The sequence below is a fragment of the Perna viridis genome, chromosome 10, assembly GCF_037379345.1.
Source record: "Perna viridis isolate PV_CMFRI_1.1 ecotype Kerala chromosome 10, ASM3737934v1, whole genome shotgun sequence".
Taxonomy (NCBI): domain Eukaryota; kingdom Metazoa; phylum Mollusca; class Bivalvia; order Mytilida; family Mytilidae; genus Perna; species Perna viridis.
This window is the reverse complement of record NC_142454.1, coordinates 40,672,529-40,809,552: the sequence shown is the minus strand read 5'-3', so window position 1 is coordinate 40,809,552 and position 137,024 is coordinate 40,672,529. Positions and strand designations below refer to the sequence as shown.

General features: G+C 33.3%; 8 protein-coding genes, 1 long non-coding RNA gene and 1 pseudogene across 18 annotated transcripts; 3 read left to right on the top strand and 7 right to left on the bottom strand.

The window, feature by feature from the left end:
- Window positions 1-1,698: 1,698 nt before the first annotated feature.
- LOC148605788 (uncharacterized) lies at window positions 1,699-3,623 on the top strand. Its single transcript, XM_088548473.1, has 2 exons — window positions 1,699-2,026; window positions 2,448-3,623. The coding sequence occupies exon 2, from the start codon at window positions 2,706-2,708 to the stop codon at window positions 3,621-3,623; it is 918 nt and encodes a 305-aa protein (XP_088404599.1). The 5' UTR covers window positions 1,699-2,026; window positions 2,448-2,705.
- A 17,111-nt stretch (window positions 3,624-20,734) lies between these two features.
- On the bottom strand, window positions 20,735-27,176 carry LOC148605787 (uncharacterized). Its single transcript, XM_088548918.1, has 7 exons — window positions 27,097-27,176; window positions 25,782-25,863; window positions 25,314-25,442; window positions 24,705-24,869; window positions 23,443-23,537; window positions 21,407-21,503; window positions 20,735-21,006 (listed from the first exon to the last, which is right to left on the bottom strand). The coding sequence occupies exons 2-7, from the start codon at window positions 25,837-25,839 to the stop codon at window positions 20,759-20,761; spliced, it is 792 nt and encodes a 263-aa protein (XP_088405044.1). The 5' UTR covers window positions 25,840-25,863; window positions 27,097-27,176; the 3' UTR covers window positions 20,735-20,758.
- A 4,956-nt stretch (window positions 27,177-32,132) lies between these two features.
- On the top strand, window positions 32,133-42,995 carry LOC148605786 (asialoglycoprotein receptor 2-like). 2 transcript variants are annotated; one of them, XM_088548532.1, is made up of 7 exons: window positions 32,133-32,210; window positions 35,315-35,396; window positions 36,478-36,618; window positions 37,210-37,374; window positions 38,729-38,823; window positions 41,980-42,076; window positions 42,731-42,995. In XM_088548532.1, the coding sequence occupies exons 2-7, from the start codon at window positions 35,339-35,341 to the stop codon at window positions 42,973-42,975; spliced, it is 801 nt and encodes a 266-aa protein (XP_088404658.1). In that variant the 5' UTR covers window positions 32,133-32,210; window positions 35,315-35,338; the 3' UTR covers window positions 42,976-42,995. The 2 variants fall into 2 exon arrangements, with proteins under 2 accessions (XP_088404658.1, XP_088404660.1); XM_088548534.1 differs by lacking the exons at window positions 32,133-32,210; window positions 35,315-35,396; window positions 36,478-36,618 and adding an exon at window positions 36,882-36,987.
- A 1,885-nt stretch (window positions 42,996-44,880) lies between these two features.
- On the bottom strand, window positions 44,881-47,259 carry LOC148605785 (uncharacterized; annotated as a pseudogene).
- Window positions 47,260-53,583: 6,324 nt separating this feature from the next.
- On the bottom strand, window positions 53,584-58,777 carry LOC148605784 (uncharacterized). Its single transcript, XM_088548529.1, has 3 exons — window positions 58,361-58,777; window positions 55,757-55,958; window positions 53,584-54,970 (listed from the first exon to the last, which is right to left on the bottom strand). The coding sequence occupies exons 1-3, from the start codon at window positions 58,575-58,577 to the stop codon at window positions 54,790-54,792; spliced, it is 600 nt and encodes a 199-aa protein (XP_088404655.1). The 5' UTR covers window positions 58,578-58,777; the 3' UTR covers window positions 53,584-54,789.
- A 6,326-nt stretch (window positions 58,778-65,103) lies between these two features.
- LOC148605783 (uncharacterized) lies at window positions 65,104-70,907 on the bottom strand. Of its 2 annotated transcripts, none has more exons than XM_088548530.1 (3): window positions 70,817-70,907; window positions 67,567-68,005; window positions 65,104-66,023 (listed from the first exon to the last, which is right to left on the bottom strand). In XM_088548530.1, exons 2-3 carry the CDS (start codon window positions 67,713-67,715, stop codon window positions 65,843-65,845), a joined length of 330 nt encoding a protein of 109 aa, XP_088404656.1. In that variant the 5' UTR covers window positions 67,716-68,005; window positions 70,817-70,907; the 3' UTR covers window positions 65,104-65,842. The 2 variants fall into 2 exon arrangements, with proteins under 2 accessions (XP_088404656.1, XP_088404657.1); XM_088548531.1 differs by lacking the exon at window positions 70,817-70,907 and adding an exon at window positions 68,115-68,225 and having other exon boundaries at window positions 67,567-67,851.
- A 3,139-nt stretch (window positions 70,908-74,046) lies between these two features.
- On the bottom strand, window positions 74,047-78,252 carry LOC148605782 (uncharacterized). The gene is made up of 3 exons (XM_088550241.1): window positions 78,114-78,252; window positions 76,669-76,870; window positions 74,047-74,323 (listed from the first exon to the last, which is right to left on the bottom strand). Exons 1-3 carry the CDS (start codon window positions 78,151-78,153, stop codon window positions 74,143-74,145), a joined length of 423 nt encoding a protein of 140 aa, XP_088406367.1. The 5' UTR covers window positions 78,154-78,252; the 3' UTR covers window positions 74,047-74,142.
- Window positions 78,253-83,568: 5,316 nt separating this feature from the next.
- On the top strand, window positions 83,569-95,305 carry LOC148605781 (uncharacterized). Of its 8 annotated transcripts, none has more exons than XR_015915873.1 (6): window positions 83,569-83,649; window positions 85,314-85,478; window positions 86,945-87,150; window positions 87,815-90,729; window positions 91,791-93,498; window positions 95,168-95,305. It is a non-coding gene; the product is annotated as an uncharacterized LOC148605781 (long non-coding RNA). The 8 variants fall into 8 exon arrangements; XR_015915875.1 differs by having other exon boundaries at window positions 86,945-88,409; window positions 90,611-90,729; XR_015915869.1 differs by having other exon boundaries at window positions 86,945-90,729; window positions 91,791-91,934; window positions 93,412-93,498.
- Window positions 95,306-100,410: 5,105 nt separating this feature from the next.
- Window positions 100,411-102,794, bottom strand: LOC148605780 (uncharacterized). Its single transcript, XM_088547808.1, has 3 exons — window positions 102,634-102,794; window positions 102,077-102,278; window positions 100,411-100,684 (listed from the first exon to the last, which is right to left on the bottom strand). Exons 1-3 carry the CDS (start codon window positions 102,671-102,673, stop codon window positions 100,504-100,506), a joined length of 423 nt encoding a protein of 140 aa, XP_088403934.1. The 5' UTR covers window positions 102,674-102,794; the 3' UTR covers window positions 100,411-100,503.
- Window positions 102,795-108,468: 5,674 nt separating this feature from the next.
- Window positions 108,469-136,586, bottom strand: LOC148605779 (multicopper oxidase 3-like). The gene is made up of 9 exons (XM_088547806.1): window positions 136,337-136,586; window positions 123,062-123,279; window positions 122,336-122,496; window positions 114,698-114,951; window positions 112,929-113,338; window positions 112,131-112,412; window positions 111,433-111,621; window positions 110,966-111,113; window positions 108,469-110,058 (listed from the first exon to the last, which is right to left on the bottom strand). The coding sequence occupies exons 1-9, from the start codon at window positions 136,434-136,436 to the stop codon at window positions 109,793-109,795; spliced, it is 2,028 nt and encodes a 675-aa protein (XP_088403932.1). The 5' UTR covers window positions 136,437-136,586; the 3' UTR covers window positions 108,469-109,792.
- Between the last annotated feature and the right edge of the window lie 438 nt (window positions 136,587-137,024).

Genomic DNA, 137,024 nt, shown 5'->3' with positions numbered 1-137,024 from the left:
ATGTGGTTTTTTTTTCAAATCGAAACTTCTGTATTTTTTTTATTTAAAGAAAATAAAAATGCCTTTATATAAAGAAAAGAACACCATGCTTCTATTTCGCTCGGCCTGTATGAACATACAAAAATCGACTACAGAAAAAACACCTCCTTCAAGTGGTGGTTTATTTACAGTAATTACAACCAGGAAATTTACTTTTCGGAGATATGATTTCTCTTCTATTGAAATTGTGTGTAAATATAATTACACATTTGAAACTAATTGCACAGTATAGTATAAAATAAATACAGTCCATAAACCTTTGGTTTAATTAGTTTTCTGGTCCTTTTGACCGTGTAAAAATGTAATTATAATTGCGTGGGAATGTTATACACGTATGAATGCCTTTAAATTGTAATTTATCTATTTGCTTAACTTATAAGGGTTTCAGACATAAATAAGACCGTGCCAAGATAGCAGAGTTGTCTTTCTTCGTCTATTAAAATCAAAACAGCACAACTAGTATTTTTTACCGTGTTAATTTCTTACAAATATGCTATAGGAACAAGTTACGTGGAACAAGGTGTCTTTAGTCATCATTTCAAGAGTTTTATGGTCGAAATTATGATCTCTTTGATCATTGAGGCGTGGTCTTCTCCGCCAACAGAACAGATTTTTTACAGTGCTTTACGTTTTAACTCCGACTTCTGCACAGTGGGTGTATTCTCTATTTCAAAGCTATACACTTCTGCCACAATCAGTGATCGGCCCCACCCCTTTATGCTAATTAGTATCCAATACCGGATTTGTAATGTTTATTTTTCGCCTGCGCAAAATTTGTATTTAATTTATTTCAGCAGCAACCGATATCAATGTTTATTTTGAAAATCTGCTTTAATTATTAATATGGAAAATATAGAATCATAACTTTAGTTTTTTTTTTCAATGGATGAGTAAAACAAACATTTTTTCTCCAAAGACAGGAACATTTGTTTTTGTTTTTTTAAGATCCCAGTCCACTCGCTAATGAAATGGTCAGTGTTTTATAAACAATCGCAACGAAACACACAACATCTGTTTCGATATTATAGATGACAATGCCCTCATAACTGTTTTCAAACGAAATGAAGTGGAAGCACTTGGAGCCTTTTTTCAGCCTGACAGGAAGTTATGTCCTACGGAACATTTCATACAGAGAAAGATAGTTTCGTTTCTTCTCCACTATAATCTTCAATAATTACTTAATTTGGGAACCTTTCCGTTTCCGATATATATCATAAGAATATGCCTTTCTTGCCACAACCAAAAAGGCCGAAGTACAAGCACTAAGTAATACCGGTCTCCCTACATAGTGACAAAATGTGTCAAGGAAGGTCAAGAAGTGTAGAAAAAGGGACAAGAAGGGGAGGAGTAGAAACAAGAGGGTTTTATTTAATTAAAGCTGGTGAAGTAATTCATAATTCACAATGGAGCGGTTATAGGTCTGCGGAGGAGTTTGTGATTTTATTAGAAAGTTTATTGACATAATTCTCCTAATTAAGTTTTTTTTAAGTCAGCGATAATTTTTGTGTGAATAACTGTTTGTTTAGACCTACCTGTTCCTTTTGTATAGTTATACTTTATACTTATGGTTGTAATGATAATATGAATATTTTTCTCACACTTTAATACTGTAACAGCTTATTGATCTTATTGACATATTGATTTTCATTAAAGTGTGGACAAGCTGATTTTTACTTATCAAAATAATTATTGTTTTCCATTTATTGACTTATATTTCTTTCGAAATTTTGATCTGTTCTCTACAGTGGTCTGAGTTACTCTACGCTTCGTTGCATTTTGCATTTTCTTCGCATTGTGCTGAAAATCTGCTCACTGGTTGTTATTGGATTTAATATATTTAGAGGTTGGATGTTCTAGTTTTTCCACTTGTGAGTAGTACTATATTTTGGTATAAATACTCAGAACTTTTTATAGTATTTCAATGTGGAACTGGGAGGCCAAGATGAATGTCCGCTTTTAATTGTTAGAAGTATAGCCAGCAGATAAGGTATTTATGATGTTACTTTTTCATGTTCTTACTTTTCATTTTTCGTACTGGCACTTTGCATTTAAAGCATTTTTGTATTTCAATGTTTTATTTCAATTTGTTTTATTGATTTTGCAGATCATTGAATCAGTTTAATTGATTTAATGTTATACCTTGTTATAGTGAGTACTTATAAAGGACTTTAAATGGTCAGTTGTGTACAGTTATAGTTAACTGTGGGTATTACATTTAAATATTCAATTGATGATTTGTGTTCTTTTCGTGTGTTCGTTAAGTTGAATTGTTTTGAACATGCAAATGAATTTGATTTATGCAAGTTGTTTGAATATTTGCAATGATTTTCTATGCTTTGCATGTATTTGACAATAATTGGTCTATTTTGTATATTTATTCATTATTCCTTTTGTTCTCTATTTTGTAGATCTTTCAATGCCTTCTATGTGTTAATAAAAGTAGTTCCACATTCGTGTTATATTTGGGCTAGCATTTACCATCACGCCCCACTTGGTCACAGAATGGCGTCGTCGACAATTCAATTATGTAGAAGGCATTGACTGCTGGCAAGGCGGGAAAGCAAGGTTAAAGGCATTAAGCAGACGATATTTTGATAGGATTCCGGAAGATGTCGAACATTACCAAGTGAACTACACGGAGTTTGCCGAGTAACATACCTGTAAGGATGTCTCGCCCTACATGTAAGTCGCTTCAAAGACAAGTTCTTGAACTACAGCATCAACTTAACCAGATGAAAACAACTGATGATAATGAAGACGTGGAGAATGATGAACAACTATACGACCAGAAACGTTCTGTTATATATGTTCAGCGTGACAGAAGGGTACCAAAGTTTTCCGGATATAACATGACCGTAGAGGATTGGCTTGAAGATGTTGAGTCTTGCACACGTGAAATGTCTCGTCAGGAGCGTGCTGATTTCATTTATTCGTTTTTGGAAGGTGCAGCCAAGGAAGAAATTAAATATAGATCGAACGGTATTAGACAGAATCCTAGTCGAATTGTGAAAGTTCTGCAGGATGCATTTGGTGGGAAGGACAACATCACAAAGCTGCAGAAAAATTTTCTCGACAGAGTGCAACGACAGGGCGAATCCTTACGTGAGTATTCTTATGCTCTAATGGATTTAATCCGGAAAGTAATTAGAAAAGATGATTCATTGATTCCGAACAAGGACAAATCACTATGTGATCAGTTTTCCCAAAATGTACAGGATGTCATGCTTAGGAAGCACCTGAAGCGTTTAGTTAGATCTGATCCAGACATTACGTTTCTCGGTCTCCGCGAAGAAGCGATTATGTGGTCAGAAGAGGAGGAGATAAATGATCCCGTACCTAAAGTGAAAGTTCAGGTAGATTCAAATGTACTGAAAGATCAGCATTCTAATGATGATAAAATGAATCAGCTTTTCGCGATAGTAAGGAAACAAAGTGAACAGATCGATGCTTTAACAAAAACAGTCAATTCCAAGCCATCTGGTCAGAATAGATCCTACAATGAACAACGTTCTTCTAATTTATGCTTTGGGTGTAAAAGGCCGGGTCATAAAGTTGCTGATTGTCCGAATAAGCAGGGAAACTAGCGCCATCTTTCGTGTCGAGTCCCATGTTAGATGGAGGATATATGGACTCTGTTGATTGTGATTATTTGATAGGAAAGTGTCCGGTGGTTACCGTTGCCATAGCAGGCACAGAGGCTAAATGTTTAGTGGATACGGGATCTACTATTTCTTCGGTTACAGAGTCGTTCTATGATAAATTTCTGCGGGATTGTACTCTATTACGTACTGACGTAGCTTTGCAGCTTCGGGCTGCAAATGGACTTTCTATTCCATATATTGGTTATGTGGAAGTTGATATGGTAGTGATGGGACAAACGTTGAAAAGCTGTGGTGTATTGATTGTGAAAGATTCCACTGATCCAGTCACAAGAAGAAGGAAGGCATTGGTTCCAGGGCTATTAGGTATGAATATCATTAGGAGCTGTAAAAACATTTTAGAATTTGATTTTGGCAGGAACTTTTGCGAAGAAGTATCCACTATTGCGGAAAATTCAAAACTTAAAGAGCAATTTAAAGCTTGCATTAAAGATGAACATTTGAACACTATTGGTTATGCTAAAGTTTGCGCTAGTTCTCCTGTACGCATACCTGCTTCGTCTGTTGTTACTTTAAATGGCACAGGACCAAATCTTCCTAGAATATATGATGCCGTAATAGAACCATTAAAATCAAGCGGACATTTGCCAAGTTCACTAGTCGTAGTACACACTTTTGTAACCGTCAAACGTGGTCATTTTTCATTTCGAGTCGCAAACCTAGGCAGTGATGACATTTATATTGCACCAAAAACAAGAGTTGGCATTCTTATGAAAGGAGAAGTCGAGCAAAACAATCGGTCACGTATTGAGTTCATTCGAACTGATTCTGTTGAAGAAATAATTTTCCACAGTAATTTACCATTTTCTGATGTTCCGAATTCTAAAGTTGATGATGATTATAAACAATTTGAAATGCCGGTTGATATAAGCCATCTATCTGTTAACAAAATTGAGTTAAACGCTGTTCAAAAGTTGTTTTATAGATACAAAGATGTTTTCTCAAAAGATGATAATGATGTTGGTTTCACTTCTACCGTTAAGCATACCATTCGGCTGCAAGATGATAAACCGATCGTACAACCATACAGGCGTATACCGCCAACACAATATGAGGAAGTTAAGAATCATATCAAAAAGTTGCTAGAAAATAAGATCATTCGTGAAAGCACCAGCCCTTATGCTTCGCCGATCGTTTTGGTCAGAAAGAAAGATAACTCTCTGAGGCTCTGTGTTGACTTCCGTTTACTTAACTCGAAAACCAACAAAGACGCATTTCCGCTTCCGCGAGTTGAAGAATCTTTTGATGCTCTCAGTGGCGCTAAACTATTTTCTACGATGGACTTGACTTCTGGTTACAACCAAATTGCAATGAATGATGATGATATTGAGAAAACTGCATTTACTACTCCTATGGGTTTGTACGAGTATTTACGCATGCCTTTCGGACTCTGCAATGCGCCGGCTACATTTCAACGGTTAATGCAGCATTGTTTTCGAAATGAACTGTTTCAAATTTTGCTTGTATTTCTTGATGACATTATCACATTTTCTAGTACATTTGATGATCATTTAAAACGTCTTGAAGTAGTTTTTCAGCGTTTAAGACAGCATGGACTGAAACTGAAGCCTTCAAAATGCCATTTTTTCAAGCGTGAAGTAAGATATCTTGGTCACGTGGTGTCTGCTGATGGTATACACACAGATCCTGACAAGGTTAGTGCTATAGAAAATTTTGAAGTTCCGTCAAATGTAAAGAAATTGAAATCATTTTTGGGATTAGCTGGTTACTATCGACGTTATATTAGAGACTTTAGCAAAATTGCTTCTCCTTTGAATCAATTGGCTCAGCAGTATACACCACATCCACGTAAACTTTTTGGAAAAGATTGGAACACCGATTGTCAAAAAGCGTTCGATACGTTGAAAGAACACTTAGTTTCTGCACCGATATTGACATATGCAAACTTTAATAAACCATTCGTTTTGGAAACCGATGCAAGTATGCAAGGCTTAGGTGCTGTGTTATCTCAATATGTGGAAGGAAAATTACGAGTTGTTGCTTATGCGAGTAGAGCATTAAGACCGAACGAGCGAAATATGAACAATTATAGTTCTAGAAAGTTAGAACTATTGGCAGTAGCTTGGGCGATAACTGAGAAATTTAGAGACTATTTATTATGTTCTAAGTTTACTGTTTATACCGATAATAATCCATTATGTTATTTGCAGACGTCAAAACTTTCAGCACAGGAACAGAGGTGGCTGTCCCGATTAGCAGTGTTTGATTTTGATGTCAGGTATAGACCACAAAAGCATAATTTAAATGCTGACGCTTTGTCTAGAACACATAATAAGGTAGAACTTGCAAAGTCCGAAGATATAAAAACATTGCTACAGAAGTTTGCTACCGGTACAGCAGTTCCAGGTGATGTAGTTCAGAATGTTAGGTCTGAAGACTGTCAAACTGTTTTTGTTGAAGAAGCTCATACAACTTTACCAACTTTTGACAAAGGTGAAATTCGAAATTTACAAAATTCTGATTCAGTAATAAGTAAATTTATTGCAATTTGGAACACTAAGGTTAAACCTTCACGGTCAGAAATACACAAGTTAGATAGAAATTTAGTTACTCTTTTACGTCAATGGGACAGAATGATTGTTGTAAATGGTATATTTTATAGAAGGATACGTGATCCGATAAATGGTGAGATAAACCAGTTGATTTTGCCAGTTGTTCTGAGGGACAAAGTATTGAGAAAGTGCCATGACGATTTAGGACATCAAGGGATTGAACGTACGTTTACCACCATACGGACCAGATGCTATTGGCCAGGTATGTTTAACACAATTAAAGATTATTGTAAGAATTGTAGACGTTGTGTGATTTCAAAAATGCCGCAACCTAGTATTCGACCAGCTATGGGGCACCTCATTGCCAACAAACCGTTACAAATTTTAGCAATTGACTTTACCATACTTGAACCAGCACATGGCAAAGAGAATGTTTTGGTAATGACTGATATTTTTACAAAATTTACTAGGGCAATTCCCACGAAGGATCAAAAAGCAGACACCGTTGCAAACGTTTTATTGACCGAGTGGTTTTGCATTTATGGGGTACCTGAGCGCTTACACTCCGATCAAGGTCGGAATTTCGAATCTGACGTTATTCGCCAGCTTTGTAAACTGTACAACATTAATCGCACTCGTACAATACCGTATCACCCGGAAGGAAATGCTCAATGTGAACGATTTAACAGAACTCTACACAATCTTTTAAAATCGTTACCTGTTGACAAAAAGAAAAATTGGCCGAAATATTTACCAGAACTTGTATTTTCGTACAATGTATCAATGAATTCATCAACTGGTTACAGTCCGTATTATCTATTGTTCGGACGGCATCCAAAATTAGCTGTTGATTTTTTGTTGTGCAATAATGAATCTAATGACTCTGAAGTTCTTTTAGATGAATGGATTGTTGAACATCAGAATCGTCTACGATATGCTCACGAAAAAGCTGGGGAGCAGATGAAAGACCGTGCATCGTACAGGAAGGAACAGCACGACAAGAATCGTGGCGTACATGGGCGTAACAAGATTCAAGACACTTGGGACTCCGCCGTTTACCGAGTGGTAAGATCATCCGAAAATACCGTTGTCGTTGAACCTAGTGATGGAGCTGGTATATCCAGGACGCTGAATCGTCAACATGTGTTGAAGTGTCGGCCGGATTGTGATGAACTTACTCCGTACGATTCGAGCGACGGTGATGATGATGATACTCTGATGGTACCGAGACGAAGTACGAGGATAAATGCTGGTAAACATTCTAATCCGAATAGACTACCATGTGCTGTTTATTGTAGTTAGTATTTATTAGCAAAGTAAACTGCTTACAAAAGTTAGTAATTTTAATACAATGTGATTTGTAGTGCTGTTGACTCTTCAATTTATCATTTTGATTATGGTAAATGTATGTTGTCATTTTACTATTGTTCCTATTATTTGGGAGTATGTGGAGTTAATTTTTGGTATTGTTTATCGAGACGATAACATTTCAGCTGGGGAGTATGTGGACAAGCTGATTTTTACTTATCAAAATAATTATTGTTTTCCATTTATTGACTTATATTTCTTTCGAAATTTTGATCTGTTCTCTACAGTGGTCTGAGTTACTCTACGCTTCGTTGCATTTTGCATTTTCTTCGCATTGTGCTGAAAATCTGCTCACTGGTTGTTATTGGATTTAATATATTTAGAGGTTGGATGTTCTAGTTTTTCCACTTGTGAGTAGTACTATATTTTGGTATAAATACTCAGAACTTTTTATAGTATTTCAATGTGGAACTGGGAGGCCAAGATGAATGTCCGCTTTTAATTGTTAGAAGTATAGCCAGCAGATAAGGTATTTATGATGTTACTTTTTCATGTTCTTACTTTTCATTTTTCGTACTGGCACTTTGCATTTAAAGCATTTTTGTATTTCAATGTTTTATTTCAATTTGTTTTATTGATTTTGCAGATCATTGAATCAGTTTAATTGATTTAATGTTATACCTTGTTATAGTGAGTACTTATAAAGGACTTTAAATGGTCAGTTGTGTACAGTTATAGTTAACTGTGGGTATTACATTTAAATATTCAATTGATGATTTGTGTTCTTTTCGTGTGTTCGTTAAGTTGAATTGTTTTGAACATGCAAATGAATTTGATTTATGCAAGTTGTTTGAATATTTGCAATGATTTTCTATGCTTTGCATGTATTTGACAATAATTGGTCTATTTTGTATATTTATTCATTATTCCTTTTGTTCTCTATTTTGTAGATCTTTCAATGCCTTCTATGTGTTAATAAAAGTAGTTCCACATTCGTGTTATATTTGGGCCAGCATTTACCATCACGCCCCACTTGGTCACAAAAGTCTTAGCAACACAAACATAAAATGCGATCATACATTTATTAAAAAATCTAACATTTTGCATGTTTCTCCTTTAGCATTTTGAATAATTAAATATACCAGTTGTGATATTTTGGGTTGAATTTCTATTTTTGTCGTAACCAGATGTTTATCATTTGTATTAGTATCACGTTTTAATAATATCAATGCCTGAAATATAAAATATTGAATTTCATGAACAAGGAGGCTATGATTAGAACAAACGCCACGACAATTTCGCTCGATTTTTTGCTTTGTGATATCAAGTTCAAGATCAAATTCAAAATTTTCAACAAGTAACTCATGGATGAATCTTATTTTTTGGTGATGTTTTTTGGTTAGTGTTATCGATTTCGGATTCTTATACATGTGTAATAATATGGGGCAGGAATTGCCTAAATCAGCGAGCACGGTGGGCTTTACTATACATGTACCGTCTGTGCAAGACTCGTAAAAATAATAATGGACATTACAAAGGTGGGGGGGGATCGACCCGGATGAAATTTTTTGCTTCGCAAGTGCAATATTTATTTATATTTAACCAGCAAGCAAAATCAATATTTCTATTTGAACATATGTCTTGTTAATTAATGGGGGAGTTTTATTTAAAAAATTGAATAACTTGAACAATTTTTTCCCCCAAATTCCAAACCCATACCCCTTTTCCCCTCGCTCTCAAATTGTTCGATAACTTCATAGCACTTCGCAATGCTTAAAATTTTTTATCCCTTAAGGGCATCTCTAGCAATATCCATTTCAGTTTTGGCCTGTCAGATCAATCTGTACAGACACCGGAAATATTACAGTTCTCCACGGATGGTGGGAATATTTTACATACATCATGTTATCATGTGACGTAAACAAAATTCAGACGACAGCTGCAACTTCAAAATAAGAAAACGATTGTCTTTTCTATCTTAGAAAAGCGATGCTCCGATTTTGATCAAATAATCGGAGTTATATTTTTTTTTCCGAGGCGGGTTAGGTTCTTGACGACATAACATTCACTTCTTTAAATAAGTGAAACAAATTAGAAAAGACTTGAAAACTATCAGAAAAGATGAATCTGTTTTTACTGAAACGTAATCTTAACCTATATTTTTTTATTTGTTTTATTGAAGGAAATGATGAGGACAGTCACTTTTTGTTACTTCCAGGGCATGACCTTTTTTTCGTTAGTATATTGGGGAACCTTAAGGGAAATTTAGAAAGTACACGTAATAACGGTAGAGCTCACACCGTTTCGCGGCGCTCGCTATAATTTCCAAGTTGTCTGCTGCGCTTGCAGCATGGTGCTTGGTTACAAATGAAGGATTTCACCCTAATGTCGGTGTTGGTCAATTATGTGTCTTCGTTTCGTTATTTGACTATTTACTTTATTTTGAGGAAGTGTCGTCGCTTTGTTACCACGGATGTAATTACCTCTATTGTCGGAACCTTTCAGAGCTTACTTAAAGGCGTGTTTACACTTATTGAAGACTTTTTGGTGATCTCTGGAAGTAATTACTATTTTTATTGGGGTTACACGATGGTGCATTTGTTGCGTTTCACCATATCTGTTCTTTTCTGTGGACTACGCAAGCTAACAAAAGCAATGAACGACAGAACTAAAAGATCACATAAACTAAAGAATATATGGACAACTCGGACCCCTGTCACACAATAGTTCCTGTGCATATCTTGACCTTTAAGTACATTTCGACCAAGATGAATAATAACAGCATTTAGAGTTAATTTGTGTATAAACATTCTATTATTACTAACATCTCTACCCCTACATTACTCTTTACTTGAAAGGTTACTAATAAAAATCAAAACATAAAAGCAACCACAATAACAATGTGTGACAGCAGATCAAATTAATATGGAAAACCACTATACGATACCTGTGCTCATTCATTTTAATATATTCTTTATTAATATGATGAATGATTGTGTATTTTGTTCATTTGTGCCGAGGTTGCATCTCAGTCTCGTAGTTTCTTCTTATCTTCTATTGTTCTTATCTTATCTTCTTATCTTCTATTGTTCTGTATCGTGTACTCGCTTCGTTTTCATGTGAATAAAGCATGTTATTTTATTGAATTTTAAATTTTCTACGTAACACCCCACCTACCTTGTCATTGGGTAAATAAACGGAAGAAGGTTACGAGAATTTAAATTGGAATACAACTTGATGCAATCCTAAAAAATACTACATATTGTGATCAAAATTACAATTGCACCCATTTTTAAAACAAGCCATTCCTATAGTTACTATGAAACGCATTTCGGTTATCACAAATTTTTCGTTTTTGAACTTTATTATATACATACGCTTTAATACTATTTTTGTGTTCATTCAGAAAATAGCAATATTTAACTTAGTGGAAGCACTACATTGTGACATTGTTTATGATTAAAATGAGGGTTATTATAACTTCACACAAGGTTACCTGGATGACTGATTTCACAACCGTATGAACAGCGATTTTAACTGAGGATTGTAATATTTACATTTTCTAAGAAACCTAACATGAAGTTATAATTATTGACAATAATTTATAATGTCTTCGATAATAGTACGTTTTAAATTAGTTACGAATGCTTAATGCCAGCTGTAGCACAGATGGCATTTCTGGGAGGACCTAGTATTTGATCGCCATTATACAAATTATTCATTGCCAGTATTTTAACTATAACAGTATCAAAATACTATTTAAGTATTTGGAATTCATCATTCTATTTATTCACATATATTATATATTTAGATTAAAATAACCTTTTTTGTATATGCATTATAAGCGTTTGTTTAAACCTTATATCATCTACCCTATATCGCATACCCTATATCACACCTCTAAACATATATCGCATACCCTGTATCACACCTCTAGACCTATATCGCATACCCTATATCACACCTCTAGACCTATATCGCATACCCAATATCACTCCTCTAGATCTATATCTCATACCCTGCATCACGTCCCTAGATCTATAATGCATATATTATATCGCATATCTTATATCGCACCCCTTCAAATACTATACTTGAAGTATGGCTAAAACATACGATATAATGAACATGACATATTAAAATCTGTATCACATGGTGTATCAGCCCTCGACCTATATCACCCGCGAGCAGGTGGCCCTTGTGGTGAGATTGGAGTCTCGGGTTCATACAGCATGTGATACAGATTTTAAAATGTAATATTCAGTATATTGTATAAGGAACGTTATCCTATAAATGTACCGTTCATTTTTATATAACGCCTTAGGGTTTGCATTTAAAGGTGACAAATGTAACTCGTTTAAGGAGTTTGTCTGGCAAAGATGCGCTGAATGTCTATCCGAAACACCTGATGTCAATTAATTTTGTTTGTGGCAGCTCATATTGTAAGCGTTTAAGTTTTTTTGTGCTATTTAATTTCCCTAACTTCAGTTTCATAAATGTAACTATTTGTAACTTGTATATTCTGTTGTCTACATCGTTAATAATAATCGCCTCTGTTTTCTGTTTTCATGTTTGCTTGTTGATAGGTCTGAATTGTCTTTTCTGACTCTCTAGTATCATTGTATCAGAAGCTTCAAATCGTAAAAGAATAACAAGTTGCGTTTTATGAGATAAAACAGTTTTTAATATACTTTGCAACAGCAGTGGTAGGAACCACAATAGTTTGTTATCAAGGAACAGCCTGCAGGCCCATATGCATGCGTTGCTAAACTTACTCCGCCATTGAACGGTTTGCCCGTCCTTTTTGATAGAATGACGTCGAAGCAGGATACCCTTTTTTGAAAAAAAAAATATTAATCCGAATTTAACAAGTATACAATACTAAAACTTATTAATTCTTATGCTCTTGAACTTCCTTTTTGCTCGGCATCAACTCTTATTCCCATTGCAGGCATCATTAACTAGAACTTCCAGAAATTTAATTATCATATCATGATATACAAAAAGGTAGAATGAGATGCGGTCAGATCCCCTTTTCACCGAAAATCTCTTGACTTTATTCATATCCATGTATAATAAGTAACATATTCAGAGGTAAAGTAAAGAGAAAGACTCCCCATTTAATTCAAAAGTATTAAACAAAATGACAATTTTGCAACTGAGAGGTTTCAAACACATACACACAATAAAAAAAATAACAAAACATTAGATAATTAACATACCGACTTCGCGTAAAGTAAAAGTTTGAGTGAGTGTAAGCACAAATGGTATCGCAACTAGTCGCTTTTCCACAATGTTTTCTGATTGCAAACACCGTTCCAGGTACTAAGCGGCTTTCACAATATGTCTGAGCCATCCAATCGTTGACGGTTTCACTTTGTCCTAGAATGACAGACAAAGAGCCTGAAACAATAACTACTTGTAAGCATGGTGGGTGTCTTGAAAGTAGCAGGATTTTGCTCACCCTTTCGGAGCACATGAATTCAACACGGTTGATTTGTTTGCTTTTGTGTTGCTCTTCTCCGTATGTATTTTATTTTTAGTCTTTCTCGTTGATTGTCCTTTCATCGACCTATTCCTGAACGTGTTTTTGACGACGAATATACCCTCTTTAATATTCCCCATTGTCATTGGCAAAAAAAAAAAAAAATAAAATAAAATTGATGAACATGGTCTGTTTAATGATAGTATGATGTCAGTTCATATAGTATTAAAAATACATCTATGAAAAGTATGATCTGCATTTATCAATCATGAATGAATTTTCGATTTCAGAATTGAAAATATGAAAATCAGATAATCGTTTAAAAGAAATGTATTGATAATGTAATTATCATAGTATAAAAATGCAAACTACCAATAGTATTACAAATGTCGTTATGGTGTAAACGTGTTTCGAGGATTTACCTTCCATGATCAGTCATTTTGGTAGGCAGAATTAACCGTCGAGCGGTTTATGTTATTCGTTAATCGAACCAAAGTTCTAAATACAAGATAATATTTTCAGATATTAGTAACATTCCTTGTAGTTTGACATTTTGGCAAAACTTATAATAAATTCATCTTATTTATTTGAGTTTCAGACAAGACTATTTCAGTGGTAAAAGTAATCCGGTCAAAAAAATAGGTGGTTTAAAGATGACCTTGCTAATTGATCAGGTGATAAAATCTTGTATCCAAGATACGACATTTTTTCACCAGTAAAAATGGTCATATCAAAATAAATTAATAAATTAATTGAAAAAAAAGACGAATCTGGTACCAAGTAATTCTACCATCTGCATTACAAGGCATGAACCCTTAATGCTTTAAGCAGTTGTATATTTGTTTTACTGAAGTTTTGTTGAAAAAACCTAAGATTAAGTTCAATAAAAAGATGTCTGATCACTGGGCTCTTGAATATGCACCTATTCTCTCCTCCAAAAACAATGCCATCGACTCAGTGGTTTCAGCAAACGAAAAGTACCATTCGATAATCGATAAACATCCAAATATATAATAATTTTTCTTACTTGCAAAAAATAGAAATACAAGAAGTACAAGCTTCGCCATGTTTTATTCCTTTACTGTTATGATGAAAACACGTTAGTGAAAATAATAAACAGATACATATATACAAGTACCTCTATACATTCGATTTGAACACGTGTTTGGCAGTTATTAGTTTGTTTTATAAGGAAAAAATATATATATTGAAATAAAATATAGAACATGTCGCATTTGCCCATTTATGTCAGTTTAATAACCAACAAAAGCTTGCCAGATTTAAGTTTTATCCATTGCGTTTGAGACAGTTTGTTTTGCTCACATTTAGGTTTTTGTCTGTGAAATTGGGGAGAAACAAAATCAGCATTACTGTGAATAATGCTTTTCTTAAGTAGTAGTATTTGTAAGAATCATGAAATTCTGTAATATGTGATATACCCCCAAAAGGCTGCACATTTTTATTTTTATTATTAAGTTGCTGGATTGTATAACTAATTATTCCAATCTTTCTGCTGATCGAAGATAATCCACATTGAACATTCAACAGTTTCTATTATATTTTAGTGTTATTCACAGAGTTATCACCCTTAATTTTGAATTCTACATGATTCCTATCTGGAAGGCTTTTAAACATATTACTGGGTTTTAGATGGTAATTGCATGTTAGGATGTTCCTGTACTGATTTGATCTTTGTTTGAGTTACCCTTTTATTGATAACTGTCATGCCAACAAATGATTACTCTAACTTGTCCACGTCTTTCCTAGAATAATGCAGTAACGTCAAATGTAAATGGCCACAGTTTTTCTTTAACATTTGATTCAGATATTACCTGAAAGACTACCCATTTAATCTACTTACTTGAAGGAAGCAAATCGGGATGTGGCATTCAGTATATGGATAAAACCGGTCGATGCCTATCTAAATGTACACAGGAACATCTGTATCGTTTCAATAGACCAAAAAAGTTCAAAAGTGTCATTTATCAGCATTGTTAAAAAACACAGTTATGACACTAAATATTTAACTGTTCAACCTTTGGAAGTAGTCAATATACCGTCAGGAGACTCTCATTCCAAATTCCACCATTTCTGTAGATTGGTAGAAGTGGAATGGATACAGAAGTTACAAACAGTTAACCCTTTCGTTCTTAACGACAATATCATAGGAATAGGTAACATCTGAAGAACAAATTTGGTCAACATTTTCGATATAGTTTTTAAACCAATGCGTCACAACAGGTATCGTGGACGCGGAGTAAATCGAAATAAACGGAAACATAGAAATAACAATACTACGGTTTCAAAATATTTTGGCTCTGAACAATGATGATCTCATTATTTGTACTAAAGATGTATATCCTGTAGAACTGTTTTGAAAAAAAGCGACTTTTGATAACAAAGAATGTCCCTTTCTTGATATTTCATTCCCCATTTATTAACTATCCGTTTTTAGATGATGACGTCCCCTTGTCACCATCATATATGGTCTTTACATATCGGAATTTGTTCGATTTGCTTGTATTTGTAACAGTGTTTCGTATATAAACGAAAGGAATCTTTATATAATGAGAAATTACTATATCAAGGTTTTCGATATCACAAGCTCTTAAAAACATTCACAAGACTTTTCATCCGATACAAGGATCTCACTCTCAAATAAAGATGTACTTGTAAAGGATAAATACATGTGGAAATCTCTCACCCTTTATTTCACAGTAATATTCTACACAACGCACAGAAAGCTCGATACTCAGCAAATAAAAATAAGCCGTTTAATAGGTTCATTTGCAAGGGATAAAGTTACGATATTGTTGTCAAATCGTTAAGGACAGCAGTTTTTATATTAACATTAATTCGCTCATAGGGTCATTAAATAGAATTTAAAACACTATACTTTCAAGCAGTTTTTGGCACGACATGGGATGTGTTCATATTGTGTGACTTATGATGTAGTGCGATGATTTTACGTACGATGGGGACATAACGTTTTGTAGGTTCACAATGGTGTGGAGCTGGCATGTCAATCAACTGTTAGTTGTCCTTAGTTTGTACATTTGTGTAATTTATATTCAGTTTCTTTATTTCCGTTGTAACAAGGTCTCAGACCTTTTTGAACCGATTTATAGGTGTGTTTCATTGTGGAATGTTTGTCTCACAGTGTCCAGATTTTAAAGGAGAAGGGTTGTGATCACGCCAAAGTACTTTAAAGGAATGTCTGATCTCTGTGTGTCTTATTTCGTATTCTCCTTTAGTTTTGTTATGTTACTAGAGTATATAGGGGCAACTCTTTTGCTGTATCTGTGTATAATGATGTTTTTGAGCAAGGTACAGCCTGTCCTGTGGTATGATGATTTCCTCGTCATTTATTGTAGATAAATTGGTGGCCTTGGGCTGACATTGTCATCCCTATGGGATTTTTGTCTTTTTGACATATAACCATAGCTATTCTTGTTATATGAGATGTTGAACAAATCAGTTTCATGTCGCAGATGGGTACACCGTAACGATCCACGAGTTCATGATGACAACCATAAAACTTCTGTAGCGATGACTTCAATCTTGTAGTAACATAATCTTGTTCAATAAACCTAATTGTAAGACGTTAAGCGCCATACAAAAAGTCTGTGATGTTACGGCAAGCTCTGGCATAACGTATGAGTTGTGATATGAAAAATCCATACGCAGGTGATGAAGAGATGTTTCCACAGATGAAAGGAAAGTTGACAGTACGGAATAAAAACTCACTGCATATGTCCTATAGTGGGACAAAAGTTTCCTTTACCGTCGATCTCTAAGTGTAGGTCAAGATATGAGGCTGACTTCACTGACTGTAGTATCCTTTATCTCAAGGTCTTGGGGGTATATGCAGTGCATAAAATCTCCGAAACTAAGGTTGTTTAACGATAATACGTTATCTATATAGCGGAAATTGTGATAAAAAGATAAAAATGAAAGTTTTAAGTAGGTTAATGAGTGCCAATGCTACATCAGTTTTCAAGGACCCTGATGTAGCAAAAACATTGTCTACTCTAAATGACAAATAAGTTGTCGTACCAGCAGACAAAGCCCATAACAACATTGTTCTCTTGTCTGCAAAATGTTTTACATCCAATGTTTATTATCATACGTAGATGTAGAAAATAATAGCAGTGATAAGATCTATACTGCTACCACACTCTCCAAAGAAGATATTGTGGAAAACCATAAATCTGTGCTATCCTATTTTGGTCTCTCTACCAAGGACGATGACTGTGATTTACCGTCTATATACTATGATCAGCAAAATGTACCACCAAACCTCTTTCAAAACTTTTAACTTCTTTACCCACAACTGTCAAAGAGGATTTGCAGTCCTACCACAACCATTATTATTCAATTCAATGTGGATCCAGTAAAATTCGAAAGATCTTTTGGAGACAATCAATTCGAGACTATTATCAAAATATAATAGAATTAAAACCTATGATTTTTCAACACTGTATACTTCTTTTCCCCATATTCAGCTAAAATCCCGACTTAAAACATTATACATCGTTGTTTTTTCCAAAAAAGATGGTACACCTAGATACAAATATATGGTACACCTAGATACAAATATATAGACTGACTTCACAATGTCTGTAGTATCCTTTATCTCAAGTTCTTTGGGGTAGATGCGATGTATCAATTTCTACATCTTTCATCTGTGGCAACATATCATACGGTATGCCAGAGCTAGACGTTTTGTATCGCGCTAGAATTCTAACAAATAGGCTTCTGGAACAGGGTTATGTTGCTACAAGATTTAATTCATCACTACATAAGTTTTATGGTCGGCATCATGAACTCGTAGATCGTTACGGTGTATCCATTTGCGCCATGAAAACAGATTTGTTCAACGTGTCATAGGTTTCCTTTCCCCTTTCATCTACATATATATTGATGATATTAATAACATATAAATAAAATCTGGATATCGGAAATAAAACTTGAACTGGATTTTATGATTTTAAAACCATAACCTTTATATATGACCATTGTTCGATTTCGAGTTGAAAGTCTTAAAATGGAAATAAAAAGCTATGTCAGTAGTCCTCACCTGAAATTCTATTTCTTATGGATAAATTAACGAAAGACATTATTGAAATTTAAGACTACAAATAGTAAGAACATTCTCCATATATATCGATATTTGAAAACAAAAAATATAATTATTAGCCTTTTTGTATTTGACAGGTTGTGAAAAAAACGTTAATAAATGAAGAAAGCAATGACCGGCTAGAAATGGGGAACTACTAATGTTCTTAGGACACGTCACATTTGATACTCGTCAATCGTTACTTGGCAGAGCAAGTATGTATTCTCATCCCCTTGTCAAGTGTCCAATGTAGTATGATTTTTATGTAATATAGGTCGATGTAGAATTTTCAAAAGAAGGTCGTCAAAAACGTTTGATAATGACATAAGCTCTGATCTAATTATAACATGACTGAAGTATCGATTTTACAGACCATATCTGTTTTTGGACCGTATTCATAATGTGTACAAATGTACCAATACTTTCTAGTTTGTGTCCAGAATGTCTCTTGTCTTGGTTGGTCATGACTTCATCGTCTCCTGTTATGACAATGTTTTTACTTTCTTCAGTATGTTTGTCGGATATTATGCTGTTCAGTATCAAGTAGTTACACCATTGACGTCCAGAGATATCTCCGTCGTTTCTGTTCGTCGCCTTCTTTTAGTTTGTTGACAAGTTTGATCAAGATCTGAAGTAGACAGTAACTCATTCCCTGTGTTTTTCCCTGTCCTTATATTTGTCTCTTAGGTCGTGTCCGTGTCTTGATTGTCGATCGGGATGTCGTAGCCATTATGTACTTGATCTTACCTTGGTAATAAACTCCTTGGTTTGATTTGAGCCGACAAGAATGATTGTTTTCCTACTTACAAAATATGGCATCAAACGGGTCCTCCTTGTGCTACAGTGACACTGTGTGGTCAGGGAATATTATTATTTATTAAGAAAGTTAATACAAAGAAATAGAGAGTACAAAATAGCTGAACGAAGCAGCCTTAAAAGGACTACTCATATCGAACACTACACGATCCTCATTAGTGCCCAGTCTCTGTTGGAAATTCATTATTAAATTATACAACAAACACAAATTTTACGGCACCATTATTAAGAAAATCTTACTTCATCTGACGGAACCAGTATAGGGAAAATCTTTCCTTACACATGTTCTCGAAATCTAGCTTAATTAACTTTTCCATTTAGCAACACACTATTTATCCTGTTATTTTTTTTATGGTAAACAATTAATTCGAAGTTCTTAAATATGTTTGAAAAGATTTGTACTCGGATTTTCTGAGTCCTTTTCACAGCTGCTTAATATCATTACATTGATTTAATTTGAGATTAACAACACTCACGTGACATTTGAAAATATGGAAGCAAGTTTAAGAATGTAGAGTAAAACAATTCCAGACCGTACACGTACGGACCGACCGTAGAATATGCCCATACGACCCGAACCGTACGCGTAGGGTCCAAATACGCAATACGGTCTGGAACATTTACATTCCATTACGCTCTCATATTGAAACGATATACTTTCAAGTATATCAAATATTTGTAATGAGTAAAGATTCGGTTCTACCATTAAAGACAAATATGAAGCTTAAATTGATACAAAAACTCATATATATCTCAATAGTACACAGTATGACGAGATTTTATACCAGTTTATCACAAGCCTTGTTTATCTGTATGCAAATATTTCTTCCTGCGTTAAATATCCATACCTTATTTGTGCTGTTGACAATATTTTATCTGGTGGGAACATTTTCATGGTAAGAACAGTTTGTAAGAGCTTTTTATCTATATACATGCACATCTGGTCTAAATTGTCTTATTTTTTTGTTAATATCTCTGTTTTGATTCATTTACAATTCAATTTATTTTGATTGTTTTTTTGTTTTTGTTTTCTACAGTTCTTAATTGTATTGTTTTAGTGGACGGTGTATTTAAATGTTTTTTTTTTATATCATTTTGTGTCTCTATCAATGGATCATTTTCAAATGTAAATCTGTCCCTTTTATCATGGTTAAGTAAAAGTCACATACCATATGTACAAAACCATGACTACTGACGAATTACATCTGTCTTTATATTTATCTGTTTAGATTTTGTCCATTTAAAATTTGTGCTAAACAGTGTAAATATCATATGTTTTATTTCATTACTCTGTGTCGTAATAATTACACATTGCCATTGTTGACAGCATTCTTCATTCCAACCACTGCCCGATTCTTACAAAGACTGACACTTAAGAACATAAAAGCCACGAACAACAGATATACTTATTGAAATTTTGTTTTTGTTAATACAACTAATGTAATAGAAAATAAATAGCAACAAAGGAAAAATAACTGATATGAACATGTTTTAAACAGACATTCCCCCTTTTTTTTGTTTTATGATTAAAACTGTGAATGCTTTTTGGTTCCGTCTCAATGTTTGCAGTAAGTATATCATATTTAGGAGGCAGGCAAAACGTATTAAGCGATTTCACTTAAAAGTATATTGTAGCGTTATTTTGATTTTGTCGATGCGTGAAATATTCCTGAACTGGTACTGAAAAAATATTCCAGAACTGTTACTGAAAAAATGTTCCTGAACTGGTACTAAAAAAATGTTCCTGAACTGGTACTGAAAAAAATGTTTTAAAACTAAAGCAGACTTCTGCTGATTATCACTTTATGTATTTATTAGTTTACATATTTATCTCGCATATGAAGTATTCCTCCTTAAACTGGTTACAGTCATCTTCGTCATGACCGTACCATCTATACAATAGAGGTTGGATTAAGTCTGAACAGTAGTCATTTTCATCTGGCTGGTCAAATCCCCAGAAGGTTTCATCAATATTTTCCCTGTTTATAAACTGCCATTTGCCATCAATCTTTACCACACCATGCCAAAAGAAGTATTTATGAAGGTTACACTTATTGGATAGTATATCTAAACGAAGAATATTTGCTATTTATAATACAAAACAAAACCAAAAAATAAACACGAAACAAAAAATATGGCGGTAATCGTAAGCGTCCTCTGTTTTTCTAGAAACACCCGCCATGATGTTTAGGCATTTTAGGATATCATCAGGATATATTGGTACATTTTGTCCTAATAAATACGACGTTGAGCAAGCTTGCGAGTTAAATAAGATGCTTTAGAAAGAAAGGGTTATAAAATAGTCCTTTTATAATATCCCAGGAGTTATGAGGATTTAAGAATCCTAGTGTGCCGATAAGGATACAATGTGTTATTTAACAACCATCTTGGTATAGTATAGAACAGTTTAAATGTTTATTTTGACAAGGGTTTATTAAGCATCTCACATGTAAGAAAACTATTTTACCATTACTGTTAATTATGTCTAGTATACATCGGATAAGATCTTGCTCTTCTCTTGAATTAATCATAAGGAGATTGCCACCGATACATTTGCAATATTTCTGAAAAAAGTTCAATATGTATATTAGTATATGTTTATATTTTGTGGAACCAATAGTTTTTTGCCCTTAAATTACATTAGTATTACAATTTTCTTTCTAATTCTGCAGATCGATATCAACCTATTATTTGTACAAATATACAAAACATAGTTTTTTTTTCATTATCAGCCGTCATCACCTCCTTATCTGAAAACCGATAAATTTTAAATAACTTTTAAATACAAAAGGAAATAACCTCCTTCTCCCGGTAGAAGGAATGGATCCGTAATTGTATGAACGTGTAATGCTCATATTTTCAGTTATTTATTTATAAGAATTTTCACAGAACATTGGATACAGGGCCTGGCTCCCATTATCAAATATGCAATCCGACTAGTATATAACACGGAAATCAAAACTCCATATTTCTACGATCGTTTGGACCGAAAGTGAAACTACTGCGATCTTTGATCTTTGACATCGGCACTTATCATATTGTTTGCAAAATTACTAGGATCATACATATCCCACGCTCTTTAGTATCACAGTAGATCACAAGTTAAGTGCCGAGCAAAACGGCCAAAAAATATCTTTTAATCTAATAATAATGGTAATTATTGGTTGTGTAGAAATGTATTATGCTTTCTTAGGAAAAAAGTCTCACATATTCTCCTCATCGAATGAAACTTCGAATACCGTAATAAAAAATAACAGGACGTCCACAACAGTTAATTGTTGTGTGTTTTAACGAAACAGTTCGAGGGCACACATTGAGGTCCGCATATCATAGGCAGAAGTCTTAAATCATATAACAATACCTTTTTAATATTGTCTTAATTTTTATTAGTCCGTGACCTTGATATCATCCCAAAAGAAGGGGTGATAGAGGAATTAAGGACATCAAGATTCATAAAAAGAATGAATCCAGGGACAAAGACCAAACAAGAAAAACAGATACAAACAACAAAGAACATAAAAATAACCAAAATAATACAAACAAAGTGACAAAAGTACATGAGTAACTTAGACTCCACTAAAAACTGGGAGAATGGACCAGTTGCACCGGTAGAGTAGGCGTCCTCTGTTTTTCTAGAAACACCCGCCGCGTTGTTCAGAAAGAGTCAATTCCTTTACCATGGATCTCTTATTGTAGGTCAGGATATGAGACTGACTTCACAATATCTGCAGTCTCATGTTATTTCGGGAAGATGCAATGCATCAAATGCCCGAAACCAGGATTGTTTAACGATTACGCGTCATCATTGAAGCGAGAACTGAGATTAAAGGTTCTAGCTAAATGATGTTCGTTCTTTCGGATCAGATCAGCTATAAAGTCAACCTCAAAAGAGTGAAGGAATAGGTCAGTAAATAGAACAGCACAACTTGTTCGCAATGAAATCTTGACCGTTTGTTAAAAACGCGTCCTCTGATGATACCAAGTACAATATAAAACAGACAGTGTATAAACCCTTGAAATGATAATCAAGGGAACCAAGTTTCGAGCGGTTATCAATAGAATGTATTTCAAACCTTTAAGACGAAAGAGGGACAACAAACAGTTATGAAGTTGGTCTAATACCTTAAACGAATTTTTAAAACCAATTGTTAATATTCCATAAATAATTTACAGCATAATTTCCATAACATTTATGCAATAAAATGCAAGAAAAATTAATAATGGTTGAAGTAGAGGTTGATAATTAGTACCAATTTTTAGTAGAAAACTGATAGAAGATGAAATAAAACGTGATTTTAATGGCTTTTTGTGATCGGTGTTTATAGACAACAATGCAGCTGTTTTTCCTTAGCTACTTCAATCTCTGTAGAATCTATTATTTTGAAAGTAATCGTGTTATTTATTTCTTTGCGAATTTGTTCAGTATAATATCCACGTCATATTATATCTGCATTATAAGTCGCTTAATCTGCCGGTGCAAAAAATATAGAATAGCACACTTACTTGTGATTCATTGAAATACAGTTTAAACCCGCTAATGAAGTATGTAGAGTTTCCATAAGTTACAGTTAGGTTGCCGAAATAGCAATATGGAATGCCTGGAAATAATATCAAAAAGATACATATAAACTGAAATGAAGTTTCAAATAATTTAAAAAAAAACCCCAAAAAAAAACAAAACAATAAACAAAAAACAAACAAACAAAAAACAAACAAACAAAAACAAAAACAAACAAACAAAAAACAAACAAACAAAAAAACAAAAACAAAAACAAAAAACAAAAAAAAAAACAATAAAAAAATAACTGTCTTTAAATGGGACAGCAAATGATACATTGATAAGTAGATGTGCACATTAACTTTTGTTTCTGAAAATTACTGAAATTTGCATTTGATTTGTATTTTTTACCCTTTAACAATTTAAATATTCATTGATGAGTTCTTAATTTATCATCTGGAAATACTGATGGGATGTCTGAATGACGGACGGTCGGACGACCGAACAGACGGATGGAAACGTCTTTTTTTTTACCTTGCCACTACGTGTGGTAGGTATAAAAACGAGGAACAACTTGAAAAATCTCTACAAAGAATGCGCAGTATGTACAAGTGTGATGCTCTGGATCGGTCAATTATTTCCATCTTTTTGTATTAGTCGGTGAAAAACCTTTATGCACATTAATTTGATTATTAGAAAGTTACAGATGTTAACTGACTTCATGTAGTGAATATTGTTGTCAGTTCTTGAATCAAGTTACCAATTAAAACGTGAATTCTAAGTTCAGGGGGATAACAAAGTACAAGGCAGATCGAGCATTCATAGTAAAAAAAGTTCGATTTTAACAAAAAATTCACTTACAATATGGACCAAGGAGACGGACAGACGGATAAACAGACAGGACAATCCCAATATTTTTCTTCACAAGGGGATTACCAGATTTTTTGATTTTGAAAATCTAAATCAATGTATTACATTTCCTTATCAAACAATCCAAAATTCGAATTTTGATAGAAAAAGTTTATTTCCTTATCGTTAACTCCAGTTATCACTAAAAACAATGCGCTATACGAGAAAATTCTTATACATCGAGTAAAAAATATGAAAAAAAAATGAAAACAAAAAATGAAAACAAAAATAAAAAAAAATATAGAAGAAAAAAAAAATAAATGAAAAAAAGAAGAAAAAAAATCATTGTTATCTTTGGACAATTTAGTGCTTCAAATTGTATTTTTTTAAACTATTCTAATGCTATTTTACAACTTACAAAGAGGGTTGTTTGTGTTCCACTGCAAGTTATTTTTACAAACAATACTTCTCTCCCCGCAATAGGTATAGTTCTCTTTACAGGAGAAAGTTGCACTTTGCCCAATAGATAACCCTTCAACAGAAACCATCCCATTCCGGAAGTTTGTAATATTTTGACACTGTCCTGAAACATACGCATCCAATAAGAAGAATAGGGTTAGGGGGTACCGGTGTAAGGTTGGAATTTGTTGAAAACAATGATTTATTTGTATCATATCCAATTAATCAAAGACAATGAAGTATTTAATTGAAACAAAATGAAATTTTATATAAATTATTTAGATGTATAGACCAGATTAATTTAAATTTGTTTACATTTTACAGAAATATTTTCGTCTCTTTGATATAGAAAATTATTCCTTTTGAAAAACGCAATTATCCAGAGAGTGAAAAAAGGGGAACATGTTTAAATACATTGACCTTCCGAATCTAAGCGTTTCTTAAGTAAATGTAAAAAAATGAGTATTCTTCTTTTTCTTATTCTTTCCAGGCATTCCTAGAATTATATTTACCATCATTTTACAAAACTATCAGGAAAAGTATACTTCGCAGTAAAATAAAGGCAAACCTTTATTTTCTGGCTGAGTTGGACAATTTCTATGGTATTTTCTCTTTTCATATCTGACGTTATTGTGTTGCTTATTCCGTCTGATCCGTGACCACCACGGACGTTTTTCGTCATAATTCCACCTGTAGGCTACACAGTAATGTAAAACGTAACTAATACAGATTGTTTAACAAACGGAGTTCAACAAGATAGCAGAAGTAGGTCTTAAAGACATTCTTTTGATACAAAAAATCTAAATAGCCGGACAGCAAAAGCATTAACCTAAATTAGTTTCTTTAACATTATGGATTCATATATTCATTAATTTGTTTATAACAAGTTTGCACATCTGCAATTGGATAAAGACAAATATTCCTCAATTGTAGTATTGAAATTGAACCTTGAAAGATACTATGCAAAGATAAATAGATAATTCATGAAAAAGATTGTAAATCTTTAGTTGTAGTAATTTTACATAAATCTATTTACCTCGTGTGCCTGTACTCAGTTCTAAGACAAGAATCAAAAGAATTAATAGCTTCAGCATTCTGTTGTTTGGTGACCTCTTGATCTTTTGATATGAAAAAAAAAAACATCATTTTGAAAATTTAATTTTTCTATTTGCAGCACCAGGATCAAGGAAAATAGACAAGATCTTCTGCCTCATTTTGAAAATTAAAATATATTTTCATTTAAAATCTTAAAGGCAAATAACTCTTTGGAAAACTTTATTTTTCTAACATTCTATTGAAAAAATTGCAAATCCAGTGATGCGGAGATCTAATAATAGTCTTCTCAAATAAAGTAAGCATCCTTCAGCGAAATTATATTGTCGGATCAGTGGGGTTTTGATATGCATGTTTCTGATTTTTCATATGTTAGCTAATTCTTAGACAGAGAAGTATTTAAGTCTTGATTTTTTCGCTTATTTTGAAAGGCTGGCTGTTTTCGATGATATCTGTGTATCTATAAATGTGATTGTAAAATATTCCTTTGATTGAAAAAAAAGAATGAACCACTTAATCAGGGAAACCGAGATTCAAGCGGAAATCGAAAGAAATCGAAAGAACATATTCCAAGAATAAATTCATGACGTGGAAAAAAAAACAACACACACACACACACACACACACACACACACACACACACACACACACACACACACACACACACACACACACACACACACACAGCAACCTTGACTCCACCACAAACCAACAGTATGGATCAGGTGTACCGGTAGGGTAAGTGTTACAGTATATAGAGCATTGGCGTATGAACTAGTAATTACTAAAAGAAATTCAGGCAGACCTCTAGGCTTTACCGACTAAGTGTGTTATAAAGTCTCATTTAATCACCATTGAATATTTAAAAGTCCTTCAACGAATGGATCAAACAAAAACTTTAGAAGAAAAACAAACATAACAAACTGAATAATATTATTCAAAAGTTTTCCTGGAAGTTCCTTTTTATCATACATGAATAGAATAAAAACTATTCTTCTAAAATCAATCCTTTGAAAGGCAATATATATGATTTTTGCATTAAGGTGGAAATAAAATTATTGTACTTATAATCACACACCGGAAGGATATATTAAATAATACACAAACTAAAGAAGTAAAAAATGAACTGGATCATCGAAAATAGCCAAACTAACGTCAGTAGTATCATAACATGTGATGCAAACGGAAAAAGCAATTTAACACAGTAACTAATCTAAGAACATACACATGTTTACTCAGAAGTATGAATGGTAAGAAATAGATTAACCCCAAAGAAGAAACAAATTTGAACAACTTACCTTATTACAGATGAGCACCGTGTCCCGTTTGATGCCAACTCGCTGTCTACTTCCGAAATATATATGCTTACAACCCAGATGTCACACTTTCATTTGTCAAAACCAGACAGCATGTACATTTAAAGTTTTTGCTTGAAAGAATATCAGTCCTGAGAAATTAATAACACACACATACATGTATAAATATATATAATAATGATAATAACTATTTGGTTTTTCGCAGCAAGTATCTTTTTAAATAAAATTCATTTTTAAAAGTAACATCTTGAAATTTAGATAACACCCAAATCAAAAAGTACATATCTGATTGATTGATTCAGTTAATGCCCATTCACAAGGTTAAATATCATTAATAATTTTCTTTGTCTGTACAGGATTCTGTTTCGCAATTCGAAGAAGTATACATGGTTAACTGCACCGTGCAAAAGTATCACGCACTGCTTTTGTCCTAATTTTTTTTCCGAGTTAATCGACAGTAGCTTTTATTATTTGTTTGTTTGATTGAATGTATTTAAGACTAATTTTCCGTATCATCAGTCACCGGAAACGTAAAAGACAGCTTAAACATTTGATCTTATGGAGGCTTATTTTTAGATTTTATCTATTCGTTAAAATAGAAAAAAAACTGTTCTATATCTAATAAAGCATATTTTGAATGTACGTCAAGTGTATAATGTTTTTTTTTCTGCTACAGTGGTTTTATCAAATGTTTCAATATACTGAATGAACTCTGGTTCAAAAGAATCTGATTGCGATTCAGATATGCTTGAAAACAAATTGAATTGCATTTTCGGGAAAGAAAAGATAAAAAAATACGCATGAACTTGCGCAACATGTTGTTTCCAAAAACATCGCACAATTTTAGTAAGTTAAATAAACAAATAAACGTCGGTCTCCTTTGATTCGAATATATGATAGCAGAAACTTGTCCTGACTCTATAAATGTAAGAGTTCTTAGAAAAATAGGAATTAACATATTCTGTTTCAATATTAAAATTAAAAAAAAATGGTTTTTTTTGCCGAAAATTCCGTTTGAATGGCAATATGTGATTTTTACAAGAAAGTTTCGAATATGCTTTGCAGCAGCAGTAGTTCGGTTTCCATGTACATCCTCCGGCACCGTATCTATATGGTGATATAAACTGACTTTTCTTGCATCTGACTAGGAGTCTGTTGGGTTGACAGCAAGTTTGACAAGATCTTTCTTTATACTAAGGGCATAAAAACAGGCAATACTTATTAAAATATTAAGACACAGTCGGAGAACATATCTACAAAAATTAAACACTTTTTTTTATTTAACAGAAAAAACAATAAAAGAGAATATGTAAAATAAGGAATGATATTGATATCAGTTGCATGATTTGATTGATATCATTCTGTTGCAAATGAAAACTTGATAGGCTTTGGTGGAAATGAAAATGATACAAACATATCAATGATTTAAAGTGTTATTTTTTTTAGGTCAATAGAACAAGAAGACAATGATTCTCTGTCAAAGGTGTGAGGTCTTTAATTTTGAAACGAATAGAAGTTTTAAGTACGTCATTGAATGCCAAGGCTACATCAGTTGTCAAAGACCCCAATGTAGCACAAAAATTGCCTACTATACATGATACATATGTTGTCGTTCCAGCAGACAAATCCCAAAATAACATTATTTTTGTGGCAAAACGTTCTACATCCAATGTTTATTATCAGAGGTAGACGTAGAAAAAAAAAACAGTGATAAGACCTATACTGCTACCACACTCTTCAAAGAAGAGATTGTGGGAAATCATAAATCTGTGCTTTCCTATTTTGGTCTCTCTACCAAGGACGATGATTGTGATTTACCGTCTATGTAGTGGATTTCTAAACTCCACAAGAATCCATGCAACAACGTTACATAGCTTGATCTGTAAAATGTACCATTAAACTTCTTTCAAAACTTTTAACTTTTATACTCACAGCTGTCAAAGAGGGTCTGCAGTCCTACCACAACACTCTAATTCATTGTGGATCCTGAAAAATTCGAAAGATCTTTTGGAGACAATCAGTTCAATACTATTATCAGAAATAATAGCATTAAAACCTATGATTTTTCAACACTGTATACTTCTATTCCCCATATTCAGTTAAAATCCAGACTTAAAAACATTACGCATCGTTGTTTTTTTTTTTTAAGTTCTTCGTAGAGATTCCTCATACTTTGTAGGAAATAATTCAAAATCATCTTCCAAATATACAGAGGAAGATGTTTACAAAATTATGAAATATTTGATCGACAACATATTTGTCCCATGTAGTGAACGCGTTTTTCAACAATCGGTCGGCATTCCAATGGGAACAAATTGTATTCCTCTACTTGCTGACCTATTCCTTCACTCTCATGAGGCTGACTTTATGGCTGATCTGATCCAAAAGAAGAAATACTGTTTAGCTAGATCCTTCAATCTCACTTTCCGCTATATAGATGACGTATTATCTTTAAACAATTCTGTTTTAGGAGAATTGATACATCGCATCTACACCAAAAAGATAAAGAGATATAGGATACTACAAACACTGTGAATGCAGCCTCATATCTTGACCAACACTTAGAAACCGACGGTAAAGGAAAACCATTGACCAAACTTTACGACAAACGTGATGACTTTTCATTCAGAATTATCAACTTAGGACGCTTACCCTACCGGTGCACCTGGTCCATGTTCCCAGTTTTTAGTGGAGTCCAAGTTGCTCATTTGCTTTTCTTACTTTGTATGTATGATTTTAGTTACTTTATGTGATTTGTTGTGTATGTCTGTTTTCCATGTCTGGTCTTTGTCCCTGGATTACATTCTTTTGATTACCGGTATAACCTGGGTTACTCTTTCCTTTCATCTGTGGCAACATCCCTTCAGCACCTGCGTATGGAGTGTCCATATCACAACTCATACGTTATGCCAGAGTTTGCCGAAACTGTGCAGACCTCTTGGGTCGCGCCAGAATTCTAACAAATAGGCTTCTGGAACCGGTTTTATTCCTATAAGGTTGAAGTCACTACAGAAGTTTTATGGTCGTCATCATGAATTCTTAGATCGTCATGGTGTATCCATCTCTACTGTGAAAACTGTTTTTTTCAACATATCATAGTCCTCCTCTCCTCGTTTGTCTTCCCCGGACTTGACTTTTTATTACCAACTCGGCGGATGTTTATAGAAAAAAAGAGGACGCTTACCCTACCGGTGCACTTGGTCCATGCTCCCAGTTTTCAGTGGAGTACGAGGTGCTCATTTGCTTTTGCTACTTTGTATGTCTGATGTTAGTTACTTTATGTTCTTTGTTGTTATGTCTTTTTTCAATGTATAGTCTTTGTCCCTTTGTCAACCTCCATCAGGAGACATAATTAAGCGCTTTTGACAGATTTTCAGAATTTTCAAGGATTCCTTGAAGAAACTACTGTTCTGGTTTATCTATAATGCTACGAATAAAACATTCAACTGTCATCAATATCTTCCTTTTATCAAATATTTCTTTTTAATACTTCATCTGTTGAAAATTATCCCCTTTTAAAAAAATAGATAAGATTACTGACAGTGTTTTACATCTTTTAAATAGGATTGCCTGTTATGATGGGATTAGTATAAAGAAAGAGCATGTCAAACTTGCTAATAACCGAAAAAAAAACGGCAAAAAAGTTACAGTTGCTACATAATATCTTAATTCCTTTTTTTCAAGAAACTCTAAAATTTATAGAACTATGAATGATATTATGTAGTCCCAGTTGGTACATTTTGTGTGTTTATAACTTTTTTTCTTAGTTTAAGAATCAAAAACAAGAGTCTTTGGCTTGGTTATCCACCAGCTTAGCATAAAAAATATAACAACACCATGATACAATAAACTTGAAGGACATATTGTACAGCAAGTAAAACATATTCTAAGGAACACAGACAGGAGAAGTAACAAATCTATCGATAAAATGTCAATGCCAAACTTTGTGGCCTTATTCACTGTACGGAGGTTTGTATGCTGCCAGCAATTATGTAGGTGTGCAAAGGAAAAAACTTAAGTCATGGAGAATTAATGTACATTGTGTATATCAAACGCCTCTTTAAATAGGAGAAACAAGTTACTGGTATTATACATACGAACCAAAAGGAACCGTAGCTTATTTGCTTGTGTAACTTATTACAGATGTGAGATGCATTTTGAGACAGTATGTTGCGCAAGTGCAAGCGTATTTTTGATATCTTGTCTCACCCGAAATAGCAAGGCATTTCTGAATCGCAAGCAGTTACTTTTGAACAAGAGTCAATTATTCGGTTTATTGAAATATTTAATAAAACCAATGTAGCAGAAAATCATAATACATTAGAAGTACATTCCAAATATGTTTTTATCAGATACATTTTTATCAGATACAGAGAAGTGTTTCCATTGTGACGAAAATATATTTATATATAATATACTTTCCAAATTGTTAAAATACAGTCATTTAACTATCAAAGTTATTTCGATAGATATAAAGAATGATGCATTTGTTGAAAAGATTCCATAAGATCAAACGTTTAAGCCGCATTAACTTTTTGAGGGACTGATGATACGGAAAATTAGTCCTAAATACATTCAATCAAACAAACAAAAAATAAACGCACTGTCGATTAACTTGGAAATAAAAAAAATAGAACCAAAACAGTGCATGGTACTTTTGTATGGTGCTGTAAACCTTGTATACTTCTTAGTTCTATTCGAATTGCGAAACAGAATTATGTACAAAGAAAATAATTAATGTTACTAAACCATTAACTGAATCAATCAATCAGATATGTACTTTTTGATTTGGGTGTTTTCCCAATTTCAAGATGTTACTTTTAAAAATGATTTTTTTTAAAAAGATACTTGCTGCGACAAGCCAAGTTGTTGTTGTTATCATTATATGTATATGTATCTATATATCTATACATGTTTACAGTATATATATATTTTTAATTTCTCAGTACTAATATTCTTCCATGCGTAAACTCTAAATGTATAAGCTGCCTAGTTTTTACAAATGAAACAGTGTGACATCCGGGTTGTAAGCATATATATTTCGGAAGTAGGCTGTTAGTCGGCATCAGACGGACACAGTGCTCACGTTTAATAAGGTATGTTTTTCAAACAGAAAAAAGTGTCGGTCTTTTTCTCCTCTTAATTTCTTATAATTCATACATCTGAGTATATATGTGTATGTTCTAGGATAAGTAACTGCATTAAACTACTTTTTCCGTTTGCGTTAATCTGTGGCAACATTCCTTCGGCACCTGCGTATGGAGTGTTCATATCACAACCCATACGTTATGCCAGAGCTTGCCGAAACTAAGCAGACTTCTTGTATCGCGCTAGAACTTTAACAGATGGGCTTCTGGAACAGGGTTATGTTGCTACAAGATTGAAGTCATCACTACAGAAGTTTTATGGTCGTAATTATGAACTCGTGGATCGTTATGGTGTATCCATCTGCATCATGAAAACTGATTTATTCAACGAGTCATAGTTTTCCTTTCCTCGTTTGTCTACCCCGGACTTGACTTTTTATTAGCAACTCGCCGGGTGTTTCTAGAAAAGCAAAGGAAGCTTACCCTACAGATGCACCTGGTCATTGCTCCAAGTTTTCAGTGGAGTCCGAGTTGCTCATTTGCTTTTCTTACTTTGTATGTATGATTTTAGTTACTTTATGTTCTTCGTTGTGTATGTCTGTTTTCCATGTCTGGTCTTTGTTCTATCTTCGTTTTAACAAAATAAAAAAAAATGCTTGTTTATAAAAGAAATAAACAAAAGTATATATGCATATTCAATCAGTATAGATTGAATAAAGTAAAAACAAAACAATTACACCTTAGTGTTATGTTTTACGCAATCTGTTAGACATATATAGTAACAAGATATGGAGGAAAACCTGGTCATAGAGGCATACAAGTATGATGTATTAATATTTTCTCTTTTGTTTAGTGTTGATATGTTGTGTGTGTCTTTTTATCAATTAAACACAATGTGTTACCGTATCATACAAGTAATGTCAATATTTTATAGTTTTGCGTTTTAAAATCATCCAGAAGAATGCTTTATGTAGCGTTTTTTGTCTGCGCATGAATTGAGCTTTGAAGCTTCAAATAAAGGAGGTATATAATTAATTGATCTTCAGTGCCAGCTGTAACAATACGTTGTGTAATTTCGAATCGGTGCAGTCGCGCACTTAGCCTTGTAACTTCTACATTTTATAAAGCTTTACGCAAGTAATGATTTTTGTCTCCCTTTCCGTAAAATAATACTGTTTTACTTGAATCAAATTTTATTAAAAAAAAAAAATAAATAAAATCATCGAGTCTCAGAGTATATTCCACTGAAAACAGAATCAACAGAGATGGGGCAAATATACAAATCATGTGTTATCATTTCTTTCTAAACTACATAATAACATTGCATGAGTGACTATATACATCTTTATAACCAGTTAAAAGTCACTAATGTTTCTCGTGCTTAACTGCAGACAGACAGACAGATCCCTGAGCAATGTGTTCAAAGTTTTCTGAGTACAACAGCTGAAAAATAATAAGAACGTACATGCATAAATCATTATCAATACGTTTAGTTAAATCAACAATTTCTATAATATTTGCGAAATTTTTAAATATATAAATGAGAAAAAATGAAACATTTCTTATTAGAATTTATGATTTCGAATAATAGTAAATTAATATGGGAAAGTTTGAGATAAATGCATCAATAAAGGCACTAAACCTCCCGCTATCGGCCATTTTCGGCTGGAGCCTTCCGATATTTCATCATACATTCCGTAATCTTCAACGGTCTTGTCCGTTTCCCGGTTAGAGCTCAAATCCTGCTGCTTTCGAAATTTTCGCTATTCATCAGTCAAAACAATGGGGATGAGACTGGGAAGTTAAGAAGCCCAGAAGTGACGCACTTTAATTTTGGATAAAAATAATAGGAGTCCCCTTTTGTGGAGTTTCAAAAGATTAATATCATTGCAAACGTATCAAAAATGCATGAAAGCTTGGCATATTTTAAATTCAGGTTCGAAAACTAATTTCAATAAACGGCACGTGGATATTCATACCATTAAACCTCAGATGGTTCACGATCAGACCATGTTTATTTAAACTCACATGTATAAGGCATTGTCGTACCCCATCAAATCCACCTCCCGCGACGCGCCTGTTTTTGTTTTTGTTTTTATATTTTCAAGCGGCAGATAACAAAATTTTGGAGACAAGGATTGAATACAAACGCAACACAGGATGCAGCTGACTGAAATAAGACGACTTCTTTCATATAAAATATGCAAAAGTAAATCATAAGGTAGAACAATTTTTTATCGAGGAGATTTTTACGGATATTGAACAAAAAATGAAAACTATTGGATTCAAATATTAAATCAATAGAAAAAAATCCCACTTAAAGGACAGTAGCGCGGTTCAAAGTATATAAGTGCATTCACGTACATGCATGCATGTTCACATCAGTGGCTATATCAAAATCGACATCTGATCAAAGATCATCTCAGACTTTATTTCTTTCTTTGGCGTAAATGTAAGATAAAAGCTCTTTAATTAATATATTTAACACACTTGCTACAGTGTAAATAGGACTTCAGTGTATATTACACGGGTGGCCAGGTGCTTAATCATGTGACAGTTAGCTAGGTCACATGATACATGTACAGGTAAAGTACGACTTTTGAAGATTTTTGGTTAAATGCACATAGAGGTCCAGCGTTAACCAAACAATCCCTTTTCCCGTAGAAAGAATTTATAAATGCACACTTTTAGTTTTAATCTTTTTTTGGTTAACGCTGGACCTCACTATAAAATAAGTGGCAGAAGGGTAAAAAATGCTATTTTATTTACAGAATAGCGGTCTAAGCAGATTCTGAATTGTTACTCTTTAAATCACAAACTGAATGCATAAAATAGAAAATTTACAATATGTATTACATTATTATTCAAATTTCTTCCGAATTGATGTTAATTGTTTTAACAATTATTTCAGTGGGCAGAAAAAGACATTATGGACCATCATCCTTTTTCGATAGAATGTTAATTTTTTTTCACGGAGTTTCTTGGGATGTACATTTACAGTGAATTTAACTGAAATTTAAAAATGGTAAGGAAAGTCTTGTTTTTTTCCTGATTTGGTGGTGCAAATATTCAAATTAAACTTTTAAGATGATGTTTTTTTTTCATCACAAAAGATCAAGAGGTCACCAAACAACAGAATGCTGAAGCTATTAATTCTTTTGATGCTTGTCTTAGAACTGAGTACAGGCACACGAGGTAAATAGATTTATATAAAATTACTACAACTAAAGATTTACAACAATTGTTTTTCATTTTTCATGAATTATAGATTTTGCTTTGCAGAGTTTCGTTTAAGTTTAAATTTCAAAGTTACAGTTTAAGAACATATGTCCTACTAAGAAAAGAGATGTACAGAGGGGTTTATCCCATTGCATATTTTATATCTATAGCACTAGAGCGTCATTTATTGTCCATTGGATTGTATGAACCCAAAGTTGTTACAAACAATGAAGTAGCACTCCAGCTATTCATGTGATTCATGGAAAAAAAGCCTACATATTTTTATTTTTGATATTTTGTTCGAATTGACAAAGACCAGACATGAAAAACAGACATACACAACACAGAACATAAAGTAACTAAAATCATACATACAAAGTAACAAAAAATAAAATCTTGGAGCAATGACCAGGTGCACCGGTAGGGTAAGCGTCCTCTGCTTTTCTAGAAACACCAGCCGAGTTGTTCATAAAAAGTGAAGTTCGGGGTAGACAAACGAGGAAAGGGAAACTATGACTCGTTGAATAAATCTGTTTTCATGGTACAGATGGATACACCCTAATGATCCACGAGTTCGTGATAACGACCGTAAAACTATTGTAGTGATGACTTCAATCTTGTAGCAACATAACCCTGTTCCAGAAGCCTATCCGTTAGAGTTCCAGCGCGGTACAAATGACACTCAAATACAATAGAATCTATTGGATTTTCAATGTTGATTATCTCCTAAGAGCAGGCAGATTTGAATGAATAATTACACGTTTCTTGATAAAGACCCATAAAACAACTTAATTACAAAAATAAAAATATGTAGCCTTTTTTTGGGTGTATCACATTTTTTAGATTTTGCATGATTCTTACAAACACAGCTACTTATGTGAATATATGAATTAATAATGTTAAAGAAATTATTAAAGGTTAATGTTATTGCTGGCCATGTATTTAGTTTTTTTTTATCAAATGCATTTTGGATGTCCTTAAGACGTAATTTTACTTTGGTTATGAACTCCGTTTGTTAATACAATCTGTATTATTTACGTTTAACATTACTGTGTAGCCTACAGGCGGAGTTATAGAGAAAAACGTTCGTACCGAGCTCCATGGTGGTCGCGGATCAGATGGAATAAGCTACACACGCACGTCAAATATGAAAAGAGAAAATACCATAGAAATTGCCAAACTCAACAAGAAAATCAAGGTCAGTATTTATTTCACGGCCAGGTATAATTTTCCTGATATTTTTGTCACGTAAATGTAAAAAATGCTATGAATGCCGGAAGGAAATGAAAAAGAGCTTTGAAATCACGAAATTAGGAGATCGCCATTAAAAAACGATTCTATAAAAACAATACTGGCCTGCAGGTAAACATGTAAGAGTCAATTCAAACAATAAAAAAGAAAACTTACCTTTACTTAACTTTAGTTACCTTCACCTTATGTTATTTTTAAAAAAAAACGCTTAAATTCGGAAGGTCAAAGTATTTAAACATATTTTTCCTTCGTGTCACTCTCTGGATAAGTGCGTGTTAATTTTTTTTATATCAAATGGCAAGTTATAAATATGGACGTAAGTAAAGCGATATATTTTTTTTTCTCAAATGTAAACATCAATGTAAGCATATAAATAACTTGAACGTATTTCATTCTGTTTCAATCAAATACTTGATAGCCGTTGATTAAATAGATATGGTATAAATATATTACTGTTTAAAAAAAAATTCCACCCTAAACTGATTATAGGAAGACTCCCCTCTAACCTCATTTTTCTTACTGGATGCTTACATTTCAGGGCAGTGTCCAAATATTACGAATTTCCAGAATGGGATGGTTTCAGTTGAAGGGTTATCTATTGGGCAAAGTGCAACTTTCTCCTGTAAAGAGAACTATACCTATTGCGGGGAGAGAAGTATTGTTTGTAAAAATGACCTACAGTGGAACACATTCAACCCTCTTTGTAAGTTGTAAAATAACAATAGTTTAAAAAATACAATTAAAACCAAGACATATTTTGAAGATATCAATGATTCTTTCTTTTATTTTTTTTTTGGTAATTGACACGCAATAAAAATATGCGCACAAAAACATTCACCATCAGCAATACCATAAGTGCTAACCAAATATTATACTTTGCGCATAGCATATTAAATAGTGTGCAAGAAATACAAAGTCATGCACTGAAAATACTTAGTCGATCTAACGGAATATAACATCGTGTGATCGAAATATTGATCATCTGTTTGCTAAATTACTTGTGTGCAATCAATAGTAAAATGATTGATCGATGTATAAGTCATCATCATCATTTTCTCATATAGCTGATTGTACTTAGTGATAATGGGAGTTAACTTTAAGGAAATAAACTTTTTCTGTCAAAATTCAATTTTGGATTTCTTTCATAAGGAATTGTAATACATTGAGTCAAATGGCGGAACCAGAAAATCGTTTCCAGCGAATATTTTGAAAATCATATAATATGATAATCCCTTTGAGGAGAAAATAGAGTTGTCCTGTCTGTTTATCCTTCTGCCCGACTCCTTGGTCTATCTTGTAAGTGAAATTACTATAAAAAAAAACTTTTCTTACGAGAAATGCTTTGAACTTTGTTATGCCCCTCTGAATTTAGAATTCATGTTTAAATTGGTAACTTGATTTAGAGACTGACAACAATTCAAAAGGTAAAGTCAATAAACATTTATATTTCTTCTTATAATCCAATGAGCATAAAGGGGAGACAAACGATTTTCATCGACTAATATAAAAAGAAAATAATTGACAGACACAGAGCATCCCATTTGTACAAACTGTGCATCCTTGATAAAGGTTTTACATGTTGTTCCGTGTTTTATACCTACCACACGTAGTGGCAAGGTAAAAAGTTAAACCCTCCCAGAAGTTTCGTTTTCATCCGTTTGTTTGTCAGTCAGTCCAACCCTGGGTATTTCTAAATGATAAATTAAAAACTCACCAATGAATCTTTCTGAAAATTGCACAGTTGGTACATGGTAAATAATACAATCATTTTTCAGATTAAAAAAAAACGTTATGGCCATTTTTAGTTGATATTGACACCAACGTGACATTGTATCATATAATGTCCCATTTAAAGACCTGTTTGTTTTTTGCTTACCAGGTGGCACGACTGTTATATATTAAACTATTGTGATATATAATCAGTAAGGTTTTTATAATTTGTTTTTATTTTGTTTTGAATGTTTTGCTCTATTTGTTTATTTTTTGTTTTTTGTTTGTTTCGGTCTTATATAAAACTTCATTTCAATAAATATGCGCCTTTTTAATAATCCCTCTAGGCATTCCATATTGCTATTCCGGCAACCTAACTGTAATTTATGGAAACACTACATACTTCATTAGTGGTTTTCAACTGAATTTCAATCAATCACAAGTAAGTGTACCATTCTTTTTTTTTTGTTTTTGCATCGGCAGATAAAGTGATTTATGACGTAAATTAATATTACGTAAATATTACGATTTACACGAGTACTTTCTAATTTATAAATTCTACAGAAAGTGAAGTAGCTGAAGAAAATTATAAAGCAGTTGCATTGTTGCGTACTGAAACCGATCAAATGACGTCACAAAAAGACGCTAAAATCACGTTTTATTTCATCGTCTTGCAGTTTTATACTACAAATATGTATAAATTATCAACCACCTTCTTTAACCACTACAGAACTTTGTAATTAATTATTGCTATAAATGTTATGAAAATTATGTTGTAATTTATTTCAGGAGTGTTAAACATTTTGTTTAGGTATTGGAACCACTTTATAATTTTGTTTGTCTTAATCCTTGAAATATATTTTTTTGATGACCTCTCGAACCTTGGTTCCATTGACTATTCTTACCCTACCGGTGCACCTGATCCATGCTCCCAGTTTTTAGTGGAGTCCGAGTTGCTCATTTGCTTTTGTTACTTTGTATGTATGATTTTAGTTACTTTATGTTCTTTGTTGTATATGTCTGTTTTCCATGTTTGGTCTTAGTCCCTGGATTACATTCGTTTGATTACCGCTATAACCTTGGTACCCTTGATTACTCTTTTAAGAATTGAATGATTCAGCTGATAGCTATTATCTTTCTGTCCTGCATACAAATCTGCCAAATAACTTAGTACAGACAAGTTTGCATACTTAATTAAATTGATGAATCTGGCTCGGATTTCAATTCTTGTAATGAAAGCATTGCTTTTTACAGACAGTTATTTATGTCTGCCCTCAAACTGCTTCGTTAAAACACACTTCATAAACATTTTGATTTTTTTTCTATGGTGAACAGCCATGATGCTATAGGCTGAGTCTCATTCGGTGAGACTTTTATTTAGGAAGACCTTGTCCATGTGTACACAGCCATGATGTCCAAATTATTATCAAATAAATAAATAAATATAAAGCGTACCCATCGACGTATTTAAAAAAGAAAACAGCGCCTCCGCACTTCTGCAATCGTCTTATTCCGTGTCGACAAAATTCGTCACTTCATATTTCTTGTCTTTCATTTTACAAATATCAGACTTCGCTGACTCTCCGTCATATCAGTCTGTTTATAACAATTTTTTAACCATTAATTAATTATTTACAATGCAACTTTTTCTTTTTAAAGAAAGAAAGAAAATCTTAACAGACTAGCGGATAAAGTGTGTGGGCTGTTCCATTGATTCTTTATGGTTTTTGTTGCATTTGTCATTTCGCTGCAATTTTAATTGATAACGTTTCATCAAAATCGACTGTGACGTTGCCGATAAACAGGACAACTGTTGAGCTTTTTTTGTGGATGAGAATTCAGTAAAGTTTATGAGAAGACATGTGTTGCCCTCATGAAATGTTATTGCCCTGGGACAGAAATCAGTCAGAAAACAATATTTATAATTATACATCAGTACTATTTCAACGGAATATGTAATAATTGAAAATATTTATATTTGAATGGGTAATTTTCTATACAAGCAGGGCTTTTGTATCCCAATGGGTTACATATTGTGCTCCTTTCAAAATTTATTGGTTTCTCTACTGTTACATATAAAATTTCAAGGCTGAACTCATGGCTACATTTGTTTCGTCATATCGGGTCCTTTCTTCCATTATACACAATGAGTCTTTGTCTTTTGTCGGGTTAATTTATTCCGTGTATAGTTTACAGTCCTAAAAACGTTCCGTGCAAATATTAGAAGGATCAATGACCGACATTTTAAATAGACTGTTCACTAAATGGCCAGTGACAGATCTGATTAATTGAGAAATTTCGGATGGTTGATTCATGTACATTTCAGAAAAGCTGATATAAAACTGTCTGAAATATGTTGAATATTAAATATTTGATTTTCAAGTTTTGTTTTTCATTAAAAAAGCAAACGGAAATAAAATATATATAAAATCATGTATTAATCTACATCATTTTAGTTATATACATGTAGCACTCCGGCTAAGAATCATGCAAAATGTGATTCATTGGTAAAAAACGTACATATTTTTATTTTTGATATTTTATTTGTATTGTCATAGTAAACAGAAATTAACATTCAGTTTTTCATATATACAATTATATAGAATGTACTGTAGATATCAAAATTAAGGGAGGTAACTCTACAAATGACACTCAAATACAATAGAATCTATTAGATATTCAATTTTGATTATCTCCTAAGAGCAGGCAGATTTGAATGAATAATTACACATTTCATAGTATAGACCCATTAAGCAACTTAATTACAAAAATAAATATTTGTAACCTTTTTTTCGGGTGTATCACATTTTTACATAATTTTTACAAAGACAGCTACATGTCCTTACAATTTGTAAAAAATCGGATAGGACATCAAACATCAATGTGAAATAAATTAACCATTCATCACTCACATGGCAAAAAGAAAGTGATCACCAGCTTTTCGTATTCGTTTGACGGATGATTGAAGACGGATTGCAATAAAAGTCGTATATATCAGTCAATGCACCAGGGCTTATGAAGCCCAACTTGTTTGTTACACGGAAAGGTGATTGGGATGTAGGAGTGCCTCGCTTCAACTAAAATTGAATCGAAAATATAACTAATTTCTGTTCAGCAATCACTTAACAAATGATGAATGTAATAAATAAACACAAGTATCCTCATCAACTATTTCTAACCAAATTAATACAAGGATTAGTACATCCAAACTACATATTTCTACATTTATCTTGTGATCTATTATGAAGCTAGAAAGCGCGGGCAAATTTGTGTACCTAGTGTTATTGCAAACAACATAATAAGTGCCTAGCAAATCCGTTCTGTCTAGCGATGTCAAAGATAGTTTCACTATTAATCCAAGCGATTGTAGAAATATCGAGTTAGGATGTTCGTGTTACATGTAGTCAGTCGAGTTGCATATTTGATAGTGGAAGCAAGTCCCTGTGGTCAACGTTCTGTAAAAATTCTTGTAAATAAATAATACAAATAATAGGTTGATATCGACATACAATATTAGAGAGGAAATTGTAATACCATTGTAATTTAATGAAAAAACAATTTTAATTCTACAAAATATAATACATATTGTTTATTTTAGGAATACTGCAAAAGTGTCGGTGGCAATCTCCTTATGATTAATTCAAGAGAAGAGCAGGAACTTATCCGATGCATGCTAGACATCATGGACAATAATGGTAAAATAATTTTCTTAAATGTAAGATGCTATATAATGCAATGTCAAAATAAATATTTGAACTGTGGAAACTTGGATCGTTACGGTGTATTTATCTGCACTATGAGAACCGATTTATTCAGTGCGCATATGTTTCCTTTCCTCTTTCTCATACTCCAGACTTGAATTATTATGTGCAAATTGGTGGATGTTTCTCGAAAAGAAGAGGAGACTTATCTTAACTGTGGACCTGGTCCACACTCCCAGTTTCTGTTGGACTCCGAGTTGCTCATTTACTTTTGTTGCTTTGTACGTATTCTTTTAAAAATTATTTTATGTTCTTTGTTGTTTGTGTCTGTTTCCCTGTCTGGTCTATGTCCCTGGATTACATTCTTTTGATCTCCGCTAGAATCTTGGTGTACTTGATCACTATTGAACTAGTTCGATATTGAAGAGGTTGTTAAATAATACATTTTATCCATATCAGCATACAAGGATTCTTAAATCTTCGTAACTCGGGGATAAAATAAAAGGACTATTTTGTAACCCTTTCATTCGAAAACAGCGTATTAAACTCACAAGCTTGTGCAACATCATATCTGCTCAGGACAAAATGTACCAATATATCCTTATGAATTAACACAGGTGTTGTAAATAACAAGTTTTCTTTGTTTAGATATACCATCTAATAAGTGCAACATTGATAGATACTTCGTTTGGCATGGTGTGGTAAAGATTGATGGAAACTGGCAGTTTGTAAACAGGGAAGAAATTGATGAAACGTTCTGGGAATTTGACCAGCCAGCAGAAAATGACAGCTGTTCATACTTACGCAGAGAATATTTTTATAGATGGAACAGTCTTTGGGATGATGACTGCATCCTTAACACGAACCATTTCATATGCGAAATTAATGTTTAGATTAATAAATATATGATACTAAGTGATAATCAGCAGCTCAGGTCTATTTCACGCGTCGACATAAACAAAATAACGCTACAATTTACTTTAGAGTGAAATCGATAAATATGTCTCGCTTATGTTTCACATCGGTCCAATACCAACTAACAAAATGTGAAACCTCCGCTCCGCTCCCCAGAACGATATACTAACTGCAAAAGTCATTGAGATGGAATAAAAAAACGGTTCACAGTATTATCATAGAAGACAAAAACAAAAACAAAAAAGCAAAAAAAATGTAACTGTTTGTTTAAAATCTCTTCTGATAAGTTCTGGGTTAAAACTGTTGACGACTGGACAGACGATAGTTTTATCCATACATACCTCCCGCTGTGCGGGGAGGTGAATAATTACATAGGATAATTTTCTTTTGTTATGTCTTTTTTTCTATTACATTAGTTGCAATAAAAAAAAACGAAATTTCAATAAAATTATCTACTATTGAACAAGTCTGTGACTTGAATGTTCTTAAGTGTCGGTCTTTGTAAGAATCGGGCAATTAATGGAACATGATATGAAACAATTGCACCATTTTGAAAGTTATATTTAACTATTTGCACCGTTGAATTTAGAGGTAAGGACAAGATTTTTCATATCACTTTGGTAAATTTTTCCAACATTTCAAGGGCAAATTTCGCTGTCAATAAACCTATTTTTTCTAACATTATGCGTAAATCCAGTGATGCAGAGATCAAATTATGGGCCAAAAAAAGATTTAACGTTAATGACAACAAAATATTACTACTGTTAAAAAAGTACAAGAAAATAATTTTTGGATAGAAATACGACAGATGGCTTATGCTCAATGCCCAATTTGGGGAAATTTCTTTAACCTCGGACTTGACTTTTTATGAGGTGTTTCTAGAAAAGCAGAGGACGTCTACCCTACCGGTGCACCTGGTCCATGCTCACAGTTTTCAGTAGAGTACGAGTTGCTCATTTGCTTTTGTTACATTGTATGTATGATTTTAGTTACTTTATGTTTTTGTTGTTTATATCTGTTTTCCATGTCTGGTCTTTGTCCCTGGATTACATTCTTTTGCTTTGACCTTAGTTCCATTGATTACTCCTACAATACAATGTTAGAAAATAAGGTTTTTGACAGAGGTACACATGTATCTGCCCTTGAAATATTCATTTCAGTACATTTCATTGAAATTGTAACTCAATTGTCAAGCATGATATGGGGAATCTTGTCTGTTATCCTTGATTGTGATGGTGGCAATAGTCAATTTTTATTATCAAAATGATGTTTTTTATACCATGTATCACCCACTGCCTGGTCTTACAGGGACTGACACTTAAGTATTTTAACCCGTTTCGTCCCATATGCATCAATGCTAAACCTTTAATTTCACCAAAAGAAGAAATATTTAATTGTAGGAAAACCAGTTGTCGAATTATGTTCTAGCGATATGAATGCATATTAACTTTCAATTATAGTTTAATATTTCTCCAATAAATGTTTTAATAACGAAATAGGACAAAATTATCCCATAACAAACAGACGGACAGACAGAAAAAAAAATTTGCGCGAAAATTTATTCCTCACAATATCTTTATAGCATCGTCGTCTACATGTAGCAGAAGTGAACAACACAATTCGGACAGATCGGGTGAAACCTATTACCCTCCAAAAGTTCGTTTGCGAGAATAAAGTGATTTGTGTTGAATATATCAAAGACCAAAGATAATTCAATATACGTCTTAATTTGTATTAACATTCCGAGTCTCATAGTATTTTGTTTTTTGACGCACGGATGAACACCGATATTTTATGTCCCCGCCGCAAATGGTTACAGCGGGACGCAAAGAAAAGCAATTAACTTTATATAGGCAATAACTTCTCTAATCATACATGTACTATAAAATGTTAAAATGTATTTCCTCTATATGTGTAAAGGGGCTTTAATGTAAAACTGGGATATGCGTTCTTAATCAATATCACTGACATGTCATTCCTCGATCGGTCCACCACTCTCTGATTCTGACTCTGTTTCAAGCGGTGGCATATCTCTAGCATTGATGATAGAGTCGGAGAATTGGCTGTTGTTGCCATCTACTATACCCTAGATACCAGATAGTGGGAGAAATGTGCGCACAGCACCCAAAAACTCATGCACCGATTTTGCAGGTACAATACCAGCCTGAGAAGTCATCATCGCTGAAATCAATTCACAAACTATGGACTTTTGACGAGGAATATCTCGATGACAATTTAACTCTAAGCAAGTTGGGTCTATCCTTGCATGTTTGGAGAACACAGTTATCATCAGACAGATCACTCTGTATAGCTTGGCGCTAGCTTGATTTGCTATACACCCATAGTTATGTCTCTGATTTGTTAGCTTAGTCTAGGAAAATATAGCACATTTTCAATTCCGTTAACCTATGTATAGATAGTCTTTTTCCTGATAGGATTGTTCTCTTCTACAGTTTGTTGTATACGCTTTGGTTGTTATGCTCTGTCTACCATTATTTGCCCCAGTTCATCATTTCCGAAGTCATTAATGAAAGGAGCACGAAAGCAGTTTATCAAGGCTGCACAAATCCTTACAAAGTCTCATATGTGAGGGGAGAAATGGTTCGATACAACTTTGTCTAAAAAGCGTCATTGTTTAATTCGCCCGTTGGCACTCTCAACGACCCATCTTACTTTAGTGATAAGACTTAGCATCCTCTGCAGTGTGTTGCTTCTCCCATTTTTTTGATGTAACATGGCGTCTCAACATTTAAGTTTATATTTTCAAGAAAGGTTTGAGCATCCCTAAAACCTCTGTCTACGACTAAGACATCATCGTGTTTAATCCACTGCACACTCAAAATATAACCATTGGATCCGACTATTAGCATGGGCTTCACCAGAGATCTGTACTTATGCAAACTGTATGTACGTTTGTGGAACTGGTGATAAGAAGTTTTTGTATATAAATGTAAGTTCCGTCTAGGACCAATACAGCCACATCATCTTCATTACCAGCAAATAATGTTTTTGCTGTGGATGTTGTGTGTTTTTCCACAAACTCAGAATGGCCCATGTGGTTGAATCCTGGAAATAATGGCACAAAGTTTTTGATAAGAGATTCACGTGCAGAATGAACAGCTCTACGAATTTGATGTGATTTCAGACTGAAGAAAGTTCCCAAAATCGCATTTGATAAGCCAGTTAGGAGCTGCACCAACAAAATATCGAGGCACGTACGCACAGAACGTACATCAAAATTCCTCAAGTCTTTGACATGCAAGGCAACAACGTCAATCTGACTTCTAGTCAAACCAGTTAAATTGATGAAATCGTCATCCGATGATGCTAGTTGAACGTCAAAATTCAACTTTCCGACATCTTTTAACATCGAGCGTGTTCTTGCGAGGACATGATTTATGTCAGTTCTATTCAGAAATGTTGTCTGTGATGTTTCCTTCAAGACAAGACATTTAAAGCATCTTGCTTTAAATATTTTCCTATTAAATGATTCAAGCAACATCTGTTATTTGTGGCAATAAAATATCCTTTATCAATAAACGCTTGAGTTTAAGTCTCGTTCGATTCCACAGTTAAATGATATCTGCTGGTATTTTGCTTTTTGTACACTATACATCTGCGATGTGATTTTGCCGTTGAGGCTATCTGAAGTTGAATCGTTTTAGGGCTTATATAAGATTCTGTTGTTTTAGTTCCCGAATCTTCATTTTCAAAATTATCATTCGCAATAATCACATCTTCGACCGAATTCGCCTTGATTTCGCGACGAATTCTAGTTCTGCATTTGGAACAAATTATATCTCCATCATAAACACGTCTATTCAGAATTGTCTTTAAATGGGATCTTACATTATAATTTGGTATAGCGCGTCGATCATTTTCCTTCAGATGTGTTTTCAAACATATGACACAGCTATAGTTTCATTGAGTTGACACGTCATGATGAACTATAAAGAAACAAAGCACTCTATCAAAAAAGTACTTTTTTTAAAATATAGTATTTGATTTTTCAAAACCAAAACACATAACTAGAAATTGTTTAACGTTAGTAACATATGTCTCCATTTTTGTATGCAAAAATTGAATATTTTATCACAAGGTCATTAAAGTTCAGGGTTGACAGTAAACATCCATATTACGGAAAATATCGCAATAACTACATATAAACTAATGATTTGTCCATCAGGTCAAAGTGCAAGGTCGAAGGCCATGGTATGCAACATACAATTGATTTTGGTCTGATGACATACCCACATACCCATATAAACATCGTCTTAATGTGATATACTCGCATGCTAAATATCAAAAGGCTATTTTATAACAAGATTTTGTTACGGATGGACGGACAGACGGATTTCTAAAGTGTGGTAATTGTTTGTGGTGAAGCCCGAATATCAGATTCAATCTGTATGTCATCCACATGTACATTGTACCTACATAGCAATTTATATCAAACGCGTACATGTAGGTCTAGACAAAAAAGAATGACCAATTGACAATAAAGCAATTTTCCCTTCCTGGGGGGGTTTCCCTTTTTAAAGCAGTTCATGTAAACATGTACTTTAGCTCCCATCAATTCCATGTTGATTAGGTCTTTCAAAATCAATCTACTTAAATGAGACATTTGTTGAATCGTATCCTATATTATGCATACTTTTTGTTGAAGCTACAATGTACGTGTAATACTTTATAGCAGGGATATTTTATATACTATACAGTAATTAATAAATGACGGTATGTTTTTTTTGTTTGTTTTGTTTAAATATCAATTCGTTGATAAACTGTAGGCTTAGATCGTGCAAACGCTTAAAACTCAGTGATTTTCATCAAAAATATAAATTCAGAAGGTGGACACGGGGTCAGCAGTTCATGCCACATTAACTCCCGTTTCCTGTCCCCCTTATTTCCAGGTTCCATTTCCCTGTCCGTTCTGCCCATCCCGGTTCCCGCCCCATAAACGACCGTTGAAAATAACACTTAAGTGGTGCACAGAGTGTCAGCAGTTCCCTTCTCTTTTACTTCCCGGTTCCTGACCTCCCCATTTTTCCCAATAATTCAAAATGTCACTCCCGGTTCCCGACACCCCTAATTCCAGGTTCCCACCCTCTCTACACCCCCCTCAAAGATAATGTACAACATGTTCAGTCCCTATTAATTAGTTACCATCGATATCATATAAGGTAAAGCAGACAGCCGCAAACAGAACAACAGCAAATATTGATCTCCTTATGTCACAATGTTGATTCCAATTAAATTCGTATAATTTATCATACAATATATAAATAGTAAAAACATGTCCACAGTTGAATATGAAAAAAAAAAAATTCCGGCGTCGAGACTTGAACCGCTATCGCTGTTGTTGGTCACACTAACCACAACGCCACGATGAACTATCTAATATTATGTATAAAATATGTACTTATCCATACTTTCGGTACATAAACATATTTTGTAATCATTTACAGAAATACATAATTTTCAGATTTCACTTAAAAAGATACAGTACACCCGAGAGACGAAAAAAATGCATTATCGAATCTTGTTGCATTTTTGTATTCTGCAAGACAGAATATTTACAACCATCATATATTAAAAGTCGAAAAGTATTTTTAACACTGCAATCAGCGAGTCACTGCTGCAGTTATTCCATGGAAAATGTCGATAGATGTTATTTTATATCAAATACAAATAAATAGTAAATACGTAGTAAAAAAAGAAAAAAAATATACCAGCACTGAGTTTCGAACCGGCATCGTCTGCTTCATAAACCGACACGCATTACGCCATTGCGTCCTATTTTAAATTATTGACGATATATCTACTATTTATACTTTCGGTAGACATAAACATTTTATGATATTTTATATGTATATTCAAACTACGGCCGATTGTAGGAAATAATATTTAGCGATTCTGAACCTCTCGGACACCCTGCACCCAAGGGACGAACAACTTGCAATCATGATTTCGGTCGCAAATTTATCGTCTGCAAAACAGACTCCCACCCTAACACAGAAAAGAATAAAAGGTCTTTTCAGTTGAAATAACCTCCACAAAATGTTCAAAAAAGATGAGTAATACATGATCAGGATCTTTTCAGAAAATAGTAAGATCTTGCAAGATAAAAACGAAAGACCGTGTTTTTGTGCTCATATTTATCCCCATAAAAATATCCTTTGACCCCATTTTCTATGTCGTGTTTGATTAAAACATGCTGAAAAACTACCTGAATATGGATTCCATAAAATATTAATCAATTCTGGCGGTGAAAAGCCTTAATCACTTACCAATCAGACGTACATGTTGACATCGCTTCGGAAAAGTGCCGTCCCATCACCCATTACGTTCCCATATTATTGTGATAGTAAACAAAAACCATTTTACAACTATGTTTTTTTCGATTTTTGAGGGTCTCCGCCAACGAGACCCACGATAATGTCTTTTAAATATGATTCTGCGTTACAAGAAGTGTCCAAAGTAATTTTGTTTTCTGTGGGTCATGTTGGCATTAAAAGAAGAAGTTTGTGACGAAAATCATATTTTTATCCATATTTTTCGTTTCTATGGTGTTTTGGCGTCTTAACAGATGGAGTTAGGTGATCCTACGATTGAAATACAAGGCATATGAGAAAATTGAAATATTTGGCCATCATTTTCTTCTTTTAATCGATATGTTCGTCATAAATTATTTTCTTCTGAAATAGAGGGGGCCAAAAACAGGCCTTACCGTATAAAGTCCTTTCATCGAAAACGCAACAACCAAATGGAAAAGTAAGACTGGTTATGTGAGCATTAATTTTTTCTGAAAAAGAAATAAAACTGAATTTGAAGGGTTTCTGACATGCATGAATCAATTACTGTCTGATTGTTACACTGCTTGATATGTTTAGGATTCCCGCACCCACAATTCCTAAATGATCACCATACGCACGATAAGCAAATGCCTCTCTCGTGCATTTAAATGAACGCCCCCATTGTGCGTTTAAACGCACGATAAACGAACGCGCCCAGTGTGAGTTTAAACGCCCGATACAAGAATGATGAAAAATAATAATATTAACAAATAGTAAAGTAAAAAATCAAAAATAGAATAAATTTAAGTACAAAACATAGTAACAAAAATATGAAAATAACAGTTAAGTAAAGAAAATAAATGAATGCATAAAAATAAACGGAAGCTTATATCTTGCGTTAAACAAACGCTCTTATCATACGTTTAAACGAACGCTCCTAGTGTGCGTTTGCACGAACGCTTCTATCATGCATTTATCGAGCATTTAAACGAAAGCAAAACGATGTTTAAACGCAAAATAAACAATGCAGAAACGCTAAAATGGAAAACACGAACGATTCAAGGAGTGTATAAAGAATTCTATTTTAGTTTTTAAAATTTTAGGGGAAATATCAGGAGTTTTGTTTTTATCTGAGTTTGATAAATCATCTACTAACGACTAATATTTTTAGAATAATTTCCATGTAAAGAATTAACTGATCAATAATTTTACAATAAAACGTATTTATTTGTATATTTCTGACTTTCTGTAAAATCTTAATATACTAAATTGAGAACAAAGGAGTCTGTTGTTTGGCGACTTTTTCAAAGCGTTTTGATCAAGGCTTGTTTTCAAGGACAATGACATAACATACCATTGTTTTTGGCTGTTCGTCTTTGTTTAAGATTTTGTTTGTTTAAGAGTAATTTCTGCAGCACTGACCAGATGTTAAAGGGTAATTTCTGCAGCACTGACCAGATGTTTAAGGGTAATTTCTGCAGCACTGACCAGATGTTTAAGGGTAATTTCTGCAGCACTGACCAGATGTTTAAGGGTAATTTCTGCAGCACTGACCAGATGTGTAAGGGTAATTTCTGCAGCACTGACCAGATGTTTAAGGGTAATTTCTGCAGCACTGACCAGATGTGTAAGGGTAATTTCTGCAGCACTGACCAGATGTTTAAGGGTAATTTCTGCAGCACTGACCAGATGTTTAAGGGTAATTTCTGCAGCACTGACCAGATGTGTAAGGGTAATTTCTGCAGCACTGACCAGATGTGTAAGGGTAATTTCTGCAGCACTGACCAGATGTGTAAGGGTAATTTCTGCAGCACTGACCAGATGTTTAAGGGTAATTTCTGCAGCACTGACCAGATGTGTAAGGGTAATTTCTGCAGCACTGACCAGATGTGTAAGGGTAATTTCTGCAGCACTGACCAGATGTTTAAGGGTAATTTCTGCAGCACTGACCAGATGTTTAATGACATTGTTATAATTAGTTTTCATCATATCTTTATGTGAAGCAGTGGTAGACACAGAGCATGTAAGTGTGAGGAAGAGTTTTCATCCCATCTATATGGTTTATTGTACAGACTGCACTTTCTCGGTTTGTTCGTTGATAGTACAACTAATCTTATACAGTGTAGATATCTGGGTATGATCTGAGTATTCTGATAAAAACTTGTCGACGTTGAAAAATATAACTTTTGACAATAACGATTTATAGATACAAAGGTTGTCTACAACACCGCTGTCTCTATAGATGTGGTATTTATAAGTTCAAGTAAGATCTCCTGTTCATCTGCCATTCCAATTATTTATATCACACAGATTACACATGTCATTAAACATTTTACCCCTAGATAATATAATAGTATCTTGCCTATATCGTTTCAATGTATCAAAGGCAAGAACATAGTCAACAAATGAAAGGATATCATTCTCATGTACTTCATTTTCAATAGACATATTCCTCTCAATAAACATCTCCCATTATCATGTTTAACCATTTTAAGAGTAATTTACCAATTCCTTTCCAATTTTTCAAAATTTTACATATATAAAAATCATCTTGCAAACCATTTGTCAAATTTTTAACAAATACATGTATAATCACTGCCATTATATTTTAGGAGTTAAATGCAGGATTATGTTCTAATTTGACAAAAATGGATTTTCCGCCTGATACTAGTATCTAATAAGACTTTTTAGTTTTAGTTCTGATGTATAGCTGTACTTGGTTTGTTTATCCATTATTTTTACATCCATAACCATATCAGCATCTAATTGCAATATAATTTTGATTTATGAAACATCATATTGTAAATAAAACATGATAACCAACTATGAGCAAGCATTAATACAGTACAATATTACAATATCGTCATCATGTATATACTATTCAGGATGTCCAGTGGCACATTTGTGTATCCTGAATTCCTCCCACATGTTTAAGATTTCTTTTGAATCTTTCAGAGATCAATTATCATCCGAATAATTTTGATTTCATTAGCTTAACTATATTTGGCATTTGAATAAGATTGGGAGTACTCATTATAGGGTAACCCAATACATACATGAAATCGTGTACACCTTATGTGCAAGCAAAATATTTAAAATAGACGCGTATAAAGACAAAATAGAAAACATTTTAGTGCACGTCAATACACTTTTAATTAAGCGAATTTCGGTCATAAATGTATCAAAGGTCACCCACAGATATGGTATGTGTCTTCTACAACGTGAAAAATTTAATTTAAGAATTATAAAATACCCGGACTAGGATTTGATTGCCCCTTGTTTCATAAGCTAGCTGAAACAGGGATCCAGTATCACATGCCTTAAAAAGGAATATAAATAAATATATGTTCAAAGAAAACATCGTGTATCTTAAATAAGACAAAATTAATCTGTGATTATGTAATTGTAATTTTTAACCAATAAATATATTTTAGGATACAGTTTTTACATAAGTGCGTAAGCCTGCAAACTTTAATTGACGGTAGCTCTGTAGATTATTTGTCTGCGAATTTGTAACTACAGATGACTGAAAAGATATAGGTTCCCTACTTGACGTCTGATGCGAAGGATTTGATAAATAACCAATATATTTTTTTTACACTGCATACAACTTAAGTATGTGTGATTGTTCCTAGAGCCCTCACCCCCCCCCCAAAAAAAAAGGCTTCTGATAAAAAAAACATTATGGCATTTAACTTAACTGCTACACGGACATATATTTTTTTTAAAACGTTCGCCTGTTAACTGAAAGAGTAATCAAGGGAACCAAGGTTATATCGGTAATCAAAAGAATGCAATCCAGGGACAAAGACCTGACATGAAAAACAGACATACACAACAAAGAACATAAAGTAACTAAAATCATGCATATAAAGTAACAAAAGAAAATGAGCAACTCGGACTCCACTAAAAACTTGGAGCAAGGACCAGGTGCACCGGTAGGGTAAGCGTCCTCTGCTTTTCTAGAAACACCAGCCGAGTTACTCATTAAACGTCAAGTACGGGGTAGAAGAAATTATTCATATTGCGCCATCAATTTAGTGATAATGCACACCTCATGGGGAGATTATTAAACAGATCCGCCATGGTCAAATATTAAATATATTGCAAGAGATATTTCGAAAGTTTCGAAATAGGAACATTAAAAATACAATTGTCATGTCATGTAATTTCGAGTACCTCCATGTTATGTTCATGATCCGATTTTCTCTACTAATGAATTAACTCATATTTTTTCAAGAGACTATTAGTTAAAGACAAGGCACATTAGGTATAACAAACAACAACATTTCATTATGATCAAATTAAGATAAACTTTACTGAACTATTATTCACACGTCTGTGGAATATATTAAGTAATACATGAATTAGAAAAAAAAAGTAAAAATAAACAGGTTATTTAGCTACTATGTTAATACTTCAATGCAGATATATTACACTATGTGAAGCAAACGGAAACAGTCTAATAAAGTAAATAAACCTAGTACCCCTACATATATACTCATTAGAATGAAGTAAAAGAAAAGGGTACAGATAAACCCCAAGAAAACAAAAGATAGTGGAAGCATAGAAAGATCCAAAAGACCGATACTAATACTAATAATGTTTGAACATTTTACCTTACTAAGATGAGCACTGTGTCCGAAAAATGTATGTTAACAATCCGGATGTCACATTATTACATTTGTGAACAACCAGGCAGCATATAGTTTTTGCGTGGTATTGCCGAATTAAAACATATATATATATATAATAACAATACCTATTTAGGCTGTCGCAGCAAGTACCTTTTGGAAAAGATGAAAAATGCTCAGTGTCTTCTATAGCAAGTAGTAACGATTGCTTTTCTGATTGCACGGAACAGTCGATTTAATTGCCTTGCTTTGTCGGGAGAGAAAAGATTGCAAAAGCGCGCATGAACATACTGTTTTCAAATACATCGTACATCTATACTAAGTTACTCACACAAATAAATGTCGGTCTCTTTTGATTCGAATATATGATAGAAATAACGTGTTTCTTCTATTTAAAGAGAAATGCAAAATACAAAATATAAATACCATCAAACTCTATAGTTTAATTTTTTCCCTTTGCACACGCGCCTCAATACTGTAAAAAGGGCCAAGGAGTTTTGCACTGAAATTTTATGGACAGAATTATTATTTCTCCTGTCTGTCTTTCTGAGAATATGTTATACTTGCTATACAATGTGTTCCTCATGTTTATCGTATTTTGCAGTTGTTGTATGTTTACTTTATGTACAGTTGTTGAATGACCAAGCCAAAGACACTCTTCATGTTGATGCTTTAAGAAAAAGGGAAGTTCAAACACACAAAAAGAGTACGTACTTGGCCTGAATTACGGTATTCACAACTCATAATTTTGAGAGTTTCTTGAAAAAGAAGAATAAAGATATTCTCTTACAATTTTAAAATGCAAAACTGTTTTTTGCAAAAGATTCCGTTTGAACTGCAGCGTGTGATTTGTACAAGAAAGTTCCTAATATGCTTTGCAGCAGCAGTAGTTTGGTCCACAGTGGTTTGGTGTCCATGTACATCCTACATCACCGTATCCATATGTTGATAAACTGACTTTTCCTGCATCCGGCTCGGAACCTGTTGGGTTATCAGCAAGTTTGACATGATCCTTCTTTATACTAATGCCATCAAAACAGGCAATACTTATTAAAAGATAAAAAACAGCGTCAGTAAACTAATCCACATTTAAAAAAATAACACTATTTAACAGTTAAGGTAATAAAATAAAATATTTGAAAATAAGGAATAATATTGATAAATGTTGTATGAATATTTCAAAGCATTATAGTTAAACAAGTTAATTGAAATTCGTTTTAAAGGGACCTTAAAAATCCAAAACTTTGTCTAAAGCATTTTGTAATGTCTCCTTATGTCAATTTGAATGTATTATAACTTAGGTAATAGGAAAATTTCTTGAACCGAAATAATTATTAAGTCAGAAATGAGTTCGGTTTCACAGTTGTATTGTCATTTCTATTTGTAAGCCTTGTTTGGAACACTGGTATACTAAGGAGTAATCAAGGGAGCCAAGATTACTGCTGACAATGATATGGCTTTAAATAGTATATTACACAAAACCTATGTCTAAACTGCCGACAAATAAGGTCCATATTGACATATATATGGAATGTCCCATCAATTATGAGAAACGACCTGACCTCTCATAAGCAACCCTCTTTCAACAGAAAGCATATCGAATATTATGAAGAAAGCAGACCTAGGCCTAAGCATCTGAATTCACCCCGTTATTTTCAATGTTCAAAGTTTTCAAAGTACGAGATTGAAAATTTTCTTATTTGCGTTGATTTGTTCTTAGTCTGTTCTCGTTTAGGGTTGGTTTTTCAATCATTAGTAATTTACTGCATATCTTACATGTTGAGGGTAAATAATTTACTAAACAAGGATGTAACATAAATAATTAAACTTACTTATTTCTTTGAAACTCAATGGTGGCAAGTATATCTGATTTTGCAGTCGCACAGATATCGTTGCAAGTTGGTGCAACACCACGGCAGTCTCGTCTTACAGCAAAGACCCATCCTGGAACAAAGCGGCCTTGACAATACGTCTGGGCAATTTGATCAAAATAGTTATAACTGAGCCCCGTTCTATTTATCAAAGGAAGATAAGCTGAAATAAAATAATAAAAATCTACTAAAGACCGAGAAACAAAGAGACAACAACCCACTCAGGGTGAAATGTGTCAGCTAATATTTTCCAAAAATGACTCCCGGCAATAAATTAATGACTCAAATTACTCAATTTGATATTGATTTTTACAGAGACGTTCATCCAACCATGACACAGGATTGGCAAAGATAAGAAGACATTCAAAGTGACTAATAAGAGACGATGAATACTTACCTGTAAATTTATTAATTATAGCTCCCATTTATTCAAATCTGAAGCAGCTACCTGGTTTATTTTATTTGTTAAAAAATATTATTTTTTTTAAAAGATATTATTTTATTTTTTAAAAGTTATTATTTTATTTTTTAAAAGATATTCAATATCTCCCAAAAGAAGCCCTCAATTTGATTGTACCTCAATCCAGAACATCACCTTTTTTATGCCTCTTAAGATACAAAAAATGGAAACACTGGGAGACCAATTGTCTTTCTGTAATTGTCTGCTGAATTTATTTCAAGTTTTCCTCTCGACATTTTCATGCCCATCCTGGCGAACCTACTTACATTTGTCAAGGACACTACTCATGCCATCAACATTCTAGATTCCTGTAGCCAGAGAGTTCAGATTTCAAACTTTCCACTATGGATGTGACAGCCCTATATACAAGCATCCCAAATTGTGCTGCTTTGAGGCATTTCCTTGATAGAAGACCTAATATTTATGTCAAAACTGATATCTTTGTCCTAAACGTCAAAAGCTTTAATTTCGGTAGAAATTCTATAGCCAGTCCGGTTAAATGCAATGGGAACTGAAATTGGACCCAGTTTTGCCTATTTACTTATTGGTTTTCTGGGGGAATAAATGTTCTCTGAGTACCAGATCTTTACAAAAGATACATAGACGATGCTTTTTGGTGCCCTCCGATGATGACCATGATTTGCTTCTCTCATCAATTTTGTTTCTTCTTACATCCATTCATCAAATATACAGTCAACATCACTCAAGAGAGCGTTTCGTGCATTGACAACAAATATAAAATATAAGATAGTAAAATTTCCACATTAGTTTTCTACAAACCCACAGAAGCCCAATATACTTAAATTATCAGTCATGTCATCATCAGTCATGCAAAATTGCAATTCCTAAATCCCAAATTGTGAAACGTGGCTATATATGCAGCGATGACAAAGAATTCAAGGCTCAACGTAAAACGATGAAATCTTTTTTTGTCAAGAGAGGCTATTCAAATACTTCTAGATCAAGCGATTGCGTTAGTTTCCCAAGTTGAGAGATCCTAGTCTATGGAAAACAGGGTGAGACGCTAGTGAGCATGTTCCGTTGGTCTTGACATAAGTCCACAGTTTTAAAGACTACATGTCGTCAGTATTCAACGATTTGCTTCTAAGTACTGGCAATAGAAAAGGAAAGAGTCTGAAAACACGAGTTATTTCAAGAGTGACACTAGACGTCTCCTCTACCAGATACAAAATCTCACGAAACTGTAAGCGACAACGCTATTCGACATATTCTTTTACTCGAGAAACTATCGAGGTCGTCGGGCCAGCAAATGTCTTGTCGTGGTTTGTAAACGCCGCAAAAAAAAATTAAGTAGGCGAGACCTTTCGGTGGTTTGGTGATCGTTTTGTAGAACATAAATCAATGGACAGAATTCTCCAGTCAGCTTACATTTTCGGGAGGCATACCTCAGGGTCGAAGATATAAAAGTGACTGTCCTTTTGGTAACATGTTAAGGCGAAAAACAAGGAAAGTTTCTAGAACAACGTACATTGTATTATCAGCTTTCTTGGGACTGCCCAACATTTTGGAATGGATGTCAAAACCTCCATTATTTAATCACCATAATACGGTTTTCAATTGCTTTTCGTCAGCTACCCTTATTTCTTTTTACTACAAATTGTAGACAAATATTTAAAACCAAAGGATACATCGGTACAGAGACGTATGGTGTCTTACTTGAATTGACTTACCTTCTGATTAAATCCCTATGACACCCTACCAGTGCACCTGGACCATGTTCTCAGTTTTCAATAGAGTTCAGCAGATTGGTAACAAAAGAGTGTCATGGTGTAGGAAAGTCGCTGTAAAATATTTACAAGTTACTGGTATACGTATTTAAGCTCTCATTTAAGTCATGTAATCTCTCTACACGCATTTGTTCAGGTGAATCGTTAAATCGTGTCTTAGACACCATCAATATATTCAAATCATTGTATAAGTAGTACATCCCCCATACACCAACCCCATCCCCATTCCCCATATACCATAGAACGGGAAATTTTCACCATACAAGTACTGTAAAAATGTACCACATGAAATTGTTCGTTTATTCAAAAACCAATTCGACGGTCGCAAGTTATATTTAATGAATCTTGAATGGTTACCTGATAATTGTTCCCTGTCTGTTCTTAATTCGTCCTTGACTTCTTGCAGGACATTTTTAATACGTTCCTGGTCATCTTTACTACAAGAGTCTCTCTGAAGTTGATAAAGTTTATACTCCATTTCTAGAATACCCAGTTCAGCTTCACGAAGACGAATGCATAATGCAGCAATAATTATTGACGTACAAAACAAAATTACAGCCACAAGTTTGTCCATATTATTGTGTTTTATATATTTTTCCTACTCGACTTATGTCCCTTGATATGTGTATTATTGAAAGCGAAAGTAGGACAGCACGTAGATGTTGTAACTCCCACACTTTATAAAAATAGGAGACGTGGTATGATTGTGAGAAATGAGAAAATCATCAACAAATTAAATGCCATGCAACCAACAGTTAAACTTCTACAGATCACCACATGGTATTCAATGATGGGCAAAACACATAACATGAGGGAAGCTTTAAAAAGGCCCCTATATAAATATTTAATTCTGCCTTACTTGGCCTTGACCCGGTCCTAGGCAATACACAGATGCCGCACTACAACAAACTTCTCGCTATTTTAATCGCCGTATCACATCTGTAACTATTCATAAAAAAACGGAAATCAACTTATTTTATAGAAAAAAAAGTATTCACATAATATTTAATTACATTTTACTTTTCGTCTGTAACTATGTAGCAATCGCTATTTTCGATATACAATCATTTATACATCTTTAACTGTTTAATGAATATTGCAAACTTATTATATGAATGGTGGTAATTGCATCAGTGCCAACCCTATTGATTACCCAATCTCGAAAAGATGTCAATAACACGAAGTACAAATACCGCTACTTTTGACACAATTTGTATCCTGGTTTTCTATTTATACTGACAAGTTGTATTGATTTCCATGTTGTACATACATGTATAAGATGGACGGACAACTCAAAGTCTGTGGTGTATCTGTGAAAATATGTCTCATATAATTGTGTAGATCTACTGTTTGACATTGTTGCGTAATATTGAATGAATGGATAGTATTTCCTTCTTTTTTATGATAAATGTTTTGTATGATATTGAAATATTGAGGATCTAACGCTGCTTAGAGTGCACGACAGGCAAATCTCTGGCACCCTTTTCGTTAGAAAACTCGAAATCTTGGTTGCTCGTAGGTGTCTGAGATTTCATATCCTTGCATTTCCTAGTGGTTTTTAAAGCTTTTTCTCACTTTCAAAGTGGTTTTGTTATATTAGGTCGCTAACTAAGAGCGCCCTGCTTGCTGAAATTCCTGTAAATGTACAAGAAGTTGCAGAACGTTTTATTGTGACGTCACAAATCCCGTATGTATTATCACACCCATTGAGAGATAATGAAACATCACATGGCTAATAATAAGAATACCCTTGTCTCTTTAGTGAAGAAAAAATCTTGATCTATAGTTTCCTTTATGCAAACTTAATCAACTTGAAGGCTTGTTTCATACTTTTTGTTATGTTGTTTTATGACACACACACACACATAAAACCTATCCTCATACCCACCCCCCTACCCCCCCCCCCCCACACACACACACTGAATTTCACACCTTGATATTGAAAAGACATTTCCGTTATCCCCATTTGTCAATGGAAGGTTGTACTTACAAAAATGGAATTTGTATAGTCCTTTGAAGATTTTTAATTTTTAACAAAACTGTTTTCATTTAACAGTATTACAATAGAAGCTTTGAGCTAATAATGATTTATTTCAATTTGTCAAATCGCAAGTTAAAATTAGATGAAAACAACTAGGAGAATGGACCCTTTAAAAATTAAAAAAAAGGCATCCTCCAATTCTATCAAGAAGTAAAAGGCTGAATTAGTGCTCTTAGTAAATCTAATTAAGCAGGGGCGCAGATGGTGTTGAAAGGAGGAAGATGTCGGCATTCTTTTCTAAAAACAATCACACATTCAAGTACAAATCGGCTTTGACAATACGTTTGTACCATTTAATTAATTGTAACTGAGACCTAACACATTTATAAAAGTCACACATCCTAAAATACATAACGAAACAAAATGAAACATAATTGATTTACAAATTCAGAAAAAAAGTTTCCTTACTTGCCAAAATCAATACACAACAAATATCAACTTTGAAACTACCTTTTTTATCTAACAATGAAGATTGTAGGTATGACGTTTTCTTTTGATTAACGCCATAACCTTGGTTCCCTTGATTACTCTTAGCAGATCCACATATTTTATTTGCAGACAATATTCTATAAATAGGAAAACATTGCATATTGTGTTGATAAAAGCACGAAGCATGGTAGTCGTTCATAGAATTATTTACCAGGAAGTTAATAAATAACCAATGACAGCGTTTTATACTAATTCGTTATCTTTAATTCAAAGTTCCTCCGTGTAATTTAATGTTATGAACGATTTTTGTACTTGAATCCATGCTGTAAAACACTGAGTATTTTCCGATAACATCAAATCCCGCCTATTGGCGATCTTGTTATTGAATTTGTTTGCACCTGATGGTATTTCAAAATCTATTTAAAATATCTGAGTCTTTTATGTTGATAATACTTTGCAGGTATTTACACACATAAATCTCGACCTTCCTTGTAATACAAGTCGTAACACATTTGCCCATTTTCACTGTATTTACAAATATCACAATGTTCCTTATTAGAAAACTGAAAGCCTTAAAGATTAGTTAGGAGATTGTGATCACAAATGAGTGTTATGGTTTTGTAAAATCAATTTTCTAAGAAATCCACATGGTAGTTGTTTAATTAACCACTATATACGATTAACCCGACTGGCGTAATTAAAAATGTTGTACTTTAATGAATTGTATTCGAATAAAAAAATAACAACAAATGCATGTAAAAAAAAACAAATATCACCTACTCTATTTGTAGGTGAACTAAAAATTCAATACCGTTTGGCATTCATTCTTTTATTTCATTTATCAGGAACATGAAAAAAAAGGAAAATGCACACAGATCAATAAAAGAATCTGGTAATTGTGGGCGTAGCCTATATACAATGTTAGTTCTTTTTTTATTGCCAACATCATTTATATAGGTAATTGTGCACATATATTTTCATGATTTGATGCAATTTTGCAATGCTCTAATTATTACTATGATTTCGAGAAAAAAAATAATTTAAAGCTTACAAAGAAAAACTGATCAATACAAAATTACTTTTTGTCTAATATAGGATTTTCATTTCTATTATATTGTAAAATGTTAATTTTTTTAAAGCATGGGAAACTTAGTAACTTGCGAGGGAATCAGAGACATAACTGTTTTGAAAATCAAAGATAAATCAAATTAGGTGATAGGAAGGCACGTGCTTGACTTAATTAAAATGATGAAAAATAAATACGATAAAACTTCTTCTCAAGTTGAAAAATTCAAGATACAAAGATTGTGAAATAAAAGGATTACCGGAAACAATGAAAAAAAAACATTTTAAAAACATGAAACTCATAATACAACAGCTAAATGAAAAAAAAGATATTAGTTTAAGGAGGTAGACCTAGGGTAAGGGACACAACTCTTACAAATCATTGGGACGTTTGTATTCAGCATTTTACATAAATCTCATGCAAGCTTCAAAATAAGTCACACATCCTAAAATACATAACGGAGCAATTTCATTCTGTTTCATAGGAAAGCTTGATGGTCTTTGGTAAAATTGAATATGATATATACACATATCACTGATTTCAAGAGTTATGTCCCCTACCCTAGGTCTACTTCCTTAAGTACTTCATTACTTCATTATCGATAAATGATCAAACTTAAAATTGATAATCGTCACAGTGTCACAGTGGATAAAAATGAAAATAACATTCCTGGATTTATCATCAAAAGGAAAGTTGGAACTATATCCTTTTACTGATAGAAAAGGCATTAAAAGGGAAACACCTCCCCTCAAGAAACCCATTGATGATCTTCAGTTTCTATAATGATTTTTTTCTTTGAACACTGTCTTTTCTCGTATAAGTGTAGACTATTGTAACAATTAAAAAAGCAGAAGGTTAAAACACGCATTTGCTTCCTTCAAACACTGTAATTTAAACCTCAACCTTATAAAATAGCACAAATTAAAATGACTATCTGAATCCATAGAGTGTGTTTATATATATAAAATCTAAAGGAATCTGCCAACCAGAAAACTTAATGGGTATCAGGTCGTCCAGTCATGACAATGCAGCACAAACAAAAATAATTATATAAGTCTAAAGGATTGTACAACAATACCGATAAAGTTGTTAACACACTATAATAAAGTATATAATGGGCAAAATTTTCAGTGAACAAATGACATTCTTCAGTGCCTTAAATAAACTAAGTGTGTATGGAAGTAAATGGTCTGTGAACACAACTCACTACCTAATCAGGTGAAAACCTGTGACGTATAAATTTTTTTTTACCGACAGTAACAAAGATCTTGAACATTGTGCTATAGACACACGTTGTGTGTTGATCTTGAATACTGAACTATAAAAATAAAAACTATTTACAAATACTGTTATAAGAAACTATACAAAATAGGAAGAACTTAATGTATTGTGTTAATTCCGTGTGGGTGTAAAACACGGAGTTCTTTTATCAAAAATCCCTCCCGCTTCACTCTCTGTAGATCGCTCCAGATCGTGTTTTGTTCCACTTTGAAGATTTTCATTTTGTTGAAATCATGGAGGCAGTGGATAGGTAATCTAAAGTGTTGACTCATTGGGAGTAAAGCTTTTTTGTTAGGTCAAGTTGGGCTTAGATATTTCAGCCCTCACAAGTAGACTACGCAAACTGTCTGGCTGTCTGAAAGCAATCATAGGTGGTTCGGGAAAGACTTTGGATAATAATCTACCATCCTGATCGAGGAACTTGACAAATTCGCCAGAAGTCTGAGGATCAAAGAGTACTTTGGCTCAAAAGAGAGTTAGGGTCAAAATGAGTGTGATTCAGACGATGAAAACAACTACTGGTTTATAAAGAAAAGTGAGTGATAATCATAAAATACAAAATATGTGGCACTTTTGGCTGTGTAGCTAAATAATAATAAATAATAACTTCATTGAATCAGTGAAAAAAAACGTTGTGATCATTTTCTGATGCAATTTATGCTTTTCGAACATTTAATGGCAAATCGCCCGACGTACAATAAGGCCTTGACGATATATGTGTGCCATCTGCTCAAATGATTATATTGAAAGACTAATCAAGGGAACCAAGGTTATAGCGGTAATCAAAAGAATGTAATCCAGGGACAAAAACCAGACATGGAAAACAGACATACACAACAAAGAACATAAAGTAATTAAAATCATACATACAAAGTATGAACAAAAGAACACTTTGAACAAAAGAACAACAAAAAATGAGCAACTCGGACTCCACTAAAAACTGGGAGCATGGACCAGGTGCACCGGTAGGGTAAGCGTCCTCTGCTTTTCTAGAAACATCCGCCGAGTTGCTCATAAAAAGTCAAGTCCGGGGTAGACAAACGAGGAAAGGAAAACTACGACCCGTTGAATAAATCAGTTTTCATGGTGCTGATGGATACACTTTGCTGGCAAAAGCAGTATCGCCTAAAACATATTATAATTAAATATTCGATTTCGTTTTAAAGTAGCAAAGATGTAATTTATTTACAAAATGTACAGATAAACTTTATATATCTTTATTTTTCAGTCTTACAAACTTCAACAAACCCTATAAACACTGAGGCTTCATTCCTTGTATTACCCGGTAAAACTGCACGGTTCTTTGTGCGACTTCCCATTTCGATATTTATGGTATTTATTGTATACAATTAAAATTGTATATATGTATTCTTGCATTTACTGTTTTCAATACAAGTTGATTGACTGATTGATTGTTGGGGTTTACTGCCCGAGCAGCAATATTTCAGCTATATTGTGGCGATGAACATGAAATGGATGATAAAATAAACATGAAAGATGATGAAATGAAACAAGGGATAGAACACAAGGATAATAGGGTCGACAAATTTTGATTGCCACTAGAAAAAAGAGGGATGGGTAGGGTCGGGCAATTTAGCCTCCTGTGGCGGAGCGCAAAGATTCCTACCCCTATCGAATACTACAGTAGGTTTCTTTAATGTGTGAGGAACGTGGCATCTTTCCCAACACGATGCACCACTATGGTTTGCGGTCAGGTTTTCCGTATTATAGCCCGACAAGCCCAACATGTAACACGCCAGGAGTACCCCATTCCACCACTTGGGGCACACATCCCGGTTGCTCTGTGGGCAGAGCGCTTAGCCCCCGGCTAGGTTTCTTAGCACTATTTAGTCGCCTTTTACGACAAGCTTAGCGCTGCTGCAGGCCTATTCTTTTAACACCCGGACCTGCATGGGACTCAATACAGGTACTATATTTTTTTTGTGCTAACTCGAAAGAAAGGAAGGTTATATTTGAAATTTTGAAATTGAAAACTAGTGGATCTTTTAGTAATCAATTCTTCGTGTGATTTACATGAAGGCTGTATAAGGGTTCTGTGATAAATATCCCATAGAGACAATATGTTTCCAAGTTTGGTACTTTCTTTCATGATTTGTCTACAAATAAACAAATGTGTTGAATGAACACATATTTCCTACTTCATGAAGGACGAGATGAACATTTAAAAAATTTTAAGATGTATATTATTTTTTTTGTAAATATTCCATTCATGTGTATATTTTAGAAAACCTAATTTTAATAGCAAGCAAAATATTGATCTAACTTGTCTCTTCAAGGATTTTCTTGTTTTGATCTTAAAAGATTTGCCAACCTTTCGTATTCTTTTTGTCTCATCAGCATTATTAAAAGCCACTTCTTAAACGCCTTTTCACGGGTGCACCTGGTCCATGTTCCCAATGTTTAGTTGAGCACGAGTTGCTCATTTACTTTTGTTCCTTTGTATTATTTTAGTTACTTTATGTTCTTTGCGCTGTGTTTGTCTGCGTGCCATGTCTTGTCTTGTTCCTGGATTTCATTCTGTTGATATCTGCTTGATTACTCTTTAAAAATTATTTTAAAGACAGATTTTCATAATCCATGATAAACTTAATAGGTGATATCGAAGTTGGAACAAAACTGTTTTGAAAATCGTAGGTAAAATCAAACATATTAATTTGTCGGCATATATTTCAGTTGATGAAGATGGTAAAACAGAATGACCAGTAAACTTCTTTCCACCTTAAAGAGAAAGGTCGTCGATGAAAATAATGCTTTCATATATTTATCGCTCATTTGATTTGCAGTCATCTGTTTATATCCGGGTTTTACATGAGTAACGTGGCTGTTTTATTTTCTCAAAAAGATGGTTTAGTAAATGGTTCCATCACAATACAAACTACAAAAAAGTCAGAAAAATCATTTTTTTTATTTAATGGTCAAATCAGTTTAATTTTGTTAAATGTTTGACAAATTTATTTCGAGGAAAGTCTGAGAGTCTTGCTTTGGTGTCACATGAAGATTCTTAGTATGCTTTACAGCAGCAATAATTTGGTGCACAGTGGTTCGGTGTCCATGTACAGCCTCCGGCACCATATCCATATGTTACCGTACTAGCTTTTCCTGCATCTGGCTGGAAACCAGTTGGGTTAACAGCAAGCTGTACACGGTCCTTCTTAATGTTAATAGTATCCAAACATGCAACGCTATCCAACAAAAGAGAAAAAAACAGATACATTGGATATTAAACAACCGAGTGAACAATTTGAATTTTATTTGAAAAATTCAGTTGAATGAAAATAAAAGGACAAAAATGATATGTTTTTGTTAAAAAAATTGAATACCTTTTTTTTCTTTGTTTTTTTAACAATACTTTTCTCAAACTTAAACAGTAACTAAATTTTCGTTAAAATATTGGGTTCAAAGATAAGATACTTCAGTTGAAGTTAATCATAACTTTAAGTATATATATCTATATATTTTTTTCCTTTTTTTCTTTCTTAAATATAAGCTTGCTCCTGCGTATGGAGTGTTCATATCACAACTCATATGTTATGCCAGAGCTTGCCGAAACTACGCAGACTTTTTATATCGCGCTAGAACTCTAACAAATAGGCTTCTAGAACAGGGTTATGTTGCTACAAGATTAAAGTCATCACTACAGAAGTTTTATGGTCGTCATCATGAACTCGTGGATCGTTATGGTATATCCATCAGCACCATGAAAACTGATTTATTCAACGGGTCATAGTTTTCCTTTCCTCGTTTGTCTACCCCGGACTTGACTTTTTATGAACAACTCAGCGGGTGTTTCTAGAAAAGCAGAGGACGCTTACCCTACCGGTGTACCTGGTCCATGCTCCCAGTTTTAGTGGAGTCCGAGTTGCTCATTTACTTTTGTTACTTTGTTTGTATGATTTTAGTTACTTAATGTTCTTTGTTGTGTATGTCTGTTTCTATGTCTGGTCTTTGTCCCTGGATTACATTCTATTACCGCTATAACCTTGGTTCCCTTGATTACTCTTGTATAAACATTTAAATATAAACATGTCACCGAACATAATTTGGAGATAGTTAAGCCAGAATGGAAGGAATTTTTTTAATTTGACATATATTTTGTTTTGAAATTTCACTAGCATTTCTCAAAAAAAAAATGTGTGAAGAACACTTATAGATATTCTTAAATATTTCAAAAACATAATTGTGAGTCACTGAATTTTTGTCTTGCAATATCATAAAAAATATGAAACTTTTTATTACATTTCTAAAAGCATTTTCATGTAAATCTTCAAATTACTTTTAAAAAGTGATGTTTATAATTTTACCATATTTAATTTTGTTAAAGTACTCATATCCAAAGACGACTTTTGTCAACTATCAATTTCAACGACCCCATGAATGTTAAATGCAAAATTTATGAAATGGAGTATGAACTATATACCATAGAAGATTAAAAGGATTAACAAACGTTCGGATATAAAGGAGGTAGATCTTGGCTACCAGGCAACTCTTTAAAATCAATGGTATGTCTGTATCATATTCAATTTCACAAAAGTCAATCAAGCTTTCATTTGAAACAGAATGACATTAATTCAAGTTACTTTGATGCTTACATAGGATTGATGTCAAATGTTGAATACAAACGTTCAAATGATTCGTAAAGAGTTGTGTCCCTAGTCTACCTCCTTAAATGGGCTCTTTAAGATATAACTTAATCTATTTAACTCTTTCGTTACCTAAAATTCTTACATATTTTTTAAAAACCCAATAGATCCAAGTATGTCTGTTTTGGTAGACGCGCAGATGTCATTGCGTGTAGGAGCTATACCGTCACATTCCCGTCTGATAGCAAACACCCATTCTGGAACTAATCGCCCTTGACAATACGTTTGAGACATCTGATCAAAATAGTTGTAACTCAATCCCGTCCCATGAATAAACGGAAAGCAGGCTTAAAAAACAACAGCTAAGCAATTTTACGAACTTGCTTATATCTCTCTAAATAGATATTGTCTCTAAGTATGGATTGCTTTTCTGTAAAAATAGAAATCACTTCGGAAGTGTTTTGCAATATGTTTCAACGTCATACAAGTTTATGCTTTTTTGTCTTTAATGAATCCATGTAGCATCAGCTGGTTGTCTCGACAGTTGAACATCGCTAACAATATTGGATAAAAACAATTCCCGCCTACAAATAAATCTTTTATCAATTATCCTCCAAATTTCATGCGATAATTAACGTAGCCAGGTGAAAGTATTCTTCTATTTGAAAGAACTAAACATATTTGTACACTTACATGCCGAAAGGAGAAACTCAATAAAAACAGAAAATTTCATGCCTTTTTATTGTTTGATGAACCTTGTTTCTCAAGTATTCAGGAACAACGTTCAACAATGCTATTTATATCTGTGGATCGAAAACAAGTAAAGGACATATCAGATACATGTAGTTAAAAAGGAAACATAAGAAACAAATAATGTCATAATCCTTACGATGCGCAAAACATAAGTCACGTACAGTGTTGACCGCTTTGAACTATATGACCGAATTAATTCATTTTGCGGTGTTTCCTTAAGTTACGTTTTTAGTTAGAACTTAATTGTTTATTCCACATTCCACACATTGTTACGGTGTATCCATCCGCGCCATAAAAACTCATTTGTTCAACATGTCATAGTTTTCCTTTCCTCTTTCGTCTACCCTGAACTTGACTTTTTATGAACAACTCGGCGGGTGTTTCTAGAAAAGCAGAGGACGCTTACCCTACCGGTGCACGTGGTCCATGCTCCAAGTTTCTAATGGAGTACGAGTTGCCCAATTGCTTTTGTTACTTTGTATGTATTATTTTAGTTACTTAATGTTCTTTTTTGTGTTTGTCTGTTTTCCATGCCTGGCCTTTGTCCCTGGATTAGATTCTTTTGATTACCCCTACAACCTCGGTTCCCTTGATTACTCTTTCAACTTTTATCAATGAATCAATACTAAAAAACTCGACTAATCTTCATGTCATCTGTTTCTTATGCACAATCAAGCACCTAACATGTAATCTAAAGATAGGAAAACATATGGTTTAAAAAAGTTTATGTATAGGGAGGCCTAGGCTCAGTTACATGAAAATGTAATGCATTACATTACCATTATTATACAATGTGCCCATTACCATTACTCAATTTTGATGATGGAATGCATTACATTACACATTACTTACAAATGTAATGTATTACATTACACATTACTTACAAATGTAATGTATTACATTACACATTACTTACAAATGTAATGTATTACATTACACATTACTTACAAATGAATATAGATTGAATACAACTAACTGCAAAGAAGCTATTTAATAGTATGTTTGTACAGAATCACATACGGAAATAATCTTTTTTCAATTTTTCAACATGATATTTTGATAAAATAAGGTAACAACAAAATTACAGAACACCAACCCAATCTATTACTACTGATTGTTTTAGAAAAGACTGAGAAACTGAGTGTTTGTCAACCAAGGAATGGTATCTGAAAAAAGAATTTAGAAAAAATACATTTGAGAGGCATTTCCACAATCATTGATTCCAGATACTTAGGGCTTTCGTTAAAATCATAATAATTAATACACGTACTTGCTTTAGCGTAACGACTCAATTGTAAAATATAAACACCATAAGCAGGAGATAAGGATATTTTGCTGCACAGATAGGGAAAATTTGTAATTTTAAACTTTTTTCAGGAAGAGACCACATGAAGGTGCAGACCATTATTAGACTTTAAGAACATGTTATTATAAGAAACTAGTTCTCAATGACAATCTGATCACTTACTATATTTAATTAAAGTTACTTATTATACATGTACTTATTCATTTGCAAGTATAGGAAATGATATTACAGTATTAAACTTATCTTATTTGTTATTATTAATTAGAATATATGTCCTTGAAATACAACTTATATGAATGCGATCAAATATTCTGAAGTTAAAGAGTGAAGAGGTACAATCACAAGTCATGGAGGGCTTTACGTACTCCTTAATGTTTATATTCTGCAATGTCTTTTTATGTTTGAAAATTTTATTACTTATTGTCTTCGTATAGATGCAAGAGACAATAGGAACAGAATGATTGATCAACTACGGCGGAATGTTTGAAACTGTCCCTCTATGATGAAAGAGTAATCAACATAACGGAAATCTATAAATGTATCTAGGGACAAACACCAGACATGGAAAACAGACGCACAAACATAGAACATAAAATAACAAAGATGATACAGAAAAATTGATAAAAGTAAATGAGCAACTAAAAACTGGGAGCATGGACCAGGTGCATCGGTAGGTTAAGCGTCCTCTTCCTTTTGAGAAATACCCACCGAATTGCTCATAAGAATTCAAGACCTCGGTAGACGAAAGAGAATTGGAAAACGTTGACAAATAAGTTTTCATGACATAGATTGGACCAGATCAGCTATAAAGTAAGACTCATGAGAGTAAAGGAATAGGCCATTAAGTAGAGGCACACAATTTGTTCTCATTGGAATGCCGACCGGTTGTGAAACACGCTTCCATCACACTGGACAAAAACGTTGTCGATAAAAAATTTTAGCATTCTGAAAACATCTTCTTTGTTATTTTTAGAAATGTTTTCCCTTACTTTAACTATACAGGGAGTCAAAACGATTTCAAATTTATATGCTACAAACGCAAAATAAAATTATAATATATCGCTGGTTGGCAGTTAACAAGTGTAATGACTGTGTATGGATATGATGTCATGTTTATATATTCCAAGCTGCAATTAAACTGAAATTATCTATTTATCGTTAAGCGATAGTAATTGGTTGATGATCAAAGACTAGCCAGCACAAGAAAGTATATAACTTGAACCTTGACACAATTTTAGCACTTGATTTTTCAACTGTTATGAAAATATCAAAGTACTGTAAATGGTAGATGGAACAATGAACTGAAAAGAAAGGATTATAGGAAATTAGATCTTACTTTTTATGACCAGTATTCCTTACTGACACGAATGTATTCCTTTGAGCGTCAGCAATTTGTGGAAACCAACACCCTGTTGTTGTCGCTTTACTTCTTGGTATATATTCATAGATTACATACGATTGGCGGACCTTGATTTTATTTGCACTGTTAAATGTTTGTTGAACAGGTAATATGTAAATGAGAAAAACATGGCAGACACTTATTTTTCATTTAAGGGAGCAATCATTTGTAGATGTTTGGAGCTTGGAAGAAACATCTCATGCTACACTACTATGAAAGACCGTTCATGTCAAATACCCGCTAAAACAACGCGTTTATCCTTGTTTTAGCGCGCGTTAAACATAGTTTCAACGCGTTAAACACTTCCTTAATGCGATCACTGTTATAACTTTTAACTTTCGCTTTAATGGTATTTTTAGCCGAAACTACCAAGTTAAGGGGCCAAAATGTTTCATTACAATTTCAATTTACGCATTAAACATTTAAAACAAAATGTCCTATCCGCATTTACGGCCATGACATTATTTGCCGATCGAGTCGGATATCATCAATATCACCGTGAATTTCATGTTAAGACATGGCAGACAGGCAGATTCATACTTCTTATCAGAAATCGTTAATAGTTTGGATACATTTGTTGCTCTTAGAGTGACCCCTTCCGCAGATAAAAACGAAATAATAAACCACTTAATTTAAGAAACATCTTTTGAGTTTGGCCATCTAATAACATGTGTTTAACTTCTCATACATGTCCAGTTTATATTTTTTGTCATGAACTAAAATATTCAGTCTTATGATATGACATCTAACGGTGAAAATGTTTGTCTTTCAGCAGAGATTGACAGAGTTGTGTACTGAGTTCCAGTCTATAGAGATTGACTGAGTTCTGTAGGTTTTTTTTCATTGAGATTGACATAATCGTGTAATTCTCTGTTCGTAGAGATTGACAGAGTTATGTAAGTTTCTGTTCATAGAGGTTGACACAGTTATGTAATTTTCTGTCACTGATTAATATTGTTTTGTGTTACTTCTGTCCGTCTAAATTGGCAGAGTTGTGTTGAGTTTCTGTCCGTAGCGATTAACACGCTTGAAAAAAAAAATCTGTCCGTCCATATTGACCCAGTTGAGTAATTTTCTATCATTGCTACACATTCGTGAACCAAGTATCTTTCCATAGAGATTGACATAGTTATGTTAGTTTCTGTCAATAGCGATTGGCACGCTTGTGTAAGTTTCTGACCGTGGAGATTGACTAAGTAGTGTATGTTTCTATTCGTAGCGATATACATAGTTGTGTACTAATTTATGTCCATAGAGATTGAGAGTTGTGTAAGTATGTGTCCGCAGTGATTGTCACAGTTTTTAACAAGTAACTGTCAAAAAAGATTAACGAGTTTTGTACTAAACTCCAGTCTACAGAGATTGACAAAGTTGTGTAAGCATATACCTATAGAGATTGACAGAGTTGTGTAAGTTTCTCTCTGTTGTTATTGACACAGTTGTTTAAGTTCTAGTCGGAAGAGGGTGACAAAGTGGTGTACGTTCAAAGAGATTGACCCAGTTTTGTATTTTTCTGTCAGTAGAGATCACAAGTGTTTTGTGTTACTTTCTGTCCTTAGAAATTGGCAAAGTTGTGTAAGTTTCTGTCCATAGCGATTGACAGACTTTGTTATTTTCTGTCCGTGAATATTGACTCAGTTGTGTAGGTTTCTGTCCGTACACAGTTTTGTACCAGCTTTTGACACGATTATGAAAGTTTCTGACCGTTGTGATTGACTCAATCGTGTACGTTCCATTCCATAATAATTGACACATATGTGTACTTAGTTCAAGTTTTTAGAGATTGACAGAGTTATGAAAATATATGTTAGTAGAGATTGACAGATATGTGTAAGTATATGTCCGTAGAGATTGACAGATATGTTTGTAAATATATGTCCGTAGAAATTGACAAATGTGTAAGTATATGTCCGTAGCGATTGACAAAGTTGTGTACAAATTTCTGTCAGAGTTGCGTATTAAGTTTCCGTCAATAGCGATTGTTCCATTCTATAGAAATTGACAGGTTTGTGTAAATATATTTTTCGTCGTGTTAAGAGACCTTTTAAGGCGCATTTCCTCATATCCTTTATTCAGGAGTCTGTTATGCAAACATTAAAGGCATTCAATGAAATCAGAGCAGTTTGTACTTGCTCAAGCGTATCGAATAATAGTGAACTATAAACACCATATGCATGAGATGAAGGAATATTGCTGCACAGGTAAGGAATATTTATTATATTAAAACCAAAGTCGTCTCTGATCCGAAAGAAAGAAGCTAGATCCTTAAATCTCTGTTTCCGCTATTTAGATGACGTATTATCTTTAAACAATCCTAATTTTGGGGATTTGATACATCGCGTTTACGCAAAGATCTTGAGATAAAGGGTACTACAGACACTGTGAAGTCAGCCTCATATCTTGACCTACACTTAGAAATCGATGTTAAAGGAAAAATATTGACCAAACTTTACGACAAACATGATGACTTTTCATTCAGAATAGTCAATTTTCCTTTCATCTGTAGCAGGATCCCTTCATCACCTACGTATGGAGTGTTCATATCACAACTACGCCAACTACGCCAGACTTTTTGTATCGCGATAGAATTCTAACAAATAGGTTTGCTAGATTGAAGTCATCACTACAGAAGTTTTATGGTCGTCATCATGAACTCGTGGATCGTTACGATGTATTCATCTGCGCCATGAAAACTGATTTGTTCAACGTGTCATAGTTTTCCTTTCCTCTTTCGTCTGCCCCGGACTTGACTTTTTATGAGCAACTCGTCGGATGTTTCTAGAAAAGCATAGGACGTTTACCCTACCGGTGCACCTGGTTCATGCACCTAGTTTTTAGTGGAGTCCGAGTTGCTCATTTGCTTTTGTTACTTCGTATGTATGATTTTAGTTACTTTATGTTCTTTGTTGTATATGATTGTTTTCCATATCTGGTTTTTGTCCCTGGATTACATTTGTTTTTATTACCGCTATAACCTTGGTTTCTTTGATTACTCTTTCCTATTTTTATGACGATATACTTGTCGCTCTCTTGATTTGCATTCTTCTGTATATACCCGGGCTTCACATGAGCAAAATAGATGGTGTATCTTAAAAAATATGGTTACCTTGCTGAGGCATCAATTAGAAGTATTCCTATCATAACACAAATCCAAATGGGAACAAAACTTCACAAGAAAAAATAAATTTATTATTAGTATCATTAAAATATTCCGAAATGTATTTTGCAGAAAGTCTGACGTTTTTGCCGTTCTATGAAGATTCCTAGTATGCTTTACAGCAACAGTAATTTGGTCCACAGTGGTTCGGTCTCCATCTACAGCCTCCGGTACCGTATCCATATGTTACCATATTAACTTTTCCTGCATCTGGCTCGGTATCAGTCGGGTTAGCAGCAAGCTGTACATGATCCTTCTTTACACGAAAGGCATCGAAACAGGCGACACTAATCGGGGAGTGAAAAAAAGGTACACTGAATATTAAACAACAATTTGAAAAAAAATGGATTGCATCTTAACAAATTAACTTGGCAAAATAATATTTTCTTCAAAAATGATACATGTTTTATTTTAATTGTTTTTTTTTAACAGTTAGCAGTAGCACCATTATTAGTTATAATTTCTAGGACAGGATACTTTGATTCAAAGTAAATCATATATTATGTTTGTCTATAGGTTTATATAATTGTTCTACAAGTTGACCTTGAATAAATATTTTGTTATCAAACTTTGAACCTTAATGTGGATTAATTTACATTATTCTGTATATGCATCAATTGTTGGGTTATGCCTTTATCACTATGTCGCAACCTTTATTCAGACTTCTTTATAGAATGTCTTAAAATAGTTTGTGTAAAGAACACTAATCTGAAATAATTTCATATTTCAAAACAGAAAAAAGGGCCCGCTGATTGTTTTCTTTCAAAATTAAAAAAGACAATTCTTTTTACATTTCAATTAAGGTTCAGCTAAAGTCAATATCCAGGACATTCCTTAATGAAATGTTTTCATTTATAGTTTTAATGATACATTAAATTTAGCACTGAAACATTTTTAAATGTATATGAAACATACACACAAGTCAAACTTAGGAACACATTTTTATAACTTCTATATAACATTAACAAGAAAAAACAACATAATTTAGAATAAATCTAGAGCTGTCAAAACTAAGATTTGACGTCTGAAATTCATACAGTTCTGTCCCTAAATGAACAATGCATTGCAAGCTAGCAATAATTTGTGACAGATTGCTAGATTTTAATATTTTAATAACTTTAATATTTTATGTTTATTGGTGTTGGTATTTGGCTGGATCATGGTATAAAATGTCTCTATTTATCTTCATTTAAAGAAATAACTATTTGTTTTCAAGAAAAATAATGCTAACTAGTGCTAATGCTGAAGCTATGACCCGTTGAATAAATCAGTTTTCATGGTGCAGATGGATAAATCATAACGATCCACGAGTTCATAATGACGACCATAAAACTACAATGATGACTTCAATCTTGTAGCAACATAACCCTGTTTCCGGAGGCCTATTTGTTAGAGTTCTAGCGCGATACAAAAAGTCTGCGTAGCTTAATCGAACGTCCTATCCTGCCTTTAAACGTACGATAAACGAATGCTCCTATCGTGCGTATAAAAGCACGATAGACGAACGCTCATATCGTGCGTTTAAACGCACGAGAGACGAACGACGAAATGAATAATATTGACATATAATGAAGACAGAAAAAATAAAAAAATAAAATTATATAAATTAAATGAATTAATAATAGCAAAAAATATAAAAATAACAGCTAAATCAAGGAAATAATCAAAGTACAAAAATAACCGAACGCTTCTATCGTGCGTTGAAACGAACGCTTCTATCGTGCCTGTAAAGGAACGCTGCTATCGTGCGCTTAAACGAACGCTTCTATCGTGCCTTTAAACGAACGCAAAACGATGTGTAAATGCACGATAAACGAGCACGAACGCTAAAATGGGAAACGTGAACGTCTCAAGGAGTATATATAAGTCATAAAACATTTATTCCTACGTTTGTGTGTTATATACATATAAAGATGCATTTAGCAATGTTTCAGTGCTTAATTTAATGTATTATTAAAACAATCAATGAGAACATTTCAGTAAGCAGTGTCTTAGATATTGACTTCAGCAGAACCTTAAGTATATCCCCGCTATTTAGCTTTTTAAAATAGATGTTTATAGATTAACCATATAAAGGTTTAGTTAAAAAACAATTTAGTATAAGTAAAAGACAAGTTGAATTTCTTTTTTGAAGTTCATATTTCTGTGTGATTTTGCCATACCAATGAGAAATGCGTTAGTATGATCTACATAAAAGGCAAAAAAAAAACACTCCTATTTAAAGTGCAGATTTCGGTATTCCGTACAAGTGTTTAAATAAAGTATCTCACATCATCAGCATTATAACAGAACATAGTTGAAGATCTACATAATAAATAGATAATAGATATGGTACAAATAAAACGTATAAAATACAGGAAGGGGCCTCGTTTTATTTGTTTTTCATTAGTATTAGTTTATCTTTTACCTTTAAAATGTGGCTATTGTTCACTTATTTATTATTTTTGCATAATAATTGCGTTGTACACAAGAAGTACTCATAACAAAAAAGTATCGGAAAGGAAAAACAAATCTAACGATGACGGACTTTTATAAGCTAGATCAAAAACATTATCAACCGTTCGGATATTAAATGGGGTCTGTAAAATATAGGCCAATCTGTCTTAACTATTTCGTTATCGAAACCACCTACTTCTTCCGTTGAAACTTAATAGTTTTAAGTATGTCTAATTTAGCAGTGGCACACATGTCATTGCATGTAGGGGCTGTACCGCCACAATCCCGTCTGATAGCAAACACCCATCCTGGAACAAATCGGCCTTGACAATACGTCTGAGCCATCTGATCAAAATAATTGTAACTCAACCCCATCCCATGAATCATAGGCAAGCAAACTGGAAAAAAAGGTAATTAATTTAACAAACTTGCGAAGAAATCATTTAAATTCAATAAACCGAGAGATCATTCGGCGAAAATTTGTAACGTGTCACAGATAGAGCTTTATGTTAAAAATACTCGACTTAGAAAATCGAGTCATGCGTTATTTAGTAGCGCGGAATTTGGGTATAAAAACTCACAGTCGTTAAATTTAATTCTAATGAGGTGACTCTATGCCGAGGTTATGCACTGCTACCCGTAATATTGCAATTGGACGACTCGAGGACGTGGAATCCCAGCAATGATTTTGCCTGACGTCACAATGTCACAATGTTCACCTCAGTACGATACCTCGTCCATGGGAACGACACCAGCAGCTGAGTACTACACAAGACAGGCACTGTTCAGGCCGCCTTCGTGTCATTACTGTAGCCGAGGAATAGAAGCGTTCAACAAAAACAGCCACAGCCAGTAACATTCCTGGTATACGCAGAATCTCGGCACAGACCGTACCCAACCACGGGTGCGCGCTAGAACATCGTACTTTGAAGACGCCAAAACCGCCAGACGAGGGTTTGATTTTGTAAGACAGTTCGTACCTGGATCCTACAGAACTAGAGACTGCAGAATACGTGTCTACAGGCGCCATAATGAACGTTTTGCCCAGACTTGTGTGGTAGAAGTCGACAATTCGGCGGAGGCAATGTCATGGTTTGGGCAGGCTTCACATACGGAAGGACACAAAGGGAACATATTCCAGGAAACTTGTATGATGTCCAGTATCGCGACGAAATTTTACAGCCGCACTTAATGCCAGCGATCGACATCAATAGAGAGGTTTTCCAGCATGATAATACCAGACCACACTAAGCTTGTCTTACTATTGTCTTTTTGAAACAACAAAAAGTACATGTAATGCGCTGGCCATCACGAACACCGGATCTCAACCCATTGAGCATCTGTGGGATGATTTGGACAGGCGCGTGCGTCAACGCCAGCTACCACAGAAAACTCTTCGGCAACATGATCAGGCACTACAGCATGAGTGGCAGAAATACTGCAGTATCAAAAATACAGCATCTGTTGAGTCTATTTCAAGACGAGTTGCAGCTGTATTGCAAGCAAATGGAGAAAACAATTGTGGCGAATTTCAGATTTTTATGTATCTTCTTTCCGTGATAAATTATGAATGTAATTTGTAAGTAAATGTCTTTTTATTACTATGTTGCATTTTTCAAGAGTGTATTCTTGTATACTTACCAATCAAAAGAAGACACTCAACAGAAACAGTAAGTTCCATGCACTTTGTGATTTGTGCACGTTATTTCTCGAGTATACAGAAACAATTTTCAACATGTACCTTAATGTCGATTATGCCTGGGGAGCTAGCAATTAATTGTAGAAAACAAGTATGGATAATATCTGATATTTACAAAAGACACAGGAAACGAACAACAACCTTACTCTTCCGGTGGAAAGACTTAAGTCATGTGCTGTTGACCCAAATGAACTATAATATTTGCGGAAATTCTTTGACACTTTTTTACAGTATAAATTGGAAATTCATTGTTTATTCTACATTTTCCTTTTTATTGAAAGTTGTTTCATCTGTTTCTTCATCGTATTCCAAGACTTTATCTTTAATCATATAATAAATGAGTCGTTCTTATAATCTTTATAAATGTTAAACATGGAATTGTGTGTTTTTGTAAGCACGAAATATCTTCCAAATTCATGTCTGTTCGAAATGAAAATGCTACAGGTCTGTCAAACATTTCTTTCTTTTTCTCCGACATGTGGAAAACTGACATTTTCTTTCTTACAATTTCACTGATGTTTGGTATACAAAAAGTCTAATGGGATTTGTGAACTCTAGCATCTTATTTGCTAGTGTTTAACTATACAGACATACGTTTATTTTGGTTATTTTGTTTTATGTTTTCCATGTCTGGTGTCTGTCCCCGGATTCCATTCTTTTGATTCCCGCTAGAACCTCGGTTACCATTGCATAGTCGTCTATACAAATAACGTTTTTAGTCAATGAAACACAATGTAATAGATTTGGTAAACAACTACCAATTTAAATTTACTGCTCGCTGCGTTTTAATACTTTTTTAGACATTTTTCTGCATTCAGTCAAACATTGGAGGTTTAAGTGTTGGAACAGCTGACATCGATGAAAAAGTTGCAGGTCTACGATTATAGATAGATATAAGAAATGGCACATTCTTTTCTGGTATAAATGATCAGGACTATTTACAACGTTATGTATAACTTAAACCTATGCTAACTGGCTCAATACTAGCAATGTTGTCCTTAGTCAAATGTTCTAGTGACTTAAAAGTATAGGTTTCCTATAAGATATCGATTGACGCTATACATTATTGTGAAATGCAGTAATATTGTTGCGGTCGAACTTCATGTAAAACGGTTTCTTAAAGATTGCAGTGTATTTTAAGTTAATACTTGACTGGTAAAATTTTATCGACGTATGGCCTTTTGGAATTTTGGACCTTAAAATGTGTTGAAGAAATCTCAGGTGTTCGAGCAGAATAATATGTAATCATTTTTAAAATTAAAATATGGTAAAAGCATACTTGCAACTAAAAACAATAAAATATTGTTTACGACAGCCATGTCCAGTAGTCCGATTTTGGAAATAGTTAAATGACAACGCTCTTTCCATTTTATAATGATAATTCTTATTGATTGTGTTTGTCATACATTACATAATTTGTAAAAAGAAAGAATTTATTGTGTTTCTTAGCTACTTCATATCGTGTTTTACGGATGCATCAACAAACATGGGCATTAAATTGTTTCTACTTTTCATGCATTAATCCTGATTAAGCACAGAATATATAGTTGATTTTCAGTCTCTTAATTGCAATCATATACCACTTTCGCTAGTAACAAAATTCATTAAAGAACAAAAACTTTCATTACGATGTTTGTATCAAATATGGATTCGGTCGAACCATACCTATGATTTCTTTTCCAATTTCCCAAACTTTAAAGTAATTTCCATTTAGCAACCATGTTTGGTAATCTGAAGTATATATATGGCACACGGATACAGTAGAGTCCGAGTTATTGCTCGCTGCGTTTTATTTTACCTTTGAAAATGTGTTTAAGAAATCCCAGGTGTTCGAAGTTGTGATATTCGTCTGTAACTTAGCTGGAAATCATTTAAACCGATTATTAACTGACATTTTCATTTAAGGAATGATTCAACATCGGCATTTATTATGAAATGATACAATGACATTTTGATTTTGAAAGTGATTTCTGCACGATGCATGTAAAGTCACGTTGATGTTAAACGTGAAATCACTTTCACAGAACGCCATTTCTTAAGTACGAAGCAAACTAGGGTATGTAAGTCTCGTCATGTGACTCCGCAATTTCAGGAGAATGGGTCCTAGTCTACCATTCAAATGCATTGAGATTTGTCGTTAACATAGCACAGAGTTCAATATAAAATGCAAAATATCTTTATGTGTAAAAATATCGACAAAAAATGAAAAATATCTAGTTATACAGGATAATAATGTTAAGAAAGGTATAAAAATAGAAGATTTTGCATTGTGATGCAGAGCTTCGATTTCCCGGAAGTAAACAATAAAACTGAAACTAGAACGAGACTTTCAAACCCTATGAGGAGAAAAAATATATACATACATACATATGTATACAAATGACGTTTTTAGTCAATGAAACACAATGTAATAGATCTGGTAATATATATATCAAAATAAAATGGAATTATTTTCAAACTTTAAACATATGGTTAAAGTTTTACATATACTCGATACTAAAAACAATATAGTATTGTCCGATGTTGGAAATGACAACACGCTTTACATTTTTATTGATTAACTTTTGCATACATTGCATATTTTTTTTAAAAAAAAAAGGGCTTTATAATGTTTCTTACATACTGTTTATCATGTTTTACGGATTCATCAACAAACATGGACATACAAATGTTTCTGCTGTTCGTTCATTAATCCGACTTAAGCACAGAATACACAAGTAATGTTTAGTCTGGTTACGGAAATCATATACTACTTTTTCTATTAATTAAAATAAAAAAAATAAATTAAATTTCTCTTTGTCCGCTTTGTCATACAGTTCTCCGAACAGGACCTGAGCCCTTTAACAGACATTCTATAAAACACAACAGCTCCCTTATTGCCACTAATACCTTGAGGTATATCGAATATATCAGAAAAAAATACTATAGATAATTGTATTGCTCAGTATAATCGGGTCAAGTAAAGTGATACTCGCTGCCGTTACACGCGTTGCTTTACTTATAACATTGCAACATTAGTATCACATGATGGATTCGGTCGGACCATATCTAAATTTTTTCCGTATTTTCCAAATTTTGAATAAATTTTCATTTGGCAATCAAGTTTAACATCATTTAAACTGTAAGAATTTAAAAAAAAAATGGTAGTCTTAAGTATACACTGCCAATGGATTAACTGTATAAAAGAGATTAAATCTCTAGACACACATACTTTTTTATATGTTGGATTAGAGAGGTTGGTACACAAATTGGCAGATCACTCAATCTAGTTCTGTACTTAGTGTTTTTTTTTATATTTTGTGTTGGATTAGAGAGGGTGGAACATACACCGGCAGATCTCTTAATCTAGTTTTGTACTTGGTGTTTTTTTTTCATATTTTGTGTTGGATTAGAGAGGGTGGTACACAAACTGGCAGATCACTCAGTCTTGATCTGTACGTAGTGTTTTTTTTATATTTTGTGTTAGATTAGAAAGGGTGGAACATAAACTGGCAGATCACCCAGTCTAGTTTTGTACTTAGTGTTTTTTTTATATTTTGGGTTGGATTAGAGAGGGTGGTAAACAAACCGGCGGATCACTCAATCTAGTTCTGTACTTAGTGTTTTTTTTTATATTTTGTGTTGGATTAGAGAGGTTGGTACACAAATTGGCAGATCACTCAATCTGATTCTGTACTTAGTGTTTTTTTTTTATATTTTGTGTTGGATTAGAGAGGGTGGAACATACACCGGCAGATCTCTTAATCTAGTTTTGTACTTAGTGTTTTTTTTATATTTTGTGATGGATTAGAGAGGTTGGTACGCAAACTGGCAGATCACTCAATCTTGTTCTGTACGTAGTGTTTTTTTTTTATATTTTGTGTTAGATTAGAGAGGGTGGTACATAAACCGGCAAATCTCTTAATTTAGTTTTGTACTTAGTGTTTTTTTATATTTTGTGTTGGATTAGAGAGGGTGGTACACAAACTGGCAAAATCAAGAATAAACTGGAAAACGAACTACGTATCCTCCTTAAGGAGGTAGACCTAGAGTAAGGGACATAACTCATGAAATCAGTGATATGTTTGTATTATATTCAATTTCACCAAAGCCTCTCAAGCTTTCATTTAAAGCAGAATCAAATGAATCCAAGTTAATTAGATGCTTACATAAGATTGATGTAAAATGCTGAATACAAACGTTCCAATGATTTTTAAGAGTTGTATCCCTTTCCCTAGGTCTACACTCTTAACATCTGTGAAATTTTTCATTTTGTTTTGGGTAGGAGTAATCAAGGGAACCAAAGTTATAGCGGTAATCAAAAGAATGTAATCCAGGGACTAAGACCAGACATGGAAAACAGACATACACAACAAGGTAAAAACGTTGTCAATATAAATTGAATTTACTTCCTAAAAGCAAATAATTGAAAAACGGTAGGCCGAGGAGAGGGACGGTTAACAGAAAATTGCCGAAAGTAATCACTTATTTATGCAATGCAATAATTATTTCCAGGAATTCTGTAGAAAAAAGCTGAACGCAGGTGTCCTTTCCACAGTTACCTTACTTAATTACCAATTAAAACTGTAATCAGTCCTGCAATGACATCATATTCTTTGTTTTTAAACGAATGAACTCGCATTCGCCATCTGAGCAACATAAACACATTATAAAAATCATTTTCCGTGATTGTTTTGTCAATTATTATGTAAGGCTACGGTTCTCTACTCCTTAAAAAGTATTCAGAAGCTCAAAATCTTCATTGGTGTTTGAATGTGTCAGAAAAACTCAGAAATATTGAATTCCACTTGTTCATGTTTTGCAATCAATACATAGTACACTATCATTGAAACAAAGACAGGAAAAGAAGAAGAAAAAATGTTACATATATGGTTCAAACATATCTGAAACGAGTAATCAAGGAAACCAAAATTCGAGCATAAATCAAAAGAATATATTCCAAGGATAAAGACCAAACAGGGACAAGAGACACACACACAACAAAGAATAAAAAAAAATAACACGTATAATGAAACAAAAGGAAATTAGCAACCCGGACTTGTCCAACTATGACAAGGTGAAAAAATCAGTTCTTATGATGCGGATGGAAACACCGTAACGATCTACAAGTCATAATGACGATTATAAGACTTCTGAAGTAATGACTGTTATGTTGAAGCATAAAAGCCCTGATTCAGAAGCCTTATCATAAGAACTTGAGCATAGAACAAAAACATCAGCGTAGTTACAAAAATGTAAGGCATAACGTCTGAAAGTGTTCTTGCAAGATGGGAAAAGCAATATTTTAGAGACATACATATGTAGTGCATTGATATGTACTTATGCAAATGGGTAATGAAGTGCAATACGTAAGTTTCGAAGTACTTCAGTTTAAAGATAAAATGTCAATTTACATATCATGCATTTGACTTTGTGTGATTGGATCATAATTCGGATGATAAAGCATGTAAAGATATGGTGCAAACATTCGGACCATGTGTAAGCTTTTTTCTATGATATTAAGTTGTATGTTTATAATTTAAAATGATAATATTTAAATAGTAAATGAAGTATAAAATTACTTTTAATAGTAAAAGGAGTATGAAATATAGTCTGGAGCTTACATGTGAGTGATGTATTTTTATTTCTAACACATATCGAGTGAATTTATTTCGATTCACAAATTTCTGAGCACATTTTCCTCTAGTGGTTATGAGAAAATCACGCAGGAGAACTCTATCTTAATCAACATTGAATGAAAGTCCTCTTTGAATCATTCAATTTTCAATTGAATAATGGTTAAGGTCCTCGATTGTTGGAATACAATTATCAAACTCACAAATGTAAGATCCTTTTATAATAAGCATAACGGGATTTAAAAATTACTAATTTTTATTATTCACTGATGAATGAATTCCTTTCCTACAAAAGAACAATCACAGATGAATAAATGAAAATGGTAATAACTGTTTTAATAACTTCTTAATTAGGAATGCTAGAATGAATATAACTGTCATTAGCAATAAACGAAAAAAGGTCTTCATATTTCTGATGGAATGCTACTTGAATAAAAATTATATTATAAAACTCTCACAGACTGACACAACCTTTTCCCCCTTTTATTTTCATTACACAAGTTTCCCACTCATAACACTAACATCAGAGATCGGCAGCTAAGTAGCAATTTCTGTCAACATTATTCATTAAAAATAACTAGAAACGTGTATCACCGTATCCCCAATAGGATAATAACAATTGGATTTTGTACATAATACTGAAAAGTATCATAATAGGAATTTAATCAGTTTAAATAATATTTGTGTTATGTAGCAAATGGTAACAGCAGTCAAAAACATAAAATAGATAAAATATAATAAAATACCTAAAACTTTGAAGTTAATATATCTTTCAAAGGCAGCTTTTTAGAATGCCTCGTACCCACCGTTTCCAATCCCTGTCTTGCAACGGCAGTGTCACGGTTTTTCTAACACCGTTTTTCTTTAATTCACGATCAATTCGTGTGAAAAGTTGTGATTGTATTAGTAAATTAAGCTGAAATAATTAAAAATTTTACGAAATCTATATAGTGTTATAAGCATTCGGTGCTAAAACGGTTGATTCTACAGAGTTTACTAATTCAAGAGGTACAAAAACACATGATTCTAATGTAAAAAGTGAATGTAAACAATGCAAAATTTGTCTCATTTGTGATATTAGATGTCTTTGCAATCATTATCAAATTTATGGGAAAAATTGATAATTATACAGACTAAATGGTGACTACAGGAGTGCCTGATAAACATCTGATGTTTTCGACGGACCTGTCTAGTTTTATCTTCGGGATATTTTCTTTTGATTGTCGTTCGAATCTTGGTTCCGTTGATGTTAAAAGATTGAAAAAATATAATTCAAGTACACAAGATAATAACATAATAAATTAAGAATTTTCTATAAGGTTATCAGGATTAGGCTAATGGGGAAGGCTGGTAGTACATGTATATTGGGTAATTTGGAAGTTTATACCATTCATGAGCTGTATAAGTTGTCCTCTTCCTTAGTAAACTCAATATACCGCTAGTATAGACATAACAGATTTAGACTCATTTACATTAAAAACATAATCTCTAAACCATTCGTCTTATACAAATTATTATTTTGTTCAGGGATATCTTACCAGTGAACACATGTAAAGTGCAAGAAGAAGGTTGAAGGAACTACATTTTAAGGATAGGATGTCAATGTTAATCATGCATATAACCTTTCACGACGGTATCATACTTTGCATGATAAAGCACGATAAGATAAAAGTGCCAACATTCGGACCATGCGTAAGTTTTCCATGATTTTTAATGTATGTTTATTATTTAGATCGGTTGTAAAGGAAGGTTGTATGATGATTTGAAACGGCAAAATCCTCTTGTAAAAAAAAACTTCCAATGGAATTATGATTGAAGTTTCTCGTTTGTTGAAATATAATAATTGAATTCTCACAGCATAGGTCTCTTTATTGAACAATGATACTAATAATGTTGAAATAAGTATTAATGTGTTCAGCAGGCAACAAAACAAAGGGGCGATATATTCAGTTTGTTTTCTGAAAAAAAAAAGTTCCAGATTTCACAATTTAATTCTAAAACTCGACAAAAACTCACACAAGCTCTATTGCCTTTTAATTTCATTTCACAACATTCTCACTCTTAAATGTAATATCAGAGATCGGCATCTAATTCAATGTTACTCATTACAAATAATGGGAAACGCAGTTAAACGTGCCATAAATTAGCCGAGAGCAATCGATATGTTTGTCCATCACTGTGTTGGACCATTACATTGTCAATATATTAGGTATGGTAGCTTGTATTTAAAACAAGACATCCCAATAGGCACCAAATGTGCACCTTTACTTGCTGATCAAATTTTATTTCAAAAACACTTGCTCGCAAATTTGTACCATTTAAAACTTATATGACAAATTCTACTAGCATATATCATCTGTATAAGTTGATTCGGTGGCATGTTTCTTTGCAAATTCTATTTTTAATGCGTGTATAACATTTTACAGATTTGTAGCTTATTATGAACTTGTTATTACAAATTCATTTTCTTATATTACAAATTCATTTTCTAATATTACAAAATGTGTGGCATTTTATAATATTACTAAATCAGGAATTTGTAATATTAGAAAATGAATTTTTAATATTACAAAATGGATTTCTACTATTAAAAAATTAATTTCTAATATCAAAAAATCTTTTCTAATATTAAAAAAATGATTTTGTAATATTAAAAATTCATTTCCTAAAATTACAAAACATTGATTTTTGTCCACTTTGGCTTGCCATAGAAACGCACTATTATACTTTTGGTAACATGTTGATTCTGTTGATTGTATTTTCAAATAATAGCTTACATCTGTGAAAAAGATTTTATATCACTAAACTTGATTTCTTGAAGTAAATATTAAAGTCTAAGAATACATTATCTTCCCTACGATGATGATTATTCAAGGTCATAAGGTTGCCCTATTAAATCAAAGCAAAACACAAAAACCAAGAAGAACGACACTTATTACCCGATAGGATCAGAATGGCAAAAGTCAAGGTAGCAGTTTTTGTATAAATGTTACTTTGACTTATTATGAAATTTGCACATATTAATGCTTAAGAATTAAAATGAACTAAAGACTTCATGGTTTTTTTCCATTGGAGATGTATATTGTAGCAAATAACCAGTCCCAAATTTTCTTTTAAGAACAATATAACAATACGATACTTTATTTATAATTTTTCAGCCCCGAATGAGACAAACGTGACAATTTGTTTCCAGTGTGACTGAAAAAAGTATATCTGAGATTTATAAAAAGGTTACATTCTGTAGTCATAACGAGGTTAAAACAAACAGATTTGTGGATCAGGAAAATAACATTGGAAAAAAGTTAGTTTGTATAGAACAACAATATACAAACAATAAAATCCGTTAATGGATTTGCCGAAAGAGGTATATTATATAATAAATATGTCAGCAGATGGAAGATGAGTGTAAGTGTGTGCCACATCAAAAACCTTGAAAGCAAAACTATTTGAATTCGTTTAAGCAAGCGTTTAACATATCACCATATAGTATGATCTTAATAACTTACGAAAATCTGATACTTTTAATTCAATATGATTGATATTTACTTTATTCTATCGATAATGTTCAAAGCACAATCTTTTTGTGGTAGTGATGAAGGTTTATCAGTCTTTCCTGCCTTTCATTGTAATGGCGATAAAAGTTAATTGTTTATTACAGACACAATTCAAAGCTGAAAAGCTCGTTAATATGAAAAAAAGTTGTGAGTAAGCGATTTGAGGAAGACATGCAATCATTCACCAGTCAACGCTCTTTCAATAGTCACGCATTTTTAACATAAGGACTTAAATTACAAAATTACCAAATCGATAGGCAAAACCAAGGTAATAGTCATAGGGAATAGTCGAAATAAGAAAGGAAGTCCATGTTTATGACAATATCAAGGCAAAAATTGGAAGGTTGGAAACAACGCGTAATATGGAAGTTTCATTTCTACACATTTATACGATGATCACAATTACATCCTGGCAACAGATATTTAGTGAGTGGAGCTGCATAAAATTTAAAATCTCATAATGTATTATTAAAGTATCTAGATCTTTACTGAGAGTGGAAAAGTGAACCAAGATTAAAGTGAAAATGAAAAGGCTATAATCCAAAGACTGGTGAGGGAAAATTGACACTTACAATAAAGAACATGTAATTACCAAAAGGTATGACAAACGACCCCACTTAAAACTGGAATCATGAACCAGGTTAGAGTTCTCTGCTTTTCTAGAAAAAAACCCACCGAGTTGCTGAGTAGACAAATGAGGAAGAGAAAATATGCCACGGTGAACGAATCGGTTAATGAGCTATAAAATTGGCAATGATCTTGTTAAATCTCATGAAAGACAATACTTTAGTTTGTATATTTTATCTAAACGAATCGTAATATGCTGAAGAAGACGTCGTTTTTAAGATATTCCAACCTGCAGAAATAGTTATTCCTTAATGTATTCATTTGTAACATTTAATCAATTTTTATTTTTCCAGTTTACAAAGAACAAAGTTGTTGAGGCTGATGTCAGGGGTCGATTCAATATTCTTTTGACTGAAAACCTTTCAATTTGGATTTCCGCCATTACCTCAGTTATACCACCTTCAGCTAGGTCTAGTTTTGGGCTTAACCTCCTGCTTCCATAGTAAATTTAAAGTATAGGTCAATCAAAATATCATGCAGGGGGTGATTTTTCATATGTCAAAATGCTCAATAAGACTGTCCAAACACTTCAAATACACCAGTCACGCCCTAAAGACAACTATTCCTGCATTCACTCCCTTAGATTTGATATACATCGCTAATTGTTATCTAGTTCGAGTGTAAACATAATGGCGTGAATGTTCTAGTACTTTTCTATAGTATAATATATTCAAATTTTCAGTGACCATCTTTCATTTGCGCATTTATTGTTAAATACATTTTCTATGAGGTCTACTGAAGTAATGTAAAGGAAATTTGCGATTAGGATATGCAAGAGTAATCAAGGGAACCAAGGTTATAGCGGTAATCAAAAGAATGTAATCCAGGGACAAAGACCAGACATGGAAAACAGACATTCACAACAAATAACATTAAGTAACTAAACTCATACATTCAAAGTAACAAAAGTAAATGAGCAACTCGGACTCCACTAAAAACTGGGAGCATTGACCAGGTGCACCAGTAGGGTAAGCGTCCTCTGTTTTTTCTAGAAACACCCGCCGAGTTGCACATAAAAAGTCAAGTCCGGGGTAGACAACCGAGGAAGGGCAAACAATGACCCGTTGAATAAAGCAGTTTTCATGGTACTGATGGATACATCATAACGATCCACGAGTTCATGATGACGACCATAAAACTTCTGTAGTGATTGTAGTTTACCTATTATTTCGTAATACATTTTTTTTAATACAGCTTAAAAAATGTACTGTAGCTACAGGTACAAATATTTCAAATAGATTAGTATTAAATGTTTTTGACAGAAATGAACAAATGATTGCCTGAACCTCCCTCCATTTACATTTTATTTCTTTTGGATCTGACATCCCACCCCTCATTTGACGCTAAGTGACTACCATTGGAAGATAATTCATTCTTGTATACCTTATGATATATTGTTTGTTTAAGCCAAATTAAAAAAAAACATAGATATGTATTTCCTATTTCCTAGGCCTACTACCTATTTTTCCAGCTCAATATAGTATAGCCTAACTGTTCGATAAGCACTGTTCAAGTCAGAATGGCAATGAATAAAATAAATAAATGTTTTAAAACATCCCTCTTACCTTCCCCTTTTTAGGGTGTTATACTGGAAACACACATATTTTGTTTGCCTTAGAACAATAACAGCATTTACATGTACATGCTTCCACCTTCTTTTTGGGTAGAGAGGCAAAACGGCTAAGACCTGAGATAAATAAGATGTGCTTTTTAGTTTATGATTTTATCTTAAATATAGCAAAGGATTCGCGTGGATAAAGCCACTTTGGAATACTTAATGCATAGATGTTTTAAAAATAAAATCTTCTGATTGTACAAAACCGGAATATCTTTGGTATATTTAAAATCATAGCACATGACTATAAAGAGTTATTTTCATATGGATGCAATGAAATTACCCAAAGATCTCATAAGTAATCATTCAACTGGACTATCTTTTACTGCCTACACATATCGATACAGTACACATTCTCCGCTGTAGTTTAAGCCCTGACAGGACATGGAAAAGCTCCCTGGTCTTGTTCCGACAATGTGTAGAGAAATTTGCCTGGTCTTGTCATTAGCAAGGCTCGGGGAGCCCGGTTAACCACATTAGTATTTCTATAGAGAATAACTTTAGAGAAGAATGACAAAGAACATCTAAATATCTTAATAAAATAACAGTTTTAGATTTACTAAGGCTTACTTTGTTGAACAGTTTTAGATTTACTAAGGCTTACTTTGTTGAACAGTTTTAGATTTACTAAGGCTTACTTTGTTGAACAGTTTTAAACTTACTAAGGCTTACTTTGTTGAACAGTTTTAGATTTACTAAGGCTTACTTTGTTGAACAGTTTTAGATTTACTAAGGCTTACTTTGTTGAACAACAGAAGTATGTAAATATTGCTACATGGATAAGTTCACGTGTAAATCAATTAAAAAAAAGAAATAATTATATATGCCGAACAAATACAAACTTACATATTGTGCAAATTTACACACGAGTAAGTGCATTCACATAGATGTATATGCATTTGAAAATTTACATATATATGCGATGTCATTTAATTGAAATATATGTATATATTTATTGTAATTAGGTACAAATTTTGTATTTCTATTTTATTTAAAAAAAAAAACCCGTCTATTTGTTAAAACTACAGAAAGCTGTTGAAATAGAAAGTGTTCCAGATGAAGAATAAGTGTCTATCGCTGTACAGAATGAGAAAATCCATGCCCTGCTTTAGCTTCAGCTTCACCTACATCATCTGAGCAGCCTAAGGTATTGATCTTATTCCATAACTTTCTGAAAACAAATTAATTGTGGCTAAAAATTCACCCTTTATATGTCTATTATGATAATTTCTCTACTGTCACAATGGTGTCTGTGTCTCCTCCATGTCTTCACCAAAGAAAAAAAACTATAATATCGCTTCATTTCAGTTCTTGTAACACCAAATTTAGGTATATAAAGGGACCCCCGTCTGTCTGTCTCTTTGTCTGTCTATTCGTCCGCCTGTCCATATTTTTTGCAAGTGCATATCCCCCTAATTCACTCCAGGGATTTTGATAAAAAATATAGGAAGGTTGGACATCACACGTAGATATGCATGAAGGAATATAGTTACTGACAGAGAATTCCAAAGGGAGATAATCAAATTCAAGTCTTTACATATCGTCGTAAGTGCAATTGCTCCCGATCGATTTTAATAAAACTGTATAGGAATGCTGGACATCATATGCGGATGTGCCTGGTGGAATATAGTAAGTGTAGGAGAACTCCAGCCGGAGATAATTGAACTTACGGGCTATATATATATATTTAACTTCATTTTATATTTTCTGGTTATATAATTTCTGAATGTAACAGAAATATAATAAAGGTTAAAAAATATATAATATTTTGGTATGGAGGCAGAATCATTTGATTTTTACTTTTTACCCCCATAGCGGTCAATGTTTTTTTACGGTTTTTGTTGTTTTCTTCGTCAATTTTACACATATTTACATAATATGTTAGATTTAAACACCAATTTATATTGTTATTTTACATTTATTTTAATTTAAACATATCATCCGTCATTTTAAAAAACAAAACTGCGATCAGATTGGTCACCGGTCATCGTTCATCGATCCGTCAGCGGTCAATCAGTCAATGGTAATCGATCCGTCAAATCGTTGCGCGGATCGGTTCAAGGATTATACAAAATTCTTGCAATGTATGACTGCTGTGTGTGAAGCTATTTGTTCAGGAGAGGGTGACATGTTAGAATAGTTAAAATTCATCATTTCAATGGAATTACCTCTCTAATCATTTAACAAAACATTTCTTTGTTTTGAAAGACGCCAGCAATAAAGCACAAAAATGGACTCTGACGCAGCGAAACTTGTCAATATTATCAAATATTAACACAGTAGAGGAAGTACAAGAGATTTGTCTTGTAAAGCAGAACAGTTAAGATATTCAGCAATTCGTTTGACCTGCATGCAAGTGATTTACAAGTCATCATTTCTTATTTGTTAATTTGTTGTAGAAAATGAATATACCGCAAGTTTCGTACATGACAGGAATCTTATTTTGATATTTGTGAAAAAGTTGTTTGAGGTCTCACCTGTAAAAATGATACAAATTTCGAACGTTGTGGACGACCCAACATATTGAATTTTTAGAGATTTAAGAATTTAGTAACTTCATATTTTGCAAATAGTGTTAAATAATGTGTTCCTTCTTTCAATTCTTCATATTGATATAGATACATGACCTTTATGACCTTAATGATTTCCGACCTCATTGTGAATTGGGGGTGATGAATTAGGAATGGGCGGCGGTTGGAAACGGGGATAAGTGATGGCCATGGGATTGATTTAAATTTGGAATTAAACGAAAAAAAGGCTCAAAAACAAGAAATGTAACTTAACAAAATTCCAATTAGTTATATACAATTTCATATTTTCATAATATAATATATTTCTGTAATGTTTTGACTACAAATTTTACCAACTTTGCACGGTGGCAACTATATGCTACCTTTTTGTATCGTATTATACTGGAAGCAATTAATGGAAGCAGGCATTTTGCGCGTGACAAAACTTTACTTAACCCACCATTCCCATGATAAATGCCGGTAGCAAGCCGAGATCATTGCGGTTGTTTCCAACTCTCTGTTTGTTGCCTTAATATTGCAATATGTTTTATTGACCTTCCATTTTGTCTTTTCATTTGACTATTGCCTGGAGCTTAACAGTTGTTATTAATCAAATTTGTAAAAAATAGTCAAGTAACAACTGCAAACTAGTTATGTGAAAAGCAATTGAGCTAGTTCACCGTCCAGCATTCGGCGTGGAATTAGAGTTGCATATAATGTGAGCACTAATCAAAATTAAAAACTACGTAAACACTTACTAAAAGCAAAACAAAATTGATGTAAAAACATGTATGCGAAAACATGCTTCACTGTAAAATATACCGCTAGTAATACATTTATCGAATATATTTGAAGCCCAGTACATACCGATCTGAACGCCTGAAACGATGACATGTTTTGCAAACAGAAAATGTCAACAAACACATTATCTTACATCACCTTTGGCGGGTCACTTGAAAAATTAACGGAAGTATTATTACTTACCCATACGTAGATCACGGAATTACGAAAAAATAAAATACGACAAAAAAGGTTTCACGTACCTTTTCTGTTTATTATTAGTTAGTTTTGAAGTAAACCACCGCAATTTTTTTTCTGTATAAAATAATACTAGTTGACATAACGACTTCACTTATTCACCACATAAATGGATCCGTCATCGGATGTACACAACCCGAATGACTTACACCACGATATGTCTCTTTGCTAAGTATGACATTTTAAGCAGTGTGTCTCAAAATGCCAAAAAGATTCAGCAAAAATTTTCTCATGGCTTGAAAACAGCTTTGTCTTACGACGAGACAAATTATTTTTTTCAGAAATATCTTAATCCCCCAATTCTGTGATTGGAAATCCTTAGGTAGGCCTCGTAGAAACTGTATTCGGCAGTAAGAGCGAAAATAAAGGTTGGTCAATACAGATAAATAAATCACTAAAAGTTTGGGAATGTTACAGTAACAAAATAATTACACATTTACGTACTTTAGTAGTATTAACATTGACAAGTGGTATGAATTGACTTCACCTCAATAAAACGTATCTAGTCTATAACAGAAGTTTTAAGATGATACCAAATGGAATTTAGTTACAGCACAACATGTGTACCAATATTGCTGGGAAATTATAACCGCTTGAGAACCAAACCGGGTTTTGTGTTAGGGTTAATGTCGCGAAGAAACAATTTCTCCTACTGTAAAACCGCCGATAATATGACGATTAATGATAAAATATTTATACACACAATATCACGAGTTTAAAACAATAAAAATTGTTTCTTTTACTCCTGTAAAATTTCTGAAAATTACTATGAGAGATTTATTTTTAAATCTGAAAACCAGCTTGGGACCTGAATCATTTAATCTCTATAGTAGATCAAGAGTCCAATTTACAGTTAATGCTTTAGAAGGCTCAAGTGTGAGTTTTGTAAGAACCAGGCAAAATTAGTAAAATCAAAAACATGCATGTCAAATCGCCTCTGATCTGACAATGAAATTTTACTCAAGGATACTTTCTCTATTTGAAAAAAAAAACTGTTTATTTGATCTCTGCATCACTGGCTTTGCGCAGAAATTTCTCAATAGTATCTTAGAAAAATGAGGTTTTTTACAGAGTTATTTGCCCTTGAAATGTTCATTTTCAGTGCATTTCAATAAAATAAAAAGCATAAAGAAAACAGCCGATATGGTGAAACGTAACAAATTAAACGGAGTATAATCTTACTAATTTCAAAGGGCACCGAAAGGTCGTCAACAAGTGTAAACTCGACGTTCGTTATGGTGTATCCTTCTGCGCCATGAGAAATGATTTGTATGTTGTGTACCCCGGACGTCAAATATTATGAACAACTCGGCGGGTGTTTCCGAAATGCAGAGAACGCTTTTCTACTGGTGTATCTGGTCCATACTTCTAGTTTTTAATGTAGTCTGGTTTTTTGTTATTTTACACATGTTATTTTTGGTAATTCAGTTTTGTGTCCTTCTATAAATTATGTTAGTTATATTACGTTCTTTGTCGAGCCCCTATCTAGTCTTTATTCTTGGAATATATTTTTTGAGTATCGATCAAATCTTTGTTTCCATTGATTTTTTTTCTTTTTATGAAACTCAACTACAAAACTAATAATTTCGACAGTAACAGAACGACTTCCACTACAATACCATTGTACTGGATTCGGAGTAGTAACGTCGAATACTAAATAAGATTTGATTATATACCATGATAAACTTAAAAGTAAAAATCAAATAAATTAATTTGACGGCATATGACGGCTCAAAACAACATTGGTTTTATCTGCAAAACGTATTTCATCCAATGTTTATTATCAGAAGTTGACGTAGAAACTAATAGCAGTGATAAGACCTATACTGCTACCACACTCTCCAAAGAAAAGATTGTGGAAAACCATAAATCTGTGCTATCCTCTTTGGTCTTTCACCAAAAATGATGACTGTGATTTACCGTATATGTACCGGATTTCTAAACTCAACAAAAATCGATACAAACAACGTTACATAGCTGGATCTGCATAATATACCACAAAACCTCTTTCAAAACTTTTAACTTCTATACTCACAGCTGCCAAAGACGGTCTCCAGTCTTACCACAGCACTTGTTGCTTCCGCAGTGGAATTAATTCAATGTGGATCCTGAAAAAATTGAAAGACCTTTTAGAGACCCTCAATTATTATCAGAATAAAATAGCATTAAAACCTATGATTTGTTAAATACTGTTTTATTTTTCTATTACTAATACTCAGTTAAAATTACGACTCAAAAACTCAACGCATCGCTGTTACTATAAAAAAAGATGATACACCTAGAAATAATTATATAGTTAAAAACAAATTCCAATCATTTTCCAAATATATAGAAAAAGATGTTTTCAAAATACTGGAATGTTTTATCAACAACATATTTGTCCAGTGTGGTGGACGGGTTTTTCAACAAATGGTCGGTATTCCAATGAAAACAAATTGTGCTCCACTACTTGCTGACCTATTCCTTTACTCTTATGAGGATGACTTTATAGCTGATCTGATACGAAAGATAGAACATCGTTTGGCTAGATCCTTAAATCTTAATTTTAGCTAAATAGATGACGCACTATCGTTGAACAATTTTAGTTTCGGGGACGAATTAGATACATCGCATTTACACCAAAGAAATTGAGATAAAGGATACTACTGACTCTGTGATGTCAGCCTCATATATTGACCTACAATAAAAGATCGATTGTAAAGGGAAACTATTATCCAAACTTTACGTCAAGAGTGATGACTTTTCATTAAGAATTATCAACTTTCTTTTCATCTGTGGCATCATCCCTTCAGCACCTGCGTATGTAGTGTTCATATCACGACTCATACGTGATACTAGAAACTGCCGTAACTACGCAGACTAAACGAATGAGCAAGTCATTTAAGACAATTTAAACGACGGTAGGTGTCAATAAAGTCGTAGAAAATATTTTTATTCAAATTTTAACAGTATGTTATTTATGTAACGCCGAGTATAGGACAATATCCTTCGATTCAAATTAGATCATACCTTACATTTATCTAAGGTTCTCATTATTGATGACTTTGAATGAACTTGTTGTAACAAAAGAGAATTTTGAAAAAAAATCGACCTTGTTGTAGGTTTATTTAATATTTTATATACATCAATTACTATATCGCAACCATGAAGAATGGTTTATAAAAAAGGGCAGCCGATGTTTTCCTTTCATCTTATTTTGTCATAAAGCATTTTCTCGAAAAATAGCTTCGCATGTAAAGATGCTTTTAGAATAGATACATTTTTATAATTTAAACAATATAAAGTTTTAATTTAAAAGCGTGTTGACATAATTTCAAACACTCATTCTTTGTTGAAGTTGATATTCCTGTATGATTTTGTCAAAGCACTGAACATTGCGCCCCGTGTCATAAAATACAAAAATACTCCTCCTATTTAAAGGTCGGACTTCGGTATGCCGTACACGTATTTAAAAAAAAGTAACTCCCATCATCAGCATTAGAACAGAATGTAGCAGACGATCTACATAATATATAGAAATAATACAAATTAAATGTAATAAAAACATTATTAACGAGACGGGGCCTGAATTTATTTTTATTGTATTCAGTTCCCTTTTACCTTTTACATGTGGCTATTGTACACTTATTCATTTACATAATAATGGCGTTGCATTCAAAAAGTAATAATAACAAAAAGTATTGAAAACGGAAACCAATTTAACGACAACAGGTTTAACTTATTTTCTTTTTTTCTTTAAATTATGTGACCTTTATATGATAGGTCAGAAAATATATGTATTCGGATAAAGTATCCAATACATGTTTGAGGGTATTTAACAAAAAAAAAAGTCTTTTTTCACATTAGGTTTTATCCTGCAATGGAAAAGCGAAAAAAGTTTTTTCCTCCAAAGTCTCATGATTGTTGGTCTTTTGAATTGTAAAGTAATGAACATTTTGATGGGCTAAATGATAATGATAATGATATAAATCGGGTCAAACAAATATTACTAACGGGCTGGTGAATAACCTCGATGACTTTTGGTTTATGAACAGTGGCAACGACCCAGTGATTAAAAACACCCACATATCACTAATTCGGATTCCGGTAGGCTGTTTAAGGGGTTACCTTTCATCATTAGAATCAAATAATTAAAATGGATCATGAATTATGAACCATAAATGCTATGTAATAGATTCAAAGTATTATTAACCATTCAGATATTAAATGGGCTCTGTAAAATATGGTCAAATCTGTATTACCTTTTTCGTTTCCAAAGAAACTATATTGTTTCGCTGAAACACAATAGTTCCAAGTATGTCTGAATTTGCAGTGGCACAGGTGTCATTGCATGTAGGAGCTGTACCGCGACAATCCCGTTTGACAGAAAACACCCATTCTGGAACAAATCGCCCTTGACAATGCGTCTGAGCCATCTGATCGAAATAGTTGTAACTCAAACACGTTCCCATAAATTAAAGGTAGGCAAACAGAAACAAATAGATAATCCATTTAACAAACTTGCGAAGAAATCATTTAAATTCAATAAACCGAGAGCTAATTCGGCCAAAATTTGTTACGTGTCACAGATACAGCTATATTTTAAAAATACTCGACTAACACAATCGAGTCATGCGTTATTAAGTAGCGGCAGGTAAACTGAAATACAAATTTAAAAAACGATTTAACAAACTTGCTTATTGTCTGTTTAAATGGACTTTGTCTCCAAATATCGATTGATTTACTGTAATTTTCAAAAAGAAATAGTTTTAATTTTATTTTAATTGCACTTTAGTGCAAGTTCATACATGAGTTTATGGTTTTTGACTTCAGTGAATCAATTTAACATTAACAGGTTCTGTCGACAATTGAACATCCTTATTGGGTTAGATCAATTGGTACATACAAATGAATCTTTCAACATGTACATCAATGTAATTTATACATGCGGTTAATTCCGGGGAGTTACCATTTGTATAAAACAGTTAAAGGAAATGTCAGATATTTACAAGACACATAGGAAATAAACTACAACCTTTTTTTTTACGATGGACAAACTAAAGTCACGTACTGTTGATCCTAATAAAGTATAAGATGAGATGAAGTTTTTTTTCAATATTAATTGGAACTTTATTGATTATTCTACATTTTCACTTTAACCAATAAATATTAAGTTAAAACTTTCACCTTTTTCTTATACATAATCAAATACCTACCTGTGCACCTGGTCCATGCTCCAAGTTTTTAGTGGAGTCCGAGCTGCTCATTTTCTTTTATTATTTTGTTTGTATGATTTTAGTTACTTTATGTTCTTTGTTGTGTATGTCTGTTTTCAATGTCTGGTCTTTTTCCCCGGACTACATTCTTTTGATTACTGCTATAACCTTGGGTCCCTTGATTAATCTTTAATCATATTATAAGAAAAAGGTCGTTCTGATAATTTTTTATATAGGTTTTGTCATACAGATTATATATAAAAAGACGACGTAAAATCCAAAGGAAAGCTAACCTGAAACTTTCTTCTCACGATAATTTCACTTGCTTGAATAATAACTCATTCTTTTTCCGATTTTTATTGCTTAAATGCAGTCAATGCGAAAACAATCATTCCATATACACTTGATATAATGACAATAGATATGGTGAATATGTTAAAGAGACAAGAACCCCACCGGTATGACAATGTCAGCCAAAGGCCACTCTTTAGTCTTAAATGAACGACGAAGACATCCTCACACCACAAGACAGCCGGCAGCTGGCTCCAACACATTATTATACACTGCGACAGCGAAAGAGTTGCTCTACACATTCTAGTAACATAAACAAAAGGTGCAAACGAAACAAGACATACAGGTGCCGGAAATTCCTGACTAAAAAAAAAAACATTCGGCAGTGTAAAAGTACTTTGGTGTGATGACATCTCCCGAAAAATCTTACCACTCTGGAACAAACTATTCCACGATTAAATTTATCTAAAATCAGTTCAAAGATGTCCGAGTCCCTTTTTTGCAACGGAAATAAAGAAACTGAATATAAATTATACAAATGTACAAACTAAGGACTACTTACAGTCAACTAACATTCCAATTTTAGACCAGTTTAAACCTACAAATATCTGTGTCCACATCACGTTCAAATCCAGGATGGTAAAATAATATTAAATATTTTTTGTCGGTTTGACAAAATACAAAAAATACAAATCATAAGTATTAATTGTTTATTTCGTCCTTACACGTGTTTCAAGTTAACTCTCATCAGCATAGAAAGTTTCAGATAAGAGATCTTTAAAAATGTATGCATTTTTATTGGAAAAGTAAGAGTTTTAGTTCCTAATACATGAGGTATTTTATCAAATAATGATGTTTTGTGCCCATCAATTGAAACTTATAAGAAAAAAGCGAAAATTTATGCAATTGAAGTAACCAATAGCACAAATGACAAGACGGATCTATGCTCTTTTCCATATTCGGAAGATGCTTCCCCTTCAAAGTTTCCCTGTTTGACTGCAGTTTTTAGCAGAGGAAGCTTTCCCTACCGGTGCACCTGGTCCATGCTCCCAGTTTTTAGTGGAGTAGAGTTGCTTATTTACCCTTCTTGCTTTATATTGTCTTGTTTGGTTTATGTTCTTTGTTGTGTTGTGAACCAAGACTCTTGCGGAATTCAACAGAACGTAATCAGGGGACAAAGACCAGACTTGGAAAACAGACAAACACAAAAAAAGAACATAAATAAACTAAAATAATACATACAAAGTAACAAAAGTAAATGAGCAACTCGGACTCCACTGAAAACATGGAGTATGGACCAGGTGTACCGTTAGGGTGAACGTCCTCGAGGTTTGGTGGAAACATTTTGCAGCTTTAGCTATACAGAGTTGTTTGTTTGAATTTTTGTGGTGTTTAGAAATCCAGTACATAAACGTAGATCACAATTATCGTCTTTGGTAAAGATAGTATAGATTTATGGTTTTTCACTATCTCTGCTTTGGAGAGTTTGGCATCAGTATAGGTCTTGTTAATGCTATTATTTTCTAAGGCTATCTCTGATAATAAACATCCGATGTTATATGTTTTGCAGACAAACAAAATGTTGTTCCGGGCTTTGTCTGCTGGTACGACAACATCTTTGTCATGTTTAGTATACCATGTTTTTGCTACATTGGGGGTTCTTGAAAACGGATGTAGCCTTGTCACTCATTGACCTACTCAAAACTTTCATTCATTTAAAAAATATGGTTACTCTGCTGGGACATTGTTTAGAAGTGATACATCATAACACAAACTCGAATGGGAAAAACGTCACAAGAAAAAATACATTTATTTCCAAAAATAGTTAATAGTATCGTTAAAATATTACTTAATATATTTGACGTTTTTTCTGTTATATGAACATGCCTAGTATGCTTTACAGCAGCAGTAGTTCGGTCCACAGTGATTTGGTTTCCATGTACAACCTCCAGCACCGTATCCATATGTTGCCATACTAGCTTTTCCTGCATCCGGCTGGGAACCAGTTGGGTTAACAGCAAGCTGTACATGATCCTTCTTTATATGAAAGGCATCGAAACAGGCGACACTAGTCAAAGAAGGAAAAAAAAGATACAATGTATATAAAACAAAAAAATTTAAAAATTTTGATCTCATTCGACGAATTTATTTGGACAAATCATATTTGTGTAAAAATGCTTTATCTTTTTGTCTAATTGTTTTCCGAACAGAAAGCAGTAACGAAGTCACCATTATTAATTGAAATTACTAGGACAAGATCCTTTGATTCAAATTAAATCACACCTTACATTTATCTAAAGTTTACATTATTAAAGTCGACTTTGAATGAACAAAACATTTGATCTTATTAGGTTTATTTAACATTTCATATACATCACTTATAATTTTTGCAATCATATAGAATGGTTTATAGAATGTCTTGAAATAGTTTGTGTAAAGAACACTTATCTGAAATAATTTCATGCATCAAAAATTAAAAAAAAAGAAAAAGAGGGCCGCCGATTTTTTCCTTTCAAAATAAAAAATCTTCTTACATTGTCATAAAATATTTTCCCGAAAATTAACTTCCTATGTAAAGATGCTTTTTCTTTCAAATAGGTACATTTTTTTTATAATTTAAACCATTTAAAGTTTTTGTTCAAATATATGTTGACATAATTTCAAACACTTAGTCTTTATTGAAGATGATATTCCTGTAATATTTTGTCAAAACACTGAAAAAATCCGTCCCGTGTTACAAGTATGATTACATAAAATACAAAAATACCCCTCCTATTTAAAGAATTTCGATATGCCGTACAAGTTTTTGAAAACGTAACTCTCGTCTTCAGCATAAAAAGAAAATGCAGTAGACGATCTACATAATACATGGAAATAATACAAATTAAATGTAATATAAAAGTAATTAACTAGACGGGGCCTGATTTAATTTTTTATTGTTTTTAGTTACCTCTTAACTTTTTCATGTTGCTTTCGTTTAATTATTTATTAAATAATAAATGCGTTGTCTACAAGAAGTAATTATCAAAAAAAGTATTGAAAACGGATACCAATTTAACGACAAAAGGTTCAACTTATTTTAATACATGGAAAGAAGTCTCATGATTTTAAATCTTTTGAAATATAAATTATTGAACATTTTGATAGGCTAAATGATATGATATAAATCGAGTCATACGAATATGACAAACGGCTGGTGAATAACCTCGATGAGTCTTGGTTTATGAACAGTGGCAACGGCCCAGTGAATAAAAAACACCCACATAATACTACTTCGGATTCCAGTAGTTGGCCAAAGGGGTTACCTTTCATCATTAGAATCAAATAATTAAAATGGAACATGAATTATGAACTATAAATGCTATATAGATTAAAAGGATTATCAACCGTTCGAATATTAAATGGGCTCTGTAAAATGTATTCAAATCTGTATTAACTCCAACGTTTCCTAAACACCTACTTGTTTCGCTGAAACCCAATAGTTCCAAGTATGTCTGATTTTGCATTGGCACATATGGTATTGCATGTAGGAGCTGTACCACCACAATCCCGTCTGACGGCAAACACCCATCCTGGAACAAATCGCCCTTGACAATATGTCTGAGCCATCTGATCAAAATAGTTGTAACTCAACCCCGTCCCATAAATTAAAGGCAGATAAACTGAAACAAAAAGATAAGCATTTTAACAAATTTGCTTATTGTCTGTTAAAGTGAATTTTGTCTCCAAGTATCGATTGCTTTTCTGTAATTTTCAAAAAGGAAATTAATTTAGTTTTTTTATCACAATCTGGGGCACGATCATACAAGTGTGCATGGTTTTGTTTTATTTCAGTGAATCAATTTAACATCAGCAGGTTTTGTGGACAGTTGAACATCGCCAACCTTATTGGATAAGAGCAATTTGTACATACACATGAATCTTTAAACAATCATGCGCCTAAATATTTGAGGTAATTCGGCAGATGATAGTATTTTTCTCTTTAAAAAAACTTAAAACAATTATTTGTACATTTACCAATCAAAAGAAGAATCTCAACAGCAACAGTAAGTTTCATGCCTGTGTTCTGCGTGGACGCTGTTCCTCAAGTAAACAGTAAATATTTTCAACATGTAAATCAATGTCATTCATATCTGCGGGTAATTCCGGGGAGTCATGATTTGTATAAAACAAGTAAAGGAAATGTTAGATATTTACAAGAGACACAGGAAATAAACAACAACGTTAACCTTACATTTCCGATGGACAAACTCAAGTCACGTACTGTTGATCCCTATGAACTATAAGGTGCAATGAAATTTCTTAACAGTTTTTTTATGAAGTATCAATTGGAACTTAATTGTTTATTCTACATTACCACTTTTATCAAATGTCAAGTTAAAGCTGTTTCAACTGTTTCTTATGCATCATCAAATACTTAACTTTAATACTAAGATAAAAAAAAAATCGTTTATATACGTTTTGTCATATAGATTATATAAAAAATCAACATAAAATAAAAGAAATGCTGAGACTTTCTTCTCACGATAATTCCACTTGCTTGATAGTGTGGTGACAAGTCTTGACCAAAGTTGAATACCTAATGATTCTTCAACATAATATGCATTATCGTATTTGGCAAGAAATATATTTAGTATTGTTTTGTGTAATAAAAGCTGACAATTGAAGTTGATAAACAAAAACTCATTTTTTTCTGATTTTTTTTTTATTGCTAAAATGCATTCAATACGAACACAATCATTCCATATACACATGATATAACAAAAATATATATGCTGAATATGTTAAAGAGACGACAGGCTCATTGGTATGAAAATGTCAACCCAAGGCCACCCATTAGTCTTCAATCAACGACGAACACATCCTTTCACCACAAGGCAGTCTGCGTCTGGCCTCAACACATTATCATACATAGAAACAGCGAAAGAATTGCCCTACACATTCTAGTAACATAAACAAATGGTGCAAACAAATTATGAAAAAACATATAGTTGACGGAAATTCCTGACTTAAAACATGCCGCAGTGTAAAAGTACTTTGGTGTGATCACAACCACCTTAAAATCTTACCACTGTGGTACAAAATATTCCACGATTAAATTTACCTTAAATCAGTTCAAAAATGTCTCAGTTCCTTGTTACAATGGAAATAAAGAAACTGAATATAAATTGTACAAATGTACAAACTATTGATTACTAACAGTCAACTGACATGCCAGCTTCAGACCAGTTTAAACCTATGAATATCTGTGTCCACATCGTGTTCAGATGTGATTGTTTTAACATTTAATGCAGATACATAGCCTGTGGTATATATAGTCTCTCATATTCCCTGTAGAAAGGTTTAATACTTTGTGTAAAATATTTGTATAGTAGATTGTTCAGGATTACTGATATTTTGTAGATTCAAAATTTAAAAAAAAAAAAAAACGTCCTCTTGACATTACGAGATATTCGAAATGATACGCGTGGTCATTTGTGGTAGCCTTTAATATCAAATTCATTGTATAAATACATACATAAAAGCTTTTAAAAAAAATCAAAATGAGGGTATATAGATAATATAACTTACTTCTTATACTGGAGTAGGACGTGAATAAATATAATCAAGAATTGAATCATTCTATAGAGGGGTGTTTTGTTTTAATTTTGTCGCATGATTACTTCTGGACAATATATTTATATTAGTACCATTGATCTGTACTCACCCATATATGAAAAAGCAGACATTGATGTTTTTTCTTTTAACATTTAATATATTATTAAAACTTAAAGGTAACCTTTGAAAAAAAAAGATCATTTGATTTTCAAATGTGTAGTTCTGTTTATTCTTCTCCTCATTGTCAACAGAGACTAAGATGTTCGTCGATAGACCAGAAACATAAATAAAACAGAACTTTGTACTCATTCCTAGGCGGAGCATGTATCGTTGTCCTGTAAGTTATTTTGAATAACTGAGTACTTGTAACATATCAAGGCCATACTTGATTTAATCCAGTTTGATTTTTTTTCTTTTATTTCTTGTTATTTATTATTAGTTTTTCTTGTTAAATTTCTAAACGGCAGTGTACGTTTCACTGCTAAAACATATGCCATGTGACACTATTCACTATTATTTTTTCGCAAATTTTGCTTTCAAGCTCCTATTGTTTGATTTTTTATTAATATATGTTGAAACAATATTAAGTTCTCTCATATTGAGAATTAAAACAAAATATTTAGTAACAAACAACTACTTTAAAGTTTTAGATCCGTTACAAACTCTGAATATATTATAAAGTACCAGTGAAGAGCGGCCTAAACACAAACGACACACCCAGGTATTTTTCAAGTCAGATGGCGACTGAAACACTACTTACTGTGAAAGTACTTTAATTCGTGGATAGGGAAGAAACACAGGTTCGTGGATTCTTTAATTCGTGGTTTGAAGGTTTTCAATATACACATTAAAGGAAATCTCCTTTTCGTTAGGAACCAAATTTCGTGGTTTGGCCTACCAACAAAATTCACGAACATTGGTACCCCAAGAACAATAGTTACTTTCACAGTATTATTTATTTGATACCACTTTGTCTCATGTATCTGCTCTATCTGTCAGCACATTTTAATATCCGTTCTGTATTATTCCAATCCCGAATGCCATCTGACGTCATAATGATCGTTAGCATAATACACCCGATTAAGCATTATTGACATATAACGAATGGACATGTTTGACGTTACAAAACTTCAGAATACAAATTTCCAAGTGTCAATCGTACGTGGCTTTTACAGACAAAAGATGATATTTGTCAGCTATTTTAAATACAATTGTAAATGACGAGTTAAAAATTAATATTTTTATCATTTACAAGCTTCGATAAACGCAAACACGGAGTAAAAAGTTGCAATGAAGAATCTAATAAAAGTTCCAAAATAGTCATTACACCACTATGAAACAGTAATTTAGTAGTAACTTTAGTAATACAATATTTTTCTCTGTTAATTTTATCAAATCAGTCATTTATAACAATACAAAATGATGGTTTTCATTAAAATGCAAAAAAGAAAAAGAAAAAAAAATCCATAGGAAGTAATTATAAAGTATTCTAAGGCAAAGGACTCAATTATCACTAGGTCAAATGACCATCTCTCTAAGTTATACTGAAACCACAAATTTTGAAAGGAATGCAGCTTACAGACCAAATTCACACCTTTATACAGATGTTAAAATGTTAAACGATTGGTTACACGAGATTTCAATGTCAGTAATAACATTTTATTTTTCGATGAAAAAATGACATGGTTTAATTGCAGAATGATTATAGATTAAAGACGTGTTATTGTCTTAAACTATAACTTACACCATTCAAATTGATCTGTTCCACGTGTCTACGTGTTCCCTACCTTTTTCGGCTACCCTGGACTTTACTTTTTATGAGCAATCGGTGGTTGTTTCTAGAAATGCAGAGGATGCTTACCCGGCCAGTGCACCTGGTCCATGATCCCAGTTTTAGAGTCAGAGTTGTTCATTTACCTTTGTTCCTCTGTATTATTTTGGTAAATTTATGTTCTGTATTGTGCGTGTCTGTTTTCCATGTCTCGTCTTTGCCCTTGATTTCCTTGATTACTCTGACATAGAAAGCTGTCTTTTGTATGTACATAATGTTTGTATCATGTGTAACACGATAAGTTATTGCAATTTTACCTATAAGAGACAAATATCTACAGTTGAAGAGAAGTGTTTTTGATCTTCACCTTGCAACTGTTAGACCGATTAAAGAGTAAAAAGGCATTCATTGACCTTTAGTAAATGCACCTTCTACGAGAGAACCTTTTCATTTGAATTATAATGGATCATGCTAATTATATGAACAATGCCTTTTATTAAAGCACTCATCATAGAAACATTTTTTTAAGTCTAGTGTGTATCAAAGGATTTATGCAAATAAAGAGAAAGTATCTTTGTAGAAAAAAATGTATTTTATTTTGGATAAAGTAATTTAATAGCAAAATAATCGATTTCATAATTTTGTATCCGGTGAAAGGAAATGCGAAAAAAGATGATCTGGCAAAATTAAGAAGGAACGGAAACTAAAGTAAGTATCCTCTTCGACCTCTATACAAAACATATTTTGCATTGCTAAAATCGTTGTCACTATAAATTATACCTCCTTAACAGTAAATAAAATACCTGGATAAAATTACCGAACTTTATCACGTATTCATACCATGAAGCAATCGTTTCATCGAATTTAGATAGGAACCATCCGAACACAAGTGTTCTTGCCATTGTTATTTTTAGAACTTTTTTTAAAAAAAAAGGAAAAAAACTGTAGAAAATCCTGAAATGACATAAAATCTTTGTTTTCAAAACGAATAAATATATAGACACCATCTGAGCAGACAAAATGCTTTTTCATGGGTGTTCCCGTACTATCATGTAAGCATGTGTTTACCCTTAAAAAGTAATCAGAAGTTCGTTCTCTTCATTGATGTGACAAATAAGGAATATTTATTAAATGACACTGTTCATGTCTTGTAATCAGTACATAGAACATTTGCATTGAAAAAAAAGAAAAGAAAAGGAAAATAAATCTGATACGCTTTCAAAAGAGTAATCAAGGGAACCAAGGTTATAGCGGTAATCAAAAGAAAGTAATCCAGGGACAAAGACCAGACATGGAAAACAGACATACACAACAAACAACATGAAGTAACTAAAATCATACATACAAAGTAACAAAAGCAAATGAGCAACTCGGACTCCACTAAAAACTGGGAGCATGGACCAGGTGCACCGATATGGTAAGCGTCCTCTGCCTTTCTAGAAACACCCGTCGAGTTGCTCATAAAAAGTCAAGTCCGGGGTAGACAAACGAGGAAAGGAAAACTATGACCCGTTGAATAAATCAGTTTTATGGTGCAGATGGATAAATCATAACGATCCACGAGTTCATGATGACGACCATAAAACTTCTGTAGTGATGACTTCGATCTTGTAGCAACATAACCCTGTTCCAGAACCCTATTTGTTAGAGTTATAGCGCGATACAAAAAGTCTGCGCAGTTTCGGCAAGTTCTGGCAAAACGTACGAGTTGTGATATGAACACTCCATACGCAGGTGCTGAAGGAATTTGCCACAGATGAAAGGAAAGTACGCCAAAATCAGTGAAAGAGTATATTAGATGATTAGCGAGTTTGAAGACTTCAGTCTTTGATTGTGAAAATGATGAAAAGATGTATTTACAATGTCAGGATAGTATTCCAGTAATGATTACTTTACAATACTACGAAAATCGGACAACAAACGTAACACTGACATTACGTGACATTACTCGACATTACATGTACTTGACATATGAATTGTATCAATTGATTTATCTCGCTTTATCCAGAAAAAAATATTTTCAAAATTAACACCTAGAATTCAAAATACAACATTTTTTTAGTCCGAATACTAAGAATGAAGCCTCGGTGTTTTATTTTTTATGAAAGAGTAATCAAGGGAGCATGGACCAGTTGCACCGGTAGGGAAAATAGTGAATAATCTTACACGAACATTAAAGAGATTTGTAGCTGCTGTTAAAATAGTCCGACTTTTTATTATTGTTTATTTTTTATTTATTTATTCATTTTTTTTTTTTTTTTGGTTTCATTGTTTTTGTGTTTCTCGTTGCTGATTAACCTCAATATTTTAAGCCCTTTAACTTAATGCATTAGCTTTATTATTTTATAAGAGTAATCAAGGGAACCATGGTTATAGCGGTAATCAAAAGAATGTAATCCAGGGGAAAAGACCAGATATGGAAAACAAGCATACACAACAAAGAACACAAAGTAACTAAAATCATACATACAAAGTAACAAAACTCAACTAGACCAATGTTATATTCAATCATAGTAAAACATTAAAATATCACCAAATATGAAACTGCAAATATTGACATGTTATACACGTCTTTCAAGGACCACCAAAATATACAATATCAATAACACAAAATATACTGAATACAATTAGGTGTATACCATATAGCGTATAATTCCTTATAAAGTTAATGTAAATAGTTTAAGAACGATATCAACAATGTAAAATTAGTACATATTACTTATCGGGCGATATTGTATTTATATGGGAAATGGGGGCATTGGAGAGTGGAAAATGGGGGAATAGAGCAATGGGGATTTTGGGAAAGTGGGATTTTTACCTCTTAAAAGAGTCGCATGATGTTTATTATTACAAAAAGATACATATGAATTAGAACTCAACAAACTAACGATCATATCATTAGCAAACGTCTATTAGGCTACTTTTAAAAGGAAAAAGGACCTTGGCCACTTTTACTGGAATTCTGAACACAAGTAGGGCTAATTTAAACATTGTTTAATGCCACAAAAATTTCATTAGAATGTGTAAAACAAACCCTTTAAAGTTCCAAAAATGCATTTTTTTTTAAATCCGATAGAAGGAAAATGAAAAATAAATACAAGTGCCGTTGAAAGTGTATCGTCGAAATTTTAGTTCAAAGTTCGCTACAACAACCTTTACAATGTATTGTTTGTTGTTATTTGTGTTGGTTTGTGTGTTGTTGTATTTTGTGGTGTTATTGTTGTTGTTGTTGTTTTTTTGTTTTGTTTTGTTTTGTTTTGTTTTGCAACTTCTTAAAGCGCAAGATGGTAAGCACTGTGCTTTTTGTGAAAATTTAAGTTCGTAGCCAAGAAAATAAAACAAAAAAATAACAAAAACTTTAGTAGCTTATTACGACGTTTTCGTTATGTAGAGTTCGTAGCCAATTAACATCCGTACTAAGCAAACATGTTATATATAGGTTTTTATACGAACAGGTTGTAAGTTCGAGTCGGCTCGATACTGTGGTATTTTTTAAGTGAGTTATTATCATTATAATTATAATATCATGTCTTTATTTCGTCTTGCATTCCATGTCAAAACAACTATAATCCCGGTGTTTCCTGATCAGTCAAATATAGCGAATTTGTTACGTAAAAAAATGGCCAAATAATAGCATAAACTTGTAGGCACTTATCAGGAACTTATCAATGAAAAATACCAAGAAAGATAAAAAACGTCAACAGTGAGACGAAAAGATTCAGATTATACAACATAATAAGTGTCCGATTTACTATTATATAACAATGATAATTGCCAGAGATGAATATAAAACAAATGAAACATCATCTATATACAATTATTATATACATATAAAAACGTCGCATATAGTATTGTTACAAAAGATGGAAGAACTTTAATTCCATATGACGTTGGATTGACCGCGGGACAGTTGTTAGGTTTCGTTTCGTCTTCAAATCCTTCAAATTTCCAAGGTCCACATTTAGGAAAATTTTTCGGAACTTTTGGTTGCTGTTTTAACGTACCAACTTGAAACGTTAGTCCCATACCAACGGCTGTATGGACTTGTAAATGACAATGAAAGAACCAGAAGCCTGAAAATGAAGAAAAAACCCGTTTTAAGTTTGCTATATAGATTTACAATGTCTTGAAACGGAAAGAGTGAAACGATTCCTAGAGATTAGACTAACAGTGTCACAGTCTGATCTTAAATAATGCACGAAATTTTTCACGAAACGGACACTGGATGTACATTGCACTGAATTCCCCGGTATGACCTACATAAAAATTTATGGAAAACATAATAGAGAAACCTCCGCAAACATATAAAGATATAAGAAACAAATTGTATCGCTATGTAGACGATACGATTAGATTGTACAAGCATACGTTATACATTTAGGTAATTCCATTTGATTGAAGGCGGGGAATAAGAATGATTTTATTAAGCTAGGTGTTTTTGGTGATTGGCGTATGGATGTCTTTTTTTTTTTTTTTTTTTTTTTTTTTTTTTTGTTGGATTTTCCCGCTAAATATTGTTTGGGGTAGATATTGTTAGTGGGTTTTCTACTAGGTATTCGTCGCTGTTCGATTTATTGGATTTTAGCATTATTGTACTAGTATTGTGACAAGATGCTAAAGATTTGCTTTTTTTCTCATATCTATATTATATAATGAATAATAAATACATAATGGCGTTGCTCTCAACTTTATTTATTCAGCCCTAGCATTTTAAAAAAAAAAGATCTTCAGATACAGATCGTTGTCAGCGGATCACTTTGTACTTTCGGTATTTGATCGCATAAATATTAATAAAATATTATTTTGTGTTCGCTGCTGCTGGTATTAAATTGCTTTGGTTTGGTTATTTGTCTTTTGTGGCGATTACACAATGTGGAGAAAGGTTATTACCATTTTTGCTTAGGTTGAGAATATCTTTAAACAGACATACGAGAAGCACCTAAAAATATTTCTTGTACGGATCTTTTAGGTAAACCTCACCTGGATTTTTGGCATGGAATCTGATAATAGTGTAGCCGCCATCGTTGACCTTCACGGTATCCTTTATCGGAGCGCCATGTAAATTTCTTTTTAACTGACCCTGACTGTCCATAGTTTTAATGTCTTCGACAGAAGTGGAATGACCAACCTATCCAAAAATGAACTAAAAGTTTAAGATGTACATGTATAACAAGTGTAATACATTTCTAAATTATTGAAAACATTCATCACACTCAAACACTTAAAACTTTCTTTGGTTAAGTACCAATTTATTCATACATGTACATGCATATTTGTACGTGTACTTAATTTACGGAGATACTTGCTTCTTTCTTTTTTATTTCTCGAAAATACACAACACATGTAGGTCATAATTCGCTCGAGTTGGTTACTACAGCAGTTAGGACACTACTTTATGTATACCTTACGGGTTGAAGACATTCTTGACAAAATAATGCCTAGTTTACCTTGTCAATTTCAACAACTCTGAAATAATTTCCATGGAGATGGAACGGGTGGTTAGAATTATACGTCTGTCCTTCGTCAACAATGATAATTTCTACAACTTCTCCGAGAGCTATCTTTATCAGATGGAAACATTCGCAGTACTCCTTAGAACAATTTCGAGTCATGGTTTCTTCATTACAAAGTATGTCCTGTATAATGGGAAGATAATAGTTCAGTTTGGAGGGAAAAAGACAAGACAAATGCCTAATGATACTTCGTTCTATCAAAGAAAAACTTTAGGCAAGGAATAAAAAGCTAATTAGTTATAAAACATATATGCATTTCTTTTCATGTTCATCTCCATGTATATTTGTACATGTATGAGAATCTGACGGTCACATCGAAAAAGTCATATGTTCGCCCTTACGGTCACAACCAAAAAGTTATATGTTCGCCGAGTTATAAAAACAGATCACCTATTTATGTGAAACAAAAATGTCAAAAGACATATTTACACTTGTGGACGCCATTGACGAAAATAATATTTCCCCGTTGTTATCTTACTGAAGTCTCCTTCAACTTAAATATCAATGACGTCACAATTTCAAATTACATAGTTTCATTGACGTCTTAAGGTTATTCGGAGACAAATCTGGGGTCATTCGGAGCAAAATGACAAGTACGAATTCATGTTTTTAAACAAACATTGAGTACTTACTTTTGGAATATCATTAAACTGTGTCTGAGCAGGCGCGGGAGGAAGTATTGACGAAATATGGTTTATTTGTTGTGTGAATATTTTGTAAGCTGGTTCTAACGTTTGGAAGGAGTAGAAATCGTCGCTGAAATATCTTGTGTTTTCTATTTTATTGAATTCAAGTCCAAGGTATAACTTCCGGTCAGGAATAGGTCGGAGAGCAAGATCATCAGAAATGTTAGTTCGTAGAGTTGAAACATCTATAAAACCATCGCTTTCTTTTTTATTGTTTTCGTCGAGTCGCTAAAATTCAAAATTAATACGATATTGTACTGGGTGGAATAGATAATATAGAAAAGGTGTTATTAATGAATTACCTTTATTTTTATACATACATATATTCAAGGAAAGTTCCTAATTTTTTAACTGGTTCTATGAAATAACCTGGATTGGGACAGTTTATTTTTTTTATGGATTTCAGTCCAAATATTATTAATTCTTAATCAAATCATTATTTTGACTGCGGAGTGCGGACAATTCGACGTAAGTTACGTCACACTAAGCCAGGTTACACAAGATAATATGTTTTGCTGAAAATGAACGAACCGAACAAAAGTTAATCTCGTTACATATTCGGTAGCAAATTAATTCAACATTAAATGATAATTATAATTTTATAATATCTTAAATTAGATAACAACAGTCAGATATGCGTTTTTTAAAAACGTTCAAAAAAGATATTTTAATCAAAACCTGTCAATTAGTATTGTTTGAAATTGAAAAAAGGAAAAATAAACTAAAATAAAATAAAATACTTACCAATCCGGGTATATCCCAATCCCACGATTTTAACCCAGACGGTTCATCCTCCAGATCTGCCCCAAAATAATTAATAATGGCTAACTGGAAAGCTTTTTTGGCGGCACAACTGCCAGTTCCTGACGTTCTCATCCAGTAGTTAGACACATTCTGGTTTGCATTTACAATGATATCATATCGTTCACCGGAATATATGACCAAAGAGCTGACTTCAGTTGAGTCTAATGGCGCTCCATCGCTGGCAATAACAGTAAGGTTGTGATTGTCAACTGAAACCAGGATCGGACAATTGTTTAGGGCATTGCTAATTATCCGGAACCTGTAACGCTTTCCCTGTTCAACTCTTAGTATTTCGTATGGTGTTGTATAAGTTGAATTAATCCTCTCGAACGTGTGGTAGGCTCCTTTTCCTTAATAAAATAGTCAATTGTTATAATATAATGATACTAATTAATAAGTACACGCTGAGCAGAATTTCACTGCTCCAGCTTACAGAAGCAACAGCTAGCAATCGAATATACTATATATAATAATATTGTCATTACATTTGTATCCGCTAAGGGTGCACTATACAGTTACATTAAGGCGAACTGTTTCGCACACCAAGTTACCCCGTAAACTTTTGTAAAACTTAATATTAAAAGTTGAAATTTGGTGGATATATTGTTTAAATGTAGTTAAGCATTTATACATAGACAGATGTAATATATGTTATGGTAAACAGGTGTAATTCAAATGAAGAATAGTATCCGGAACGTTTCAGTCCCCTGCCGTAGTAGGTTCTCTCCTCAGCATCAAATGGCTGATTTTCGAAATACATTATTTCGCACGACCTTTTGGAACTAAAATTGCCAGAGAATGAATAGAAAAGGGTCTTGTTATTTTCAACTGTATTGTACTACCTAAATACCCCGCGGCTAGCGGAGAAGCAGGCACTACCCATTTTAAAGTCTTCGATGTGACTCGGATAGGGATCGAACCCATCGGATCTCACACTCAAGGCGATTAAAACCACAAACATTTAGCCAGTGCGGTTGGGGTCGATATAATTGTTGATTCAGAGTTAAGTAGTACAAAATTTCAGTTAAACTGACTATTTCATGTTTAAAGTTTTACGATCTTGCAAAAAAGGACACACGTATATTTCTTATGTTACGTGTAGTAGTGGTGGATCATGTAGGTAGTTCCGGGTGTAGAAATTCGTTTTTATTAAAAACACTCCAATTTTGCGCAAATTTTTTGGCAAAAATGAGTAATTTGTAGCTTTGAATTCTGTTTCCAAATTCTGTAGATCTGCAACTTATTAACATTTATATAATTTATTTATGCATGATTATCAACTTGCTAATGATAAGATATATGGCCGTAATTTATCTTTTGTATAAGAACTGAAGTGTATAGTCCTAGTATAGTGTTTGTTGTACATGTAAGCACATGCATTTTAAGTAAATGACATACACCATCAATCGGTATGCACGTCCATACAAATGTACATATAAATAACATATACTTAACATATACCCCTTTTTTGCTTTACCGAATTTACTGAATTTTCAATTATATTTACACTGACGATGGGTGTGCTATGATTCATATTTTCGTTGAATAAACACTATTGTTTTAACTGCTGGGTTGTTCTTAAGCATGCGTTTTATACACTTCGCGAGGATAATTCTTTTGTTCTACCAAAACCCCTACCCCACATAAGCATATGTCACGTGTGTTCATCGACTACCCCATAGTTACCACGCAAGGGTCTATAGCATTACCATTTATAAGCATGGACTTCGAAAACCCTAATGAGTTGTCATTTTGGTAGATGTTAGCAAATCGCTCGCTGATCATATCGAGTCGCCAATCATTCAGCATGATGCTATATTCTGGGTCATCTACGTCATAGAGGTCAATATGGGGGTCTAAATCTTTAGGTTCCCTGATTATGAAAGCTCCAAATAATCCATCAGAATTTTGCAGAGCGGAGTGAGAATGCCAGTAGTGTGTTCCAGCTGGGATCGCTTGAAACCTGCAAAAAGAAAACAGAAACAACGGTACAAATTCAACATTGGAGAGTTTGCTCACATCATATAAGTTGATCATGTACATATGAGTTTGAAGATCGAAACTTTCACCTATAAATTAGCCACAAAGACTGTTTCTGCGGAATATATAAAACTTAATGTGAAAATCAGGGTATGTAAGTCTCGTCACGTGACTCCATGGTTTCGTAAGAATGGGTCCTAGTCTACCATTCAAACGTACGGAGATTCGTCATTAACATAGCATTGAGTTCAATATTAAAAGCGAAGTATCATATGGGTAAAAGTACTGATTAAAAATGACAATTATCAAGTTCTAAGAGATAAACATGTTTAGAATAGCATAAAATAGAAGATTTTGCATTGTGAAGCAGCGTTTGAATTTCCCGGAAGTACACACTAAAATGCATATCGGTCTTCGGATTTCAATACGTTCCACACCGGAAATTCCGGAAGGGAAACTGAAACTAGAACGAGACTTACAAACCCTATTCAGAGGAAACTTACTGTTATTCGTTCATATAACATCAATTTTATGAGCGGGTAGGGGAGGAGCGACTGGTTTGCTGCTGGGGTGAGTCTTCGAAAAAAAATACGACAGTTCAAAAGTTTAGCAATTTATTTTACTCAACAACCGAAAGAAAAAAATGATTCAATATTTCCCTAATTACCTTTAAAGTAGATTTTTGTATATTTTCTAAACACTAGGTGTCGCTGAAAATAAATTATTCTTGCACTTGCTCTAGAAAAGTTTTCACTCTACAAAAAATCCAAGTACGTCTCTCCAGAAGGGAATTGTCTGTGCTTCATGCAATTTAAGGAAGTATGCCTAGAGTAAGGGACACAACCCTTACAAATCATTTGAACATTGGTATTCAGCGTTTTACATTAATCACATGTAAGCATCAAACTAACTTGGACTGATTTCGTTCTGTTTCAAATGAAAGCTTGATAGACTTTGGTGAAATTTAATATAATACAATACATACAAAGTAACAAAAGCAAATGAGCAACTCGGACTCCACTAAAAACTGGGAGCTTGGACCAGGTGCACCGGTAGGATATCTATCTCCTTGATTTGCCCAAAAAGGTTTGTATGAAATCTCAATGGTAGCAAAACTTAATATAACTAATCCAATGATTCAACAAATATACAAAAAAAAAATGTTAACATGAATTTATCAAGCAATTCACATACAGTCAAACCTTTCTAATATTGTTTGTTTAGACAGATGTTCGGTTTACCAAGGTATAAAACTCATTTATATTGATGTAAAGTGACTTTAAAACGTGTCTGGTTTAGACACTTTTTGAAGTATTTATGGTTCGGTTTAGACAAGTTTTGGATATTCATGGTTCGGTTTAGACAGTTTTCACTATATATGGTTTAAGAACCAGTCCACATAAAAGTCAGACCCTACCAATGGTAAAGTACTTCATGGTGTAGAAAAACCCACCAAACAAACATTGTTTTTTTTTTCAGTCAACATATGTTATATTTTCACATAAAGATAATTATTTCTGTATTCAGATCTGCACTTTTGAGAAAATCATACATTTATCTCGCACTAAAACCGACCAAATCAAGCACAATCAAGAACGATAACTCTTGTTAAGTGCCACTTTCATGAACAAAGTATACATGTTTTATCTTAAACGCTCAACAACCAAATGAAAAACTAAGACTGGTTATGTGTTCAGTACCTGACTCTGAACAAGAAATAAAATTCAATTTGTTGGGTTTTTGACATGCATGAATTACCTCCTGTCTGATTTTTATAAAGACTGATATTCAAGGCAAGTGGGTACGTATATTTGTGCTTCCCTTTGTATATTTTGTGGAATGTTCCTCTGTCATCGATTGTCACTGTAGTATACAATACACTGTATATATATATATTTAAATTATTGTGCAATAATATCCCTACTTTATTGTGTAAGCAAACAATAGGCAACATGATGCCTCGTTTTCATTTAAATCATTTGAAAAAAAAGAAACAGCGAAGACCTTTCATGTGAAGAAATTTAAGATTTATATGGACCACCTGTACAATTGTTAAAATCATGACGACGTTTTATCCATGATAAGAAAGAAAAGTCATGAGTCTACGCTGTGATTCAGAGTTATTTGGTGAAATATTTTAATTATTGAAAACTTTTTAAATCATCAATGTACGATTCCTCTTTGTACAGAGTTACTTATGATGAAAAGATAAGAAATTATAATTAGCTCTTTGTTTTCCTATCATTATTTGTTATCTATTAAAATATACAAAAACACATAACAATTAACAACACCTGCTCAAAACCGTATAACATAAGTAATGGTCTAAGTTTGAGATTGTAAAGGGTTTATTTACCAAAAGTCTTCAGTTTATGTTTATTTGAAATATTTCACAGCATTGCACTTAATAAAATTCCTTCATTTAGTCATTGAACAAGAATATGGAATCCAAAAGCACTGAAAGATTAATCAAGGGAACAAAGGTTATAGCGGAAATCAAAAGAATGTAATCCAGGGACAAAGACCCGACATGGAAAACAGACATACACAACAAAGAACATAAAGTAACTAAAATCATACATACAAAGTAACAAAAGCAAATGAGCAACTCGGACTCCACTAAAAACTGGGAGCATGGACCAGGTGCACCGGTAGGGTAAGCGTTCTCTGCTTTTCTAGAAACACCAGCCGAGTTGCTCATAAAAACTCAACTCTATAGTTAAATTTTTGATTATAACTATCTCGGAAGGAGAAATCTTGTAATACCATCAAGACTGAAGAAGAATCTGTATGTATTCCCAACCGTATCGTACAGCAGACGTTGAGAGGGGCCGCATGCCATTCCATGGTAGGTTTCACCTACATGTATGACTTAGCACATTAACTCCGACAAAGTCTTTCGGACACGGTCTAGTACAAAGCATGGTTTGTTTTCGATTGATAAAACATTTTAATTCTAAATTCATGTAACGTTAACTATTATAGCCACTGACAACACTATATGAGAAATATCATTTGTATTGTTGTATACATTTCTGTAATTAATAATTTAATAGTAGACAAGTCCTTATAATGGTATTCAATCATAATTTAACCTTTAAACTTAAAAGTACTGACAGCATGATTTCAGACTAACAGGAAGTTTACTTGTAAAAGCAAGGTTAATACAAAGTGTTTCGTATCTTCAACACTATTAAATATGTAAAGCTTGTGCCTTAAAGTTGTGTTAAATTATAAAGAAAAATAAATCCTAGTTCATTGAAACTGTAAAGGCATTATTTAAAAAAAAATGTCAATATATTCAACTTGTCTCACATTAAAAACAAACAGTGTTTAATTTCCTTTGTTATGCTATTGAAAATATACACTAGTGACGTCCTTGACATTACATGAATGAAGGGTGTTAGGCCTAGGGATAAAATTGTGTTTTAATTACCTCGGTATCATTTTCACTTCTCGGTCGAAAGGTGCATTTTGATTTCATAGGCTACCACAAAATATTTGGACATTACTGAAAATTTTCAATAAATGAAAAAAGTAATGATACGGCTTTAACCATATTTTATATACATGTACATGTTTTAAATTACGGAAATTCCCGATCTTCCTGAATGTACGATCGAAAAAACATTAAGCGATATGCATGACAGCATTCAAAATCTTAAATGGAGAAAGCATTTGAAAAATAATGACTTTGATAAGATCTACAATTTTTTTTTAAAACAACTACGTGTATGAAATAAAACACTAGTTATTATGTAAGCAGAGTGATCAGTTGGCTTTCAACCCAGAGTAAGCTCTGTAAGTGCAAGTACATATATACATATATCGAAATATAGTAACCAAACATGTACACGAACGCATGTAAAATGTACTTCATGGGCAATTCAATACTTTGGGCCCTTCATTATAATATTTCACAGCTGTCAAAGTCAAAACACAGCCAATGAAATGTTTAAAGTTAAAAAAAATGACCAGAAATGCCACACTACTATCACATGTTATTTGCGAATGTCAAACTATATCTAAAAGTACATCTTTAACATGCTATAATGGATGGCTGATACATCTACCGTAAAATCTGTCTACAGCGAACCCATATTGATTGACTATGTTTGACCTAGACAGATGTTTGCGGTTTGCCAAAGTTTAAAGCTCATTTTATATAAAGAGACTCTACAACGTGTCTGGTTTAGACAGGTTTTTGGATTATTCAGTGTTCAATTTAGACAAGTTTAACAATAAACTTGCTTTGGGACCCAAATATTTTGAATGATAAGACCCCGGGAATGGTGGATAAAACTGGTTTCGGATGCATCGAAATGAAGGTATCCCGAAGTGGCTGTATATGTATGATTGTAGAAAGATGCTGAAAAAAATTAGTTGTACGGCCAGACAAGCTCAACAATCTAAAAGATCAGCAAAACATGTATATACAAACCCTTCGAAATGTAAAGTATACACTGAAAAGAACGAAACTACTCACTCGACGTCAGTGAAAGTGACACAGAAACTGTTTTGAAATAGCTTTAGGAGGTAGACCTAGGGTAAGGGATGCAACTCTTTCAAATCATTGGAACGTTTAAACATCAATCGCATGTATGCATCAAAGTAACTTGGACTGATTTCATTCTGTTTCATATGAAAGCTTGAAAGGCTTTAGTGAAATTGAATATGATAAAAAAAAATATATCACTGATTTCAAGAGTTGTGTCCCTTATCCTAAGTCTACTTCCTTTGAAAGAATGTATATATCAAATTAAGGCACTGCCTATTGTAGAAGTGAAAATCCACAGAACAAACGCTTTTCCCATCTACATAAGCTAAACTTTCATAACAATTATTTCTTCATTAAAATCTGTGTTTTGGAGAAAACAATACATTCATCTCCCATTAAAACCACATCAAACTGAACCAGGAACCGGTAAGGTTACCCTTGTAAAGTGCCAACTTCATACACAACCCATAATTGTTTTAACTCAAAAGTGCAGAAATCGAATGACAAACTTAACAAGACAATCTTAGGAGGTCTGTAAACGTTACGGAATTGGAAATAAATAAAAAATTTGTGAATTTGGCGGGTTTTTGAAATGCATGACTCATCTCATGTCTGAATTATTTTAAAGACTGGTACTTAAGTGTATGTTCAGAGTTATTCTTGAAAAAAAATCTTTGTATGAAGGTGTTTGAAAGAGTAATCAAGGGAACCAAGGTTATAGCGGTAATCAAAAGAATGTAATCCAGGGACAAAGACCAGACATGGAAAACAGACATACACAACAAAGAACATAAAGTAACTAAAATCATACATACAAAGTAACAAAAGCAAATGATCAACTCGGACTCCACTAAAAACTGGGAGCGGGTCCTCTGCTTTTCTAGAAACACCCGCCGAGTTGCTCATAAAAAGTCAAGTCCGGGGTAGACAAACAAGGAAAGGAAAACTATGACTCGTGGAATAAATCAGTTTTCATGGTGCAGATAGATACATCATAACGATCTACGAGTTCATAATGACGACCATAAAACTTCTGTAGTGATGATTTCAATCTTGTAGCAACATAACCCTGTTCCAGAAGCCTATTTGTTGGAGTTCTAGCGCGATACAAAAAGTCTGCGTAGTTTCAGAAAGCTGTGGCATAACGTATGACATGTGATATGAACACTCCATTCCATACGCAGGTGCCGAAGGGATGTTGCCACAGATGAAAGGAAAGTTAACAATTCTGAATGAAAAGTCATCACGTTTGTCGTAAAGTTGGTCAATAGTTTTCCTTTACCATCGATTTCTAAGTGTAGGTCAAGATACGAGGCTGACTAGATGCGATGTATCAAATCCCCGAAATTAGGATTGTTTAAAGATAATACGTCATCTATATAGCCGACACTGAATCTAGCCAATCGATATTCTTTCTTTCTGATCAGATCAGCTATAAAGTCAGCCTCACAAGAGTAAAGGAATAGGTCAGCAAGTAAAGGAGCACAAATTGTTCCCATTGGAATTCCGACCGTTTGTTGAAAAACACGTCCACTAGACAAATATGTTGTCGATTAAAAATTCCAGCATTTTGTAACCATCTTCCTCTGTATATTTGGAAGATGATTTGGAATTATTTCCTACAAAGTATGAGGAATCTCTACAAAGAACTATATATTTGTATCTAGGTGTACCATCTTTTTTGGAAAAACAACGATGTATGTTTTTAAGTCGGGATTTTAACTGAGTATAGGGAATAGAAGTATACAGTGTTGAAAAAGTTTTTAATGTTATTATATTCAGATAATAGTCTTGAACTAAGTGTTTCCAAAAGATCTTTCGCATTTTGCAGGATCCACATTGAATTAATACCACTTCGGGAGTAACAAGTGTTGTGGTAGGACTGCAGACCTTCTTTGACAGTTGTGAGTATAGAAGTTAAAAGTTTTGAAAGAGGTTTGGTGGTACATTTTGCAGATCCAGCTATGAAACGTTGTTTTTATGGATTCTTGTGGAGTTTAGGAATCCAATATATAGATGGTAAATCACAATCATCGTCCTTGGTAGACAGACCAAAAGAGGATAGCACAGATTTATGGTTTTCCACAATCTCTTCTTTGGAGAGTGTGGTAGCAGTATAGGTCTTATGTTCACCCGTTCAAATGAATGATCATTATCATGAATGATCAAACCAGTTTTCAAACATGTTGATTATATTCGATACATTCATTACCAGCATATATTTATCTTTTTCGTTTAAATGGAAAATACTCTACAAATGAATTTCTTGCACTCATCGAATCACGTGTGGGACTACTTTACGCCCAAAGGGAAGCAACTCGTACCGCCATGTTTCCACGTTAAATATCACCTATGTTTATTTTTTTGATGAACCATATCCTTATATATATAATAATATATAGCAAAAATAATTAAACAAAAATTAAATTTGTTTTTGAATACAAATATGTATTACCCAACCCCACTTCAAGAAATTCATCAGACGAATCAGAGAATCTGTAACTGGAAGCAGGTAACATGTTTGCTCCGGCAATGTTTACTTCGCGTATGAATCAGTACTGTGTTTTATTAAATGGACATAACTCTAAATTCCCCTCCCATCCCAACAAATTTATCAGACGAATCAGAGAACCTATAACTGGAAGCAGGTGACGTGCTTGCTTCGGTAATGTTTACTTCGCATCTGAATCACTACCGAGTTTTTTATTAAATTTATATAACTCTTAAAATTCCCCGGCTGATCCTTACTGTGAAATTCTGATAATGACCGTTTTTTTTTAGACTGACGAATATTTTACTGCAAAATTAAGAATGACACATGACCACCTTCTATACAATAAGAAAATGTGAAATAAAGACGTTAATTTACCTGTATTGAAAAGAAGAGTGGGCTGTAATTGGACATTGAGAGATCATAGCAGTGCCGTCCATATACGGAGGTACGTGGATACCATGCCAGTGAATGGAGGTTCCTTCATCACCTAGTAACTTGTTCCGAACATTGACAACCACAGTGTCATTCAAACACACCTTTAAAAATTAAAGTTTGTAAACTATCATTAAAATTATGTAGTAAACATTTTTATATGTTTTTCTCGTTTAATACAAGGCAATTAAAATGATGCAAATTATAAGTAAGACACGAATGTTTTGGGCAATGCTGAGCAGTTACGGATCCAAGGAAGAGCTTTGAGGTTGGAACCCCTCTTCTGCTTTACAACTTTGTTAGTTTTTTGCTTAAGTAGGACAAAAAAAAATAGCAAATGATAGTCTGTAAAAAAAGAAAAGTTCATAAACAGAATGGCAATATCATCGTAAAAATATAGTATAGTATCGTATGGATTTCCAGGATCGCTAAAAACGTTGTGATTTCTATACTTGGAGAGGGAAATAAATAACTAAAGACTATTTGTGTCCTTCCTTAAAATGACGCAAAGTCCAAAATCTGTTGAAATGGTTTTTTTTAGAGTTTCGTTGAAATATGACATATAGAAACCAGGAATCGGACATATAGTAAAGAAAAAAAAATGTTTTGGAAATGTCCATTCCATTTCCGGTGTAATGGAGGAGTTGTGGCATGCATTATTGATTTTACCTGTATACTCGGTCCTGGGAGCATTCGATTGACTGTCAAGATACCACGTGGTGTTCCATCGGCAGGAACACAGTGTGGCCGGCTGCAATCGGTCTTATTATATGGACAATCGTAACAGGCTTTCGATAACGTGTAGTAATGCTCCAATGTAAACGTATACTCGCATACCATTGGTCCGCCTGTTCCACATTCTCGTAAGCAGGGATGGTTCCTGTAATCTAATTAAAAAAAGTATTTACAAGTATTAGTTAATACTAGTTGAGATTGGTATGCAATACCCTCTCCTTCAAAGCCTTAACTAGCAGAGTGGTACGTACATTGTATTATAGTAAATCAGTTAGCAGTTATATTAGGACTGCGAAGATTGTTAGGTCTGATAATCGCATAAACGTCTGAATCTCAGATGTAAAAAAAATAAACTGCAAAGTACACTTTTGAAAGAGACGAGGTATTTGAGTACATAGGTGAATATATATATATATATATATAGATATATATATATATATATATATATATATATATATATATATATATATATTATAATCAACAGCGTTATGTTACGGGACTTGACGTGTCAGTTCTATAAAAATAAAAGGGAACCAAATGTTTGTTCTGTATAACGAACCCACACGCGAGTACATTTATTTCAGCGACTCTTTTTGTGTGGCTTAAACATGTAAAAGCAAACATGATTTTACTCTGTTGATGATAACGACAAAGAGGTACGTACGTTTATAGGGGATAACCAACTACATGCGTCTACTGCCAAATTTCATAAGTATTTGTTATGCATTAGAAAAAAGCCAACGGACAAGATTTAATTATTGGCATAAGTCACAATACAAAAGTCAAAAGTGGGCCAATATGGGATGTAGCCGTATAATACAGTTTTTACTCGTCCAATACGTCCTATAGGCCTGGTTAAATCCATATTGACTATACATATTGTACTAGTTACTCAATAAAGATCAGGTTGTTTTTACAGTCAGAATGTGCATGTTTAATTTTGGTTCATTCAGAACGTTTTATATTTATGCTTTTCATTCTGGGTGGGACTATTATATGCTTCATTATCTTTTAAGAGTGGTTCCAAATAAGCCAGTTGTTTCCAATTTGTGGGCAGCCTCGGACCAACATTGAAAACCTCACACTATAATACTATAATATTGACATAAGTCACAAAACACACAGTTTGTAATTTCACTTACATGTAAAATACGACAAAAGGATGTTATTTCATAGCCGGAAAGAATTCTACAGGGCATTACCAACCAATAAAGCCCACTTCAGATTCGTCAATTAAATGAGCCCAATAGTTGCTTATTAAGAAATTGACTGCTCTTAAGAATTTATATTTCCTTTAACAATAGTGATGCCCTCGTCCGAGGCTCGAATTGTTCTCAAGATTTCAGTCAATATCACTGCCCCTAGGGCAATTAATTTATAATGAAGATAACTTAGCTTTATATAAGCAGCTATGGTAGTTTTACATGTAACGTGAACCCGCTTTACATAGGCAGCTATGGTAATTTTACATGTTACGTGAACCAGATTTATATAAGCAGCTATGGTAGTCTTACATGTTAAGTGAACCAGCTTTATACATGTATAAGCAGCTATGGTAGTTTTACATGTAACGTGAACCCGCTTTACATAGGCAGCTATGGTAGTTTTACATGTTATGTGAACCAGCTTTATATAAGCAGCTATGGTAGTTTTGCATGTAACGTGAACCCGCTTTACATCGGCAGCTATGGTAGTTTTACATGTTACGTGAACCAGCTTTATATAAGCAGCTAAGGTGGTCTTACATGTTATGTGAACCAGCTTTACATAAGCAACTATGGTAGTTTTGCAATGTAATGTGAACCCGCTTTACATCAGCAGCTATGGTAGTTTTACATGTTATGTGAACCAGCTTTATATAAGCAGCTATGGTAGTTTTGCATGTAACGTGAACCCGCTTTACATCAGCAGCTATGGTGGTTTTACATGTTATGTGAACCAACTTTATATAAGCAGCTGTGGTAGTTTTGCATGTAACGTGAACCCGCTTTACATCAGCAGCTATGGTGGTTTTACATGTTATGTGAACCAGCTTTATATAAGCAGCTATGGTAGTTTTGCATGTAACGTGAACCCGCTTTACATCAGCAGCTATGGTGGTTTTACATGTTATGTGAACCCGCTTTACATAAGCAGCTATGGTGGTTTTACATGTAACGTGAACCCGCTTTACATAAGCAGTTAAGGTAGTTTAATATGTAACGTAAACCCGCTTTACATAAGCAGCTATGGTAATTTTTCATGTTATGTGAACCAGCTTTATAGAAGCAGCTATGGTAGTTTTGCATGTAACGTGAAACCGCTTTACATAAGCAGCTATGGTAATTTTTCATGTCATGTGAACCAGCTTTATATAAGCAGCTATGGTAGTTTTAAATGTAACGTGAACCCGCTTTACATAGGCAGCTATGGTAGTTTTACATGTTATGTGAACCAGCTTTATAGAAGCAGCTATGGTAGTTTTGCATGTAACGTGAAACCGCTTTACATAAGCAGCTATGGTAATTTTTCATGTTATGTGAACCAGCTTTATATAAGCAGCTATGGTAGTTTTACATATTATGTGAACCAGCTTTATATTAGCAGCTATGGTAGTTTTTACATGTAACGTGAACCTTTTTTGCACACTCATGTAACTTATTAGCGGCATTTTGTGTTAAAGTTATAAAATCCTATGTTCTACATAAACATTATCTTCATGTAACTTTAGAAACGGAACTAAAGTACTATTAAGTATCAGTCCCTGTAAGAATCAGGCAGTCGGTGAAACGTGGTATGACAAAAACACATGCTGGACCATTGAGTTGCAATTTTATTGAAATGCACTGAAAATGAAAAATTTCAAGGGCAGATAACTCTGTCAAAAACCTCATTTTCGAAAATTCTATTGAAAAAGTTCTGCGCAAAGCTAGTGATGCAGATATCAAATAATGGTCTTTTCAAATATTAGATGAAGCATCCTTGAGTCATATTGTATTGTGTGATCGGTGGGGTTATGACATGCATGTTTCTGATTTTTTCCCAGTTTGCCTGATTCTTACAAACACCTACACTTAAGTCATGATTTGTTTTCCCCACTTCTGTCATGAAAATCATTTTTTATGTAGAACGAAACTTGTTAAACCGTCTAGGGGATTCGTCATCATTTTCATTAATCAAGAAATCGCATTTAGATATACAGAAATACATTTAAAAGAAATACATTTAAAACATGTATATTTTGTTTTTGAAATTAAAAACTGTGTCGCTTTCTGCTTATTTTGCATAATTTATTTTCATAATATAGCACAAAATGCAAATGACACATTTTAAAATGAATTTAAAACATAGACCGTAAAGAAGTCTCGAGAAATCCCACCCAAATCTCATGCGTTATCATTTTGACAAATCGGCATACATATATAATTCGAAAATAACACATTAACAAAATGATGGGTCAATAACATACTAACATGTACTTATAAGTATTACATTGCCCCACTTAAAAATCCTCTTGACGTTGAAAAGGACATTGGCACAAGACTTGATATCGTTTATTCCCATTATCAGCGAATTTTTATAGATAGTCACATTTGTATACAGTATACTACAACATGCGAATCAAAATTCCACGGTAGGAGATAATTGATAGGAGATGCAATGCATGTAGTAATAATGCAGCCTTGTGTTTCGACGGATCAAAAATCCCCTCATTAGTTCCAGGCAGAATACTCTTCGAAACATTCATACTGTACATATACCAAGTTTGGCTCTAATCATACCAGTAATGTCAGACGCCTTTACATATTTCATTCTATATACAAAAATGTGTTTCCTGCCATATTAATGCATTTCTGCGTATTTAAATGTCATTTCTTGATTAATTGAAAGATACGCCTTTTCATGTTTCGTTCTACATACTTAAAAATGTGTTTCCCGCTGTTTTTAATTTTCCAAGTTCTCTATAACTTCTTTAACCGACCTACATGTAACACGAACTCAGAATCGCCTTTGCACAAACAAATTTATAAAACTAGTAAGTGAGCAATTTTTTTGTGAACAGTGAACATTTTCAATTAAATAAGAAACGGTTCATTTGATTCAAGTAGTCACATGCAAAAGTAACTACAATTTTCATCTTACTGGGAAAAAGAAATTTAAATTGAAATTTTGATTCTCCAGCATTGTGTTAATGTGTAGCTTTAGTAGTGATGAAATTTTTGGAAATACATAAAGAACGAAACATCAGTGGATTGTCAAGTTTTTAAAATACTTATAAATGTCTCATGAGTGTCGAGGTTCTGCGCCATCGGCGCTTTAATTTAAAGCTCTTCTCCTCTGACACTTCTGGACTGATTAGAACAAACCCGAGTAAATGTATGAATTCTTCTATGGGTATTCTTAATAGAAATGAAGAGGGATTTTTGATCCGTCGAAAAATATTTCCGCCGTTACTGAAAATAGAACATAAGGGTCAGGCAGACGTTTCTGCATAATTATTGTATCTGCTGCACCATTAGGTTTAGCCAAATTCTTTCCTGGCATGAAAGTGTTCAGCATGATGAGATCTATCAGTGGTCAAATTTTGGTGTAAATCTTTTGAGCAATGATGGAGTTGTGTCCCTTATTAGAAGTTTTTTCGCGAAATATTAATGTTATCACTTTCAAAAATCATTTCCTTGACACTACTAGATCAATTTGAACCGACTTGGTAAGAAAAACATGGCCGCCGTTACTAAAAATAGAACACAGTAGTCACACAGCATTTTTTGCATATATCTCCTTAATCGTTAGGTTTAGTCAAATTCTGACATGGATAAAAGTGTTTTGCATTTTGAGATCGATCTGTGGTCAAATTTTGGTGTAGATGCGTTAAGACATGTTTGAATTTTTTTTTTCATTATTATTTGCACTTTTTAATACTGTTAATCTAAAAAAACATACTCAGAAACCACTGGGCAGAATTTTTATAAGTTGATATGATTGTTCCTTAGTTTAGGTATTAGGAATTTTTATAAGCAATATAGACTACTGTTAAAAAGAGTAATCAAGGGAACCAAGGTTATAGCGGTAATCAAAAGAATGCAATTCAGGGACAGATCAGACATGGAAAACAGACATACACAACAAAGAACATAAAGTAAACAATATCATACATACAAAGTAACAAAAACAAATGAGTAACTCGGACTCCACTAAAAACTGGGAGCATGGACCAGGTGCACCGGTAGGGTAACGATATCACAATCTTAAAAGAAATGAAACAACACAACACCACACTAATATAGAAGTCCTTTTCCCCTTTTACATCAAAAAGTCATTTGCGCCACAGATCTTTTGCAAGTTACCAACAGCTTGAAATGTTAAACATAAATACATGTAAGACCGTCCTGTATTGTTCCGATTTCAGAGGTTTTTACATGCTGAACAAGAATGGGAGGTGGGAGGAAATGATGAGCGGTCTTGAAACTTTAATGAACCAAAAGGAAGGGGTACAAAAAATAGAGTTATACACAGGAAAGGTTGAAATTTTATTAAGTTCTGGAAGGGAGTCTTGATTTTTTACTATCTACATCAAAAAATGAGGAAATGGGAAGCTTTCTCACATGCCCCCTTATTCCAAAGCTGCAAGATTTCAAAAATCATAAGATATAATACATTGTTGATAGTACTTTTCGTTTTGATCCACTTCCGACAAATAAATCTTCAAGACAACAAAACACTTTGATGTGTTGTAATTTATGCATGTAACATCATGTGTTTTATGTGTTCCATCAAAAACAATGACAACCGCAAAATGGTAAATAAATAGTGTCTTCCATAAACATTTTCTAATTTTATTTTTGAAGGAAAACAAAATACTTTAATTTCGACGATTGATATATTAACATGTTTATAAATAACATTTTTAAATATTTACGAATGTATATGGTCTGTGGTGTGGTATATTACTATAAAAATACAACTCAGTATAAGTATCAGGCAAGTGTATGTAACACACCGATCAGATCGGATAAGCCTTTCGTGTTATAATTGCTGGGTAAGCATGCGTGACATATACTTTCGCGAGGTAATGCTTGAACATGCAGAAACAAGAGACTGTCTCCCAATATCAAATATACAGCTCTACAATATAAAAATACGAACGTGTGCATCCCGATTAATATAAAAACACGAAAATGGTGATCCCAGCTCTGGGGTACCTCGATACAATTCTTTTCTTTCTTAAATAAAATCAAACATATTACTATTTACTGCTCGACAGTCACTAAACAAAGAAAGAATTCAATAAATTAACCCATGTTTCACCATCAAATACTTCTAATTAAATCAAACACGGATTTTACATTCAAACACGGGTTGGACCGAGAACGAGTCTATTGCGACCTTAGCCTTGCTGGGAAAAAGCGGGCTTATAGACAGTAAAATGTTTTATTCAATACATCCTTGTTTTAAGGAGACGACAGACTCCTTTGTATACGCTTTGCTTGTTTCCGTATTATAATGTTGATTGTAATTGTATTTACTTGCATCATTCCTGAATAAAATATGTTTAAACTAAAAGCGGGCTTGCCTATCTACGATGACACTACAAAAAAACAGAAAGTTTCGAATTCCGAGTGTTATCGAACACCACATTATAAACCCCGATCAAACCCGGTTTCCACTTTCAGTCAATATTGAGTTCGAAAGTATAAATCCTACACATGATTTGATTAGAAATATTTGACGGTGAAACCCGTGTTTTTATATTCAATAAATGCACGTTCAAAATTATCTTAAGATTTTAAAAGAGGGTTAAGCAAGGTTACTCAAGGCTTTCAGTGTAGTTCGTGTCAATTACATGCAATCTGAAATGAGATACAAGTATCAGTCATGAGAAAATGTAGATCACGTGTAATGACTGTCGGTAAGTCCATGGGCGGATCCATGACATCATGTTAGGAGGTAAATAGAGTTAAAAGCCTTACCAAGGGTGTCAATAAATATTTTGGAGGTAGACTTTGTGAGAAAAAAATCTGTTTTATGCACATACAAAAAATGTCCCTCATTTCAGGGGACACAGCGGATTCGCCACCTTATAAAATATAGGCGCCTGTGGTTTACGTAGAAAAGACAAGGATGTTTACGTACATACGTATACATGTATAGTCTTCTTGGTTACTGCAAGTCATTTACATTCAACATTTTGATACCGAGATCATTGCATCAATTTCGGGGGAGAAAGTGACGATGGGGAAAGATATGAAAGATTTTGTGCTAAGTCGTACCTTTTTAGGCTCATATCTGGAGTCTAATTTTGTCACTTCCTTAGTTTAGATATGTGTGTTGTATTGATATAACTTGAGTGGAAGCACTTTAAAAAAAATGTTTTGTTTTGTTGTTGTAGTAGTAGTTTTTTATTCTTCGTTTGGGTTCGTTTGAGTTAGTTTGGATTTACTATATACGGTTTACATTCTGCCTCATTCTAAAAAAAGAAAACGTACCATTGAATTGTGATTCTTAATTAAATGGTAACCAAAAGTCACTTGTTACCTTTATTTAGCAAGAGAAAAGTAACTAGGCCCGATAGATCATATCGTAAATATTACGTACAAGTATATTGAATGCGTGGTTTACATTTAACAAATATATATAAATCTTTCATAATTTTATTTTTGTTCACCAGAAAAACCTATATACAATGTAAATGGCAAACTCTGACAAAAGTTATAGTTTTAGCTTTTAAAATAATACTGCGCGTCGAACTACATGTACAATTCGCCCTGCATAAACATAGACATCAAATGTGTGATAATAGAAATTAAACTATGCAAATTACAAAAATAATATAATATAATTATAGCGTCCGGAAATTTGAGGTTCCCAGGAGCTTGTCCAGACATTAATGAAAGTGGTTTCCATTCCAGAAAATTGAAAACGGGGATATTGTTGTTCTAGGCTATAATTTGCATTTTTGCCAATTTTGTTTTTATACAAAGGCGGTTGGTACTATGACGTCATTAACGTCGATTGGTTCGTAAACCACAATTAAAATAATCCCAAACGAAATAACGTTTTGATTTCGAATCAATTTTTAATATTTATCCAGTCACGTATTAGAAATTAAATTACAAATTTAGACATTCGATGAGCATCGGTGACATACGTGTATGACTTCCGTTCCATAGGGCTTGGGATAGAAGAATTAATTAGAATTTTTCTCGCTGATGTGCATATCAAGTATGGGGATAGACTTTAAACTTCTTGCCGATAATTACACGTATGTACTGCATGATATAAACCTTAACATATATTTTAAATTACAGCATTGACATACTTAATCATACGTAAATATATATTTTGAAAGAAAGTCAAAAATCGAAAAACAGATCCCAGTCATTGATATGAAATTCGAATATTTATGATTAAATCTTAAAAAAAAATTACAATTAACAAAATAATTTAATGGGGTGTTTTTGTCAAGGACTGAAATACATTTCTGATGATTTTAAGATTTTAAACCGTTACAAGGTTAGTGCTCTTCATGCGCGAGTGCAAGAGGTTTATGGACTTGGTCCCTGTAAACTCTAACCAAAGATTAAATTAGTTAGAATTCAGTGCTTCTTTCCCAAGAGTGTACAGCATACATTGTATTGTAAATATAAATTAACAAGTTGATCGGCTCTGAATCAGTGTTGGGGACATTCCGTTTTCTTCAGTGAAACATATAGCCCGTTGAAAAAGTATTCAAGGGAACCAAGATTCTAGCGGAAATCAAAAGAATGTAATCCAGGGTCAAAGAACAGACATGGAAAACAGACATACACAACAAAGAACACAAAGTAACTAAAATAATGCATACAAAGTAGCAATAGTAAATGAGCAACTCGGACTCCACTAAACACTGGGAACATGGACCAGGTGCACCGATAGGGTAAGCATATTCTGCTTTTCTAGAAACATCCGCCGAGATGCTCATAAAAAGTCAAGTCCGGAGTAGACGAAAGAGGAAAACTATGACACAAATCAGTTTTCATGGTGCAGTTGGATGCACCATAACGATCCACGAGTGATGACGACCATAAAACTTCTGTAGTGAAATCTTGTAGCAACATAAAGCTGTTCCAGAAGACTAATTAGATTAAAAACAATGCAGAAATTCTGTAAAAGGTTTATTAAAATCAATCAATCAATCAATCAATCAATCAATCCTTTGTTCTAACAAACAACGATTCTTAAATGAACAAAATCCAGTTGCAAATAGTAGATCGGGGTACATTCCAAAATGGAGAGATCACCCAAGAACACGCATGGGCTCTTTTTGTCTTGTACTGTAAAGGAAGAAGGAGATGCACATTTGCGGTGCATCTATTCTATACTGCCTTTCGGTTGAGTATAAAACAATAGTGAAACTAAAACGACAAACATTACATTTATCTTTAAGAGAAAACACGAAACTAAGAAAACAGACAGTGGAGGTCCATGGGGATAGTAGGAGTTAGCACCCCTTCTTTATTGGAAAATTTGTCATTTTCATGTGCAAAATTGACAAAAAACAAATAGTGCCCTAGTGACCCCTTTTTTCTGAGGAACCTCGGCTGGCACCCCTCCTTTTCTTTGTCCCTGGATTACATTCTTTTGATTACCCATAGATAACCTTGGTTCCCTTGATTACTGGATCTGGCTCTGACAAACATTATGAATAACTTAATAGAAAAAAAACAAGAACAAAAATAACAACCCAGACTCCATTAAAACAAGACTTAGGCGCACTGGTGGTTTTCGTTGCTTTATTTTTTTTAGAAATACTTTTAGTCATTATACTGAAAAGGACGGGCTTGGAAGAATTTTAAACTACCATTTTGACTCAGACCAATTTTGATGTTGGAGATGGGAGAAATTAATATTTTGATCATTTTCAATCCCCGAACACGATGTATGAAAATGTGATTTGATGTCTATCAAAATAAATTTGCCGTAAACGGTAAAAGTAAATATTTTGAGGCTGAAGAACGCTACTCTATATCAAACAGTCAACCCTTATAGGTTGCTTTAGAGTATATAAAGGATTGAGGGGTTTGGAGCATGGAGAAATGGACATTAAGATATCGGACATGGAGAAATGGGCATAGGGTATCGGACATGGAGAAATAGGCATAGGGTATCGGACATGGAGAAATAGGCATAGGGTATCGGGTATGAGGAAATGAGCATACGGTATGGGGCATAGAGAATTGGGCAAAGGATTTTGGGCATGGAGAAATAGACAACGTATTGGGCTTGGAGTATTTGGCACGGGGTTTTGGAAAGGGGAGCAAAAAAAAATGCACATTTAATTATATATAATTCTTTCAGATAAAGATTTATTTTAGGTGTAATTACTGTAGAAAAACATATTCGTAACATTTGTATTTATTACATGTATGATAAGTAGTATACTCCAGCTAAGAATCATGCAAAATGTGATTTATTTTGGAAAGCATACATATTTATTTTTTATATATATTTCGTTTAAAATGTTATAGTAAACAGAAATAAACATGTGGCTTTTCGTATAAAGGTTATTTTAAGGAGATAAAAAATTATAAAGAATGTACAGTAGAATTCAAAATGAAGGGAGATAACTGTAAATGACACTAAAATACAATAGAAACTATGGGATTTTCAGTATGGATTATATCCTAAGAGCAGGCAGATTTGAATGAATAATTATACAATTCATCATACAGACATATGAAGCAACTTAATAACAAAAATAAACTAAAATATGTATCTTTTTATGGGGTATCTCATAAAAGTCAGCCTCATATCTTGACCTACACTTAGAAATCAATGGTAAAGGAAAACTATTGACCAAGCTTTACGACAAACGTGATGACTTTTCATTCAGAATTGTCAACTGACCTTTCATCTGTTGCAACATCCCCTCGGCACCTGCGTATGGAGTGTTCATATCACAACTCATACGTTATGCCAGAACTGACCGAAACTACGCAGACTTTTTGTATCGCGCTAAAAATCTAACAAATAGGTTTCTGGAACAGGGTTATGTCACTACAAGATTCATCTCTGGAACATCCCTGCGTATCACTACAGAAGTTTTATGGTCGTCATCATAAATTCGTGAATCGTTACGATGTATCCATCTACGCCATGAAAACTGATTTGTTCAACGTTTCATAGTTTTTCTTTCCTCGTTTGTCTACCTCGGACTTGACTTTTTATGAGCAACTCGGCTGGTGTTTCTAGAAAAGCAGAGAACGTTTACCCTACCGGTGCACCTGGTCCGTGCTTCCAGGTTTTAGTGGAGTCCGAGTTGCTCATTTGCTTTCGTTACTTTGTATGTATGATTTTAGTTACTTTATGTTCTTTGTTGTGTATGTCTGTTTTCCATGTGTGATCTTTGTGCCTGGATTACATTCTTTTGATTACCGCTATAACCTTGGTTCCCTTGATAATTTTTTCACATATCATGAAATTTGCATCATTCTTACAAAGACCACTACTTAAGGCGTTAAAGAAAAGGAATAGGGAATGTTGCATGAGTAATATGGAATTGGGCATTGAGGAACATTTTGTATAGGAAGATGAGCAGCAGGAATTAATATAATTTTTCGAAGAGGAACTACGAGAGTAAAGTCCCTTTATGCTATGAAAAGTCACAAAACTAACAACTTTGTTAAAACAAGTTTGCATATTGATCGATAAGACCTGTCAACATGATAATAATACAAAATATAAAAAGTAGGACAATGTGGTATAAATAAACCATTTAATTTCTTCTTAAAGTTTCTGAACAGCGTTACGTAATTGAGTGAAATTTCGCTTGAAAAAAAAAGTACTTTGGGCTCGTTATTTTCTCGTCTCAATGACACGCACAGAAAATAAGGGGGGTATTTGTAGCACCCTAATTAAAATGGGGAGTATTTGTAACTCCCTCATTAAAATAAAGGTTAATTGTCAAGAAGATAAAAATGATAAAGGCTAAATTTCAATGTCAAGCACTTCAACGTTCATGACGCTTTGTATATACAAAGAAATCTGACTGTCCGTTTTCCGTTTTTTCTCTACTTGCATGTAATACCATCTGTAGTTTTAAAAAATTTAAAATATGATGAGAATCATTCATATGAATCATAACATAATTTACTCTTAGCTATTCTAATAAAAATATGCGTTTTTATAAAATCATGACCAAGTTCTGTAAAATACGGAGCTAGTCGTCTTATCAAAGGGTGAATCCAGAAATCATAAAAAGAGGGAGAGTGTTCCTGGCTACCATCTACCCATCTTTAACAAAGTTGTGGACGACGTTACCGTAGTTTTCTTAATAAAGAGTGAGTGTCTTAACCCGTGGAGATCCGCCGCCTTAAACCCCTTTCAAACTTTTTTTTTCAGAACATTTTAAATAGAAATGAAAATCGAACAGTAATTTCGGTATTGACTTTATTGTGAGCATGTATTTATTCGTCCCATACTCATCTAAACATCAGAAAATGCTAATCATGTATATAGCAAATTTCGATAGGTGCTTCAAGAAGTAAGCTCTCGTCTGCAGAATTAGCATAATATATATATATTTCTATCTAAATCCATAAATAAGTTTTTTACACGAAGTACTGTACTTTAAACCAAAACTCCTAACCATCACGAGAAGTTCTACCATATGCAATACAAAGAATGCAGTCTCAGTGTTTTATGTATTTTGAAATTTGTAATACTCCAAATTTTGATAGATATAATCATTAAAATCTGATATATAACGGGTCTGACTACTAGGTTGATGAATACTCTCGGGGGCCTTATGTCCACCAGGAGTGGTCCAGTGGTTATAAAATACAAAAATACCAGTCATATATATTACATTTTTTATATCTTGTACACGTGTATCAAAGAGGGCCCTCTCATTCGCAGCATTTTTTGTTTCGTTTTGTTTGTTTGTTTGTTTTTATTTTTTTTTTGTAACATATATCTTAGGTTTAACAAAAAGACGCTTTCAATTAAATGTAAGTTTGATATAACTTTTCCAATACTTTTGTAAAATACGTTTTAACTACATTTATGCATCGCATTCTCTATTATTTTTATTTATAATTACATAAATCCCCCCAATGTTTTTAACAGCCAAAATGTCCAATTACAGGGCACAAGGAACAATGGCTTGATTTTAAAAAGGACAAGAAAACAGTGATTTAAATCAAAATTATACAAAGTGCAAAAAAAGGAAGAAAAAAGTCTAATTCTTACCTTTGAAATTGTTTTCCCCATTTATCCCATGATAACAAACAGAACACAGTACTCCTAGATATAAAACGGTGAATTTGTAGGCCGAATAAAAACACGACATTTCAAAAGTTTAAAAAACTTGATGAATAAAAACTATCTCAAAGAAGAAATGATATAAATTGATATTTAGTCGTTGTTTACATTAACATTGAAATGAACCAGTCTAATCAAATCGTACTACATGTGTATGTGTGCTTTTAAATACTTTTTTAGTGAATAGATGAAAACCATGCAAGCGAGTCTTTATAATACAGTGTATTAGATCATATGGGAGCGTAAAAGGGACATCAAAATTCCGACTTTTGAAAATTGACAACTTGAGTTTAAAACTCGAAAAATCGTTTTTGATTCAAAATATCAAGTTATGTTACTTAAACAATCTTGAAATTCCGATTTTGTTTTCAAAACATCGAGATTTATGACAAACATTTCGAATTTCTTACGTCACCAATAAGCTTCCTTAGATCAAGTCGAACATTTGAATATGATATTTTCCGACATGTCCGTTGTAATGCACATGCATCTTTTAAATTGTTTTTCATATTGTCTTTGGTCTATAAACATGGCCTTTGACGATACTATACGAGAAGTCCCGAAGACATCGAGCGCATATTGGAAAGGTGTGAAATAACATTTGGAGAGGCCGTCA

Excerpts from the sequence above, each read along its gene's own strand:
- LOC148605779 (XM_088547806.1), bottom strand. The coding sequence starts at position 136,436 with ATGTCGTGTTTTTATTCGGCCTACAAATTCACCGTTTTATATCTAGGA. Across the intron at positions 122,497-123,061 it reads TCCCAGGACCGAGTATACAG|GTGTGTTTGAATGACACTGT; the intron begins GTAAAATCAATA and ends TAATTTTTAAAG. Across the intron at positions 114,952-122,335 it reads CACTCTTCTTTTCAATACAG|GTTTCAAGCGATCCCAGCTG; the intron begins GTAAATTAACGT and ends TTCTTTTTGCAG.
- LOC148605784 (XM_088548529.1), bottom strand. The coding sequence starts at position 58,577 with ATGGACAAACTTGTGGCTGTAATTTTGTTTTGTACGTCAATAATTATT. Across the intron at positions 55,959-58,360 it reads AGACAGGGAACAATTATCAG|CTTATCTTCCTTTGATAAAT; the intron begins GTAACCATTCAA and ends ATTTTATTTCAG. Across the intron at positions 54,971-55,756 it reads ATTGAGTTTCAAAGAAATAA|TATTGCCTGTTTTGATGGCA; the intron begins GTAAGTTTAATT and ends TCTTTTAATAAG.
- LOC148605786 (XM_088548532.1), top strand. The coding sequence starts at position 35,339 with ATGCTGAAGCTATTAATTCTTTTGATGCTTGTCTTAGAACTGAGTACA. Across the intron at positions 37,375-38,728 it reads GAACACATTCAACCCTCTTT|GCATTCCATATTGCTATTCC; the intron begins GTAAGTTGTAAA and ends TAATCCCTCTAG. Across the intron at positions 38,824-41,979 it reads TGAATTTCAATCAATCACAA|GAATACTGCAAAAGTGTCGG; the intron begins GTAAGTGTACCA and ends TGTTTATTTTAG.
- LOC148605788 (XM_088548473.1), top strand. The coding sequence starts at position 2,706 with ATGTCTCGCCCTACATGTAAGTCGCTTCAAAGACAAGTTCTTGAACTA.
- LOC148605782 (XM_088550241.1), bottom strand. The coding sequence starts at position 78,153 with ATGGAACTTACTGTTTCTGTTGAGTGTCTTCTTTTGATTG. Across the intron at positions 76,871-78,113 it reads TGAGTGTCTTCTTTTGATTG|TTTGCTTGCCTATGATTCAT; the intron begins GTAAGTATACAA and ends CTTTTTTTCCAG. Across the intron at positions 74,324-76,668 it reads ATTAAGTTTCAACGGAAGAA|TGTCGCCTGTTTCGATGCCT; the intron begins GTAGGTGGTTTC and ends CTCCCCGATTAG.
- LOC148605783 (XM_088548530.1), bottom strand. The coding sequence starts at position 67,715 with ATGTCTCAAACGTATTGTCAAGGGCGATTAGTTCCAGAATGGGTGTTT. Across the intron at positions 66,024-67,566 it reads ATTGGGTTTTTAAAAAATAT|CGTTGCATGTTTGGATACTA; the intron begins GTAAGAATTTTA and ends TTTGTTGGATAG.
- LOC148605787 (XM_088548918.1), bottom strand. The coding sequence starts at position 25,839 with ATGCTGAAGCTATTAATTCTTTTGATTCTTGTCTTAGAACTGAGTACA. Across the intron at positions 21,504-23,442 it reads TGTATTTCAATGAATCACAA|AAATATTGCAAATGTATCGG; the intron begins GTAAGTGTGCTA and ends AACTTTTTTCAG. Across the intron at positions 21,007-21,406 it reads AGACATAATTAACAGTAATG|ATATACTATCCAATAAGTGT; the intron begins GTAAAATAGTTT and ends TTCTTCGTTTAG.
- LOC148605780 (XM_088547808.1), bottom strand. The coding sequence starts at position 102,673 with ATGAAACTTACTGTTGCTGTTGAGATTCTTCTTTTGATTG. Across the intron at positions 102,279-102,633 it reads TGAGATTCTTCTTTTGATTG|TTTATCTGCCTTTAATTTAT; the intron begins GTAAATGTACAA and ends TTTTTGTTTCAG. Across the intron at positions 100,685-102,076 it reads ATTGGGTTTCAGCGAAACAA|TGTCGCCTGTTTCGATGCCT; the intron begins GTAGGTGTTTAG and ends TTCTTTGACTAG.